Source organism: Salmo trutta, chromosome 20 (genome assembly GCF_901001165.1).
Source record: "Salmo trutta chromosome 20, fSalTru1.1, whole genome shotgun sequence".
NCBI lineage: Eukaryota > Metazoa > Chordata > Actinopteri > Salmoniformes > Salmonidae > Salmo > Salmo trutta.
The window spans coordinates 1,205,733-1,308,132 of NC_042976.1; the positions used below are offsets into that span (position 1 = coordinate 1,205,733).

The window sequence follows — 102,400 nt, forward strand, 5'->3', positions numbered from 1 at the left end:
TCCTACCACTACTATAACCAGTCACTACCACTACTATAACCAGTCACTACCACTACTATAACCAGTCACTACCATTACTAAAACCAGTCACTACCATTACTATAACTATAACCAGTCACTACCACTACTATAACTATAACCAGTCACTACAACTACAATAACCAGTCACTACCACTACTATAACCAGTCACTACCACTACTATAACCAGTCACTACCACTACTATAACCAGTCACTGCCACTACTATAACCAGTCACTACCACTACTATAACCAGTCCCTACCACTACTACTGTAGACACTACCATTAATATAACCAGTCACTACCACTGCTATAACCAGTCACTACCACCACTATAACTATAACCAGTCACTACCACTACTATAACCAGTCACTACCACTACTATAACCAGTCACTACAACTACTATAACCAGTCACTACCACTACTATAACCAGACACTACCACTACTATAACCAGTCACTGCCACTACTATAACCAGTCACTACCACTACTATAACCAGTCCCTACCACTATTATAACCAGTCACTACCACTACTATAACCAGTCACTACCACTACTATAACCAGTCACTACCACTACTATAACCAGTCACTACCTACTATAACCAGTCACTACCACTACTATAACCAGTCACTACCACTAACTATCCAGTCACTACCACTACTATAACCAGTCACTACCACTACTATATAAACCAGTCACTACCACTACTATAACCAGTCACTACCACTACTATAACCAGTCACTGCCACTACTATAACCAGTCACTACCACTACTATAACCAGTCCCTACCACTACTACTGTAGACACTACCATTAATATAACCAGTCACTACCACTGCTATAACCAGTCACTACCACCACTATAACTATAACCAGTCACTACCACTACTATAACCAGTCACTACCACTACTATAACCATCACTACCATTACTACTGTAGACACTACCACTACTATAACCAGTCACTACCACCACTATAACTATAACCAGTCACTACCACTACTATAACCAGTCACTACCACTACTATAACCAGTCACAACCACTACTATAACCAGTCACTACCATTACTACTGTAGACACTACCACTACTATAACCAGTCACTACCACTACAATAACCAGTCACTACCAATACTATAACCAGTCACTGCCACTACTATAACCAGTCACTACCATTACTATAACCAGTCACTACCACTACTATAACCAGTCACTACAACTACTATAACCAGTCACTACCACTACTATAACCAGTCACTACCATTACTATAACCAGTCACTACCACTACTATAACCAGTCACTACCACTACTATCACTATAACCAGTCACTACCATTACTATAACCAGTCACTACCACTACTATAACCAGTCACTACCACTACTATAACCAGTCACAACCACTACTACTGTAGACACTACCACTACTATAACCAGACACTACCACTACTATAACCAGTCACTACCACTACTATAACCAGTCACTACAACTACTATAACCAGTCACTACCACTACTATAACCAGTCACTACCACTACTATAACCAGTCACTACCACTTCTATAACCAGACACTACCATTACTATAACCAGTCATTATTACCATTACTGTAGACACTACCACTACTATAACCAGTCACTACCACTACTATAACCAGTCACTACCACTACTATAAACAGTCACTACCACTACTATAACCAGTCACTACCACTACTATAACCAGCATACCAATATAACCAGTCACTACCATTACTATAACCAGGTCCACTACCATTAATTACTGTAGGACACTACCACTACTATAACCAGTCACTACCAACTACTATAACAGTCACTAAAAACTACTATAACTATAACCAGTTCACTACCACTACATTAACCAGTCACTACAACTAATAGACAGTCACTACCCACTCTATAATCAGGACACTACCACTACTAGTAACCAGTCATCTACCACTACTATTAACCAGTCACTACCACTACTATAACCAGTCACTACCACTTCCTATAACCCCGTCACTACCAACTTACTATACCAGTCACTACCATACTATACCTAGTACACTACCACTACTATAACCAGTACACTACCACTACTATAACCAGTCACTGCCACTACTATACCAGTCACTGACCACTACTCTAAACCAGTCACTACCCACTACCCTATAACCAGTTCCCTACCACTACTAATAAACCAGTTCACTACCAACTACTATAACCAGTCACTACCACTACTATAACCAGTCACTACCACTACTAATAACCAGTCACTACCACTACTCTATAAACAACCAGTCACTACCACTACTATAACCAGTCACTACCACTACAGATAACCAGTCTACCACTACATAACCAGTCACCCACTACTATAACCAGTCACTACCACTACTAGAAACCAGTCACTACCATACTATAACCAGTCACTACCTACTATAACGAGTCACTACCACTACTATAACCAGTCACTGCCACTACTATAACCAGTCACTACCACTACTATAACCAGTCCCTACCACTACTACTGTAGACACTACCATTAATATAACCAGTCACTACCACTACTATAACCAGTCACTAACACCACTATAACTATAACCAGTCACTACCACTACTATAACCAGTCACTACCACTACTATAACCAGTCACTACCATTACTACTGTAAGACACTACCACTACTATAACCAGTCACTACCCATCACTAAAACTATAACGCAGTCACTACACTACCATAACCGTATAACCAGTCACTAAACACTACTATAACCAGTCACTAACCAACTACTATAACCAGTCACTACCACTACTATAACCAGTCACTACCATTACTACTGTAGACACTACCACTACTATAACCAGTCACTACCACCACTATAACTATAACCAGTCACTACCACTACTATAACCAGTCACTACCACTACTATAACCAGTCACTACCATTACTACTGTAGACACTACCACTACTATAACCAGTCACTACCACCACTATAACTATAACCAGTCACTACCACCACTATAACCAGTCACTACCACTACTATAACCAGTCCCTACCACTAATATAACCAGTCCCTACCACTAATATAACCAGTCACTACCATTACTACTGTAGACACTACCACTACTATAACCAGTCACTACCACTACTATAACCAGTCACAACCACTACTATAACCAGTCACTACCACTACTATAACCAGTCACTACCACTACTATAACCAGTCACTACCACTACTATAACCAGTCACTATCACTACTATAACCAGTCACTACCACTACTATAACCAGTCACTACCACTACTATAACCAGTCACTGCCACTACTATAACCAGTCACTACCACTACTATAACCAGTCCCTACCACTACTACTGTAGACACTACCATTAATATAACCAGTCACTACCACTACTATAACCAGTCACTACCACCACTATAACTATAACCAGTCACTACCACTACTATAACCAGTCACTACCACTACTATAACCAGTCACTACCATTACTACTGTAGACACTACCACTACTATAACCAGTCACCACCACCACTATAACTATAACCAGTCACTACCACTACTATAACCAGTCACTACCACTACTATAACCAGTCACAACCACTACTATAACCAGTCACTACCATTACTACTGTAGACACTACCACTACTATAACCAGTCACTACCACCACTATAACTATAACCAGTCACTACCACCACTATAACCAGTCACTACCACTACTATAACCAGTCACTACCAATACTATAACCAGTCACTGCCACTACTATAACCAGTCACTACCATTACTATAACAGTCACTACCACTACTATAACCAGTCACTACACATTAATATAACCAGTCACTACCACTAGCTATAACAAGTCACTACTCACTTACTATAACCAGTTCACGACCACTACTAGAACCAGTCACTACCAATACTATCACTATAACCAGTCCCCTACCAGTACTAATAACCAGTCACTACCACTTACTTAACCAGTCACTACCACTACTATAACCAGTCACTACCACTACTATAACCGTCCCTACCACGACTACTGTAATCCACTACCACTACTATAACCAGACACTACCACTATTAACCATTCACTACCATACTATAACAAGACACTACCACTACCAACAAGTCACTCCCACTACTAATAAACAGTCACTCCAAATCCTATACCCAGTCACTGCCACTACTATAACCGTCCTACCATTACTATAACCCAGTCCCTACACTACTATAACCATTCACTACAACTACTATAACCAGTCACTACCAATACATAACCAGATCCTACCACTACTATAACCAGTCCACTGACCATACCAACCAGTCACTACCAACTACTATAACCCGTCCACTACCACTATAACTATAACCAGTCACTACCACTACTATAACCAGTCACTACCACTACTATAACCAGTCACTACCACTACTATAACCAGTCACTACCACTACTATAACCAGTCACTACCACTACTATAACCAGTCACTACCACTACTATAACCAGACACTACCACTACTATAACCAGTCACTGCCACTACTATAACCAGTCACTGCCACTACTATAACCAGTCACTACCACTACTATAACCAGTCCCTACCACTACTATAACCAGTCACTACCACTACTATAACCAGTCACTACCACTACTATAACCAGTCACTGCCACTACTATAACCAGTCACTACCATTACTATAACCAGTCACTACCACTACTATAACCAGTCACTACAACTACTATAACCAGTCACTACCACTACTATAACCAGTCACTACCATTACTATAACCAGTCACTACCACTACTATAACCAGTCACTACCACTACTATCACTATAACCAGTCACTACCATTACTATAACCAGTCACTACCACTACTATAACCAGTCACTACCACTACTATAACCAGTCACTACCACTACTATAACCAGTCACTACCACTACTACTGTAGACATTACCACTACTATAACCAGACACTACCACTACTATAACCAGTCACTACCATTACTATAACCAGACACTACCACTACCAACCAGTCACTACCACTACTATAACCAGTCACTACCACTACTATAAACAGTCACTACCACTACTATAACCAGTCACTACCACTACTATAACCAGTCACTACCACTACTATAACCAGTCACTACCATTACTACTGTAGACACTACCACTACTATAACCAGTCACTACCACTACTATAACCAGTCACTACCACTACTATAACCAGTCACTACCACTACTATAACCAGTCACTACCACTACTATAACCAGTCACTACCACTACTATAACCAGTCACTACCACTACTATAACCAGTCACTACCACCTACTATAACCAGTCACTACCACTACTATAACCAGTCACTACCACTACTATAACCAGTCACTACCACTACTATAACCAGTCACTACCATTACTACTGTAGACACTACCACTACTATAACCAATTACTACCACTACTATAACCAGTCACTACCACTACTATAACCAGTCACGACCACTACTACTGTAGACACTACCATTACTATAACCAGTCACTACCACTACTATAACCAGCCACTACCATTACTATAACCAGTCACTACCATTACTATAACCAGTCACTACCATTACTATAACCAGTCACTACCACTACTATAACCAGTCACTACACACTATAACCAGTCACTACCACTACTATAACCAGTCACTACCACTACTATAACCAGTCACTACCACTACTATAACCAGTCACTACCACTACTATAACCAGTCACTACCACTACTATAACCAGTCACTACCACTACTATAACCAGTCACTACCACTACTATAACCAGTCACTACCACTACTATAACCAGTCACTACAACTACTATAACCAGTCACTACCATTACTATAACCAGTCACTACCACTACTATAACCAGTCACTACCACTACTATAACCAGTCACTACCACTACCAACCAGTCACTACCACTACTATAACCAGTCACTACCACTACTATAACCAGTCACTACCACTACTATAACCAGTCACTACCACTACTATAACCAGTCACTACCACTACTATAACCAGCCACTACCATTACTATAACCAGTCACTACCATTACTATAACCAGTCACTACCATTACTATAACCAGTCACTACCACTACTATAACCAGTCACTACCACTACTATAACCAGTCACTACCACTACTATAACCAGTCACTACCACTACTATAACCAGTCACTACCACTACTATAACCAGTCACTACCACTACATAACCAGTCACTACCACTACTATAACCAGTCACTACCACTACTATAACCAGTCACTACCACTACTATAACCAGTCACTACCACTACTATAACCAGTCACTACAACTACTATAACCAGTCACTACCATTACTATAACCAGTCACTACCACTACTATAACCAGTCACTACCACTACTATAACCAGTCACTACCACTACCAACCAGTCACTACCACTACTATAACCAGTCACTACCACTACTATAACCAGTCACTACCACTACTATAACCAGTCACTACCACTACTATAACCAGTCACTACCACTACCAACCAGTCACTACCACTACTATAACCAGTCACTACCACTACTATAACCAGTCACTACCACTACTATAACCAGTCACTACCACTACTATAACCAGTCACTACCACTACTATAACCAGTCACTACCACTACTATAACCAGTCACTACCACTACTATAACCAGTCACTACCACTACTAAACCAGTCACTACCACTACTATAACCAGTCACTACCACTACTATAACCAGTCACTACCACTACTATAACCACTACCACTACTATAACCAGTCACTACCACTACTATAACCAGTCACTACCACTACTATAACCAGTCACTACCATTACTATAACCAATCACTACCACTACTATAACCAGTCACTACCACTACTATAACCAGTCACTACCACTACTATAACCAGTCACTACCACTACTATAACCAGTCACTACCACTACTATAACCAGTCACTACCACTACTATAACCATCACTACCACTACTATAACCAGTCACTACCACTACTATAACCAGTCACTACCACTACTATAACCAGTCACTACCACCACTAAAACCAGTCACTACCACTACTATAACTATAACCAGTCACTACCACTACTATAACCAGTCACTACCACTACTATAACCAGTCACTACCACTACTATAACCAGTCACTACCACTACTATAACCAGTCACTACCACTACTATAACCAGTCACTACCACTACTATAACCAGTCACTACACTACTATAACCAGTCACTACCACTACTATAACCATTCCTACCACTACTATAAACCAGTCCCTACCACTACTATAACCAGGTCACTACACTACTACTATACCAGTCACGACCACTACTATAACCAGTCACTACCACTACTATAACCAGTCCTACCACTACTATAACCAGTCCTACCACTATACAGTCACTACCACTACTATAACCAGTCACTACACTACTATAACCAGTCACTACCACTACTATAACGCAGTACACTACTACCACTTACTATAACCAGTCACTACCACTACTATAACCAGTCACTACCACTACTATAACCCAGGCACTACCATTACTTATAACCAGTCACTACCACTACTATAACCAGTCACTACCACTACTATAACCAGTCACTACCACTACTATAACCAGTCACTACCACTACTATAACCAGTCACTAGCCCACTACTATAACCATCACTACCACTACTATAACCAGTCACTACCACTACTTTAAACCAGTTCACTACCACACTATAACCAGTCACTACCACTAACTATAACCAGTCACTACCACTACTATAACCAGTCACTACCACTACTATAACCAGTCACTACCACTACCTATAACCAGTCACTACCACTACTATAACCAGTCACTACCACTACTATAACCAGTCACTACCACTACTATAAACAGTCACTACCACTACTATAACCAGTCACTACCACTACTATAACCAGTCACTACCACTACTATAACCAGTCACTACCACTACTATAACCAGTCACTACCACTACTATAACAGTCACTACCACTACTATAACCAGTCACTACCATACTATAACCAGTCACTACCACTACTATAACCAGTCACTACCACTACTATAACAGTCACTACCACTACTATACAGTCACTACCACTACTATAACCAGTCACTACCACTACTATAACCAGTCACTACCACTACTATAACCAGTCATACCACTACTATAACCAGTCACTACCACTACTATAACCAGTCACTACCACTACTATAACCAGTCCACTACCACTACTATAACCAGTCACTACCACTACTATAACCAGTCACTACCACTACTATAACCAGTCACTACCACTACTATAAACCAGTCACTACCACTCTATAACCAGTCACTACCACTACTATAACCAGTCACTACCACTACTATAACCAGTCACTACCACTACTATAACCAGTCACTACCACTACTATAACCAGTCACTACCAACTACTATAACCAGTCACTACCACATACTAAACCAGTCACACTACCACTACTATAACCAGTCACTACCACTACTATAACCAGTCACTACCACTACTATAAACCAGTCACTACCACTACTATAACCAGTCACTACCACTACTATAACCAGTCACTACCACTACTATAACACCAGTCACTACCACTACTATAACCAGTCACTACCACTACTATAACCAGTCACTACCACTACTATAACCAGTCACTACCATACTATAACCAATCACTACCACTACTATAACCAGTCACTACCACTACTATAACCAGTCAACTACCACTACTATAACCAGTCCACTACCACTACTATAACCAGTCCACTACCACTACTATAACCAGTCACTACCACTACTATAACCAGTCACTACCACTACTATAACCAGTCACTACCACTACTATAACCAGTCACTACCACTACTATAACCAGTCACTACCACCACTAAAACCAGTCACTACCACTACTATAACTATAACCAGTCACTACCACTACTACCAGTCACTACCACTACTATAACCAGTCACTACCACTACTATAACCAGTCACTACCACTACTATAACCAGTCACTACCACTACTATAACCAGTCACTACCACTACTATAACCAGTCACTACCACTACTATAACCAGTCACTACCACTACTATAACCAGTCCCTACCACTACTATAACCAGTCACTACCACTACTATAACCAGTCACTACCACTACTATAACCAGTCACTACCACTACTATAACCAGTCACTACCACTACTATAACTATAACCAGTCACTACCACTACTATAACCAGTCACTACCACTACTATAACCAGTCACTACCACTACTATAACCAGTCACTAACACTACTATAACCAGACACTACCACTACTATAACCAGTCACTACCACTACTATAACCAGTCACTACCACTACTATTACCAGTCACTACCATTACTATAACCAGTCACTACCACTACTATAACCAGTCACTACCACTACTATAACCAGTCACTACCACTACTATAACCAGTCACTACCACTACTATAACCAGTCACTGCCACTACTATAACCAGTCACTACCACTACTATAACCAGTCACTACCACTACTTTAACCAGTCACTACCACTACTATAACCAGTCACTACCACTACTATAACCAGTCACTACCACTACTATAACCAGTCACTACCACTACTATAACCAGTCACTACCACTACTATAACCAGTCACTACCACTACTATAACCAGTCACTACCACTACTATAACCAGGTCACTACCACTACTATAACCAGTCACTACCACTACTATAACCAGTCACTACCACTACTATAACCAGTCACTACCACTACTATAACCAGTCACTACCACTACTATAACTTATTTCACATCAATAAATCCATTTAAAACAAGCTAGCAAGCACATCACATTACATTTTCTTTAGGAAATATACATCACTTTTCTAGTCAGGATCTCGCTTTGTGAGAATGACTCCCTATACTGCAAAAAGGCACAGATATTTATATATAGTATCACTGCACATATCCCTATTTCTTATTGTAAAACTTTTTACTGTATTGAAAGAATTAACAAAAAAATAAAATTAATAAAAATAAAATAAAAAAGTGCTGAACATTTACACCACGTGACTTGCTATTGTTAAACGTCACTTCCTTCGCCGGGAATCACAAACAAAAACCAGAAAGTTAATATACTTACGAATAACTTCTGCTTTTGTTGATTTAGCGTAGGTTGTTAGCTAAAATATGTCGTATTCAGACATAGCTAGCTAACCCTGCTACTTGTTTATTCATATTTCTCTTACCGATATGGGCTGTGAACTTTTCCGACTTGTTAGCAAGCTAACGATAGCTAGCTAGCTGGCTACATCCTAACTTGCCAGCAAATAAGCAGGCTATATAGCTAGAGCTAATAATTAACCATGTCTAGCTCTTTGACGGCAGAGCAGCAGCAGAAGATAGAGGAGAATAGACGAAAAGCTTTAGCGATTAGAGCACAGAGACAGGCTGCTCAGTCAAACAACCAGACGCCCAAATCAGGGCTCAACAACCCAGCCAGTGCTCCTCAGCAACGCGTTAGCACTCAGTCTGGTCCACTTTCTAACTCAACTCCCCGATCAGGACTAACTCATCATCCACCTAATACTGTGCTTCAGAATGATGTTCCACGGGGTCAGGACAGGAGACCTAACCAGTTGTTTTCTAGCCCAAGGGACAAGTCTGGACAGAATTCACTATTCTCCAATACTGCCACTAAACAGGTGAGGAGTGATAACTTGACGTTTTGTACAGTTATATTTGTTTTTGGTTTGTCTGTTGGCAATGACTTTTGTTTCTAATGTACTGTGTTTTTTTTTTTTTTTTGTCTTTGTCTCCTCAGATTAAAGTAATTGACCCACTACCTCTCCCAAAGGGACAACATTCCTTGAAATGGTTAGATGTGTCTACAGGAGGAAGCCCCTCAGTGTTCAAACCTCTTCAGCCAAAGACAACAGGTGGCCCATCATCTTCCATTTCTGGAAGTTCCACTGGTACTGATAGTTCATATGGAGCCAAGTCATCATCATCATCATCATCAGGCCAGAATGTCTCCTCTGTGTTCAAACCTCCACAGCCGAATAAAGCAGTGTTACCTGGTCCGTATCCTACTTCTACAAGTGCAACGGACAGTTTCTCTGTTTCTAAACCTCATCCAAAGACCTCTTCTTCTGGCCCGTCTTCCGGTTCTGGAAGTGCCGTTGGTAGTTTCTATAAACAAGGAACCAAACATGGAGCCACGTCACCATCTATCCAGAGTGCTGTGAGACAGCAGCAACCTTCCTCCAGCAGTACTGACGTTAGTAACTCTCTACCTGTGAAGAACCCTGCTGTCACAGTCAGAGGGAAATGTGTGTCTCACTCAGAGGAGCGTTTCAGAGTGGAAGTCGGCTACCATGCTGAGCTGATTGCTTTGTTCAAAAACATCCCTTCTCGCAATTATGGTGAGTTTTATTTTTATTTTTTTAATGGATGTATTTAAATTCATCAGCCCTATATAGTGCAATAACTAATATTTATTTTCAATTTTATACCCTTAGATTACGTACACTTGTTTTCTATGTCTTGTTATTGTTTATCTTGTATCTCCAACAGACCCTGCTACCAAGATGTGGAACTTCAGCCATGAGGACTATCGTCAGCTAAGTATGAGATAGGCCTACACACATCATATACTTTAAGAAGATAATCACATGTATTGGTCAAGTAAAGATAATGTCTTTGTCCCAATAGACACACTCTTCCCTATAGAGCTCTGGTCCAAAGTAGTGCACTGTATACGGAATAGAGTGCCATTTGGAACTATCTAAGAAGGCCCATGTATTTCCTGTTGTAGTGGAGGAGTCCGGCTCCATCTCCTGTATATGTCTGAAACCTCTGGTGGGGGGTATTGACGTGGCGCCAGCTTCTAGCCGGTCCCGTGACACTGCTTCGCTTGGGGCCCTGCTGAAGCTGTGTAGTGGCTGGAAGAGACCAGGGGCTACCGTACAGGGCCACGCCACCCTGGTGTCACGATCGCGCTTCGAGGTCGACGTCGGGTACCATGTTGACGTCATCGCTGCTTTCAAACAGATGCCTTCCAAGAACTATGGTAAGTGGAAACCTGTTTTAGGGCTGTTGCGGTGACAGTATTAATCAAATCAAATCTATTTATATAGCCCTTCTTACATCAGCTGATATCTCAAAGTGCTGTACAGAAACCCAGCCTAAAACCCCCCAAACAGCAAGCAATGCAGGTGTAGAAGCACGGTGGCTAGGAAAAACTCCCTAGAAAGGCCAAAACCTTAGGAAGAAACCTAGAGAGGAACCAGGCTATGAGGGGTGGCCAGTCTTCTTCTGGCTGTGCCGGATGGAGATTATAACAGCACATGGCCTAGATGTTCAAATGTTCATAAATGACCAGCATGGTCAAATAATAATAATCACAGTAGTTGTCGAGGGTGCAACAAGTCAGTAACACAAGAGTAAGTGTCAGTTGGCTTTTTCATAGCCGATCTTTGAGAGTATCTCTACCGCTCCTGCTGTCTCTAGAGAGTTGAAAACATCAGGTCTGGGACAGGTAGCAGGTCTGGGACAGGTAGCAGGTATTACCGGCACACCGGCAGTCATGGCCGCAGTCAAATTCCACGTGACCATTCAGTCATGGTAATATTCTCTTATGCACTCTGGACATGCGTTGGTAGTAGGCTTACCCAAGTCGCTAATGACCATGAGGTCATTAGACTCCCTGTGGCTCAGTTGGTAGAGCATGGTGTTTGCAAAGCCAGGGTTGTGGGTTCGATTCCCACCGGGGGCCAGTACGGGGGGAAAAAATGTATGAAATGAATTGAAATGTATGCATTCACTACTGTAAGTCGCTCTGGATAAGAGCGTCTGCTAAATGACTAAAATGTACATATAAATGTAATGGCCTGGTACTCAGGGCTCTATTGTCTTTCCATTAGGTCTTAATGGCCTGGTACTCAGGGCTCTATTGTCCCTCCATCAGGTCCTAATGGCCTGGTACTCAGGGCTCTATTGTCCCTCAATTGGGTCCTAATGTCCTTGTACTCAGGGCTCTATTGTCCCTCCATTGGGTCCTAATGGCCTGGTACTCAGGGCTCTATTGTCCCTCCATCAGGTCCTAATGACCTGGTACTCAGGGCTCTATTGTCCCTCTAACCACTCTGACATCAATGCAATCATAAATCACATCAAACACTTATCATCAAAACAGTTCATGCTTTTAAAACTCACCTTTAGGCTGCATTGTTTAACCTCACTGTGATGATCAGTTTGAAGAATGAAGTTCAACAACAGGTTGAAACTGGTCCTTGTGGATGTTGTTTCAAAGCCAAACACAACGAAAGGGACAGGGCTTTGTAAGGTGATGATTAATTCAAAGTATTTCTGAACTTGCATGTAGGACACCATAGTTTATGCATAGGCCTATATGTGAGCCTAAGCCTGAAAACCCTCCACCTGAATTCAAATAATGATTGTACCATTATCCAAAGCCTAATAGCCTACCACATATTACGCACGGCAGAAAAACATATTTTTTGAAGATGGCTTTGGTACATACAGTGCCTTCGGAAAGTATTCAGACCCCTTGACTTTTCCCACATTTTGTTAGGTTATAGCTAGAGGTCGACCAATTACCAAAAAAAGCCGATACCGATTAATCGGCCGATTTTAAATAAATAAATAATAATGTTTTTTATATATATATATATATATACACAAAAAATTTTAATGTTTTTTTATTTAAAAAAATTATAATAATATATATACACTGCTCAAAAAAATAAAGGGAACACTTAAACAACACAATGTAACTCCAAGTCAATCACACTTCTGTGAAATCAAAATGTCCACTTAGGAAGCAACACTGATTGACAATAAATTTCACATGCTGTTGTGCAAATGGAATAGACAACAGGTTGAAATTATAGGCAATTAGCAAGACACCCCCAATAAAGGAGTGGTTCTACAGGTGGTGACCACAGACCACTTCTCAGTTCCTATGCTTCCTGGCTGATGTTTTGGTTACTTTTGAATGCTGGCGGTGCTTTCACTCTAGTGGTAGCATGAGACGGAGTCTACAACCCACACAAGTGGCTCAGGTAGTGCAGCTCATCCAGGATGGCACATCAATGCAAGCTGTGGCAAGAAGGTTTGCTGTGTCTGTCAGCGTAGTGTCCAGAGCATGGAGGTGCTACCAGGAGACAGGCCAGGACATCAGGAGACATGGAGGAGGCTGTAGGAGGGCAACAACCCAGCAGCAGGACCGCTACCGCCGCCTTTGTGCAAGGAGGAGCAGGAGGAGCACTGCCAGAGCCCTGCAAAATGACCTCCAGCAGGCCACAAATGTGCATGTGTCTGCTCAAACGGTCAGAAACAAACTCCATGAGGGTGGTATGAGGGCCCGACATCCACAGGTGGGGGTTGTGCTTACAGCCCAACACCGTGCAGGACGTTTGGCATTTGCCAGAGAACACCACGATTGGCAAATTCGCCACTGGTGCCCTGTGCTCTTCACAGATGAAAGCAGGTTCACACTGAGCACATGTGACAGAGTCTGGAGACGCTGTGGAGAACGTTCTGCTCCCTGCAACATTCTCCAGCATGACCGGTTTGGCGGTGGGTCAGTCATGGTGTGGGGTGGCATTTCTTTGGGGGGCCGCACAGCCCTCCATGTGCTCACCAGAGGTAGCCTGACTGCCATTAGGTACCGAGATGAGATCCTCAGACCCCTTGTGAGACCATATTCTGGTGCGGTTGGCCCTGGGTTCCTCCTAATGCAAGACAATGCTAGACCTCATGTGGCTGGAGTGTGTCAGCAGTTCCTGCAAGAGGAAGGCCTTGATGCTATGGACTGGCCCGCCCGTTCCCCAGACCTCAATCCAATTTAGCACATCTGGGACATCATGTCTCGCTCCATCCACCAACGCCACGTTGCACCACAGACTGTCCAAGAGTTGGCGGATGCTTTAGTCCAGGTCTGGGAGGAGATCCCTCAGGAGACCATCCGCCACCTCATCAGGAGCATGCCCAGGCGTTGTAGGGAGGTCATACAGGCACGTGGAGGCCACACACACTACTGAGCCTCATTTTGACTTGTTTTAAGGACATTACATCAAAGTTGGATCAGCCTGTAGTGTGGTTTTCCACTTTAATTTTGAGTGTCTCCAAATCCAGACCTCCATGGGTTGATAAATTGGATTTCCATTGATTATTTTTGTGTGATTTTGTTGTCAGCACGTTCAACTATGTAAAGAAAAAAGTATTTAATAAGATTATTTCATTCATTCAGATCTAGGATGTGTTGTTTAAGTGTTCCCTTTATTTTTTTGAGCAGTATATATTTTTTTTAGATATATATTTGTATTAATCACAATTACAGCAATACTGAATGAACACTTATTTTAACTTAATATAATACAGAATTTATTTGAGACTAAATAGATTTTATGAAACATGCTCAATTTTGTTTAAATAATGCAAAAACAGTTTTTGAGAAGAAAGTAAAAGTGACAAAAAAATCTAACGTTTTAAGTTCCTTGCTGAGAACATATGAAAGCTGGTGGTTCAATATTCCCAGTTAAGAAGTTTTAGGTTGTAGTTATTATAGGAATTATGACGCGTCAACTATTTCTCTCTATACCATTTGTATGTTATATACCTTTGACTATTGGATATTCTAATAGGCACTATAGTATTGCCAGCCTAATCTCAGGAGTTGATAGGCTTGAAGTCATAAACAGCTCTGTGATCAAGCATTGCTAAGAGCTGCTGGCAAACACAGTAAAGTTTGAATGAATGCTTACGAGCCTGCTGCTGCCTACCACCACTCAGTCAGACTGCTCTATCAAGTATCAAATCATAGACTTAATTATATTATAATTAACACAGAAATACGAGCCTTTGGTCATTAATATGGTCAAATCCAGAAACTATAATTTCGAAAACAAAATGTTTATTCTTTCAGTGAAATACGGAACCGTTCCGTATTTTATCTAACGGGTGGCATCCCTAAGTCTAAATATTGCTGTTACATTGCACAACCTTCAATGTTATGTCATCATTTTGTAAAATTCTGGCAAAGTAGTTCGCAACGAGCTAGGCGGCGCAAACTGTTGCATATACCCTGACTGCGTGCAATGAACGCAAGAGAAGTGACACAATTTCACCTGGTTAATTTTGCCTGCTAACATGAATTTCTTTTAACTAAATATGCAGGTTTAAAAATATATACTTCTGTGTATTGATTTTAAGAAAGGCATTGATGTTTATGGTTACGTACATTCGTTCAACGATAGCGCTTTTTTCACAAATGTGTTTTTGTTAAATCATCCCCGTTTGGTGAAGTTGAAGTAGGCTGTGATTCGATGATAAATTAATAGGCACTGCATTGATTATATGCAACACAGGACAAGCTAGTTAACCTTGTAATATCATCAACCATGTGTAGTTAACTAGTGATTATGTGAAGATTGATTGTTTTTTATGAGAAGTTTAATGCTAGCTAGCACCTTACCTGTCTCCTTGCTGCACTGGTGGTCAGCCTGCCACTGTTTCCTCGTGGAATGCAATGTAATCGGCGTCCAAAAATGCCGATGACTGATTATGAAAACTTGAAATCGGCCATGCCGATTAATCGGTTGACCTCTAGTTACAGCCTTATTCTAATATGGATTACATTTTTATTTTTTTCCCCTCATCAATCTACACACAATACCCCATATTGACAAAGCAAAAACTGTTTTTTAAGCCATTTTTGCTAATAGAAATTAAATACAAAACTTTTACATAAGGATTCAGACCTTTTACTCAGTACTTTGTTGAAGCACCTTTGGCAGCGATTACAGTCTAAAAGTCTTCTTGGGTATGATGCTACTAGCTTGGCACACCTGTATTTGGGGAGTTTCTCTCATTCTTCTCTGCAGATCCTCTCAAGCTCTGTCAGGTTGGTTGGGGAGCATCGCTGCACAGCTATTTTCAGGTCTCTACAGAGATGTTCGATCGGGTTCAAGTCCGGGACACTCAAGAACATGTCCCGAAGCCACTCCTGCGTTGTCTTGGCTGTGTGCTTAGGGTCGTTATCCTGTTGAAGGTGAACCTTCACCCCATTGGTCCTGAGCGCTCTAGAGCAGGTTTTCATCAAGGATTTCTCTGTACTTTTCTCCGTTCATCTTTGCCTCGATCCTGACTAGTCTCCCAGTCCCTGCCGCGGAAAAACGGACTGTCGTGCTTTTTACTGAGGAGTGGCTACTCTAACATAAAGGCCTGATTGGTGGAGTGCTGCAGAGATGCTTGTCCTTCTGGAAGGTTCTCCCATCTCCCCAGAGGAACTCTAGAGTTCTGTCAGAGAGACCATCGGGTTTTTTGTCACCTCCCTGACCAAGGCCCTTCTCCCCCGATTGCTCAGTTTGGCCGGGTAGCCAGCTCTAGGAAGAGTCTTTGTGGTTCCAAACTTCTTCCATTTAAGAATGATGGAGGCCACTGTGTTTTTGCAATGTTTGTTTTTGATGCCCTTCCCCAGATCTGTGCCTTGACACAATCCTGTCTCGGATGGCATACAGAGTTTGGGTGGACTATCACCTGTCATGCAGAGAGAGGCTGCATGCTCCTCAACTAGTGGTTGATGTGTGGCGTGAAATAAGTGTTCTTATAAGCCCAGGCATTATGCAATCCTTTGTGAAAGCAGACTTCTGATGGTTGCTGCTAAAAAAGGATCCCAGCTGCTGCTCTATTTCTTTGTCAGCTGTTCCTCTATAAAACCGGAGTAGCCTAGCCAACATGATGTGAACTGCAGGAAAGCAGCATACGGATTGACATTCCTTTCCACCTTGACCATGTTCCTTCCCATTTTGATAACGGGCCAGTTCTAAATCCAAACACATTTTTTTTACATATAAGTAAAGACAAGATTTAAATTGAGAATATGATCACTTGATGAGCGAACAGGGTAGGTGGAGCACCACTCGTCCTCATCCTCGTAGTCAGCAGAGGAAAGGAACTGAGAGAAAGGTTTTCAAATGGTCAACAGCCTGTAGTCGCATCATGGGGCCCTGTATGTTTTGATTTCTAACACATTCTAAGGTTTGTGTCACATCTAAATCTACCTACTTTTACGCTCAACGTAGCCACTTCATATGTGCACTCGCTCCGGAATGGGGAAAATATCATTTCTATTTTATTCAGCTAAGTTCAATTATATTATTCTTACAATAATATAAAATAATGGCACGAGACTTATAAGCATATCTTTCCTGCTAAATGAACTAGCCTATGGCGCATAAGAGCTGTTAAACATATTTATGTTAATAACGATCAATTACCGTGAGACTGGCATTCGCATGACAATAACCGGCTGACAATTTCATGACCGCCACAGCCCTAGACCTGTTAGTTAATTTTCCTACTATTTTTCAAGCGTATTATTTCATTTTCATATATTCATCAGTATCAAGTTTTGGATAGTGCTTTGTAATATTATATATATTCTCTCTTTTGTTAAGATATGAAGACAAGAAAGTGGAGTTTCTTGCTTGAGGATTATGAAAGACTTAGTAAGTATTATCCTGTTGTGGTCATTGTTTTGACACTTCATGGTCATGTATCTGCTTGCCTTCTCTGCTGAATTGTCTGCGACCTCTGCATTCTATATTCAGTGAGTGTTCTGTGTTCTATATTCAGTGAGTGTTCTGTGTTCTATATTCAGTGAGTGTTCTGTGTTCTATATTCAGTGAGTGTTCTGTGTTCTATATTCAGTGAGTGTTCTGCGTTCTATATTCAGTGAGTGTTCTGCGTTCTATATTCAGTGAGTGTTCTGCGTTCTATATTCAGTGAGTGTTCTGCGTTCTATATTCAGTGAGTGTTCTGCGTTCTATATTCAGTGAGTGTTCTGCGTTCTATATTCAGTGAGTGTTCTGCGTTCTATATTCAGTGAGTGTTCTGCGTTCTATATTCAGTGAGTGTTCTGCGTTCTATATTCAGTGAGTGTTCTGTGTTCTATATTCAGTGAGTGTTCTGCGTTCTATATTCAGTGAGTGTTCTGTGTTCTATATTCAGTGAGTGTTCTGCGTTCTATATTCAGTGAGTGTTCTGCGTTCTATATTCAGTGAGTGTTCTGCGTTCTATATTCAGTGAGTGTTCTGCGTTCTATATTCAGTGAGTGTTCTGCGTTCTATATTCAGTGAGTGTTCTGCGTTCTATATTCAGTGAGTGTTCTGTGTTCTATATTCTGTGAGTGTTCTGTGTTCTATATTCTGAGTGTTCTGTGTTCTATAATCAGTGAGTGTTCTGTGTTCTATAATCAGTGAGTGTTCTGTGTTCTATAATCAGTGAATGTTCTGTGTTCTACATTCAGTGAGTTCTATATTCAGTGAGTGTTCTGTGTTCTATATTCAGTGAGTGTTCTGTGTTCTATATTCAGTGAGTGTTCTGTGTTCTATATTCAGTGAGTGTTCTGTGTTCTATATTCAATGAGTGTTCTGTGTTCTATAATCAGTGAATGTTCTGTTCTACATTCAGTGAATACATTCGGAAAGTATTCAGACCCCTTGACTTTTTCCGAAAATGTCTTGTTCTAAAATTCATGAAATACATATTTTCCTCATCAATCTCCACACAATACCCCATAATGACGAAGTGAAAAAATGTTTTCAGAAAGGTTTGCAAATGTATAAAAAAACAGATACCTTATTTACATAAGTATTCAGACCCTTTACTATGATACTTGAAATTGAGCTCAGGTACATCCTGTTTCCATTGATCATCCTTGATGTTTCTACAACTTGATTGGTGTCCACCTGTGGTAAATTCAATTGATTGGATATGATTGACTAAGGTTTTTCTGTTTAAAAAAAAAATTATTAATACATTTGCAAATGTAAAAAAAAATCTGTTTTCGCTTTTTCATTATGGGGTATTGTGTGCAGATTGATGAGGATTTGTATTTAATCCATTTTAGAATAAGGCTCTAATGTAACAAAATGTGAAAAAAGTCAAGGGGTCTGAATACTTTCCGAAGTCCCTGTATATTCAGTGAATTGTGTGTGTGTGTGTGTGTGTGTGTGTTCTGTATTCAGTGAAAGTTCTATGCTCAGTGTGACTCTGTTTCGTGTTCTACTTCCCAGTGGAGGCTCTCGGTGCCATTCCATCAGTAGAGATTGAGCCTCTCCCTAGAGGTGTGATCCAGGTGTTCTCTGCCCTGTTTGAAGGCAGCCAGACATGGCCATCAGAGGTTCCTGAAGCCGACCTGTCCTCCATCGACCCCTCATTGACACGTCGTCTCATGCCCTTCCAGAGAGACGGTGTCAAGTAGGTGTTAGTCTCACTGTTATGACCATACAACTCAAGTCACAAATAATTAAAGAGCCGCAGTAAATAACAATAGTGGGGCTATATACAGGGTATAACGGTAAAATGTGGAGGCTATATACAGGGTATTACGGTACAATGTGGAGGCTATATACAGGGTATTACGGTACAGAGTCAAAGTGGAGGCTATATACAGGGTATTACGGTACAATGTGGAGGCTATATACAGGGGGTACCGGTACAGAGTCAATGTGGAGGCTATATACAGGGGGTACCGGTACAGAGTCAATGTGGAGGCTATATACAGGGGGTTACGGTACAGAGTCAATGTGGAGGCTATATACATTGGGTACCGGTACAGAGTCAATGTGGAGGCTATATACAGGGGGTACCAGTACAGAGTCAATGTGGAGGCTATATACAGGGGGTACCGGTACAGAGTCAATGTGGAGGCTATATACAGGGGGTACCGGTACAGAGTCAATGTGGAGGCTATATACATTGGGTATGGGTACAGTGTCGAGGTAATTGAAGTAATATGTACATGTAGGTAGAGTTATTAAAATGCATAGATAATAACAGAGTAGCAGCAGCGTACTGGGTTGTATTCATTAGGGCACACCACAGCAAAATGTTTAGCAACAGAAAGCGGAAATCAGTGTTTCATATTGGACATTTCCAATATTTCCCCCGTTTTCAGGTTTTCTCCTTCGTTTTGTGCCTAATGTATACAAATCTTATGTATCTGGTTATTTATATAGTTTCATATTGTGATAATCAGGCTGTTTGTATTACACCTTGAGTGTCTTCTCCAGGAATACGTTTGTTTTGCATTTCCCCTGATGGTTCTTGATTTAAAAGTCTGTTTGTATGTACAGTTGAAGTACATACACTTAGGTTGGAGTCATTAAAACTCGTTTTTCAACCACTCCACAAATTCCTTGTTAAAAACTATAGTTTTGGCAAGTCGGTTAGGACATCTACTATGTGCATGACAAGTCATTTTTCCAACAATTGTTTACAGACAGATTATTTCACTTATAATTCACTGTATCACAATTCCGGTGGGTCAGAAGTTTACATACACAAAGTTGACTGTGCCTTTAAACAGCTTGGAAAATTCCAGAAAATGACGTCATGGCTTTAGAAGCTTCTGATAGGCTAATTGACATCATTTGAGTCAATTGGAGGTGTACCTGTGGATGTATTTCAAGGCCTACCTTCAAACTCAGTGCCTCTTTGCTTGACATCATGTGGAAATCAAAAGAAATCAGCCAAGACCTCAGAAAAACCGGTGTAGACCTCCACGAGTCTGGTTCATCCTTGGGAGCAATTTCCAAATGCCTGAAGGTACCACGTTCATCTGTACAAACAACAGTACGCAAGTATAAACACCATGAGCCCAAGCAGCTGTCATACCGCTCAGGAAGGAGACGCGTTCTGTCTCCTAGACATGAACGTACTTTGGTGCGAAAAGTGCAAATCAATCCCAGAACAACAGCAAAGGACCTTGTGAAGATACTGGAGGAAACAGGTACAAAAGTATCTATATCCACAGTAAAACGAGTCCTATATCGACATAACCTGAAAGGCCGCTCAGCAAGGAAGAAGCCACTGCTCCAAAACTGCCATAATAAAGCCAGACTACAGTTTACAACTGCACATGGGGACAAAGATCATACTTTTTAGAGAAATGTCCTCTGGTCTGATGAAACAGAAATATAACTGTTTGGAGGAAAAAGGGGGAGGCTTGCAAGCCGAAGAACACCATCCCAACTGTGAAGCACGGGGGTGGCAGCATCATGTTGTGGGGGTGCTTTGCTGCAGGAGGGACTGGTGCACTTCACAAAATAGATGGCATCATGAGGTAGGAAAATTATGAGGATATATTGAAGCAACATCTCAAGACATCAGTCAGGAAGTTAAAGCTTGGTCGCAAATGGGTCTTCCAAATGGACAATGACCCCGAGCATACTTCCAAAGTTGTGGCAAAATGGCTTAAGGACAACAAAGTCAAGGTGTTGGAGTGGCCATCACAAAGCCCTGACCTCAATCCTATAGAAAATGTGTGGTCAGAACTGAAGTGTGTGCGAGCAAGGAGGCCTACAAACCTGACCCAGTTACATCAGCTCTGTCAGGAGGAATGGGCCAAAATTCACCCAACTTATTGTGGGAAGCTTGTAGAAGGCTACCCGAAACGTTTGACCCAAGTTAAACAATTTTAAAGGCAATGCTACTAAATACTAATTGAGTGTATGTAAACTTCTGACCCACTGGGAATGTGACGAAAGAAATAAAAGATGAAATAAATCATTCTCTCTACTATTATTCTGACATTTCACATTCTTAAAATAAAGTGGTGATCCTAACTGACCTAAGACAGGGAATTTTTACTAGGATTAAATGTCAGGAATTGTGAAAAACTGAGTTTAAATGTATTTGGATGAGGTGTATGTAAACTTCCCGACTTTGACTGTAGTTGTATTAAACCCTGGTTGTCTCCTCCAGCTTTGCGGTGTCCAAAGATGGCCGCCTCCTACTGGCTGATGACATGGGACTGGGGAAGACAGTTCAGGCCATTTGCATAGCTGCCTACTACAGGAAAGAGTGGCCTTTATTAGTGGTGGCCCCCTCTTCTGTCAGATTCACCTGGGCTGAGGTACACCACATTTCTTATTAGCTATAGGCCTAGACTATGATATTTATTAAAATTAGAAATTGTGTATTTTCCTCAGTGTTCAATAATAGTCATGGAGTGGTACATTATCGAGGAATACAAGGTTAGTTTTGTATTTCCCCTGATGGTTCTTCATTAATCGGCTCTGTTCTTTCTGTTTTTGGGGGTAAGCTGCCATTCTTGTTGTCCATTAATTCAATAGACACTATGTCAGTCATGTACAGGGGAATATATTGCTGTTCTTTACACATTCGTGTTAGTGTTCTATCTCACTGGTCATCCCCAAAGCCAACACCACCTTTGGCCGCCTTTCCTTCCAGTTCTCTGCTGGCTGCCAGTGACTGGAACGAATTGCAAAAATCGCTGAAGCTGGAGACTTACATTTCCCTCACTAACTTTAAACATCAGCTATCTGAGCAGCTAACCGATCGCTGCAGCTGTACATAGCCCAACTATAAATAGTCCACCCAATCTACCTACCTCATCCCCATACTGTTTTTATTTACTTTGCTGCTCTTTTGCACACCAGTATTTCTACTTGCTCATCATCATCTGCTCATCTATCACTCCAGTGTTAATCTGCTAAATTGTAATTACTTCGCTCCTATGGCCTATTTATTGCCTTACCTCCTCACGCCATTTGTACACACTGTATATAGACTTTCTTTTTTCCTATTGTGTTATTGACTGTATGTTTGTTTTACTCCATGTGTAACTCTGTGTTTGTGTCGCATTGCTTTGCTTTATCTTGGCCAGGTCGCAGTTGTAAATGAGAACTTCTTCTCAACTAGCTTACCTGTTTAAATAAAGGACTTGTTCTCAACTGGCCTACCTGGTTAAATAAAGGACTTGTTCTCAACTGGCCTACCTGGTTAAATAAAGGACTTGTTCTCAACTGGCCTACCTGGTTAAATAAAGGTGAAATAAACAAAAAAAAGTGGAATCTGGAGGTGTTTCAAGTAAAGAGGACAAAGTGGATTGGTAGTGTTTTGTTTCTAAGCACTCTAATCCCCGTGTAGTCCTGTCGCTCCATTAGGTCATTTATCTTAAAGGAGAAACCAAGAGCCATTTTCTTTGTCTCGCGAGCACCCAGTAAATTAAACAGTACATCATGTGGACGTGGAACACCCAGAGGCTGTGGAGGATTGTATTCTGTTTATTACTGTATGGAATAGAGTTTTGTCTGTGAATTATTTGGTTGCAATGAACTTTGGCCTCCATCATTCCTTTGTCCTATTCATCCACTCTGACTGCATGTCCAATGGGTCTCCGTGTCCTATGGGTCTCTCTGGTTTCTTGTTGTTCCTCGCGGTTCTGGTGTGTTCTGCTCCGTCAGGGTGTCTGTTAGTGGTTTTACCCTTGAAGTGTAGAGGATACTGTCCCTAACTGGAGCAGGGGACTAGTTCTCATTTTAGTTGCCCCATCAGGTTTGCAGTCAAAGAGGAAGGTCTAGTCTTAGCATGCAGGAAATTTCCATTTTTTTGCTCTTGTGAACTCGACTGTTCCTCCCAGACGTGCTCTAGAATGTGTAGGACTCTTGTTAACTAGACTGTGTTTTGTTTTGACAGTTTGCTAAGCGTCCAGTGACTGTTTGCCCAGCGTCCAGTGACAGTTTGCTCAGCGTCCAGTGACAGTTTACGCAGCGTCCAGTGACAGTTTACTCAGCGTCCAGTGACAGTTTGCTCAGCATCCAGTGACAGTTTGCTCAGCGTCCAGTGACAGTTTGCTCAGCGTCCAGTGACTGTTTGTCCAGTGACTGTTTGTCCAGCGTCCAGTGACTGTTTGTCCAGCGTCCAGTGACTGTTTGTCCAGTGACTGTTTGTCCAGCGTCCAGTGACTGTTTGTCCAGTGACAGTTTGCCCAGCGTCCAGTGACAGTTTGCCCAGCGTCCAGCGTCCAGTGACTGTTTGTCCAGTGACAGTTTGCCCAGCGTCCAGTGACTGTTTGCCCAGCGTCCAGTGACTGTTTGCCCAGCGTCCAGTGACTGTTTGCCCAGCGTCCAGTGACTGTTTGCCCAGCGTCCAGTGACTGTTTGCCCAGCGTCCAGTGACTGTTTGCCCAGCGTCCAGTGACAGTTTGCCCAGCGTCCAGTGACTGTTTGCCCAGCGTCCAGTGACTGTTTGCCCAGCGTCCAGTGACTGTTTGCCCAGCGTCCAGTGACTGTTTGCCCAGCGTCCAGTGACTGTTTGCCCAGCGTCCAGTGACTGTTTGCCCAGCGTCCAGTGACTGTTTGCCCAGCGTCCAGTGACTGTTTGCCCAGCGTCCAGCGTCCAGTGACTGTTTGCTCAGCGTCCAGTGACAGTTTGCCCAGCGTCCAGTGACAGTTTGCCCAGCGTCCAGTGACAGTTTGCCCAGCGTCCAGTGACTGTTTGCCCAGCGTCCAGCGTCCAGTGACTGTTTGCCCAGCGTCCAGTGACTGTTTGCCCAGCGTCCAGTGACTGTTTGCCCAGCGTCCAGTGACTGTTTGCTCAGTATGCCATTGTTCACAGCGCTCTTATCTCCCCTCCTCTCCAGGCCTTCAGGCAGTGGCTGCCCTCTGTGCAGCCTGACAGTATCAATGTGATTGTCAAGGGGAAAGACAACCTTAGGGGTGGTCTGGTTAACATCACCAGCTATGATCTACTGAGCAGGATGGACAAGCAGCAGGCCGCTAACCCCTTCAATGTCCTCATAATGGACGAGTCCCACTTTCTGAAGAACATGAAGACTGCCCGCTTTAAGGCTGCTTTGCCGCTGCTCAAGGTACGGATGATTCTCTTTACTCTTAGGATCCTTGGGATTTAGGCTACAATTTATATATTCTATATAACAATTTAACAAAGGTAATTAGTGAAGTTTTCATTTGATCTCTTAAGACTGTTGGGTTGGACTGTGTTCTCATTAGTGTGTCGTCACTGTCTCGAGGTAGCTAAGACTGATTAGTTAGATAGTAGAAACTGATGACAACACTATGTTCTCAACCTCAGGTAGCTAAGACTGATTAGTTAGTAGAAACTGATGACAACACTATGTTCTCAACCTCAGGTAGTTAAGACTGATTAGTTAGATAGTGTTGTCATCAGTTTCTACTATGTTCTCAACCTCAGGTAGCTAAGCGCGTGATCCTGCTGTCGGGGACTCCTGCCATGTCCAGACCCTCAGAGCTCTACAGTCAGATCTTGGCTGTCAAGCCCTCCCTGTTCCCCCGCTTCCATGACTTTGGGACCAGATACTGCAATGCCCGACAGGTAAGTTTAGCCTACAGTACAGTATCCTAGACCCGCCTGTTACTCTACAGTATCCTAGACCCGCCTGTTACTCTACAGTATACTAGACCCACCTGCTGCTCTACAGTATCCTAGACCCACCTGCTGCTCTAACAGTATCCTAGACCCGCCTGCTGCTCTACAGTATCCTAGACCCGCCTGCTGCTCTAACAGTATCCTAGACCCGCCTGCTGCTCTAACAGTATCCTAGACCCGCCTGCTGCTCTACAGTATCCTAGACCCGCCTGTTGCTCTGCAGTATCCTAGACCCGCCTGTTGCTCTGCAGTATCCTAGACCCGCCTGTTACTCTACAGTATCCTAGACCCGCCTGTTGCTCTACAGTATCCTAGACCCGCCTGTTGCTCTACAGTATCCTAGACCCGCCTGTTGCTCTACAGTATCCTAGACCCGCCTGTTGCTCTACAGTATCCTAGACCCGCCTGCTGCTCTACAGTATCCTAGACCCGCCTGCTGCTCTACAGTATCCTAGACCCGCCTGCTGCTCTAACAGTATCCTAGACCCGCCTGCTGCTCTAACAGTATCCTTGACCCGCCTGCTGCTCTAACAGTATCCTAGACCCGCCTGCTGCTCTAACAGTATCCTAGACCCGCCTGCTGCTCTAACAGTATCCTAGACCCGCCTGCTGCTCTAACAGTATCCTAGACCCGCCTGCTGCTCTAACAGTATCCTAGACCCGCCGGCTGCTCTAACAGTATCCTAGACCCGCCTGCTGCTCTAACAGTATCCTAGACCCGCCTGCTGCTCTAACAGTATCCTAGACCCGCCTGCTGCTCTAACAGTATCCTAGACCCGCCTGCTGCTCTAACAGTATCCTAGACCCGCCTGCTGCTCTAACAGTATCCTAGACCCGCCTGCTGCTCTAACAGTATCCTAGACCCGCCTGCTGCTCTAACAGTATCCTAGACCCGCCTGCTGCTCTAACAGTATCCTAGATCCGCCTGCTGCTCTAACAGTATCCTAGACCCGCCTGCTGCTCTAACAGTATCCTAGACCCGCCTGCTGCTCTAACAGTATCCTAGACCCGCCTGCTGCTCTAACAGTATCCTAGACCCGCCTGCTGCTCTAACAGTATCCTAGATCCCGCCTGCTGCTCTAACAGTATCCTAGACCCGCCTGCTGCTCTAACAGTATCCTAGACCCGCCTGCTGCTCTAACAGTATCCTAGACCCGCCTGCTGCTCTAACAGTATCCTAGACCCGCCTGCTGCTCTAACAGTATCCTAGACCCGCCTGCTGCTCTAACAGTATCCTAGACCCGCCTGCTGCTCTAACAGTATCCTAGACCCGCCTGCTGCTCTAACAGTATCCTAGACCCGCCTGCTGCTCTAACAGTATCCTAGACCCGCCTGCTGCTCTAACAGTATCCTAGACCCGCCTGCTGCTCTAACAGTATCCTAGACCCGCCTGCTGCTCTAACAGTATCCTAGACCCGCCTGCTGCTCTAACAGTATCCTAGACCCGCCTGTTGCTCTAACAGTATCCTAGACCCGCCTGCTGCTCTAACAGTATCCTAGACCCGCCTCTTGCTCCACAGTATCCTAGACCCGCCTCTTGCTCCACAGTATCCTAGACCCGCCTGTTGCTCTAACAGTATCCTAGACCCGCCTGTTGCTCTAACAGTATCCTAGACCCGCCTGTTGCTCTTACAGTATCCTAGACCCGCCTGTTGCTCTAACAGTATCCTAGACCCGCCTGTTGCTCTAACAGTATCCTAGACCCGCCTGTTGCTCTAACAGTATCCTAGACCCGCCTGCTGCTCTAACAGTATCCTAGACCCGCCTGTTACTCTGCAGTATCCTAGACCCGCCTGTTACTCTGCAGTATCCTAGACCCGCCTGCTGCTCTACCTAGATTTCTTTAGTCGAGCAGTAGCAAAAACATAATCATAATTTCATGGTGTACAAGACAGCTGTCTGATTGGCTCCTGTCTGAGTGGACTGATCCATTGTGGAGGCAGGGAACAGTCCATCACTAAGACATTTTACATTTACATTTTAGTCATTTAGTAGACGCTCTTATCCAGAGCTACTTACAGTAGTGAATGCATAATTATATTTTTTTCTTCTGCACTGGTCCCCCGTGGGAATCGAACCCACAACCCTGGCGTTGTAAACACCATGCTCTACCAACTGAGCCACATGGGACCGTGTGCTACCGAAGTGATATATGGTTATATTTCATAAGAACAACGGTGCAACACAAAAAATATGATTTTATAACAAATACGCTTTCTCCTGCGTTGATAGAGGTCGCTGTCCACGGTTCTGAAACATCAGTGTGCTGTTGAATTGGGGCCTTTTCCTAGACCATAATGCTATGTGCACAATAGCAAAGTTAACCAGCATAATGGTGTTGAGAACAATGCGGAGGCAGAATAAGAGAAAACAGCCCTTATAATTAGGTCTATAATCAATAGCCTAACTGTTAAATGTGCCTGGCTTTATAAATCATCCATAAATATAGTATCTACAGCAGTGGTCACCAACCGCTCGATCTCCAAGGCATTCCTGGTCGATCTTGATTCAACTTGATCCAGCGGCCCTGGTGCCGTTGATCCAGCGGCCCTGGTGCCGTTGATCCAGCGGCCCTGGTGCCGTTGATCCAGCGGCCCTGGTGCCGTTGGCGGTAGGTGCCGTTGATCCAGCGGCTAAAGTAATTCCGCTACCTAAGAATAGTAAAGCCCCCTTTACTGGCTCAAATAGCCCACCAATCAGCCTGTTACCAACCCTTAGTAAACTTTTGGAAAAAATTGTTTGACCAGATACAATGCTATTTCACGGTAAACAAATTGACAACAAACAAAGGACATTCAACAAGCACAGCACTTACACAAAGAACTGATAATTGGCTGAGAGAAATTGATGATAAAAAGATTGGGGGGGCTGTTTTGTTAGTCAAAAGCCGCATTGAAGTCTATCGATTGTAGTCTGCTGCTGGAAAAACGTATGTGTTATGGCTTTACACCCCCTGCTATAATGTGGATAAAGAGTAACCTGTCTAACAGAACACAGAGGGTTTTCTTTAATGGAAGCCTCTCCAACATAATCCAGGTAGAATCAGGAATTCCCCAGGATAACTGTTTAGGCCCCTTGCTGTTTTCAATTTTTACTAACAGACATGCCACTAACTTTGAGTAAAGCCAGAGTTTCTATGTACAGTGAGGGGAAAAAAGTATTTGATCCCCTGCTGATTTTGTACGTTTGCCCACTGACAAAGAAATTATCAGTCTATAATTTTAATGGTAGGTTTATTTGAACAGTGAGAGACAGAATAACAACAAAAAATCCAGAAAAACGCATGTCAAAAATGTTATAAATTGATTTGCATTTTAATGAGGGAAATGAGTATTTGACCCCCTCTCAATCAGAAAGATTTCTGGCTCCCAGGTGTCTTTTTATACAGGTAACGAGCTGAGATTAGGAGCACACTCTTAAAGGGAGTGCTCCTAATCTCAGCTTGTTACCTGTATAAAAGACACCTGTCCACAAAAGCAATCAATCAGATTCCAAACTCTCCACCATGGCCAAGACCAAAGAGCTCTCCAAGGATGTCAGGGACAAGATTGTAGACCTACACAAGGCTGGAATGGGCTACAAGACCATCGCCAAGCAACTTGGTGAGAAGGTGACAACAGTTGGTGCGATTATTCACAAATGGAAGAAACACAAAAGAACTGTCAATCTCCCTCGGCCTGGGGCTCCATGCAAGATCTCACCTCGTGGAGTTGCAATGATCATGAGAACGGTGAGGAATCAGCCCAGAACTACACGGGAGGATCTTGTCAATGATCTCAAGGCAGCTGGGACCATAGTCACCAAGAAAACAATTGGTAACACACTACGCTGTGAAGGACTGAAATCCTGCAGCACCCGCAAGGTCCCCCTGCTCAAGAAAGCACATATACATACCCATCTGAAGTTTGCCAATAAACATCTGAATTATTCGGAGGGCAACTGGGTGAAAGTGTTGTGGTCAGATGAGACCAAAATGGAGCTCTTTGGCATCAACTCAACTCGCCGTGTTTGGAGTTTGTAACCTAGGACTTGTTGTTCTCCTGCTAGCTGCTGTGGGGTTGGGACTACTCTGGTTCCAGTAACCATAGGACTTGTTGTTCTCCTGCTAGCTGCTGTGGGGTTGGGACTACTCTGGCTCTAGTAACCATAGGACTTGGCTCCAGTAACCATAGGACTTGTTGTTGTTCTCCTGCTAGCTGCCGTGGGGTTGGGACTACTCTGGCTCCAGTAACCATAGGACTTGTTGTTCTCCTGCTAGCTGCCGTGGGGTTGGGACTACTCTGGCTCTAGTAACCATAGGACTTGGCTCCAGTAACCATAGGACTTGTTGTTCTCCTGCTAGCTGCTGTGGGGTTGGGACTACTCTGGCTCCAGTAACCATAGGACTTGTTGTTCTCCTGCTAGCTGCCCTGGGGTTGGGACTACTCTGGCTCCAGTAACCATAGGACTTGTTGTTCTCCTGCTAGCTGCCCTGGGGTTGGGACTACTCTGGCTCCAGTAACCATAGGACTTGTTGTTCTCCTGCTAGCTGCCCTGGGGTTGGGACTACTCTGGCTCCAGTAACCATAGGACTTGTTGTTCTCCTGCTAGCTGCCCTGGGGTTGGGACTACTCTGGCTCCAGTAACCATAGGACTTGTTGTTGTTCTCTTGCTAGCTGCTGTGGGGTTGGGACTACTCTGGCTCCAGTAACCATAGGACTTGTTGTTGTTCTCCTGCTAGCTGCCCTGGGGTTGGGACTACTCTGGCTCCAGTAACCTAGGAGAACTGAAGCTGATGTTAGAGGAGAGTCTAATGCTACGCCGTCTCAAGTCAGAGGTCCTCTCTCAGCTTCCTGCCAAGCAACGCAAGGTTGTCACGGTGACCACAGACGGTATCAACACCCGCACCAAGGCAGCTCTGTCTGCCGCAGCCAAGGATCTGGCCAAGGGACAACACAACAACAACGTGAGTACAATACTCTTACAGCTCATTTTGACGTTAGATGAAAAGGGTTTCTAGAGAGCATTCCATTGTTAATGTTCCTCTAGTTTTACCTTGACATGTCTTGTTAAACACATTCATCTTCTGTTGTTGTTTTTTTTATTCTGTTCAGAAGATGAAGGAGGCTCTTCTGGTTTTCTTTAACCACACTGCTGAGGCCAAGATTAAAGCCATCATGTGAGTTGAAAGTGTTTACCCCACATTGAGAGTAGACTACTGAGAGCATGTTGTTTTTTTTAAACCAGTTCTGTTTTGTTTCTGTTACTCAGAGAGTACATTATGGACATGCTAGAGTGCGGAAGAGAGAAATTCCTGGTGTTTGCTCATCACAAGCTGGTCCTGGACTCTATCACCAAGGAGTTGGGAGAGAAGGTGAGGAGAACAGGATGCCTGCTAAACAGACTATAAAAGTTTATCCACACAAGAGAAAGACTTTGGTTTAGATGACTCACTTTTCTAGTAAATATTGATATCGGTACATATTTATGCCTTATGCCATGACTCTCCTGGAAAGTGGGTGCCTAATGCCACGAGTGGTTTTAGTTCATCTTTAGGTAGATGACTTGCTTTTCTAAATATTTAAAACATAACAGAGAAAAGCATAAATAGGAAAGTATACCAGTTTCATTTGAGGACCAGGATGTTTACAGCTGTGCCAAACGGATTTCAAAATAGCTGGGTAGAGATTTTTGATGCATCGATTCCATGGTACAAGGTTGTATGAGTTGATATATAAAACAACGCAAGATTCGAGACTTCAAGATTTTCAGCTAAAATGATTGTACAGAATTCTTGCCACCAACAAAATGTTGAATATTTGGGGCGTACAATCATCACAACTCTGCAGATTTTGTTGTGAGGATACAGAATCAATAGACCATTTATTTTGGCATTGCCCTCAGGTAGCCCGTTTCTGGTCTCAGGTTCAGGAATGGCTGGAAATGCAGAACGTTGATCTAAAATTGACCCTAGAAATAGTACTGTTAGGAGATCTGGAGAGACCGGGTCAGTCAATTAATAATACACTAATACTCTTAGTAAAAGTATTTATCTTCCAACTCGCAATCTGTGGATTCTGTTCGATTAGATAGATTTGAAATTGTACGTTAAAAACATCACAGCATAGTTGAAAGATATGATGCGTAGAAATGTGAAGAGGGTGGCCAGCAGAGAGAGGACATATTGAGACACATGTAAATAGTGCCATACCTGCACTGAAACATATTCCTGCTGGTATGTTTGTTGTTCTTGATGTCTTTAGTTTTTTGCATCGCTTTCTCTTTTTTCCCTTTTTTGTTCATTTTGTTGGTTGTTGGTGCATTGTGGGCTTGGGGGTGGGGGGTCTCGGATGGTTGAGAGGTAGCTCTTGGGGAACTGTGGGGGGGGGTCTTGGAGGGCTGGTGGCCTGGCAGTAGGGTGCTTGGGCCGGTGGCTGATTTTTAAGGACCCCGTTTTTGACCTTGTTGGAGATCTGTCGAAATTGCCCTTGAGCAGGGAGGTTGGTCCTGTGGGTCGCTCTGGGTGGGAGTCTGTTAGATGACTGAATGTAATGTAAATGTTGAGCGGCTTCACTGATTGGATGAAACATGACTGTCTTAACGTGTTTCTATTGTCCTTCGTGTTATTTCAGGGTATCGACTACATCCGTATAGACGGCTCCACACCGTCATCAGACCGGCAGCAACTGTGTGACCGATTCCAGTTCACTGATAAGAGCTGTGTAGCGGTGCTCTCTATCACTGCAGCGAACATGGGCATCACCCTGCACTCTGCTGCTCTGGTGGTGTTCGCTGAGCTATTCTGGAATCCTGGGGTAAGGTCCTGACTAACCTTTAACCCCCTGGACTGACCTTTAACCCCCTGGACTGACCTTTAACCCCCTGGACTGACCTTTAACCCCCTGGACTAACCTTTAACCCCCTAGAGTCCATGTCTGCGGCCCCCGCGGACATGGACTCTAGGGGTTAAAATCCCCATCAAAATCCGTCAGTTTAAGATGGATGGCTGCGTCTCAATCGACTGCGTCCGATATGTAACACTTCCTGTGGTGAAACAACAGACATGTATGTAGAAAGAGGAGGAAGGGAAGCGCTACTAAGGTCCACAATAGTAAATGTTGGTAGACAGAAGGTGCTCTTTGGTAAAAGGGGTGAGTAGGTCATCAAACAGAAAGGAGGACCAAGGCTCTCTTCATATAATAGATTATAATGCCTTTATTAGTATGGCATGTTCAATAGAAACAATGTTTTTAAAAACCGACGCGTTTCGGCTGCATGGCCTTCGTCATTGTTTCTATTGAACATGCCATACTAATAAAGGCATTATAATCTATTATATGAAGAGAGCCTTGGTCCTCCTTTCTTTTTGAAGACATGTATGTGTTGGTGAGAGTCTCACAAGTCATATTAGTGTGTAGCCCAAACTGTTGGGATGCTGCAGACAGAAGTTGGCAGATCGGCTGTTCTTAGTAGTCTTGGGGTAAGGACCTGTCTAACCCCGGGGGGTAAGGACCTGGCTAACCTCTAACCTTTGCTCTGGTGGTGTTATCTGAATCCCTCTGGGGTAAGGTTCCTGACCTCTGAACCCTTCCGGGGTAAGGTTCTCCTGACCTCTGAACCCTTCCGGGGTAAGGTTCTCCTGACCTCTGAACCCTTCCGGGGTAAGGTTCCTGACCTCTGAACTCCTTACCCAGTGGTGTCACCAAACAGAGTGTCAGGGTCTTGGTTGACTGAAAAGTTGTGAATGCTAGTGAAACCTATAGCATGCTACAGCTAGTGAAACCAATAGCATGCTACCGCTGCTCTGTGTGTGAATGCTAGTGACACCTATAGCATGCTACAGCTAGTGACACCTATAGCCTGCTACAGCTAGTGACACCTATAGCCTGCTACAGCTAGTGACACCTATAGCCTGCTACAGCTAGTGACACCTATAGCATGCTACAGCTAGTGACACCTATAGCATGCTACCGCTAGTGAAACCTATAGCATGCTACAGCTAGTGACACCTATAGCATGCTACCGCTGCTCTGTGTGAATGCTAGTGAAACCTATAGCATGCTACCGCTAGTGAAACCTATAGCATGCTACCGCTAGTGAAACCTATAGCATGCTACAGCTAGTGAAACCTATAGCATGCTACCGCTGCACTGTGTGTGAATGCTAGTGAAACCTATAGCATGCTACCGCTGCTCTGTGTGAATGCTAGTGAAACCTATAGCATGCTACAGCTAGTGAAACCTATAGCATGCTACAGCTAGTGAAACCTATAGCATGCTACCGCTGCTCTGTGTGTGAATGCTAGTGAAACCTATAGCATGCTACCGCTGCTCTGTGTGTGAAAGCTAGTGAAACCTATAGCATGCTACAGCTGCTCTGTGTGTGAAAGCTAGTGAAACCTATAGCATGCTACAGCTGCTCTGTGTGTGAATGCTAGTGAAACCTATAGCATGCTACCGCTGCTCTGTGTGTGAATGCTAGTGAAACCTATAGCATGCTACCGCTACTCTGTGTGTTCCTATATCCTCCTATACTGTCTACCATACTCATTATCTGATGTCCTCTGGAATCTATCAGATAATGATCCAGGCTGAGGACAGAGTGCATCGCATCGGTCAGACCAGCAACGTGGACATTCACTACCTGGTCGCCAAGGGAACCGCAGATGACTACCTGTGGTAAGTCCTTTCCTCCTCTTTAATCAGTCTGAACTAACCTGGAACTAAGCTCTAATACTCTAATATCTATTAGGTTAATATTTCTGAAGGAACCATTTTACCAAAATGGGACAATAAAGATATTGATACATTTTTGTATCTCTGTAGGCCCATGATTCAAGAGAAGATGCATATTTTGGAGCAGGTGGGGCTCTCAGAATCCAACCTGTCAGAGAAGGCAGAGTCTGCCAGCTTCCACTGCAAGGTGAGGGGCACCGTTGGTGTTTGGTACACAGATGGGCTACACACGTCAGTCCACAGATTGGCTACTTTTAGTCATGGAATAGACAGGTCAACAGCGAACCTATCATTCTCCTCCTACGCTACATCACCTGCCATGGTTTAGGTTCTCTCAATCTCTTAGAGGACAAAGTAAAACACCAATAAATATACAACCTTCAACCTAGGGTGAATCATTTCTAGTGGGTCTCTTCCAGGAAGACAATGCCCCCATCAACAGGGCACAAGGTGCTTTTTGGTACATTTGAGTAAACATTTTTTGGGATGAGATGGTTCCCATTATGTCTGCATTATGGACCTGTACAGTAAGAACCTCATACCAACGGTCCAGCATGGTGGTGGTCGTATGATGGGTTGGGGATGCTTTGCTGCCTCAGGACCTGGACCTGGACCACTTTCCTTATTAGAAGGAACCATGAATTCTGTTCTGTATCAGATAATTCTACAGGAGAATGTCAGACCCATCCGTCTGTACAAAACACACAAATAAGTCTACATGAAAAAGGCTAAAAAGCAACACATTTGAAGTTTTGGAATGGCCTAGTCCAAGTCCAGATCTAATCCCAACTGAGATGTTGTGGCAGGACCTGAAATTAGCAGTTCATGCTGGAAAACCCACAAATGTATCTGAGTTAAAGTAGTTCTGCATGGAAGAGTGGACCACAACTCCTCCATAGTGATGTGAGAGACTGATCAACAACGACAGGAAGTGTTTGTTTGGAGTCATTACAGCTAAAGGTGGTACAACCAGTTAATGAGTGAAAGGGGGTAATTACTTTTATTACACATTTAGTATCAAAAATATGCAAAAATAGAGAAAATCAGAAAGGGGTAAAATACTTTATCACAGCACTGTGTACAGAGACCTTCTAGATATTTGCATCTTTAGTGTCCATTCTATTATTCTCATTCCTAATTCTATGCCAAGTACCACCAGGCGTACTGGTGTCCTGGTTGACTACCCCCAGGCGTACTGGTGCCCTGGTTGACTACCCCCAGGCGTACTGGTGTCCTGGTTGACTACCCCCAGGCGTACTGGTGCCCTGGTTGACTACCCCCAGGCGTACTGGTGCCCTGGTTGACTACCCCCAGGCGTACTGGTGCCCTGGTTGACTACCCCCAGGCGTACTGGTGCCCTGGTTGACTACCCCCAGGCGTACTGGTGTCCTGGTTGACTACCCCCAGGCATACTGGTGCCCTGGTTGAGAACCCCCAGGCGTACTGGTGCCCTGGTTGACTACCCCCAGGTGTACTGGTGCCCTGGTTGACTACCCCCAGGCGTACTGGTGTCCTGGTTGACTACCCCCAGGCGTACTGGTGTCCTGGTTGACTACCCCCAGGCGTACTGGTGCCCTGGTTGAGAACCCCCAGGCGTACTGGTGCCCTGGTTGACTACCCCCAGGTGTACTGGTGCCCTGGTTGACTACCCCCAGGCGTACTGGTGCCCTGGTTGAGTACCCCCAGGAGTACTGGTGTCCTGGTTGAGTACCCCCAGGCGTACTGGTGTCCTGGTTGACTACCCCCAGGCGTACTGGTGCCCTGGTTGAGTACCACCAGGCGTACTGGTGCCCTGGTTGAGTACCACCAGGTGTACTGGTGCCCTGGTTGAGTACCACCAGGCGTACTGGTGCCCTGGTTGAGTACCACCAGGCGTACTGGTGCCCTGGTTGACTACCCCCAGGCGTACTGGTGCCCTGGTTGAGAACCCCCAGGCGTACTGGTGCCCTGGTTGAGAACCCCCAGGCGTACTGGTGCCCTGGTTGAGAACCCCCAGGCGTACTGGTGCCCTGGTTGAGTACCACCAGGCGTACTGGTGCCCTGGTTGAGAACCCCCAGGCGTACTGGTGCCCTGGTTGAGTACCACCAGGCGTACTGGTGCCCTGGTTGAGAACCACCAGGCGTACTGGTGCCCTGGTTGACTACCCCCAGGCGTACTGGTGCCCTGGTTGAGTACCCCCAGGCGTACTGGTGCCCTGGTTGACTACCCCCAGGGGTACTGGTGCCCTGGTTGAGTACCACCAGGCGTACTGGTGCCCTGGTTGACTACCCTCAGGCGTACTGGTGCCCTGGTTGACTACCCTCAGGAGTACTGGTGCCCTGGTTGAGTACCACCAGGCGTACTGGTGCCCTGGTTGACTACCCCCAGGGGTACTGGTGCCCTGGTTGACTACCCCCAGGGGTACTGGTGTCCTGGTTGACTACCCCCAGGGGTACTGGTGTCCTGGTTGACTACCCCCAGGCGTACTGGTGCCCTGGTTGAGTACCCCCAGGCGTACTGGTGCCCTGGTTGAGAACCCCCAGGCGTACTGGTGCCCTGGTTGAGAACCCCCAGGCGTACTGGTGCCCTGGTTGAGTACCCCCAGGCGTACTGGTGCCCTGGTTGACTACCCCCAGGAGTACTGGTGCCCTGGTTGAGAACCACCAGGCGTACTGGCGCCCTGGTTGACTACCCCCAGGCGTACTGGTGCCCTGGTTGACTACCCCCAGGCGTACTGGTGCCCTGGTTGACTACCCCCAGGCGTACTGGTGCCCTGGTTGACTACCCCCAGGCGTACTGGTGCCCTGGTTGACTACCCCCAGGCGTACTGGTGCCCTGGTTGAGAACCCCCAGGCGTACTGGTGCCCTGGTTGAGAACCACTGATATAGAGAATATGGTGCCATTTGAGAGGCAGATGAAGTGTTTGTGTGTTATGAAGGGTGTTTCTGTGTGTGTGTGTGTGTGTGTGTGTGTGTGTGTGTGTGTGTGTTATGAAGGGTTTCTGTGTGTGTGTTATGAAGTGTTTGAATGTGTTTATGTATTTCAGGACTCCCAGCAGAGGAGGATCACAGAGATGTTCCAGAGATCGTTCACCGAGGGGGAGGATGATATGGACGAAGCCCTCCTATTGGAGGCTGTGGAGGCCTGGGATAACCCTAGCAACCAACCAGGAAGTGATGTAGAAGAGAGCCCCAGCAAGAAGAGACGCATAGAGGACTACTTTGGCAGATAATTCCTGGAGGAAAATCAAGTGATGTCCCATATATACCTGTGATCTACTATCATAATGAAACTAATTATCATGAGTCATGTACTTTGTTGGATCAGTTGTTTCTGGGTATTATTTTTCGTCTTTGTAAATATTGCTCTCAACAAACTTTTTTTTTCTTTGCAACCAAAGTAAATAAATGACATGTTCTGTTTTCAAGTTTTATTAGTAGTATGTACAGTGTCCAACGAAATGCTTGCAGGCTCCTTCTCGACAATGCAACAACAACAATAAGAAATATTAAAAGATAAGAATACGTACATAAAGTGGCTCCATGGAATATATATCATTTTTGCATAAGTAAAATACCTGAAGTTACAATTTATAGTTCAATATTTACATGTTTTGGGGAAGGGGGGATTGGGGGTAGGTTTAAAGTGAAAATGGCATTCAAAAATTATGGGACCCTTAACCTAATATTTTGTTGCACAACCTTTAGAGGCAATCAGGTAGTTAGCCTAGTGGTTAGAGAGTCACTGCATTCAAATGTTTTCTGTAGCTCTCAATGAGACTTCTGCACCTGTTAACAGGTAGTTTGGCCCACTCTTCCTGAGCAAACTGCTCCAGCTGTCTCAGGTTTGATGGGTACCTTCTGCACCTGTTAACAGGTAGTTTGGCCCACTCTTCCTGAGCAAACTGCTCCAGCTGTCTCAGGTTTGATGGGTGCTTTCTCCAGACTGTAAGTTTCAGCTCTTTCCATAGATGTTCGATAGGATTCAGATCAGGATTCATAGAATGCCACTTCAGAATAGTCCAATGTTTTCTTATCCATTCTTGGGTGCGTTTAGCTGTGTTTTGGGTCATTATCCTTTTGGAGGAAACCATGACTTGAGACAGAGCTTTCTGACACTGGGCAGTACGTTTTGCTCCAGAATGCCTTGATGGTCTTGAGATTTCATTGTGCCCTGCACAGATTCAAGGCAGGTGCGGCACGGCAGCCCCAGAACCTAGCCGCCTCCATGTTTCACTGTAGGTATGGTGGTCTTTCCTTTGAAAGCTTCATTTTTTTAGTCTGTGAACATAGAGCTGATGTGACTTGCCAAAAAGCTCCAGTTTTGATTCATCTGTCCAAAGGACATTCTCCCAGAAGGATGGTGGCTTGTCAGTATGTCTTTTAACAAATTCCAGTCTAGCTTTTTATTAAATTTTTCTTTCAAAACCTCCTGGGTCTTCTTCCATGGAGCCCACTTTCGCTCAAAAAAGCGACGGATGGTGCGATCAGAAACTGACGTACCTTCACCTTGGACTTCAGCTTGTATCTCTTTGACAGTTATCCATGGTTCTTCTTCTACCTTTCGCACTATCCTTCTGTTCAATCTGGGGTTGATTTTCCTCTTGCCCAGTGAGGTTGGCTACAGTTTCCATGGACCTTAAACTTCTTAATAATACCTTCACCCCGCTTGTCTATTATTTTCTTTCTGATCTCCTCAGACAAATCTCTCCTTTGCTTTCTCTGGCCCATGTTCAGTGTGGTGTACACAATGATACCAAACAGCACAGTGGCTACTTTTCTCCATTTAAATAGGCTAAATGATGTGATGTACTGGGGTGTCTTCACCACCCGCTGGAGGGCCACGGTCCCAGTGATGTACTGAGCTGTCTTCACCACCCGCTGGAGGGCCACGGTCCTAGTGATGTACTGGGCCGTCTTCACCACCCGCTGGAGGGCCACGGTCTCAGTGATGTACTGGGCGGTCTTCATTACCCGCTGGAGGGCCACGGTCCTAGTGATGTACTGGGCCGTCTTCACCACCCGCTGGAGGGCCACGGTCTCAGTGATGTACTGGGCGGTCTTCATTACCCGCTGGAGGGCCACGGTCTCAGTGATGTACTGGGCCGTCTTCATTACCCGCTGGAGGGCCACGGTCCTAGTGATGTACTGGGCCGTGTTCACCACCCGCTGGAGGGCCACGGTCCTAGTGATGTACTGGGCCGTCTTCACCACCCACTGGAGGGCCACAGTCCCACTGATGTACTGGGCCGTGTTCACCACCCGCTGGAGCGCCTTGCGGTCGTGGACGGAGCAACCAGGCCGTGATGCAACCGGTCAGGACGGTCTGGCATGTCAAATTTCTTCAGCCTTAGGAAGTAGAGCCGCTGTTGGTCCATGTCAAGTCCTCGGTGATGTGGACAGTGAGGAACTTTAACTTCTGACTCTCAACTGCAGTCCGATTTGATGTGGATCACCAACAACGATGAGTCAGCCTATAGGGAGGTGGTAAGTGAACTGGCATTGTGGTGCCAGGATAACCACCTCGCCCTCAACATCAGCAAAACAAAGGAGCTGATTGTTGACTTCAGGACCTACCAACCGTGGTGTCGTCAGCAACCTTAATGATGGAGTTTGTGTCGTGCAAACCAACGCTGTCGTGGGTGAACAGGGAGTACAGCGGAGGGCTGAGGACACAGCCCTGGGGGAGACCCTGTGTTAAGAGTCAGTGTGGAGGAGGTGTTTTTGCCAATCCTCAGCCTCTGGTCTGCATGTCAGGAAGTCCAGGATCCAGTTGCAGAGGGTGGTGTCCAAACCCAGGGCTCTGAGCTTGGAGGGAACAATCGTGTTGTTATACTTAACTCTAGTCAATGAACAGCAGTCTCACATAGGTTTTCCTTTTGTCCAGATCTGTTACAGCTGTGTGAATAGCGATGGAAATGGCATTTTCCGTGGATCTGTTGGAGCGGTAGGTAAATTGGAGTGGGTCCAGTGTGCCTGGCATGCTGGCCTTGATGTGGGCCATGACCAGCCTCTCAGTGCACTTCATGATAACAGGGGTGAGTGTAACGGGCGATAGTCTGTAGTCCTTGCCACATGCGTTGCAAGTCTGAGTTGTTAAGCAAGAATTCAAGTTTGAGTCTGTATTGTCTTTTTTGCGTCCCTAATGGATTTGTGGATCTCGTACCTGCTTGCCTTGTGTGGGTTGTGCGCCACTAAGTAATCCTGGTTCGTTCCACTGACATTGAATGCTGCAGTACGGGTTCTCAGCATGCAACAGATGTCTCCGTTCATCCATTGTTTTTGGTTGGTGACATGTACGGATTGTTATTGTGGGTTCCATATCATCAACACATTTCCTAATGAAGCCTGTGACTGACAATTGTATATTCCTCACTGTTAATGGATGAGTCCTGGGTGAATGAATCTGAACATATTCAAATCGGTATTCTCAAAACAATCCTGCAGAATTGAGTCTTCCTCGTCTGTCCAGTATTGAGTCTGCCTTGTCTGTCCAGTATTGAGTCTGCCTCGTCTGTCCAGTATTGAGTCTGCCTCGTCTGTCCAGTATTGAGTCTGCCTCGTCTGTCCAGTATTGAGTCTGCCTCGTCTGTCCAGTGCCTCACTATTCTCTGTGTTGGTGGCTCCCTCTTGAGTTGCCGCTTGTAGGCGGGGAGTAGGGACAGGGAGACGTGATCTGATTGGCCGTAGTGAGGGCGGGGGGATGGCTTTGTACGTGTCATGGATGTTCTATATTAGGCTTGGGCGGTATCAGGGCTGGCGTTGTGGGTGGGCCTAAGGGGGCCTGCCCGCCCTACCGTACCTCCTTGCCAGTCCAAATAAAATATTGAAATACTGATCATTTATTTGACTCAGGTAAAGCATCCGAGCGAGCGAAACAGCACCCCTCTGTATTTGTATATACAGTTGAAGTCGGAAGTTTACATACACTTAGGTTGGAGTCATTAAAACTCATTTTTCAACCATTCCACAAATTTCTTGTTTAACAAACTATAGTTTTGGCAAGTCGGTTAGGACATCTACTTTGTGCATGACAAGTAATTTTTCCAACAATTGTTTAGACAGATTATTTCACTTAATTCACTGTATCACAATTCCAGTGGGTCAGAAGTTTACATACACTAAGTTGACTGTGCCTTTAAACAGCTTGGAAAAGTCAAGAAAATGATGTCATGGCTTTAGAAGCTTCTGATAGGCTAATTGACGTCATTTGAGTCAATTGGAGGTGTACCTGTGGATGTATTTCAAGGCCTACCTTCAAACAGGTCTACTACACCTGTTGTATTCAGCATTTCACTGTGAGGTCTACTACACCTGTTGTATTCAGCATTTCACTGTGAGGTCTACTACACCTGTTGTATTCAGCATTTCACTGTAAGGTCTACTGCACCTGTTGTATTCAGCATTTCACTGTGAGGTCTACTACACCTGTTGTATTCAGCATTTCACTGTGAGGTCTACTACACCTGTTGTATTCAGCATTTCACTGTGAGGTCTACACCTGTTGTATTCAGCATTTCACTGTGAGGTCTACACCTGTTGTATTCAGCATTTCACTGTGAGGTCTACTGCACCTGTTGTATTCAGCATTTCACTGTAAGGTCTACTGCACCTGTTGTATTCAGCATTTCACTGTGAGGTCTACTACACCTGTTGTATTCAGCATTTCACTGTGAGGTCTACTACACCTGTTGTATTCAGCATTTCACTGTGAGGTCTACTACACCTGTTGTATTCAGCATTTCACTGTGAGGTCTACTACACCTGTTGTATTCAGCATTTCACTGTGAGGTCTACTACACCTGTTGTATTCAGCATTTCACTGTGAGGTCTACTACACCTGTTGTATTCAGCATTTCACTGTGAGGTCTACTACACCTGTTGTATTCAGCATTTCACTGTGAGGTCTACTACACCTGTTGTATTCAGCATTTCACTGTGAGGTCTACTACACCTGTTGTATTCAGCATTTCACTGTGAGGTCTACTACACCTGTTGTATTCAGCATTTCACTGTAAGGTCTACTACACCTGTTGTATTCAGCATTTCACTGTGAGGTCTACTACACCTGTTGTATTCAGCATTTCACTGTGAGGTCTACTACACCTGTTGTATTCAGCATTTCACTGTGAGGTCTACTACACCTGTTGTATTCAGCATTTCACTGTGAGGTCTACTACACCTGTTGTATTCAGCATTTCACTGTGAGGTCTACTACACCTGTTGTATTCAGCATTTCACTGTGAGGTCTACTACACCTGTTGTATTCAGCATTTCACTGTGAGGTCTACTACACCTGTTGTATTCAGCTTTCACTGTGAGGTCTACTACACCTGTTGTATTCAGCATTTCACTGTGAGGTCTACTACACCTGTTGTATTCAGCATTTCACTGTGAGGTCTACTACACCTGTTGTATTCAGCATTTCACTGTGAGGTCTACTACACCTGTTGTATTCAGCATTTCACTGTGAGGTCTACTACACCTGTTGTATTCAGCATTTCACTGTGAGGTCTACTACACCTGTTGTATTCAGCATTTCACTGTGAGGTCTACTACACCTGTTGTATTCAGCATTTCACTGTGAGGTCTACTACACCTGTTGTATTCAGCATTTCACTGTGAGGTCTACTACACCTGTTGTATTCAGCATTTCACTGTGAGGTCTACTACACCTGTTGTATTCAGCATTTCACTGTGAGGTCTACACCTGTTGTATTCAGCATTTCACTGTGAGGTCTACTACACCTGTTGTATTCAGCATTACACTGTGAGGTCTACTACACCTGTTGTATTCGGCGCATGTGACTAATACAATTTGATTGTGTTGGTGAGGATGTAGACATTGATACACAAAAATATAAAAATCCGCAATAAGATTTTTATTTCATTTTTCACAACATTCAAATGAAGTAACATGATAATGTACTGTAGCCCTGCAAGTGGTATTGTTCATTTGTTATATCTGAAAGACGACGGCCATCCAGTCTTAACTTGGATGATCAGAGTCCTGGGGATCTGTCCTGGGAATCTCTACTGGGGATGATCTGTCCTGGGGATGATCTGTCCTGGGGATCTCTACTGGGGATGATCTGTCCTGGGGATGATCTGTCCTGGGAATCTCTACTGGGGATGATCTGTCCTGGGGATGATCTGTCCTGGGAATCTCTACTGGGGATGATCTGTCCTGGGGATGATCTGTCCTGGAGATGATCTGTCCTGGAGATGATCTGTCCTGGAGATCTCTACTGGGGATCTGTCCTGGGGATGATCTGACCTGGGGATGATCTGTCCTGGGGATGATCTGTCCTAGGGATGATCTGTCCTAGGGATGATCTGTCCTGGGGATGATCTGTACTGGGGATGATCTGTCCTGGGGATGATCTGTACTGGGGATGATCTGTCCTGGGGATGATCTGTACTGGGGATGACCTGTCCTGGGGATGATCTGTCCTGGGAATGATCTGTCCTGGGAATCTCTACTGGGGATGATCTGTCCTGGGGATGATCTGTCCTGGGGATGATCTGTCCTGGGGATGATCTGTCCTGGGCATCTCTACTGGGGATGATCTGTCCTGGAGATGATCTGTCCTGGGGATCTCTACTGGGGATGATCTGTCCTGGGGATGATCTGTCCTGGAGATTATCTGTCCTGGAGAACTCTACTGGGGATGATCTGACCTGGGGATGATCTGACCTGGGGATGATCTGTCCTGGAGATGATCTGTCCTGGAGATGATCTGTCCTGGAGATCTCTACTGGGGATCTGTCCTGGGGATGATCTGACCTGGGGATGATCTGTCCTGGGGATGATCTGTCCTGGGGATGATCTGTCCTGGAGATGATCTGTCCTGGAGATCTGTCCTGGGGATGATCTGTCCTGGGGATGATCTGTACTGGGGATGATCTGTACTGGGGATGATCTGTCCTGGGAATGATCTGTCCTGGGGATGATCTGTCCTGGGAATCTCTACTGGGGATGATCTGTCCTGGGGATGATCTGACCTGGGGATGATCTGTCCTGGGAATGATCTGTCCTGGGGATGATCTGTCCTGGGGATCTCTACTGGGGATGATCTGTCCTGGGGATGATCTGTCCTGGGGATGATCTGTCCTGGAGATTATCTGTCCTGGAGAACTCTACTGGGGATGATCTGACCTGGGGATGATCTGACCTGGGGATGATCTGTCCTGGAGATGATCTGTCCTGGAGATGATCTGTCCTGGAGATCTCTACTGGGGATCTGTCCTGGGGATGATCTGACCTGGGGATGATCTGTCCTGGGGATGATCTGTCCTGGGGATGATCTGTCCTGGAGATGATCTGTCCTGGAGATCTGTCCTGGGGATGATCTGTCCTGGGGATGATCTGTACTGGGGATGATCTGTACTGGGGATGATCTGTCCTGGGAATGATCTGTCCTGGGGATGATCTGTCCTGGGAATCTCTACTGGGGATGATCTGTCCTGGGGATGATCTGACCTGGGGATGATCTGTCCTGGGAATGATCTGTCCTGGGGATGATCTGTCCTGGGGATCTCTACTGGGGATGATCTGTCCTGGGGATGATCTGTCCTGGGGATGATCTGTCCTGGAGATGATCTGTCCTGGAGATCTCTACTGGGGATCTGTCCTGGGGATGATCTGACCTGGGGATGATCTGACCTGGGGATCTGGACTGGGGATGATCTGTCCTGGAGATCTCTACTGGGGATGATCTGTACTGGGGATCTCTACTGGGGATCTGTCGATCCTTCTTCTTCAGACTGGTGTCTGATCACCTGTAATATGAAGAAGGATCAACTCACCTGAATTCAGTTCTTTACCTTCAGCACAGATTTAGATCACGTGTTCAATATATTGAGCACAATCTCGTTCTTACCTTCCCCTTCTTTGCTTGTGACACTAGATGTGTCTGACGTGGATGTGGCCTGCTCAACATTATCTTCATGGCTCTCTGGACTTCCTGATTCAACATGCTCTTCATGGCTCTCTGGACTTCCTGATTCAACATGCTCTTGATGGCTCTCTGGACTTCCTGATTCAACATGCTCTGTCATTTCTGCAGTTGTACAACCTGATTTGTCTGAAGCCATGAGATCTGCAAAACTGTCCTGCTGCTTTCCTGAAAGAAAACATTGTACATGTTTACTGTTGAAAAGGGCTGTTCCTTGTTTATCAGTCTTGACTTGGTCCATCGAGCCAGATAGACCTGTTGGGATTCAACAATACACTGGCACCTAACAGCTCTCCACTAGTGACCCTGTTTTTCATGGTCCTTCTAGTCGGATAGAACTATACTGAACAAATATAAACGCAACATGTAACAATTTCAAAGATTTTGCAGAGTTACAGTTCATATAAGGAAATCACTCAACTGAAATAAATAAATTAGGCCCTAATCTATGGGTTTCACATGACTGGGCAGGGGCGCTGCTATTGGTGGGCCTGGGAGGGCATAGGCCCCACCCACTGGGGAGCCAGGCCCAGACAATCAGAATGAGCTATATTACAGACAGAACTGCTCACTAACAGGGATGTAAACAAATTTGTGCACATAATTTGAGAGAAATACGTTTTCTGTGCATATGGAAAATGTCTGGGATCTTTTATTTCAGTTCATGAAACACGGGACCAATACTTTACATGTTGCGTTTTATATTTTTCTTCAGTGTAGTAACTTGAAGTGTGATTGGTTACCTAGCGATGTGGGATCCAGTTCCCCATTGCTGGTCAGGTCTCCGTCTGAGGTGATGATATCACCAAACAGGAAGTGTATCTTCTCCTGGGCATGCTCCTGATTGGAGGAGCCGTGAAGGGCGTTGTGGAGGATGTCTAAGGCGAAGCGGGCTCTCAGGGACCCTGGGGCTGTCACCTGGGCCAGGCCAGGGTCTGTGGGGCCCATCATGGACCGCCACTCCTCCACAGCATTTTCCTTGGTCAGCACCAGCAGCATACAGGGGCCGCTACAGAGAGAGGGTTTCAGATGTACTCTTCTTCCCTGAGCATTATTAACTGTCTCTTCTACCCTGAGAATTATTAACTGTCTCTTCTACCCTGTCTCTTCTACCCTGAGAAGTATTAACTGTCTCTTCTACCCTGAGCATTATTAACTGTCTCCTATACCCTGAGCATTATTAACTGTCTCTCCTACCCTGAGCATTATTAACTGTCTCTTCTACCCTAAGTATTATTAACTGTCTCTTCTACCCTGAGATAATTAACTGTTTCTTCTACCCTGAGTATTATTAACTGTCTCTTCTACCCTGAGCATTATTAACTGTCTCCTATACCCTGAGCATTATTAACTGTCTCTTCTACCCTGAGCATTATTAACTGTCTCTTCTACCCTGAGCATTATTAACTGTCTCTTCTACCCTGAGCATTATTAACTGTCTCTTCTACCCTAAGCATTATTAACTGTCTCTTCTACCCTGAGATAATTAACTGTTTCTTCTACCCTGAGTATTATTAACTGTCTCTTCTACCTTGAGCATTATTAACTGTCTCTTCTACCCTGAGCATTATTAACTGTCTCTTCTACCCTGAGCATTATTAACTGTCTCTTCTACCCTGAGCATTATTAACTGTCTCTTCTACCCTGACTAAATTAACTGTCTCTTCTACCCTGAGTATTATTAACTGTCTCTTCTACCCTGAGCATTATTAACGGTCTCCTATACCCTGAGCATTATTAACTGTCTCTTCTACCCTGAGCATTATTAACTGTCCCTTATACCCTGAGCATTATTAACTGTCTCTTCTACCCTGAGCATTATTAACTGTCTCTTCTACCCTGAGCATTATTAACTGTCTCTTCTACCCTGAGCATTATTAACTGTCTCTTGTTCCCTGAGCATTATTAACTGTCTCTTCTTCCCTGAGCATTATTAACTGTCTCTTCTTCCCTGAGCATTATTAACTGTCTCTTCTATCCTGAGCATTATTAACTGTCTCTTCTACCCTGAGCATTATTAACTGTCTCTTGTTCCCTGAGCATTATTAATTGTCTCTTCTACCCTGAGCATTATTAACTGTCTCTTCTACCCTGAGAATTATTAACTGTCTCTTCTACCCTGAGCATTATTAACTGTCTCTACTACCCTGAGCATTATTAACTGTCTCCTATACCCTGAGCATTATTAACTGTCTCTTTTACCCTGAGCATTATTAACTGTCTCCTATACCCTGAGCATTATTAACTGTCACTTGTTCCCTGAGCATTATTAACTCTCTTCTTCCCTGAGCATTATTAACTCTCTTCTTCCCTGAGCATTATTAACTGTCTCTTCTACCCTGAGCATTATTAACTGTCTCTTCTACCCTGAGCATTATTAACTGTCCTATGTGACAATTACAATAGCGCTCTCCTCCAACACTAACCCAGAGCTGACCTCTAACCCAGAGCTGACCTCTAACCCAGAGCTGACCTCTAACACAGAGCTGACCTCTAACCCAGAGCTGACCTCTAACCCAGAGCTGTCCTCTAACCCAGAGCTGTCCTCTAACTCTAACCCAGAGCTGCCCTCCAACACTAACCCAGAGCTGTCCTCCAACTCTAACCCAGAGCTGTCCTCCAACTCTAACCCAGAGCTGTCCTCCAACACTAACCCAGAGCTGTCCTCCAACACTAACCCAGAGCTGTCCTCCAACTCTAACCCAGAGCTGTCCTCCAACTCTAACCCAGAGCTGTCCTCCAACTCTAACCCAGAGCCAGATATATAGGATTCTGTAGCACAGTACTAACCTGCACATGAAGTCAACCAGCTGGCCGTAGAACGGTTTGTCTCTGTGTTCCCTGTAGAACTCCTCAGCCGTGTCTCTAGACAACACTGTCTCCTTCAGCCGAGATATAGAGAAACCCCCAGCACGGATCTCCCCCAGGATCTCCTCTGGAAGGGGAGGAAAGGAGGTCGAGTACAACTGACTAAGGACCGGTTTGGATTTTATTTATTTTACCTTTATTTAAGAACAAATTCTTATTTACAATGACGGCCTAGGAACAGTGGGTTAACTGCCTTGTTCAGGGGCAGAACGACAGATTTGTACCTTGTCAGCTCGGGGATTTGAACTTGCAACCTTTAGTTTACTAGTCCAACGCCCCAAATAACTGGTAACTGGTACATAGTTAATAAACGTACAGTATATTGTGTATTGATTGATTGACTGATTCAGTGAATCATGTACCTCTATGTTCGTCCATGGAATCAGTGAATCATGTACCTCTATGTTCGTCCATGGAATCAGGCTTAATGATGGCCAGAGTCTGCTGTTTAGGGAAGAAGAAGTCAATCTCCTCCTCTGCCTCCTCTCTGCTGGCACTGCCATGGAGCTGGTTCAGCTGGTTCTGGGGCTCACTGTCCTCACTGGCCACCATGAACTGGGTTCTGAGGCTGAGGGGACAGTCACAGAGCACAGTGAGAGAGGACAGTCAGAGAGCACCGTGAGAGAGGCACTACGAAAGGAGAGGGGACAGTCACAGAGCACAGTGAGAGGGGACAGTCAGAGAGCACAGTGAGAGAGGCACTACGAAAGGAGAGAGGACAGTCACAGAGCACAGTGAGAGGGGACAGTCACAGAGCACAGTGAGAGGGGACAGTCACAGAGCACAGTGAGAGGGGACAGTCACAGAGCACAGTGAGAGGGGACAGTCAGAGAGCACAGTGAGAGAGGACAGTCACAGAGCACAGTGAGAGGGGACAGTCACAGAGCACCGTGAGAGAGGCACTACGAAAGGAGAGGGGACAGTCACAGAGCACAGTGAGAGAGGACAGTCACAGAGCACAGTGAGAGAGGACAGTCACAGAGCACAGTGAGAGAGGACAGTCACAGAGCACAGTGAGAGAGGACAGTCACAGAGCACAGTGAGAGAGGACAGTCACAGAGCACAGTGAGAGAGGCACTACGAAAGGAGAGGGGACAGTCAGAGAGCACAGTGAGAGGGGACAGTCACAGAGCACAGTGAGAGAGGACAGTCACAGAGCACAGTGAGAGGGGACAGTCACAGAGCACAGTGAGAGAGGTTTTCAATCCATTATCAAACTTAGGGGAACAAGATTATTTAGTGTTGTGGAGATTGACGTATATGACGTACTCTTGTATCTTTAGCTCACTCAGTACAAACACAGTTCACTGTTTTATCTGTTGTTTTATATGTAATGTGGATGTTTTGGTGAGTTTGGACCCCAGAAAGAGTAGCTAATGGGGACTGGGATCATAGACTGACCAGGTGAATCAAGGTGAAACCAATGTCATGGAAAGAGCAGGTATTTTTAATGTTTTGTCCACCCAGTGTAGATGGTCCAGCACATTGCTTCCTCTTGTGGGGCAGGATACATGTTGGTGATATTTTGGAAAAATGTGTTTGGTTAAAGTCACCAGCGACAAAGACTGTTCTTAATGTTTTGTCCACTCAGTGTATATACACATTACATCTGAGCAGAGCCCTACGGGACCTGGTAATAAACAGAGCCCTACGGGACCTGGTAATAAACAGAGCCCTACGGGACCTGGTAATAAACAGAGCCCTATGGGACCTGGTAATAAACAGATCCCTACGGGACCTGGTAATAAACAGAGCCCTATGGGACCTGGTAATAAACAGAGCTCTAATGGACCTGGTAATAAACAGAGCTCTAATGGACCTGGTAATAAACAGAGCTCTAATGGACCTGGTAATAAACAGAGCTCTACGGGACCTGGTAATAAACAGAGCCCTACGGGACCTGGTAATAAACAGAGCTCTACGGGACCTGGTAATAAACAGAGACCTACGGGACCTGGTAATAAACAGAGCTCTACGGGACCTGGTAATAAACAGAGCCCTACGGGACCTGGTAATAAACAGAGCCCTACGGGACCTGGTAATAAACAGAGCCCTACGGGACCTGGTAATAAACAGAGCCCTACGGGACCTGGTAATAAACAGAGCCCTACGGGACCTGGTAATAAACAGAGCCCTACGGGACCTGGTAATAAACAGAGTCCTACGGGGACCTGGTAATAAACAGAGCCCTACGGGACCTGGTAATAAACAGAGCTCTAATGGACCTGGTAATAAACAGAGCCCTATGGGACCTGGTAATAAACAGAGCTCTACTGGACCTGGTAATAAACAGAGCCCTACGGGGACCTGGTAATAAACAGAGCCCTACGGGACCTGGTAATAAACAGAGCCCTACGGGACCTGGTAATAAACAGAGCCCTACGGGACCTGGTAATAAACAGAGCCCTACTGGACCTGGTAATAAACAGAGTCCTACGGGGACCTGGTAATAAACAGAGCCCTACGGGACCTGGTAATAAACAGAGCTCTACTGGACCTGGTAATAAACAGAGCCCTATGGGACCTGGTAATAAACAGAGCTCTACTGGACCTGGTAATAAACAGAGCCCTACGGGGACCTGGTAATAAACAGAGCCCTACGGGACCTGGTAATAAACAGAGCTCTATGGGACCTGGTAATAAACAGAGCCCTACGGGGACCTGGTAATAAACAGAGCTCTACGGGACCTGGTAATAAACAGAGCCCTATGGGACCTGGTAATAAACAGAGTTCCAATGGACCTGGTAATAAACAGAGCCCTACGGGACCTGGTAATAAACAGAGCTCTAAGGGACCTGGTAATAAACAGAGCTCTAATGGACCTGGTAATAAACAGAGCCCTACGGGACCTGGTAATAAACAGAGCCCTATGGGGCCTGGTAATAAACAGAGCCCTACGGGACCTGGTAATAAACAGAGCTCTAATGGACCTAGTAATAAACAGAGCCCTACGGGACCTGGTAATAAACAGAGCCCTATGGGACCTGGTAATAAACAGAGCTCTAATGGACCTGGTAATAAACAGAGCCCTACAGGACCTGGTAATAAACAGAGCCCTACAGGACCTGGTAATAAACAGAGCCCTATGGGACCTGGTAATAAACAGAGCTCTACGTGACCTGGTAATAAACAGAGCTCTACGGGACCTGGTAATAAACAGAGCTCTACGGGACCTGGTAATCAGCAGAGCCCTATGGGACCTGGTAATAAACAGAGCCCTATGGGACCTGGTAATAAACAGAGCTCTAATGGACCTGGTAATAAACAGAGCTCTAATGGACCTGGTAATAAACAGAGCTCTACGGGACCTGGTAAAAAACAGAGCCCTATGAGACCTGGTAATAAACAGAGCTCTAATGGACCTGGTAATAAACAGAGCCCTATGAGACCTGGTAATAAACAGAGCTCTAATGGACCTGGTAATAAACAGAGCTCTAATGGACCTGGTAATAAACAGAGCCCTACGGGACCTGGTAATAAACAGAGCCCTATGGGACCTGGTAATAAACAGAGCTCTATGGGACCTGGTAATAAACAGAGCCCTACGGGACCTGGTAATAAACAGAGCCCTACAGGACCTGGTAATAAACAGAGCCCTACGGGACCTGGTAATAAACAGAGCTCTATGGGACCTGGTAATAAACAGAGCCCTACGGGGACCTGGTAATAAACAGATCCCTACGGGACCTGGTAATAAACAGAGCTCTACGGGACCTGGTAATAAACAGAGCTCTAATGGACCTGGTAATAAACAGAGCCCTACGGGACCTGGTAATAAACAGAGCCCTACGGGACCTGGTAATAAACAGAGCCCTACGGGACCTGGTAATAAACAGAGTCCTATGGGACCTGGTAATAAACAGAGCCCTATGGGACCTGGTAATAAACAGAGCTCTAATGGACCTGGTAATAAACAGAGCTCTACGGGACCTGGTAATAAACAGAGCTCTAATGGACCTGGTAATAAACAGAGCTCTAATGGACCTGGTAATAAACAGAGCTCTAATGGACATGGTAATAAACAGAGCCCTACGGGACATGGTAATAAACAGAGCCCTACGGGACCTGGTAATAAACAGACGGGACCTGGTAATCAGCAGAGTCCTATGGGGCTTAGTAATCAGCAGAGCTCTATGGGACCTGGTAATAAGTAGTGCTCTTTATGAGAGCTAGTCGTACCAGTCGGGCTGCTCCTCCATGGCCTTGCTGACGTCTTTAGGGCCCAGAAGGTTCCTCCAGTGGTCCACAGCTCCTGTCCTGGCCAGTGCCAGAGCCAACACAGGACCACTGTAACAGAAACACAGTCAACAGGAATAACATAAGACAGACTAGATAGACTAAGGGGAATAATAGACTAGGGGGAATAATAGTCTAGGGGGAATAATAGACTAGGGGGGAATAATAGACTAGGGAAATAATAGACTAGGGGGGAATAATAGACTAGGGGGAATAATAGACTAGGGGGGAATAATAGACTAGGGGGAATAATAGACTAGGGGGGAATAATATAGACTAGGGGGAATAATAGACCGGGGGAATAATAGACTAGGGGGGAATAATAGACCGGGGGAATAATAGACTAGGGGGAATAATAGACTAGGGGGAATAATAGACTAGGGGGAATAATAGACTAGGGATGAATAATAGACTAGGGGAAATACTAGACTAGGGGGAATAATAGACTAGGGGGAATACTAGACTAGGGGGAATAATAGACTAGGGATGAATAATAGACTCGGGGGAATACTAGACTAGGGGGAATAATAGACTAGGGGAATAATAGACTAGGGGGAATAATAGACTAGGGGGGAATAATAGACTAGGGGGAATAATAGACTAGGGGGAACAATAGCCTAGGGGGAATAATAGACTAGGGGGAATACTAGACTAGGGGGAATAATAGACTAGGGGAATAATAGACTAGGGGGGAATAATAGACCAGGGGGAATAAAAGTCTAGGGGGAAATAATAGACTAGGGGGAATAATAGACTAGCGGAATAATAGACTAGGGGGAATAATAGACTAGGGGGAATAATAGACTAGGGGAATAATAGACTAGAGGGAATAATAGACTAAACGGGAATAATAGACTAGGGGGGAATAATAGACTTGGGGGAATAATAGACTAGGGGGGAATAATAGACTAGCGGAATAATAGACTAGGGGGGAATAATAGACTAGGGGGAATAATAGACTAGGGGGAATAATAGACTAGGGGGAATAACAGACTAGGGGGGAATAATAGACCAGGGGAATAATAGACTAGGGGGAATAATAGACTAGGAGGAATAATAGACTAGGGGGAATAATAGGTTAGGGGGAATAATAGACTAGGGGGAATAATAGACCAGGGGGAATAATAGACTAGGGGGAATACTAGACTAGGGATGAATAATAGACTAGAGGGAATAATAGACCAGGGGGAATAATAGACTAGCGGAATAATTGACTAGGGGGAATAATAGACCGGGGGAAATAATAGACTATGGGAATAATAGACTAGGGGGAATAAAAGACTAGGGGGAATAATAGACTAGGGGGAATAATAGACTAGGGGGAATAATAGACTAGGGGGAATAATAGACTAGGGGTGAATAATAGACTAGGGGGAATAATAGACTAGGGGGAATAATAGACTAGGGGGGAATAATAGACTAGGGGGAATAATAGACTAGGGGGGAATAATATAGACTAGGGGGAATAATAGACCGGGGGAATAATAGACTAGGGGGAATACTAGACTAGGGGGAATAATAGACTAGGGGAATAATAGACTAGGGGGAATAATAGACTAGGGGGGAATAATAGACTAGGGGGAATAATAGACTAGGGGGATAATAGACTAGGGGGAATACTAGACTAGGGGGAATAATAGACTAGGGGAATAATAGACTAGGGGGGAATAATAGACCAGGGGGAATAAAAGACTAGGGGGAAATAATAGACTAGGGGGAATAATAGACTAGCGGAATAATAGACTAGGGGGAATAATAGACTAGGGGGAATAATAGACTAGGGGAATAATAGACTAGAGGGAATAATAGACTAGGGGGAATAATAGACTAGGGGGGAATAATAGACTTGGGGGAATAATAGACTAGGGGGGAATAATAGACTAGCGGAATAATAGACTAGGGGGAATACTAGACTAGGGGGAATAATAGACTAGGGGGGAATAATAGACCAGGGGAATAATAGACTAGGGGGAATAATAGACTAGGAGGAATAATAGACCAGGGGGAATAATAGACTAGGGGGAAATAATAGACCAGGGGGAATAATAGGTTAGGGGGAATAATAGACTAGGGGGAATAATAGACCAGGGGGAATAATAGACTAGGGGGAATACTAGACTAGGGATGAATAATAGACTAGAGGGAATAATAGACCAGGGGGAATAATAGACTAGGGGGAATAATAGACTAGCGGAATAATTGACTAGGGGGAATAATAGACCGGGGGAAATAATAGACTATGGGAATAATAGACTAGGGGGAATAAAAGACTAGGGGGAATAATAGACTAGGGGGAATAATAGACTAGGGGGAATAATAGACTAGGGGGAATAATAGACTAGGGGTGAATAATAGACTAGGGGGAATAATAGACAAGGGGGGGAATAATAGACTAGGGGAAATAATAGACTAGGGAAATAATAGACTAGGGGGAATAATAGACTAGGGGAATAATAGACTAGGTGGAATAATAGACTAGGGGTGAATAATAGACTAGTGGGAATAATAGACCGGGGGAATAATAGACTAGGGGAAATAATAGACTAGGGGAATAAAAAACTAGGGGGAAATAATAGACTAGGGGGAATAATAGACTAGCGGAATAATAGAATAGAGGGAATAATAGACTAGGGGGGAATAATAGACTAGGGGGGAATAATAGACTTGGGGGAATAATAGACTAGGGGGGAATAATAGACTAGGGGGGAATAATAGACTAGCGGAATAATAGACTAGGGGGGAATAATAGACTAGGGGGAATAATAGACTAGGGGGAATAATAGACTAGGGGGAATAATAGACTAGGGGGAATAATAGAATAGGGGGAATAATAGACTAGGGGGGAATAATAGACCAGGGGAATAATAGACTAGGGGGAATAATAGACTAGGGGGAATAATAGACCAGGGGGAATAATAGACTAGGGGGAAATAATAGACTAGGGGGAATAATAGATTAGGGGGAATAATAGACTAGGGGGAATAATAGACCAGGGGGAATAATAGACTAGGGGGGAATAATAGACTAGCGGAATAATAGACTAGGGGGGAATAATAGACTAGGGGGAATAATAGACTAGGGGGAATAATAGACTAGGGGGGAATAATAGACCAGGGGAATAATAGACTAGGGGGAATAATAGACTAGGGGGAATAATAGACCAGGGGGAATAATAGACTAGGGGGAAATAATAGACTAGGGGGAATAATAGGTTAGGGGGAATAATAGACTAGGGGGAATACTAGACTAGGGATGAATAATAGACTAGAGGGAATAATAGACCAGGGGGAATAATAGACTAGGGGGAATAATAGACTAGCGGAATAATTGACTAGGGGGAATAATAGACCGGGGGAAATAATAGACTATGGGAATAATAGACTAGGGGGAATAAAAGACTGGGGGGAATAATAGACTAGGGGGAATAATAGACTAGGGGGAATAATAGACTAGGGGGAATAATAGACTAGGGGTGAATAATAGACTAGGGGGAATAATAGACAAGGGGGGGAATAATAGACTAGGGGAAATAATAGACTAGGGAAATAATAGACTAGGGGAATAATAGACTAGGTGGAATAATAGACTAGGGGTGAATAATAGACTAGTGGGAATAATAGACCAGGGGAATAATAGACTAGGGGAAATAATAGACTAGGGGAATAAAAGACTAGGGGGAAATAATAGACTAGGGGGAATAATAGACTAGCGGAACAATAGACTAGGGGGAATAATAGACTAGGGGGAATAATAGACTAGGGGAATAATAGACTAGAGGGAATAATAGACTAGGGGGGAATAATAGACTAGGGGGGAATAATAGACTTGGGGGAATAATAGACTAGGGGGAATAATAGACTAGGGGGGAATAATAGACTAGCGGAATAATAGACTAGGGGGGAATAATAGACTAGGGGGAATAATAGACTAGGGGGAATAATAGACTAGGGGGAATAATAGACTAGGGGGAATAATAGAATAGGGGGAATAATAGACTAGGGGGGAATAATAGAGCAGGGGAATAATAGACTAGGGGGAATAATAGACTAGGGGGAATAATAGACCAGGGGGAATAATAGACTAGGGGGAAATAATAGACTAGGGGGAATAATAGATTAGGGGGAATAATAGACTAGGGGGAATAATAGACCAGGGGGAATAATAGACTAGGGGAAATAATAGACTAGGGGAATAATAGACTAGGGGAATAATAAACTAGGGGGAATAATAGACTAGGGGAATAATAGACTAGGGGAATAATAGACTAGGGGGGAATACTAGACTAGGGATGAATAATAGACTAGAGGGAATAATAGACCAGGGGGAATAATAGACTAGGGGGAATAATAGACTAGCGGAATAATTGACTAGGGGGAATAATAGACCAGGGGAAATAATAGACTATGGGAATAATAGACTAGGGGGAATAAAAGACTAGGGGGAATAATAGACTAGGGGGAATAATAGACTAGGGGGAATAATAGACTAGGGGTGAATAATAGACTAGGGGGAATAATAGACAAGGGGGGGAATAATAGACTAGGGGAAATAATAGACTAGGGAAATAATAGACTAGGGGAATAATAGACTAGGGGGAATAAAAGACTAGGGGGAATAATAGACTAGGGGGAATAATAGACTAGGGGGAATAATAGACTAGGTGGAATAATAGACTAGGAGTGAATAATAGACTAGTGGGAATAATAGACCGGGGGAATAATAGACTAGGGGAAATAATAGACTAGGGGAATAATAGACTAGGGGAATAATAAACTAGGGGGAATAATAGACTAGGGGAATAATAGACTAGGGGAATAATAGACTAGGGGGGAATAATAGACTAGGGGGGGAAATAGACTAGGGGGGAATAATAGACTAGGGGGGAAAAATAGACTAGGGGGGAAAAATAGACTAGGGGGGAAAAATAGAATAGGGGGAATAATAGACTAGGGGGAATAATAGACCAGGGGGAATAATAGACTAGGGGGAATAATAGACTAGGGGGTAATAATAGACTAGGGGGAATAATAGACTAGGGGGAATAATAGACTAGCGGAATAATTGACTAGGGGGAATAATAGACTAGGGGGGAATAATAGACTAGGGGGAATAATAGACTAGGGGGAATACTAGACTAGGGGGAATAGTAGCCTAGGGGGAATAATAGACTAGGGGGGACAATAGACTAGGGGAATAATAGACTCGGGGGAATAAAAGACTAGGGGGAATAATAGACTAAGGGGAATAATAGACTAGGGGGAATACTAGACTAGGGGAATAATAGACTAGGGGGAATAATAGACTAGGGGGAATAATAGACTAGGGGGAATAAAAGACTAGGGGAAATACTAGACTAGGGATGAATAATAGACTAGGGGGAATAATAGACTAGGGGGAATAATAGACTAGGGGAAATAATAGACTAGGGGGATAATAGATTAGGGGGAATAATAGACTAGGGGGAATAATAGACTAGGGGGGAATAATAGACTAGGGGGGAATAATAGACTAGGGGGAATAATAGACTAGGGGAAATACTAGACTAGGGGGAATAATAGACTAGGGGGAATAATAGACTAGGGGGAATAATAGACTAGCGGAATAATAGACTAGGGGGAATAATACACTAGGGGGAATAATAGACTAGGGGGAATAATAGACTAGGGGGAATAAAAGAATAGGGGAAATACTAGACTAGGGATGAATAATAGACTAGGGGGAATAATAGACTAGGGGGGAATAATAGACTAGGGGGGAATAATAGACTAGGGGGAATAATAGACTAGCGGAATAATTGACTAGGGGGAATAATAGACTATGGGGAATAATAGACTAGGGGGAATACTAGACTAGGGGGAATAGTAGCCTAGGGGGAATAATAGACTAGGGGGAATAATAGACTAGGGGAATAATAGACTAGGGGGAATAAAATACTAGGGGGCATAATAGACTAGGGGGAATAATAGACTAGGGGAATAATAGACTAGGGGGAATAATAGACTAGGGGGAATAATAGACTAGGGGGAATAATAGACTAGGGGAATAAAAGAATAGGGGAAATACTAGACTAGGGATGAATAATAGACTAGGGGGAATAATAGACTAGGGGAAATAATAGACTAGGGGGATAATAGATTAGGGGGAATAATAGACTAGGGGGAATAATAGACTAGGGGGGAATAATAGACTAGGGGGGAATAATAGACTAGGGGGAATAATAGACTAGGGGAAATACTAGACTAGGGGGAATAATAGACTAAGGGGAATAATAGACTAGCGGAATAATAGACTAGGGGGAATAATAGACTAGGGGGAATAATAGACTAGGGGGAATAATAGACTAGGGGGAATAAAAGACTAGGGGAAATACTAGACTAGGGATGAATAATAGACTAGGGGGAATAATAGACTAGGGGGAATAATAGACTAGGGGAAATAATAGACTAGGGGGAATAATAGATTAGGGGAAATAATAGACTAGGTGGAATAATAGACGAGGGGGGAATAATAGACTAGGGGGGAATAATAGACTAGGGGGAATAATAGACTAGGGGAAATACTAGACTAGGGGGAATAATAGACTAGGGGGAATAATAGACTAGGGGGAATAATAGACTAGGGGGAATAATAGACTAGGGGGAATAATAGACTAAGGGGGAATAATAGACTAGGGGAATAATAACTAGGGGGAATAATAGACAAGGGGAAATACTAGACTAGGGACGAATAATAGACTAGAGGGAATAATAGACTAGGGGGAATAATAGACTAGGGGGAATTCTAGACTAGGGGAATAATAGACTAAGGGGAATAAAAGACTAGGGGGGAATAATAGACTAGGGGGGAATAATAGACTAGGGGAATAATAGACTAGGGGGAATACTAGACTAGGGGAATAATATACTAAGGGGAATAATAGACTAGGGGGAATAATAAACTAGGGGGAATAATAGACTAGGGGGAATCATAGACTAAGGGGAATAAAAGACTAGGGGGAATAATAGACTAGGGGAATAATAGACTAAGGGGAATAATAGACTAGGGGGAATAATAGACTAGGGGAAAAATAGACTAGGGGAATAATAGACTAGGGGAATAATAGACTAGGGGGAATAATAGACTAGGGGGAATAATAGACTAGGGGGAATAAAAGACTAGGGGAAATACTAGACTAGGGATGAATAATAGACTAGGGGGAATAATAGACTAGGGGGAATACTAGACTAGGGGGAATACTAGACTAGGGGAATACTAGACTAGGGGGAAATACTAGACTAGGGGGGAATAATAGACTAGGGGGAATACTAGACTAGGGGGGAATAATAGACTAGGGGAATAATAGACTAAGGGGAATAATAGACTAGGGGGAATAATAGACTAGGGGAAAATAGACTAGGGGAATAATAGACTAGGGGAATAATAGACTAGGGGGAATAATAGACTAGGGGGAATAATAGACTAGGGGGAATAATAGACTAGGGGGAATAAAAGACTAGGGGAAATACTAGACTAGGGATGAATAATAGACTAGGGGGAATAATAGACTAGGGGGAATACTAGACTAGGGGGAATACTAGACTAGGGGGAAATACTAGACTAGGGGGGAATAATAGACTAGGGGAATAATAGACTAGGGGGAATACTAGACTAGGGGGGAATACTAGACTAGGTGGAATAATAGACTAGGGGTGAATAATAGACTAGGGGGAATAATAGACTAGGGGGAATAAAAGACTAGGGGAAATACTAGACTAGGGATGAATAATAGACTAGGGGGAATAATAGACTAGGGGAAATAATAGACTAGGGGAATAATAGACTAGGGGAATAATAGACTAGGGGGAATAATAGACTAGGGGAATAATAGACTAGGGGAATAATAGACTAGGGGGGAATAATAGACTAGGGGGGAAAAATAGACTAGGGGGGAATAATAGACTAGGGTGGAAAAATAGACTAGGGGGAAAAATAGACTAGGGGGGAAAAATAGAATAGGGGGAATAATAGACTAGGGGGGAATAATAGACTAGGGGGGAATAATAGACTAGGGGGAATAATAGACTAGGGGGAATAATAGACTAGGGGGAATAATAGACTAGCGGAATAATTGACTAGGGGGAATAATAGACTAGGGGGGAATAATAGACTAGGGGGAATAATAGACTAGGGGGAATACTAGACTAGGGGGAATAGTAGCCTAGGGGGAATAATAGACTAGGGGGTATAATAGACTAGGGGAATAATAGACTCGGGGGAATAAAAGACTAGGGGGAATAATAGACTAGGGGGAATAATAGACTATGGGGAATACTAGACTAGGGAAATAATAGACTAGGGGGAATAATAGACTAGGGGGAATAATAGACTAGGGGGAATAAAAGACTAGGGGAAATACTAGACTAGGGATGAATAATAGACTAGGGTGAATAATAGACTAGGGGGAATAATAGACTAGGGGAAATAATAGACTAGGGGGGAATAATAGACTAGGGGGAATAATAGACTAGGGGGAATAATAGACTAGGGGGGAATAATAGATTAGGGGGAATAATAGACTAGGGGGAATAATAGACTAGGGGGAATAATAGACTAGGGGGGAATAATAGACTAGGAGGGAATAATAGACTAGGGGGAATACTAGACTAGGGGAATAATATACTAAGGGGAATAATAGACTAGGGGGAATAATAGACTAGGGGGAATAATAGACTAGGGGGAATCATAGACTAAGGGGAATAAAAGACTAGGGGGAATAATAGACTAGGGGAATAATAGACTAAGGGGAATAATAGACTAGGGGGAATAATAGACTAGGGGAAAAATAGACTAGGGGAATAATAGACTAGGGGAATAATAGACTAGGGGGAATAATAGACTAGGGGAATAATAGACTAGGGTGAATAATAGACTAGGGGGAATAATAGACTAGGGGAATAAAAGACTAGGGGAAATACTAGACTAGGGATGAATAATAGACTAGGGGGAATAATAGACTAGGGGGAATAAAAGACTAGGGGAAATACTAGACTAGGGATGAATAATAGACTCGGGGGAATAATAGACTAGGGGGAATACTAGACTAGGGGGAATACTAGACTAGGGGGAATACTAGACTAGGGGGAAATACTAGACTAGGGGGGAATAATAGACTAGGGGGAATAATAGACTAGGGGGAATACTAGACTAGGGGGGAATACTAGACTAGGTGGAATAATAGACTAGGGGTGAATAATAGACTAGTGGGAATAATAGACCGGGAGAATAATAGACTAGGGGAAATAATAGACTAGGGGAATAATAGACTAGGGGAATAATAGACTAGGGGGAATAATAGACTAGGGGAATAATAGACTAGGGGAATAATAGACTAGGGGGGAATAATAGACTAGGGGGGGAAAATAGACTAGGGGGGAATAATAGACTAGGGGGGAAAATAGACTAGGGGGGAAAAATAGACTAGGGGGTAATAATAGACTAGGGGGAATAATAGACTAGGGGGAATAATAGACTAGCGGAATAATTGACTAGGGGGAATAATAGACTAGGGGGGAATAATAGACTAGGGGGAATAATAGACTAGGGGGAATACTAGACTAGGGGAAATAGTAGCCTAGGGGTAATAATAGACTAGGGGGTATAATAGACTAGGGGAATAATAGACTCGGGGGAATAAAAGACTAGGGGGAATAATAGACTAGGGGGAATAATAGACTAGGGGGAATACTAGACTAGGGGAATAATAGACTAGGGGGAATAATAGACTAAGGGGAATAATAGACTAGGGGGAATAAAAGACTAGGGGAAATACTAGACTAGGGATGAATAATAGACTAGGGGGAATAATAGACTAGGGGGAATAATAGACTAGGGGAAATAATAGACTAGGGGGGATAATAGATTAGGGGGAATAATAGACTAGGGGGAATAATAGACTAGGGGGGAATAATAGACTAGGGGGGAATAATAGACTAGGGGGAATAATAGACTAGGGGAAATACTAGACTAGGGGGAATAATAGACTAGGGGGAATAATAGACTAGGGGGAATAATAGACTAGCAGAATAATAGCCTAGGGGGAATAATACACTAGGGGGAATAATAGACTAGGGGGAATAATAGACTAGGGGGAATAAAATAATAGGGGAAATACTAGACTAGGGATGAATAATAGACTAGGGGGGAATAATAGACTAGGGGGGAATAATAGACTAGGGGGAATAATAGACTAGCGGAATAATTGACTAGGGGGAATAATAGACTAGGGGGAATAATAGACTAGGGGGAATACTAGACTAGGGGGAATAGTAGCCTAGGGGGAATAATAGACTAGGGGGGATAATAGACTAGGGGAATAATAGACTAGGGGGAATAATAGACTAGGGGGAATAATAGACTAGGGGGAAAAAAGAATAGGGGAAATACTAGACTAGGGATGAATAATAGACTAGGGGGAATAATAGACTAGGGGGAATAATAGACTAGGGGAAATAATAGACTAGGGGGGATAATAGATTAGGGGGAATAATAGACTAGGGGGAATAATAGACTAGGGGGAATAATAGACTAGGGGAAATAATAGACTAGGGGGAATAATAGATTAGGGGAAATAATAGACTAGGGGGAATAATAGACGAGGGGGGAATAATAGACTAGGGGGAATAATAGACCAGGGGGAATAATAGACTAGGGGGAATAATAGACTAGGGGGAATAATAGACTAGGGGGAATACTAGACTAGAGGGAATAATAGACTAGGGGGAATAATAGACTAGGGGGAATACTAGACAAGGGATGAATAATAGACTAGGGGGAATAATAGACTAGGGGGAATACTAGACTAGGGGAATAATATACTAAGGGGAATAATAGACTAGGGGAATAATAAACTAGGGGGAATAATAGACTAGGGGGAATAATAGACTAGGGGGAATAATAGACTAGCAGAATAATAGCCTAGGGGGAATAATACACTAGGGGGAATAATAGACTAGGGGGAATAAAATAATAGGGGAAATACTAGACTAGGGATGAATAATAGACTAGGGGGGAATAATAGACTAGGGGGGAATAATAGACTAGGGGGAATAATAGACTAGCGGAATAATTGACTAGGGGGAATAATAGACTAGGGGGAATAATAGACTAGGGGGAATACTAGACTAGGGGGAATAGTAGCCTAGGGGGAATAATAGACTAGGGGGGATAATAGACTAGGGGAATAATAGACTAGGGGGAATAATAGACTAGGGGGAATAATAGACTAGGGGGAATAACAGACTAGGGGAAATAATAGACTAGGGGGGATAATAGATTAGGGGGAATAATAGACTAGGGGGAATAATAGACTAGGGGGAATAATAGACTAGGGGAAATAATAGACTAGGGGGAATAATAGATTAGGGGAAATAATAGACTAGGGGGAATAATAGACGAGGGGGGGAATAATAGACTAGGGGGAATAATAGACCAGGGGGAATAATAGACTAGGGGGAATAATAGACTAGGGGGAATAATAGACTAGGGGGAATAATAGACTAGGGGAATAATAGACTAAGGGAAATAATAGACTAGGGGGAATAATAGACTAGGGGAAAAATAGACTAGGGGAATAATAGACTAGGGGAATAATAGACTAGGGGGAATAATAGACTAGGGGGAATAATAGACTAGGGGGAATAATAGACTAGGGGGAATAATAGACTAGGGGGAATAAAAGACTAGGAGAAATACTAGACTAGGGATGAATAATAGACTAGGGGGAATAATAGACTAGGGGGAATACTAGACTAGGGGGAATACTAGACTAGGGGGAAATACTAGACTAGGGGGGAATAATAGACTAGGGGGAATAATAGACTAGGGGGAATACTAGACTAGGGGGAAATACTAGACTAGGGGGGAATAATAGACTAGGGGGAATAATAGACTAGGGGGAATACTAGACTAGGGGGGGAATACTAGACTAGGGGGAATACTAGACTGGGGGAATACTAGACTAGGGGGAATACTAGACTAGGGGGGGAATACTAGACTAGGGGGAATACTAGACTAGGGGGAATAATAGACTAGGGGGAATGATAGACTAGGGGAATAATAGACTAGGGGGAATAATAGACTAGGGGGAATACTAGACTAGGGGGGAATAATAGACTAGGGGGAATAATAGACTAGGGGGAATAATAGACTAGGGGGAATAATAGACTAGGGGAATAATAGACTAGGGGGAATAATAGGGCCGTGGGTCTTATAAACACCACTGATTTTGTGTGAGTGCCAAGTTGGTAGTTGATTTGTGATCTTGCTTTGATACTCTAGTTATCTTGTGTTTCATTTGTCAGATGGTTACCTGGTCATGTTGTGCAGTAGGGCAGGGAAGTAGTCCTGGTCAACATGTCGTCTGTAGAACCGTCTGGCCTGTTCCTCGGTTAATATCACCTCTCTCTGGAGAGACACAGTGAAGCCAGCCTCGTGGATACGAGACAAGATCTCATCTGGAACAGAAAACAATACTGAAGCCAGTCTCATGGAGACCAGACCAGATCTAATCTGGAACAGAAAACAATACTGAAGCCAGTCTCATGGAGACCAGATCTCATCTGGAACAGAAAACAGTACTGAAGCCAGCCTCATGGAGACCAGATCTAATCTGGAACAGAAAACAGTACTGAAGCCAGCCTCATGGAGACCAGATCTAATCTGGAACAGAAAACAATACTGAAGCCAGTCTCATGGAGACCAGACCAGATCTAATCTGGAACAGAAAACAGTACTGAAGCCAGTCTCATGGAGACCAGACCAGATCTAATCTGGAACAGAAAACAGTACTGAAGCCAGTCTCATGGAGACCAGCTCTCATCTGGAACAGAAAACAATACTGAAGCCAGTCTCATGGAGACCAGATCTAATCTGGAACAGAAAACAGTACTGAAGCCAGTCTCATGGAGACCAGATCTAATCTGGAACAGAAAACAGTACTGAAGCCAGTCTCATGGAGACCAGACCAGACCTAATCTGGAACAGAAAACAATACTGAAGCCAGTCTCATGGAGACCAGACCAGATCTAATCTGGAACAGAAAACAGTACTGAAGCCAGTCTCATCGAGACCAGCTCTCATCTGGAACAGAAAACAATACTGAAGCCAGTCTCATGGAGACCAGATCTAATCTGGAACAGAAAACAGTACTGAAGCCAGTCTCATGGAGACCAGACCAGACCTAATCTGGAACAGAAAACAATACTGAAGCCAGTCTCATGGAGACCAGACCAGATCTAATCTGGAACAGAAAACAGTACTGAAGCCAGTCTCATCGAGACCAGCTCTCATCTGGAACAGAAAACAATACTGAAGCCAGTCTCATGGAGACCAGATCTAATCTGGAACAGAAAACAGTACTGAAGCCAGTCTCATGGAGACCAGCTCTCATCTGGAACACAATTCTTTAGAAAAGGTCATCAAATTGATGCTTCAATTTGCCTTCAGACTATTTCTGATATTTCTTTCAATTGTCAGAAAAAAACATTTTGAGGAAGAAACCTTGAAAATCTCAAAAACGCGAATGACTTCTTCACTAAATACAGGCCTGGCCTGTACTGCTGATATGACGTGTGTTGTGTACAGTAATTGGCACGCGGCCCACCTCTGCTCTCCCTGGCGAGGTTGGGTCGGATGAGAGCCAGTGTCCTCTCCACTTGCCCTTCCTCCTCGTGCTGCTCTGCCCGGGAAGAAGTCCTGAAGCTGGGGAAGAAGAAGGCCAGCTCCCTCCTGGCCTGATGGTTGTCGTCACTACCGTGGAGCGCATTAAACAGGGTTTCACTGCCATACTGGGAACGTAGGCTAGGGGAGGGAGGAGGGAGGAGAGCAGGGGAAGGAGGGAGAGGAGACAGAGGAGGGGAGAGGAAGGGAACGAGGTGGGGAGAGAAGGAGGGAGGTGAGAGGAAGGGATGGAGGAAGGGAGAGAAGAGGGAGAAGGAGAGGATGGGAAGGGAGAGGTTGAAAGAGGGGAGAGAAAAGGGAGGAGGAGAGAAGAGGGAGGAGGAGAGGGTAGAGGAAGGGAAGGAAAATAAGAGGACAGATGGTTACTCTGCTGGTGACCATGGAGGATAGTTAGGAGAGGAACGTTGCCTTGGAATTGTTTGTTCTGTTGGAGCAACAATCTGTGTAGATACATGCTGTCGTAATTCAGTGAAGTGAACGTCCACACAGCCCTCAAACGAAGCATTTATGCGTTGTACACAGATACATACCACTATTTGAAATTAAAAACCATCTACTGTTTGTACTGAATACTGAATTGATGTCCCTTTAATATTATGATCATTGAGCATTGTACCCGTGTCCTGTTCCTGTATAAAGACTGTGTTTCTGAATTAGGGCCGTGCTTCTGGATTAGGACCGTGTTTCTGAATTAGGGCCGTGCTTCTGGATTAGGACCGTGTTTCTGGATTAGGACCGTGTTTCTGGATTAGGACCGTGTTTCTGAATTAGGGCCGTGCTTCTGGATTAGGACCGTGTTTCTGGATTAGGACCGTGTTTCTGGATTAGGACCGTGTTTCTGGATTAGGACAGTGTTTCTGCATTAGGATTAGGGCCGTGATTCTGGATTAGGACCGTGTTTCTGGATTAGGATTAGGACCGTGTTTCTGGATTAGGACAGTGTTTCTGCATTAGGATTAGGACCGTGTTTCTGGATTAGGACAGTGTTTCTGGATTAGGGCTGTGTTTCTGGATCAGGACAGTGTTTCTGCATTAGGATTAGCACCGCGTTTCTGGATTAGGGCAGTGTTTCTGGATTAGGGCAGTGTTTCTGGATTAGGGCTGTGTTTCTGGATTAGGGCCGTGTTTCTGGATTAGGACCATGTTTCTGGATTAGGGCCGTGTTTCTGGATTAGGACCGTGTTTCTGGATTAGGGCCGTGTTTCTGGATTAGGACCGTGTTTCTGGATTAGGACCGTGTTTCTGGATTAGGGCCGTGTTTCTGGATTAGGACCGTGTTTCTGGATTAGGGCCGTGTTTCTGGATTAGGGCCGTGTTTCTGGATTAGGGCCGTGTTTCTGGATTAGGGCCGTGTTTCTGGATTAGGGCCGTGTTTCTGGATTAGGACCGTGTTTCTGGATTAGGGCCGTGTTTCTGGATTAGGGCCGTGTTTCTGGATCAGGGCCGTGTTTCTGGATCAGGGCCGTGTTTCTGGATCAGGACCGTGTTTCTGGATCAGGACCGTGTTTCTGGATTAGGGCCGTGTTTCTGGATTAGGGCCGTGTTTCTGGATTAGGACCGTGTTTCTGGATTAGGGCCGTGTTTCTGGATTAGGGCCGTGTTTCTGGATTAGGACCGTGTTTCTGGATTAGGGCCGTGTTTCTGGATTAGGGCCGTGTTTCTGGATTAGGGCCGTGTTTCTGGATCAGGGCTGCGTTTCTGGATCAGGGCCGTGTTTCTGGATCAGGGCCGTGTTTCTGGATTAGGACCGTGTTTCTGGATCAGGACCGTGTTTCTGGATCAGGACCGTGTTTCTGGATCAGGGCCGTGTTTCTGGATCAGGACCGTGTTTCTGGATTAGGACCGTGTTTCTGGATTAGGGCCGTGTTTCTGGATTAGGGCTGTGTTTCTGGATTAGGGCTGTGTTTCTGGATTAGGGCTGTGTTTCTGGATCAGAAGTATGTCATGTTTTTAATTGTACCTCTCAGGTTTATCCCTCCTGGCTTCCTCTATGTCTGCTGGACCAATGAACTCCCTCCATGCTTGCACCACATGACCTGACCCCTCCCTCTGAGAGACCACCAGGACGTAAGAGGGGCCACTGGACATGAACTGGATCAGGTCCTCAAAACAGGCCTGGGAATATACAGGTAATAGTGATGGGCATTCAGAGTATTTTCAGTGAGACAGATCTTTTAGCTCTTTTCACCTAAAAGAGACATTTGGCTCCCAAAAGGCTCTCTGTTCAGTAGTGCTTAAAAAAAGTATGAAAAACCATGAAAAATGTAATCTTTTTTTTTTTATATATATAAAGTCTAAAAAGTTGCCTATCATTATCCCAGATCATGAAACGTGTGTTCAAATAAAAATTTTACCTGACAAATGAAGAATATAAAAATAACACATTGCAAAAATGAGCGTGGATCAAAATGAGTCTCTCTCTCCTCCCTTCTCTCTCTCTCTCTCTCTCTCCTCCCCTCTCTTTCTCTCTCTCTCTCTCTCTCCTCCTCTCTCTCTCCTCTCTCTCTCTCCTCTCTCTCTCTCCTCCTCTCTCTCTCCTCTCTCTCTCTCCTCTCTCTCTCTGTCTCTCTCTGTCTCTCTCTCTCTCTCTCTCTCTCTCTCTCTCTCTCTCTCTCTCTCTCTCCTCCTCTCTCTCTCCTCCTCTCTCTCTCTCCTCACTACCTACGGTTCTTACAGTGAAGACGTATCATCTTCAGACAATGTTTTTTTTTTAAATAATTTATTTACATATAATCGTTGCCTGTAGCTCACAAAGCAGTAATAGCAGTATGCAAATCAGGGTGCCAAATAAAAATTGTAAAAAATTAAAATAAATAAAAAGAGCTTTATCAACTACTATCAGTGTGAAGTTATGTTCTGCTGAAGGACAGTATGTTTGACTGGGAGGCTGTCTAGCAGGTGATGGGTGTTCCCATGAAGGAGCAGCACAGTAGCTGTTTTAACACAACAGGTGAACACGCTCAATCTTTAGCAGATTGAAACATTCTCTTCTTTGGTTCTCTGTACTGTACCTCTGCTACTTAGTTCTGGTAGAAATCTACTGTTTCTCTCCTACTTAGATCTGGTAGAAATCTACTGACCTCTCCTACTTTGTTCTGGTAGAAATCTACTGTACCTCTCCTACTTTGTTCTGGTAGAAATCTACTGTACCTCTCCTACTTTGTTCTGGTAAAAATCTCGTGCTTCAGAGTCGCTCAGCGTTTTCTCCTCGTGGACTAGGATCTCAAACCCGGCATCCTGAATCTTCATGATAATCTCACTAGCTTTGCCGTGAGCCACAGCGTTTGGTTTGATGATGGCCACCGTGTATGATTTACTGTCTGGAACTACAGACAGTAAAGTTACTTGGCTGTAAAACACTGGTTAAAGTTGACGGAAAAGGAATAAATGGCCCATGTAAGGTGAATAAGTAGCTACAGTACCAAGTATATCTTCATCACTTTGATCCTCCTCCTCCTCCTCTTCTTCATCTATCAAACCTTCATCTTTCACCTGAACAACACAGAATTGAAAAGAGTGTATCCTACAGGTCAGTCATTTGAAAGACAGTTTTTTAAACTCTCAAGCAATCAGCATGTATGAATATTTGAGTGTACCTTGCTGTTTGTAAGTGCATGTGTGTGTGTTTGTTTGTTTGTTTGTTTGTTTTGACTCACCACTCTGCGTTCCCCTCCCTCCTCCAGGACAGTCTTCTCCCTGGCCAGTTCCTCCAACACCATCTTCTGGAGGAGAGGAGCGTTAGCCCCACGTAGCACTGAGACCATCTCTCCCCCCTGAACCAGATACAGAGGTTAGGGTCACCATCCTCTGGAGGAGAGGAGCGTTAGCCCCACGTAGCACTGAGACCATCTCTCCCCCCTGAACCAGATACAGAGGTTAGGGTCACCATCCTCTGGAGGAGAGGAGCGTTAGCCCCACGTAGCACTGAGACCATCTCTCCCCCCTGAACCAGATACAGAGGTTAGGGTCACCATCCTCTGGAGGAGAGGAGCGTTAGCCCCACGTAGCACTGAGACCATCTCTCCCCCCTGAACCAGATACAGAGGTTAGGGTCACCATCCTCTGGAGGAGAGGAGCGTTAGCCCCACGTAGCACTGAGACCATCTCTCCCCCCTGAACCAGATACAGAGGTTAGGGTCACCATCCTCTGGAGGAGAGGAGCGTTAGCCCCGTAGCACTGAGACCATCTCTCCCCCCTGAACCAGATACAGAGGTTAGGGTCACCATCCTCTGGAGGAGAGGAGCGTTAGCCCCCCGTAGCACTGAGACCATCTCTCCCCCCTGAACCAGATACAGAGGTTAGGGTCACCATCCTCTGGAGGAGAGGAGCATTAGCCCCCCGTAGCCCTGAGACATTTCAAGCTGTGTTTGAGTTTATCTTAATCTGCTTCAGACAGAACATTATTTGTATAGATTGTAGCTGAACCGGTCTTGAAATGATAATAATGAATGAATGGTGAAAGTAATACAGAGATGCATCCACCGACCCAGACATACATCTACAGTACCTGTACAATTCCAGATCAACACTTGGGGAAAGAAATAGGGAGAGACAGACAGAGAGAGATCAGGACTTACCCCATAGAACAGGAAGGTGGGCTCACACTTCCCCCTGTACCTTTCCAGAGCATCGATACTGTCAGCTTTTGCCTGCAAGGAAAACCAGTTCAATTTAAACAAAAGCCTTTTTTCAATATAATTTTTTTCAGAAATGTCATTCTAGATTGAATGATATTTGTCTGTTGTCTTTACTGTGGCAAAATGTAACAAGTCATCTCCCAGTTCATTTTTGATCTTCCTCAGTAAGCTGACAACAGCACGGCATGGACCACACCACTGCTGGTACACATCTACAACTGAAGGGGACAGAGACACAGGCGTTAGTAAAGTAAACGGTATGTAGGCACATCCTGCAGTAAGCAGCATGAACACATGGGGGCAGCAGCATGCAGTGGAAGTGAATGATACATTCCTCTATGAATAACCAAGTAAGAGGTACGTTTTCATTGCAAATAATGAAACAAACAAGTCACAACATACAGCCAGAGTGAAACGGCTACACGTAAGTAAGAAAACGTAATACGCAACAAAGCACATCATTTTTACCTGTTAAACCTTTAGTTGCAAGCATCTCATCCCATTGCTCTTGGTTTGCGACAGACGCCTGGAGAAAGTAGTACCAAGAAAGAACAGCAGTGTTAGCTAACGTTACATTCAGTGTGCTGCCCATCACTTAGATACCTGCTAAAAAATAAAAACAAAAGGTATGTTTGACCGACTGACCTGCAAGCTTACTTCTTTCTTTTTGCCAGCCATCTTACAATAAATCTCCAAAAACGTTATTTGCAAGCAAAAAATAAGTCTTTATAAGTTGAGTTGAGAGCAGTTGCTAACTCTACAAGCTCTGGTGCAAGAGCTTGTTTACCTTTCTCGTTGCTAAGCAATGCTCTTCTTCCGGTATCTATGGCTTCGCCGCCGAGTGGCGCCAGAACCCGCTATTAGCACAAAGCTCTGGGTGTCTATGCAGCCTATACTCATTTAGCTAGCTAGCATCGAGCTAGCATCGTCTAGCACAGTTAATGGTGGACAATTTCAGTTGAAACTGGTCAGGGAGAGGTTTGGGTTCTATTCGAAAGTATATTTCTTTGACTGCTAAAACCATGTACAATCATTTCCATACATCTCCTGTTATTGCTAGTCTCTGTTCTGTGATTTTTTATGATTTTTTTGCGGGTTGTGCTGAGCAGCACTGACAGCTGTGTTGACATAACAACCGGGTTGAACTCTGAACCTTGGCATGGATCATGTGACGCGGATGTTTGTTTTGTGCTGTCGCTTGCAGCTCTTATTGAAATGTGTCAACTGGATGCAAGCTAGTTGCAAGGGGGGGTGTTTCACGGAGCAACTAAATTTGCATACAAGTTGCGTCGTGTAATGGCAGCTTTAATAAACCGATTCCACGCGAAACAATCTGGACCAATTTATTTTTCTTGCAACACAATTGCATCTGGGTTGTTAACGTGTGTCCCCCCCCAAAGAAATTGCCTGCAACGTAATTGCATTGTATCTCCAAGACATAGGGCAGTGTTGCCATGTTTGAGGTTTTACATACAAATTGGGATACTTTGAAAACGATGTCGCTGGTGAAAATGTATTGGTTGCGAATTTTTGGAGCTATTTCAAAGTTGTTTCTTAAATAATATATATATATATTTCACTGCGACCTGCTGTTGCTGAGTGAGTGTGAAGAACAGCCCATAGCCGTGGTATATTGACCATATACCACACCACCTCGTACCTTATTGCTTAATTCAGATGTTGACTGCTTAAAGAAAACGGTATCAAGCCAAGTGCTTCATGCATGATTTGTTCTTGGGTCTCGGGGGCTGCCCGAGTGGACATTTGAAATGGAGGTTATGAAACTCCCTCGCATGGTTCTTTTTATGTGGACAAGTCCTCAATGAAACTGCCATTAGGCTAAATGTGGAGAATTATACATTTGCCTCTGTTGGCCATCAAGTATTATTAGCCTATTAATGTATATGCCATTGTAGGATACCATTTGATACAATAAATATGTTGAAATGATGATATAACTGGAATCATTGCAAATCTATTTGTGCAACTTGTGTAATTTAATTTAATAAATAGCCTGTAACTTCAGTTTATTGTTGCTGTAGTCTTGTGTTATTATGAACGCATTAGATTGACAGTAGTCAGATTAGACTACAGGTAAAACTCATTCTAAAAAATAGAACACTGGCTGTTGTTGACAAGCATATCCAGTTCATATACATATTATTCATATTTAATTCAGTGATTGAAATGATGACTCAGTAGCCTATTCATCCTTAGTAGCCTATTCCAGCAGGAAACACAAGCACTTCTTTCTTATTGTAATTATTATATTATATATATATTTTTTAAAACCTTTATTTAACTAGGCAAGTCAGTTAAGAACAAATTCTTATATACAATGACGGCCCACCAAAAGGCCTCCTGCAGGGACGGGGGCTGGGATTAAACATAGAGGACAAAACATCCATCACAACAAGAGAGACACCACAACACTACATAAAGAGAGACCTAAGACGACAACATAGCAAGGCAGCAACACATGACGACAACAACATGGTAGCAACACAACATGGTAGAAACACAACATGGTAGAAACACAACATGGTAGCAACACAACATGGTAGAAACAAGAGCATGGTAGCAACACAACATGGTAGAAACACAACACGGTAGAAACACAACATGGTAGAAACACAACATGGTAGCAACACAACATGGTAGAAACACAACATGGTAGCAGCACAACATGGTAGAAACACAACATGGTAGCAACACAACATGGTAGAAACACAACATGGTAGAAACACAACATGGTAGAAACACAACATGGTAGAAGCACAACATGGTAGCAACACAACATGGTAGAAACACAACATGGTAGCAACACAACATGGTTGCAGCACAAAACATGGTATAAACATTATTGGGCCCAGACAACAGCACAAAGACAAGAAAGTAGCGACAACAATACATCACGTGAAGCAGCCACATGTGTCAGTGAGAGTGTCCATGATTGAGTCTTTGAATGAAGAGATGGAGATAAAACTGTCCAGTTGGTCACCTCCCCGACCAAGGCCCTTCTCCCCCGATTGCTCAGTTTGGCCGGGCGGCCAGCTCTAGGAAGAGTCTTGGTGGTTCCAAACTTCTTGCATTTAAGAATGATGGTGGCCACTGTGTTCTTGTAGAGCTTCAATTCTGCAAAAATGTTTGGCATCCAAGAATACTCGAGGCTGTAATCACTGCTTAAGGTGGTTCAACAAAGTACTGATTAAAGGGTCTGAATACTTATGGAAATGTGATATTTCAGTTTTTTTTTGATAAGCCTGTTTTTGCTTTGTCATTACGAGGTATTGTGTGTAGACTGACGAGGGAAAAAAACAATTTAATCAATTTTACAATAAGGCTGTAACGTAACAAAATGTGGAAAAAGTCCAGGGGTCTGAATACTTTCCGAATGCACTGTATTTTGCTAGAGGGCTGAAAACAGCCGAATGGGTTACGACTAACAGTTTAGGGTATTGTTGACTTTTCAATGACACTTATCTCAACATATTAAACCCCAGAGGTTGCCAAGTCAAGCTGGTCCTCGTACATACAGTACATTAAAATTGACATTTAAAACCCTCTTAGGCCTCACTCCCCCCTATCTGAGCTATCTACTGCAGCCCTCATCCTCCACATACAACACCCGTTCTGCCAGTCACATTCTGTTAAAGGTCCCCAAAGCACTCACATCCCTGGGTCGCTCCTCTCTTCCGTTCGCTGCAGATAACGCCTGGAACGAGCTGCATCAAACACTCAAACTGGACAGTTTTATCTCCATCTCTTCATTCAAAGACTCAATCATGGACACTCTTACTGTCATGTGGTGTTGCCATGCTGTTGTTGTCTTAGGTCTCTCTTTATGTAGTGTTGTGGTCTCTCTTGTCGTGATGTATTTTTATTTAATTTATTTGTTATTTTTAAACCCAGCCCCGTCCCTCCAGGAGGCCTTTTGCCTTTTGGCAGGCCGTCATTGTAAATAAGAATTTATTCTTAACTGACTTGCCTAGTTAAATAAAGGTTAAATAAAGGTTAAATAAATAAAATGAAAGAAAATATGGTGAATAACATTAAATCCTTTTGTATGTGCAATAGCTTATGAAAAGTATAAACAATTTAATGTGACCTTTATTTATGGCGAGACATACACATAAAAGGGTTTGAAACCCCATATGACTGAAGAAAAGACCCATGGAAGGGTGATCCAAAACGGAATGTTAGTTGGTTGTTTCTAAACGGTGAAAAACATATCCACATTTGACTTTGTATTCACACACACATCTATTCCCTGTTCCTGCTGCAGCACTGTACCAGGGGTGCTGAAGAGCCTGGTCACATGTGAAGCGTATCCTTGGGCCTTTCTCTATCAGGAGGACTAGAAAGTCTTTCTCTATCAGGTGGACTAGAAAGTCTTTATCTAAAATAAAAACACCACAGGGACACACACAACGATTTATGTCTCTCATCTGAGAGTGGAGGACTACTGTACCTGAGTCAAAGATATGGTAGAGAAAAAGGCTGGAGAGAGAGAGGAACGTGTGAAATGTCAAAATAATGATAAACAAATACTGCCAGTTAAACAAGATGTAAAACACTGAAGACTGGACATACTTAAACCAGAAGTAGCGACGGAGGAAAGATCCATCGTTACATATCAGTATATTATTTTTAAAATAATATCTTATCGCATCATTTTGGCAATATAATTTTTGCGCTAGTTAGCTGTATCTGCACCAAAACTGCAGTATTATTTTTTCCTTCATAGCTTGTTCTCCATCTTGTTTTTAAATAGGGAGCCACAATAAACCCCAGGAAGAGTAGCTGCTACCTTGGCAGGAACTAATGGGGATCCATAATAAACCCCAGGAAGAGTAGCTGCTACCTTGGCAAGAACTAATGGGGATCCTTAATAAATACAAATACAAAACTCACCTTTAATGCAGAACATTGTGTTTAGTTATAGACAGTTAATGCAGAGACTGTGTAGTCAGCCTCTATTTTTATTTTATTTTTATTTAACCTCTATTTAACTGGGCAAGTCAGTTAAGAACAAATTCTTATATTACAATGACGGCCTACCGAAAGGCAAAAGGCCTCCTGCATGGACGGGGGCTGGGATTTATTTTTTAAATAGGACAAAACACATATCACGACAAGAGAGACAACACTACATAAAGAGAGACCTAAGACAACAACATAGCAACACAACATGGCAGCAGCACAACATGGTAGCAACACAAAACATTGTACAAACATTATTGGGCCCAGACAACAGCACAAAGGGCAAGAAGGTAGAGACAACAATACATCACACAAAGCAGCCACAACTGTCAGTAAGAGTGTCCATGATTGAGTCTTTGAATGAAGAGATGGAGATAAAACTGTCCAGTTTGAGTGTTTGTTGCAGCTCGTTCCAGTCGCTAGCTGCAGCGAACTGAAAAGATGAGCGACCCAGGGAAGTGTGTGCTTTGGGGACCTTTAACAGAATGTGACTGGCAGAACGGGTGTTGTATATGGAGGATGAGGGCTGCAGTAGATATCTCAGATAGGGGGGAGTGAACGGGTGTTGTATGTGGAGGATGAGGGCCGCAGTAGATATCTCAGATAGAGGGGAGTGAACGGGTGTTGTATGTGGAGGATGAGGGCTGCAGTAGATATCTCAGATAGGGGGGAGTGAACGGGTGTTGTATGGGGAGGATGAGGGCTGCAGTAGATATCTCAGATAGGGGGGAGTGAACGGGTGTTGTATGTGGAGGATGAGGGCTGCAGTAGATATCTCAGATAGGGGGGAGTGAACGGGTGTTGTATGTGGAGGATGAGGGCTGCAGTAGATATCTCAGATAGGGGGGAGTGAACGGGTGTTGTATGTGGAGGATGAGGGCCGCAGTAGATATCTCAGATAGAGGGGAGTGAACGGGTGTTGTATGTGGAGGATGAGGGCTGCAGTAGATATCTCAGATAGGGGGGAGTGAACGGGTGTTGTATGGGGAGGATGAGGGCTGCAGTAGATATCTCAGATAGGGGGGAGTGAACGGGTGTTGTATGTGGAGGATGAGGGCTGCAGTAGATATCTCAGATAGGGGGGAGTGAGGCCTAAGAGGGTTTTACAGTTGTACTGGCTCAACAATTGGCCCAAGGAATAGGAATAGAAATTCTATTGAGCTGACTAAAGAGGAAATGTTTCAAAATTGATCCATTTCATATCTGCTGTTTCCCATAGCTCAACAGAGGGAAATTAAACTCCCCATCAGATCAGCACAGAACAGGATATTGACCGGCTGTCTTCTCCAATTCATCATACCAACACAATACCTGTCACAGGTAGGGCTGTTATGGCGACCATATTACCCGCCACACCGGCAGTCATGAATCATGACAGCAGTCAAATTCCACATGACCACTTAGTCATGGTAATTAAGGCTTCTCCAAGTAGCCTATCAAACTTGCTAACTGCCTGGTTCTCAGCACTCTGTTGTCCCTCTAATCACTCTGACATTAATGCAAATGTAATGGAAAACCTAATCAGACACTTCACGAGTGTCCATGAGCTCATGTTGGGTAACATTTCTATAGTCGATGCAATTGAGAAAACAGAGTAATGGCCTCTATTAAAAAGAGGAGGATCGCATCAGCTTTCTACACTAAAGAAGTATGTGCTTGTTGTATTTTTTTTAAATTAGGAAACTATTTGCATCAGCTTTTTGAGTATTTCCAACAGGAGGTATTTTATGTTTAATATAATTTGCTTTTAGTGTTTCACAAACAATATTATATTAAGTGCAAACAACTTACAGCATCTCAAAATTTGGTTATATCTAACTAAAGAGGATATAGTAGACGGTTGCTGTCAAAGGGATTGATGTGTTTTGCTGTGTCCTGTGGTTGTCCTCTCATTTACCTGTGGTTGTCTTCTCATTTACCTGTGGTTGTCTTCTCATTTACCTGTGGTTGTCCTCTCATTGACCTGTGGTTGTCCTCTCATTGACCTGTGGTTGTCCTCTCGTTGACCTGTGGTTGTCCTCTCGTTGACCTGTGGTTGTCCTCTCATTGACCTGTGGTTGACCTGTGGTTGTCCTCTCATTGACCTGTGGTTGTCCTCTCATTGACCTGTGGTTGTCCTCTCATTGACCTGTGGTTGACCTGTGGTTGTCCTCTCATTGACCTGTGGTTGTCCTCTCATTGACCTGTGGTTGTCCTCTCATTGACCTGTGGTTGTCCTCTCATTGACCTGTGGTTGTCCTCTCATTGACCTGTGGTTGTCCTCTCGTTGACCTGTGGTTGTCCTCTCGTTGACCTGTGGTTGTCCTCTCATTGACCTGTGGTTGACCTGTGGTTGTCCTCTCATCGACCTGTGGTTGTCCTCTCATTGACCTGTGGTTGTCCTCTCGTTAACCTGTGGTTGTCCTCTCGTTGACCTGTGGTTGTCCTCTCATTGACCTGTGGTTGACCTGTGGTTGTCCTCTCGTTGACCTGTGGTTGTCCTCTCATTGACCTGTGGTTGACCTGTGGTTGTCCTCTCATTGACCTGTGGTTGTCCTCTCGTTGACCTGTGGTTGTCCTCTCGTTGACCTGTGGTTGTCCTCTCATTGACCTGTGGTTGACCTGTGGTTGTCCTCTCGTTGACCTGTGATTGTCCTCTCATTGACCTGTGGTTGACCTGTGGTTGTCCTCTCATTGACCTGTGGTTGTCCTCTCATTGACCTGTGGTTGTCCTCTCGTTGACCTGTGGTTGTCCTCTCATTGACCTGTGGTTGTCCTCTCATTGACCTGTGGTTGTCCTCTCATTGACCTGTGGTTGTCCTCTCGTTGACCTGTGGTTGTCCTCTCGTTGACCTGTGGTTGTCCTCTCGTTGACCTGTGGTTGTCCTCTCATCGACCTGTTAATGACATCCTCTCTGGATGTTCTCGCCATAGTTAGTATGTCATTAGTGTACTTGATAGTAAATAAAGGTGAAATAAAAAAAAAATAGTGCAGCTGTTTCTTCTAAGTAAAAAACATGTTTTAAGTAAAAAAGTAATGGCCTGGAGATCTATGTGATGTGTAGTGACCTTTTTTAACTTAAATAAATGTGTTTGAAGTAAAAGAAAAAAAAAAAATTTCTGAGGAGGCCTGAATTTGATCTTTTGAACAGTTGAAACCGCTGGGAAGTTTTGTAGTGAACGTGTGGAACTGCTGTACGAGATGAGCTTGTGACCTCTTGTAGAATGAACAGAAAACAAAAATACTTTTCCTCAGGCAGACCTACCCGGAAATGAAAGTCTTAGGCTTGTCCAAATGAACACTACGAGCGAGAAGAATGCCTCCTAGACTAATTCTAGGTGTATTGTGTCCTTCATGTCTTGGCCACAAGGACAAAACCATCGATGACATTCTTTGTGATGCAGCGGGATGCGAGTGACGGTCGTATGGGTTACATTTTCCAACCAGGTGATTCAACGGTGAAGATTTTGATTCAACAATGAAGATTTTGATTCAACAATGAAGATTTTGATTCAACAGTAAAGATTTTGATTCAACAGTGAAGATTTTGATTCAACAGTGAAGATTTTGATTCAACAGTGTAGATTTTGATTCAACAGTGAAGATTTTGATTCAACAATGAAGATTTTGATTCAACGGTGAAGATTTTGATTCAACAGTAAAGATTTTGATTCAACAGTGAAGGGTTTGATTCAACGGTGAAGTTTTTGATTCAACGGTAAAGATTTTGATTCAACGGTGAAGATTTTGATTCAACGGTAAAGATTTTGATTCAACGGTGAAGATTTTGATTCAACAGTAAAGATTTTGATTCAACAGTGAAGATTTTGATTCAACAGTGAAGATTTTCACACAGCTGCCTCAACACCTGTTTTCAGCCAAAAAAACCTGGAGTTTTTCTCCTGCGTTTCACATGAGAGAATGGCTTAAGATAAGACTTGCTCTTTTCAGTTCGAACTGGAACTGAGTGGAACATCCCTGCCTGGGTACGCGATGGAAAAGGAAGTGTACGGGCCAGATTATTTTAAAGCCATACAAATCTCTTCAGTAGCGTATAGTCCAGACTCCAAATTGACAATTTTAGGTTGTTCTGAATTCAATAGAGCAAATACCACCAAACCTGTTAGTTGGTATGTATTTTCTGCACAGAGGTCAACTACTTTGTAGTACAGTAGTCTGTTACTGTAACTCAACTATAGTGTTCTATTACTGTAACTATAGTGTTCTATTACTGTAACTATAGTGTTCTATTACTGTAACTCAACTATAGTATTATATTACTGTAACTATAGTGTTATATTACTGTAACTATAGTGTTCTATTACTGTAACTATAGTGTTCTATTACTGTAACTATAGTGTTCTATTACTGTAACTCAACTATAGTGTTCTATTACTGTAACTATAGTGTTCTATTACTGTAACTATAGTGTCCTATTACTGTAACTATAGTGTTCTATTACTGTAACTATAGTGTCCTATTACTGTAACTATAGTGTTCTATTACTGTAACTATAGTGTTCTATTACTGTAACTATAGTGTTCTATTACTGTAACTCAACTATAGTGTTCTATTACTGTAACTATAGTGTTCTATTACTGTAACTATAGTCTTCTATTACTGTAACTATAGTGTTCTATCACTGTAACTATAGTGTTCTATTACTGTAACTATAGTGTTCTATTACTGTAACTATAGTGTTATATTACTGTAACTCAACTATAGTGTTCTATTACTGTAACTATAGTGTTCTATTACTGTAACTATAGTGTTATATTACTGTAACTATAGTGTTATATTACTGTAACTCAACTATAGTGTTCTGTTACTGTAACTCAACTATAGTGTTCTATTACTGTAACTATAGTGTTCTATTACTGTAACTATAGTGTTCTATTACTGTAACTATAGTGTTCTATTACTGTAACTATAGTGTTATATTACTGTATCTATAGTGTTCTATTACTGTAACTATAGTGTTCTATTACTGTAACTATAGTATTATATTACTGTAACTATAGTGTTCTATTACTGTAACTATAGTGTTCTATTACTGTAACTATAGTGTTCTATTACTGTATCTCTACTAGTGTTCTATTACTGTAACTATAGTGTTCTATTACTGTAACTATAGTGTTCTATTACTGTATCTCTACTAGTGTTCTATTACTGTAACTATAGTGTTCTATTACTGTAACTATAGTGTTCTGTTACTGTAACTCAACTATAGTGTTCTATTACTGTAACTATAGTGTTCTATTACTGTAACTATAGTGTTCTATTACTGTAACTATAGTGTTCTATTACTGTATCTCTACTAGTGTTCTATTACTGTAACTATAGTGTTATATTACTGGAACTAGTGTTCTATTACTGTATCTCTACTATAGTGTTCTATTACTGTAACTATAGTGTCCTATTACTGTAACTATAGTGTTCTATTACTGTAACTATAGTGTTCTATTACTGTAACTATAGTGTTCTATTACTGTAACTATAGTGTTCTATTACTGTAACTATAGTGTTCTATTACTGTAACTATAGTGTTCTATTACTGTAACTATAGTGTTATATTACTGTATCTATAGTGTTCTATTACTGTAACTATAGTGTTCTATTACTGTAACTATAGTATTATATTACTGTAACTATAGTGTTATATTACTGTAACTATAGTGTTATATTACTGTAACTATAGTGTTCTATTACTGTATCTCTACTAGTGTTCTATTACTGTAACTATAGTGTTCTATTACTGTAACTATAGTGTTCTATTACTGTATCTCTACTAGTGTTCTATTACTGTAACTATAGTGTTCTATTACTGTAACTATAGTGTTCTGTTACTGTAACTCAACTATAGTGTTCTATTACTGTAACTATAGTGTTCTATTACTGTAACTATAGTGTTCTATTACTGTAACTATAGTGTTCTATTACTGTATCTCTACTAGTGTTCTATTACTGTAACTATAGTGTTCTATTACTGGAACTAGTGTTCTATTACTGTATCTCTACTAGTGTTCTATTACTGTAACTATAGTGTTCTATTACTGTAACTATAGTGTTCTATTACTGTAACTATAGTGTTCTTATACTGTAACTATAGTGTGTAACTATAGTGTTCTATTACTGTAACTATAGTGTTCTATTACTGTAACTATAGTGTTCTATTACTGTAACTATGGTATTATATTACTGTAACTATAGTATTATATTACTGTAACTATATTACTGTAACTATTCTTCTTAGAAAGTACGATCTTTGTCCCCATGTGACTTGTGGAGGTCTACCATTTTTTTCTGAGGTCTTGGCTGATTTCTTTTGATTTTCTCATGATGTCAAGCAAAGAGGCACTGAGTTTGAAGGTAGGCCTTGAAATACATCCACAGGTACTCCTCCAATTGACTCAAATTATGTTAGCCTATCAGAAGGTTCTAAAGCCATGACATAATTTTCTGGAATTTTCCAAGCTGTTTAAAGGCACAGTCAACTTAGTGTAAGTAAACTTCTGACCTACTGGAATTGTGATACAGTGAATTATAAGTGAAATAATCTGTCTGTAAACAATTGTTGGAAAAATGACTTGTGTCATGCACAAAGTATATGTCCTAACCGACTTGCCAAAACTATAGTTTGTTAACAAGAAATTTGTGGAGTGGTTGAAAAACAAGTTTTAATGACTCCAACCTAAGTGTATGTAAACTTCCGACTTCAACTGTATATATAAGATATTGTTTAATACACATACCAAATGTTACTGTCCACTACGTTAGTATGACTGTAATAAGCCTTACAGTAGACTTCCCTCTCCCATGCTGAGGAGCACGAACAAGCCCCGTGTTCTAGCAGCATATACTGCTTCTCCTACGGAGGTCACATCTCCATAATATTAATCATAGTTTATCATAGCTTATCCCAAACACAGAGAGATAATATATCTTGCTGTTTGCCACGGTTCATTATGTGCAACTGTAGTTACCATATTAATCATGGTGTTGCTATAGGAACAGACCCTCCATCCATCTGTTTCTCAGGGAATTAGCATAAAAAAATACATCTGTTTGTTTAAGCTAGAGAGATGTTTTTTGTTGTTGTTGTTGTTGTTGCATGGGCTGCGTCTCAATCCACCGCATCCACAAATGGAGGAAGGTGGCAGAGCCATATAGGCTGAGAGGTAACATCAGTGTTTAGTCATATAGACTGAGAGGAAACATCAGTGTTTAGTCATATAGACTTAGAGGAAACATCAGTGTTTAGTCATATAGAGTCATATAGGCTGAGAGGTAACATCAGTGTTTAGTCATATAGACTGAGAGGAAACATCAGTGTTTAGTCATATAGACTGAGAGGAAACATCAGTGTTTAGTCATATAGACTTAGAGGAAACATCAGTGTTTAGTCATATAGAGTCATATAGGCTGAGAGGTAACATCAGTGTTTAGTCATATAGAGTCATATAGACTGAGAGGTAACATCAGTGTTTAGTCATATAGAGTCATATAGACTGAGAGGTAACATCAGTGTTTAGTCATATAGACTGAGAGGTAACATCAGTGTTTAGTCATATAGACTGAGAGGTAAGATCAGTGTTTAGTCATATAGAGTCATATAGACTGAGAGGAAACATCAGTGTTTAGTCATATAGACTGAGAGGAAACATCAGTGTTTAGTCATATAGACTGAGAGGAAACATCAGTGTTTAGTCATATAGACTGAGAGGAAACATCAGTGTTTAGTCATATAGACTGAGAGGAAACATCAGTGTTTAGTCATATAGACTGAGAGGAAACATCAGTGTTTAGTCATATAGACTGAGAGGAAACATCAGTGTTTAGTCATATAGACTGAGAGGAAACATCAGTGTTTAGTCATATAGACTGAGAGGAAACATCAGTGTTTAGTCATATAGACTGAGAGGAAACATCAGTGTTTAGTCATATAGACTGAGAGGAAACATCAGTGTTTAGTCATATAGACTGAGAGGAAACATCAGTGTTTAGTCATATAGAGTCATATAGACTGAGAGGTAACATCAGTGTTTAGTCATATAGGCTGAGAGGAAACATCAGTGTTTAGTCATATAGACTGAGAGGAAACATCAGTGTTTAGTCATATAGACTGAGAGGAAACATCAGTGTTTAGTCATATAAACTGAGAGGAAACATCAGTGTTTAGTCATATAGACTGAGAGGAAACATCAGCGCTATGACACACTGAGACACACTGAGACACACTGAGACACACTGAGACACGCTATGACACACTGAGACACACTGAGACACACTGAGACACACTGAGACACACTGAGACACGCTATGACACACTGAGACACGCTATGACACACTGAGACACGCTATGACACACTGAGACACGCTATGACACACTGAGACACACTGAGACACACTGAGACACGCTATGACACACTGAGACACACTATGACACACTGAGACACGCTATGACACACTGAGACACGCTATGACACACTGAGACACGCTATGATACACTGAGACACGCTATGACACACTGAGACACGCTATGACACACTGAGACACGCTATGACACACTGAGACACACTGAGACACGCTATGACACACTGAGACACGCTATGATACACTGAGACACGCTATGACACACTGAGACACACTGAGACACGCTATGACACGTTATGGCACACTGAGACACACTGAGACACGCTATGATACACTGAGACACGCTATGACACACTGAGACACACTGAGACACGCTATGACACGTTATGGCACACTGAGACACACTGAGACACGCTATGATACACTGAGACACGCTATGACACACTGAGACACGCTATGACACACTGAGACACGCTATGACACACTGAGACACGCTGAGACACGCTATGACACACTGAGACACGCTATGACACACTATGACACGCTATGACCAGAGATATGACCCAGGACATCCTGACGATGCTGTCGGCTTAAGATAACAACCTCAATTTATTGACCTCTGAACATGACCCAGCACAACCTCAATTTATTGACCTCTGAACATGACCCAGCACAAACTCAATTTATTGACCTCTGAACATGACCCTGAGTTCCCTGTGCATCTGCACCACATAGTTCTGGGGAAGCAACACCTGCAGTTCTGCAGACACCAAACCCTGCTGTTGGTTTGGCCTCCAGCTCAGACCAGGCTGTTCCCTGCTGATACTGCAACTCTCTCTCTCTCTCTCTCACCCTGTGCAATCTCTAACCCTCTCAGTATGGGGTCAAGCAGCACTTATGCAGTTTCCAGGAAATCTCAACCATAATAGATGTGAGTGTATGAGTGATGCTGTTGAAACACATGTGGGATTGCCAGCTCTTCGGGATTATGATTTGTTGTCATTTTGTTTATATATATCAATGGTCACAATCCGATTTCAGATGAACAGAAAATGAAAGGATTAACAGATTTTATGTAATTTGTCATCTAATTCAATTAATCTAATTTAAAACAATGCCTGTACACAACAAAATAAAATAGAATTGATGAATGCAACAGGTGTTCTAGAGTACTGTGTTGATGGAACAGTTCCAGCAGAGCAACCTGGTCTCAGAAGCATTTCGTATTATTCTGTATGTAAATCCGTAACACTCCATTTAGTATGATATGTTACGTTTCGTATGGTATGCATTAATTTGTGGATGTCCATTACCCATTTCATATGATATTATCTCTTTATGTAGTGTTGTTTTGTCTCTCTTGTTGTGATGTGTGTTTTGTCCTATATTTATTTATTTTTTATTTTTAATCCCAGCCCCCATCCCCACAGGAGGCCTTTTGCCTTTTGGTATGCCGTCATTGTAAATAAGAATTTGTTCTTAATTGACCTGCCTAGTTTAATAAAGGTTAAATAAAAAATAAATATGTTACAAATTGCAATCCGTATTATATTCTTCAAAATTTGCGAAACGTACAATATGTTACGAATTTGCAAAACGTATGATATGTTACAAATTTGCTGTTACGAATTCTAGCTAGGTGGCTAATGTTAGCTAGCTCACCTACGTTAGCTGGGTTAGGGTTAAGTTTAGGAGTTAGGTTAAAGGGTTAAGCTTAGGGGAAGGGTTAGCTAATATGCTAAATAGTTGCTAAAGTAGCTAACAAGTAGTAAGTAGCTGAAAAGTTGCTAATAGCTATAATGCTAAAGTTGTCCGTAAGGAGATTCAAACTCGCAATCATCAACCTTTTGGGTTTTTTCCTTAAGTAACCATCTGTTTTATGTAACCATACCAAACGTAACATATACTAAATGGAGTGTCAGATTTACGTACAGTATAAGACGAAATGCTCAGAGACCAGGTTGAGTAGAGTATTCCCCAACAAGGGTTCTAGGGTAGTGTGTTGATGAAACATTTCCAGTAGAGTGTTCCCGTGTTCTTCTCTGCTTCATTACTATTGGCCCAGCTGCTCTGACTTATGATGAATGTTGTTTTAATTGGTTGGTGACTGGGGGCCTGATTGCCTGCAGTCTGGCTGTGAGGAGATATATTCCATGATTGGTTGGTTTCTGCAAGGCTGTGCTGCTTCATGGGGCTTTCCCAGTATATTACTCACTGACCATATGCAGTAAAGATGGAGTACTGAGCCTGTCCCTCATACTCTCACCATGACAACCCCATATATTACTCACTGACCATATGCAGTAAAGATGGAGTACTGAGCCTGTCCCTCATACTGTCACCATGACAACTCTATCCTTCTGCCATACAGTGCCTCAGTGAAGATGAGAATATTATGGCGTCAAATCTGATCCAAAAGTCGATCGAGCACTAGATGGCCCACGAGCAAGATTAAACATCATTGCGCGAGCAAACACTGAGTCGAGAGAGAAGAAGATGGTCAAGCAAGCAGAGGACGTGTCCAGCGAATGGTGTAAAGGTTGATCTCGAGTTTTTTCGCCTCTAGTTGCACACCTGATATGCTGGTAGAAATGAGGTAAGAAGGATTTCAGTTTTCCTGCGTTATAATCACTGGCCACTAAGAGAAAGAGCGTGTTTTTGTTTGTTTACACAGATCGTCGAGTGCGGTCTTTGTGTCGGCATCGGGTTTGTGGTTGTAAATAGACAGCTATGAAAAATATAGATGAAAACTCTTGGTAAACAGTACGGTCTACAGCTTATCAGTTCTTCAGGTCCCGTTGATAGGATAGTCTCGAACGGAGTTCGTTTAGTTTGTAATCCAGTGACTGTACGTCCGGCAATAGAACCATGGGTATAAATCGGTTTATGTACTCGCCAACGTAGTTTCGTCAGGGTGTCCGCGGACATCGGCCTCTCATAAGCCACCTTTTAGTGATCACTGTTTGATGTCCAGGATAGCATAAAGTAATCCTTCTAACCCCCCCCCCCCTTAAAAGATTTAGATGCACTATTGTAAAGTGGTTGTTCCACTGGATATCATAAGGTGAATGCACCAATTTGTAAGTCGCTCTGGATAAGAGCGTCTGCTAAATGACTTAAATGTAAATGTTAAATGCAGAAGCTCTTTTCAGTCGTAGGAAATGATGGCGGAAAACATTATGTACATTCTCTGATTGGTAGAGAGCGATGTTATCTCATGGGAGTAGCCAGTAAAGGGTTAATCTGACAGCTAAATGCATGGATCGCACCTGCTGAGAGTTGCTGATTTCAAGGTTCTCTCAAACTGAGATTGTTCATTAGTGAAAGCAGCGGTAATGGGCATTGTGTTTGTAGCTCACCAGTAGTCACGCACGCTCACACATACTCTCTAACTGCTAATTCCCCCTCCCTTAAACCCTGACTTCATTATCATCTCACAGCTGTATATGAGGTTGTGTCCCAAATGGTAGCCTATTCCCTATGTAGTGCGCTAGTTTTAAACCAGTGCGCTAGTTTTAGTCCCATTTGGGACATATCCTCTCTACACTCAGGCCTGATGAGGTTTATTCAGTCTTTCAGGAGTAGAATCTTAATTAGTCTTCCTGTCATCAGGCAGTGTAGATGGTAAACGCGGTCCTTTGTAGCTTAGTTGGTAGAGAATGGCAATTGCAATGCCAGGGTTGTGGGTTTGATTCCCGGGCCCACCCATACATTAAATGTATGACATTTTGACTGTAAGTTGCTTTGGATAAAAGTGTCTGCTTAATGGCTGCAGTTGGTTGGTGGACCAGGACTATACTAGAGGACCAACGGTTCGGCTGATTGGCTGATTGTCTGTGCTTCAGTGACTAATAACTAAAAGCTTCTCCATGGGAAGTGGACGTACCAGAGACAGTCGCTGTCCACCGTTCTGTGGTGCTGAACTTTAGAATTCTGATTAGTGTTGGACCTTTTACTCTAGTGACAGGGAGTGTGTTTACCCTAGTGACTGGGAGTGTGTTTACCCTAGTGATAGAGAGTGTGTTTACCCTAGTGATAGAGAGTGTGTTTACTCTAGTGACAGGGAGTGTGTTTACCCTAGTGACAGGGAGTGTGTTTATTCTAGTGACAGGGAGTGTGTTTAGTGACAGGGAGTGTGTTTACCCTAGTGACTGGGAGTGTGTTTACCCTAGTGACTGGGAGGTGTAGGGAGTGTGTTTACCCTAGTGACAGGGAGTGTGTTTACCCTAGTGACAGGGAGTGTGTTTACCCTAGTGACAGGGAGTGTGTTTACCCTAGTGACAGGGAGTGTGTTTACCCTAGTGACAGGGAGTGTGTTTACCCTAGTGACAGGGAGTGTGTTTACCCTAGTGACAGGGAGTGTGTTTATTCTAGTGACAGGGAGTGTGTTTAGTGACAGGGAGTGTGTTTAGTGACAGGTAGTGTGTTTAGTGACAGGGAGTGTGTTTAGTGACAGGGAGTGTGTTTACCCTAGTGACAGGGAGTGTGTTTACCCTAGTGACAGGGAGTGTGTTTACCCTAGTGAGAGGGAGTGTGTTTACTCTAGTGACAGGGAGTGTGTTTACCCTAGTGACAGGGAGTGTGTTTACGTGACAGGGAGTGTGTTTAGTGACAGGGAGTGTGTTTACCCTAGTGACAGGGAGTGTGTTTACTCTAGTGACGGGGAGTGTGTTTACTCTAGTGACAGGGAGTGTGTTTTACCCTAGTGACAGGGAGTGTGTTTACCCTAGTGACAGGGAGTGTGTTTACCCTAGTGACAGGGAGTGTGTTTACCCTAGTGACAGGGAGTGTGTTTACCCTAGTGACAGGGAGTGTGTTTACTCTAGTGACAGGGAGTGTGTTTACCCTAGTGACAGGGAGTGTGTTTTAGTGACAGGGAGTGTGTTTACCCTAGTGACAGGGAGTGTGTTTACCCTAGTGACAGGGAGTGTGTTTACCCTAGTGACTTGGAGTGTGTTTACTCTAGTGACAGGGAGTGTGTTTACTCTAGTGACAGGGAGTGTGTTTACCCTAGTGACTGGGAGTGTGTTTACTCTAGTGACAGGGAGTGTGTTTACCCTAGTGACAGGGAGTGTGTTTACCCTAGTGACAGGGAGTGTGTTTACCCTAGTGACTGGGAGTGTGTTTACCCTAGTGACTGGGAGTGTGTTTAGTGACAGGGAGTGTGTTTAGTGACAGGGAGTGTGTTTACCCTAGTGACAGGGAGTGTGTTTAGTGACAGGGAGTGTGTTTATCCTAGTGACAGGGAGTGTGTTTACCCTAGTGACAGGGAGTGTGTTTACCCTAGTGACAGGGAGTGTGTTTACTCTAGTGACAGGGAGTGTGTTTAGTGACAGGGAGTGTGTTTAGTGACAGGTAGTGTGTTTAGTGACAGGGAGTGTGTTTAGTGACAGGGAGTGTGTTTTACCCTAGTGACAGGGAGTGTGTTTACCCTAGTGACAGGGAGTGTGTTTACCCTAGTGACAGGGAGTGTGTTTACGTGACAGGGAGTGTGTTTAGTGACAGGGAGTGTGTTTACCCTAGTGACAGGGAGTGTGTTTACTCTAGTGACGGGGAGTGTGTTTACTCTAGTGACAGGGAGTGTGTTTACCCTAGTGACAGGGAGTGTGTTTACCCTAGTGACAGGGAGTGTGTTTACCCTAGTGACAGGGAGTGTGTTTACTCTAGTGACAGGGAGTGTGTTTACCCTAGTGACAGGGAGTGTGTTTAGTGACAGGGAGTGTGTTTACCCTAGTGACAGGGAGTGTGTTTACCCTAGTGACAGGGAGTGTGTTTACCCTAGTGACTGGGAGTGTGTTTACTCTAGTGACAGGGAGTGTGTTTACTCTAGTGACAGGGAGTGTGTTTACCCTAGTGACTGGGAGTGTGTTTACCCTAGTGACTGGGAGTGTGTTTAGTGACAGGGAGTGTGTTTATCCTAGTGACAGGGAGTGTGTTTACCCTAGTGACAGGGAGTGTGTTTACCCTAGTGACAGGGAGTGTGTTTACCCTAGTGACAGGGAGTGTGTTTAGTGACAGGGAGTGTGTTTACCCTAGTGACAGGGAGTGTGTTTACACTAGTGACAGGGAGTGTGTTTAGTGACATGGAGTGTGTTTACCCTAGTGACAGGGAGTGTGTTTAGTGACAGGGAGTGTGTTTACCCTAGTGACAGGGAGTGTGTTTACCCTAGTGACAGTGAGTGTGTTTAGTGACAGGGAGTGTGTTTACCCTAGTGACAGGGAGTGTGTTTACCCTAGTGACAGGGAGTGTGTTTACCCTAGTGACAGGGAGTGTGTTTACCCTAGTGAGAGGGAGTGTGTTTACTCTAGTGACAGGGAGTGTGTTTACCCTAGTGACAGGGAGTGTGTTTACGTGACAGGGAGTGTGTTTAGTGACAAGGAGTGTGTTTACCCTAGTGACAGGGAGTGTGTTTACTCTAGTGACGGGGAGTGTGTTTACTCTAGTGACAGGGAGTGTGTTTACCCTAGTGACAGGGAGTGTGTTTACCCTAGTGACAGGGAGTGTGTTTACCCTAGTGACAGGGAGTGTGTTTACTCTAGTGACAGGGAGTGTGTTTACCCTAGTGACAGGGAGTGTGTTTAGTGACAGGGAGTGTGTTTACCCTAGTGACAGGGAGTGTGTTTACCCTAGTGACAGGGAGTATGTTTACCCTAGTGACTGGGAGTGTGTTTACTCTAGTGACAGGGAGTGTGTTTACTCTAGTGACAGGGAGTGTGTTTAGTGACAGGGAGTGTGTTTACCCTAGTGACTGGGAGTGTGTTTACCCTAGTGACTGGGAGTGTGTTTAGTGACAGGGAGTGTGTTTATCCTAGTGACAGGGAGTGTGTTTACCCTAGTGACAGGGAGTGTGTTTACCCTAGTGACAGGGAGTGTGTTTACCCTAGTGACAGGGAGTGTGTTTAGTGACAGGGAGTGTGTTTACCCTAGTGACAGGGAGTGTGTTTACACTAGTGACAGAGAGTGTGTTTAGTGACATGGAGTGTGTTTACCCTATTGACAGGGAGTTTGTTTAGTGACAGGGAGTGTGTTTACCCTAGTGACAGGGAGTGTGTTTACCCTAGTGACAGGGAGTGTGTTTACCCTAGTAACAGTGAGTGTGTTTAGTGACAGGGAGTGTGTTTACCCTAGTGACAGGGAGTGTGTTTACCCTAGTGACTGGGAGTGTGTTTACTCTAGTGACAGGTAGTGTGTTTACTCTAGTGACAGGGAGTGTGTTTACTCTAGTGACAGCGAGTGTGTTTACCCTAGTGACAGGGAGTGTGTTTACCCTAGTGACAGGGAGTGTGTTTACCCTAGTGACAGGGAGTGTGTTTACCCCAGTGACAGGGAGTGTGTTTAGTGACAGGGAGTGTGTTTACTCTAGTGACAGGGAGTGTGTTTACCCTAGTGACTGGGAGTGTGTTTACCCCAGTGAAAGGGAGTGTGTTTACCCTAGTGACTGGGAGTGTGTTTACTCTAGTGACAGGTAGTGTGTTTACTCTAGTGACAGCGAGTGTGTTTACCCTAGTGACAGGGAGTGTGTTTACCCTAGTGACAGGGAGTGTGTTTACCCTAGTGACAGGGAGTGTGTTTACCCCAGTGACAGGGAGTGTGTTTAGTGACAGGGAGTGTGTTTACTCTAGTGACAGGGAGTGTGTTTACCCTAGTGACAGGGAGTGTGTTTACCCTAGTGACAGGGAGTGTGTTTACTCTAGTGACAGGGAGTGTGTTAGTGACAGGGAGTGTGTTTAGTGACAGGTAGTGTGTTTAGTGACAGGGAGTGTGTTTAGTGACAGGGAGTGTGTTTACCCTAGTGACAGGGAGTGTGTTTACCCTAGTGACAGGGAGTGTGTTTACCGACAGGGAGTGTGTTTAGTGACAGGGAGTGTGTTTACTCTAGTGACAGGGAGTGTGTTTACCCTAGTGACTGGGAGTGTGTTTACCCTAGTGACTGGGAGTGTGTTTACCCTAGTGACTGGGGCGTGTGTTTAGTGAATGGGAGTGTGTTTAGTGACTGGGAGTGTGTTTAGTGACAGGGAGTGTGTTTACTCTGGTGACAGGGAGTGTGTTTACCCTAGTGACAGGGAGTGTGTTTATCCTAGTGACTGGGAGTGTGTTTACCCTAGTGACTGGGAGTGTGTTTAGTGACAGGGAGTGTGTTTACTCTAGTGACAGGGAGTGTGTTTACCCTAGTGACAGGGAGTGTGTTTACCCTAGTGACAGGGAGTGTGTTTACCCTAGTGACAGGGAGTGTGTTTACCCTAGTGACAGGGAGTGTGTTTACACTAGTGAGAGGGAGTGTGTTTACTCTAGTGACAGGGAGTGTGTTTACCCTAGTGACAGGGAGTGTGTTTACGTGACAGGGAGTGTGTTTACCCTAGTGACAGGGAGTGTGTTTACCCTAGTGACAGGGAGTGTGTTTACCCTAGTGACTGGGAGTGTGTTTAGTGACAGGGAGTGTGTTTACCCTAGTGACAGGGAGTGTGTTTACACTAGTGACAGGGAGTGTGTTTAGTGACATGGAGTGTGTTTACCCTAGTGACAGGGAGTGTGTTTAGTGACAGGGAGTGTGTTTACCCTAGTGACAGGGAGTGTGTTTACCCTAGTGACAGTGAGTGTGTTTAGTGACAGGGAGTGTGTTTACCCTAGTGACAGGGAGTGTGTTTACCCTAGTGACTGGGAGTGTGTTTACTCTAGTGACAGGTAGTGTGTTTACTCTAGTGACAGGGATTGTGTTTACTCTAGTGACAGCGAGTGTGTTTACCTAGTGACAGGGAGTGTGTTTACCCTAGTGACAGGGAGTGTGTTTACCCTAGTGACAGGGAGTGTGTTTACCCTAGTGACAGGGAGTGTGTTTAGTGACAGGGAGTGTGTTTACCCTAGTGACAGGGAGTGTGTTTACCCTAGTGACTGGGAGTGTGTTTACTCTAGTGACAGGTAGTGTGTTTTACTCTAGTGACAGGGAGTGTGTTTACTCTAGTGACAGGGAGTGTGTTTACCCTAGTGACAGGGAGTGTGTTTACCCTAGTGACAGGGAGTGTGTTTACTCTAGTGACAGGTAGTGTGTTTACTCTAGTGACAGGGAGTGTGTTTACTCTAGTGACAGGGAGTGTGTTTACCCTAGTGACAGGGAGTGTGTTTACCCTAGTGACAGGGAGTGTGTTTACTCTAGTGACAGGGAGTGTGTTTATTGACAGGGAGTGTGTTTAGTGACAGGTAGTGTGTTTAGTGACAGGGAGTGTGTTTAGTGACAGGGAGTGTGTTTACCCTAGTGACAGGGAGTGTGTTTACCCTAGTGACAGGGAGTGTGTTTATCCTAGTGACTGGGAGTGTGTTTACCCTAGTGACTGGGAGTGTGTTTAGTGACAGGGAGTGTGTTTACTCTAGTGACAGGGAGTGTGTTTACCCTAGTGACAGGGAGTGTGTTTACCCTAGTGACAGGGAGTGTGTTTACCCTAGTGACAGGGAGTGTGTTTACCCTAGTGACAGGGAGTGTGTTTACCCTAGTGACAGGGAGTGTGTTTACCCTAGTGAGAGGGAGTGTGGTTTACTCTAGGTGACAGGGAGTGTGTTTACCCCTAGTGACAGGGAGTGTGTTTACGTGACAGGGAGTGTGTTTAGTGACAGGGAGTGTGTTTACCCTAGTGACAGGGAGTGTGTTTACTCTAGTGACGGGGAGTGTGTTTACTCTAGTGACAGGGAGTGTGTTTCCCTAGTGACAGGGAGTGTGTTTACCCTAGTGACAGGGAGTGTGTTTACACCCTAGTGACAGGGAGTGTGTTTACTCTAGTGACAGGGAGTGTGTTTACCCTAGTGACAGGGAGTGGTGTTTAGTGACAGGGAGTGTGTTTACCCTAGTGACAGGGAGTGTGTTTACCCTAGTGACAGGGAGTGTGTTTACCCTAGTGACTTGGAGTGGTGTTTACTCTAGTGACAGGGAGTGTGTTTACTCTAGTGACAGGGAGATGTGTTTACCCTAGTGACTGGGAGTGTGTTTACCCTAGTGACTGGGAGTGTGTTTAGTGACAGGGAGTGTGTTTTACCCTAAGTGACAGGGAGTGTGTTTAGTGACAGGGAGTGTGTTTATCCTATGACAGGGAGTGTGTTACCCTAGTGACAGGGAGTGTGTTTACCCTAGTGACAGGGAGTGTGTTTACCCTAGTGACAGGGAGTGTGTTTACCCTAGTGACAGGGAGTGGGTGGAGTGTGTTTACCCTAGTGACAGGGAGTGTGTTTACACTAGTGACAGGGAGTGTGTTTAGTGACATGGAGTGTTTACCCAAGTGACAGGGAGTGTGTTAGTGACAGGGAGTGTGTTTACTAGTGACAGGGGTGTGTTTACCCTAGTGACAGTGAGTGGTGTTTAGTGACAGGGAGTGTGTTTACCCTAGTGACAGGGAGTGTGTTTACCCTAGTGACTGGGAGTGTGTTTACTCTAGTGACGGTAGTGGTTTACTCTAGTGACAGGGATTGTGTTTACTCTAGTGACTAGCTGAGTGTGTTTACCCTAGTGACAGGGAGTGTGTTTACCCTAGTGACAGGGAGTGTGTTTACCCTAGTGACAGGGAGTGTGTTTACACTAGTGACAGGGAGTGGTGTTTAGTGACAGGGAGTGTGTTACCCTAGTGACGGGAGTGTGTTACCCTAGTGGACAGGGAGTGTGTTTACCCTAGTGACAGGGAGTGTGTTTACCCTAGTGACAGGGAGTGTGTTTACCCTAGTGAGAGGGAGTGTGTTTACTCTAGTGACAGGGAGTGTGTTTACCCTAGTGACAGGGAGTGTGTTTACGTGACAGGGAGTGTGTTTAGTGACAGGGAGTGTGTTTACCCTAGTGACAGGGAGTGTGTTTACTCTAGTGACGGGGAGTGTGTTTACTCTAGTGACAGGGAGTGTGTTTACCCTAGTGACAGGGAGTGTTGTTTACCCTAGTGACAGGGAGTGTGTTTACCCTAGTGACAGGGAGTGTGTTTTACTCTAGTGACAGGGAGTGTGTTTACCCTAGTGACAGGGAGTGTGTTTAGTGACAGGGAGTGTGTTTACCCTAGTGACAGGGAGTGTGTTTACCCTAGTGACAGGGAGTGTGTTTACCCTAGTGACTGGGAGTGTGTTTACTCTAGTGACAGGGAGTGTGTTTACTCTAGTGACAGGGAGTGTGTTTAGTGACAGGGAGGTGTGTTTACCTAGTGACTGGGAGTTGTGTTACCTAGTGACTGGGAGTGTGTTTAGTGACAGGGAGTGTGTTTATCCTAGTGACAGGGAGTGTGTTTACCCTAGTGGACAGGGAGTGTGTTTACCCTAGTGACAGGGAGTGTGTTTACCCTAGTGACAGGGAGTGTGTTTAGTGACAGGGAGTGTGTTTACCCTAGTGACAGGGAGTGTGTTTACACTAGTGACAGAGAGTGTGTTTAGTGACATGGAGTGTGTTTACCCTATTGACAGGGAGTGTGTTTAGTGACAGGGAGTGTGTTTACCCTAGTGACAGGGAGTGTGTTTACCCTAGTGACATGGAGTGTGTTTACCCTAGTGACAGTGAGTGTGTTTAGTGACAGGGAGTGTGTTTACCCTAGTGACAGGGAGTGTGTTTACCCTAGTGACTGGGAGTGTGTTTACTCTAGTGACAGGTAGTGTGTTTACTCTAGTGACAGGGAGTGTGTTTACTCTAGTGACAGCGAGTGTGTTTACCTAGTGACAGGGAGTGTGTTTACCCTAGTGACAGGGAGTGTGTTTACCCTAGTGACAGGGAGTGTGTTTACCCCAGTGACAGGGAGTGTGTTTAGTGACAGGGAGTGTGTTTACTCTAGTGACAGGGAGTGTGTTTACCCTAGTGACTGGGAGTGTGTTTACCCCAGTGAAAGGGAGTGTGTTTACCCTAGTGACTGGGAGTGTGTTTACTCTAGTGACAGGTAGTGTGTTTACTCTAGTGACAGCGAGTGTGTTTACCCTAGTGACAGGGAGTGTGTTTACCCTAGTGACAGGGAGTGTGTTTACCCTAGTGACAGGGAGTGTGTTTACCCCAGTGACAGGGAGTGTGTTTAGTGACAGGGAGTGTGTTTACTCTAGTGACAGGGAGTGTGTTTACCCTAGTGACTGGGAGTGTGTTTACCCTAGTGAAAGGGAGTGTGTTTACCCTAGTGACTGGGAGTGTGTTTACTCTAGTGACAGGTAGTGTGTTTACTCTAGTGACAGGGAGTGTGTTTACTCTAGTGACAGGGAGTGTGTTTACCCTAGTGACAGGGAGTGTGTTTACCCTAGTGACAGGGAGTGTGTTTACTCTAGTGACAGGGAGTGTGTTTAGTGACAGGGAGTGTGTTTAGTGACAGGTAGTGTGTTTAGTGACAGGGAGTGTGTTTAGTGACAGGGAGTGTGTTTACCCTAGTGACAGGGAGTGTGTTTACCCTAGTGACAGGGAGTGTGTTACCGACAGGGAGTGTGTTTAGTGACAGGGAGTGTGTTTACTCTAGTGACAGGGAGTGTGTTTACCCTAGTGACTGGGAGTGTGTTTACCCTAGTGACTGGGAGTGTGTTTACCCTAGTGACTGGGAGTGTGTTTAGTGACAGGGAGTGTGTTTACTCTAGTGACAGGGAGTGTGTTTACCCTAGTGACAGGGAGTGTGTTTACCCTAGTGACAGGGAGTGTGTTTACCCTAGTGACAAGGAGTGTGTTTACCCTAGTGACAGGGAGTGTGTTTACACTAGTGAGAGGGAGTGTGTTTACTCTAGTGACAGGGAGTATGTTTACCCTAGTGACAGGGTGTGTGTTTACGTGACAGGGAGTGTGTTTACCCTAGTGACAGGGAGTGTGTTTACCCTAGTGACAGGGAGTGTGTTTACCCTAGTGACTGGGAGTGTGTTTACTCTAGTGACAGGGAGTGTGTTTACTCTAGTGACAGGGAGTGTGTTTACCCTAGTGACTGGGAGTGTGTTTACCCTAGTGACTGGGAGTGTGTTTAGTGACAGGGAGTGTGTTTACCCTAGTGACAGGGAGTGTGTTTAGTGACAGGGAGTGTGTTTATCCTAGTGACAGGGAGTGTGTTTACCCTAGTGACAGGGAGTGTGTTTACCCTAGTGACAGGGAGTGTGTTTACCCTAGTGACAGGGAGTGTGTTTACCCTAGTGACAGGGAGTGTGTTTAGTGACAGGGAGTGTGTTTACCCTAGTGACAGGGAGTGTGTTTACACTAGTGACAGGGAGTGGTGTTTAGTGACATGGAGTGTGTTTACCCAAGTGACAGGGAGTGTGGTTTAGGGACAGGGAGTGTGTTTACCCTAGTGACAGGGAGTGTGTTTACCCTAGTGACAGTGAGTGTGTTTAGTGACAGGGAGTGTGTTTACCCTAGTGACAGGGAGTGTGTTTACCCTAGTGACTGGGAGTGTGTTTACTCTAGTGACAGGTAGTGTGTTTACTCTAGTGACAGGGATTGTGTTTACTCTAGTGACAGCGAGTGTGTTTACCCTAGTGACAGGGAGTGTGTTTACCCTAGTGACAGGGAGTGTGTTTACCCTAGTGACAGGGATTGTGTTTACCCTAGTGACAGGGAGTGTGGTTAGTGACAGGGAGTGTGTTTACCCTAGTGACAGGGAGTGTGTTTACCCTAGTGACTGGAGTGTGTTTACTCTTAGTGACAGGTAGTGTGTTACTCTAGTGGACAGGGAGTGTGTTTACTCTAGTGACAGGGAGTGTGTTTACCCTAGTGACAGGGAGTGGGTTTTACCCTAGAGTGACAGGGAGTGTGTTTTACTCTAGTGACAGGTAGTGTGTTTACTCTAGTGACAGGGAGTGTGTTTACTCTAGTGACAGGGAGTGTGTTTACCCTAGTGTCAGGGAGTGTGTTTACCCTAGTGACAGGAGTTGTTTACTCTAGTGACAGGGATGTGTTTTATTGACAGGGAGTGTGTTTAGTGACAGGTAGTGTGTTTAGTGACAGGGAGTGTGTTTAGTGACAGGGATGTGTTTACCCTAGTGCAGGGAGTGTGTTTACCCTAGTGACAGGGGTGTGTTTATCCTAGTGACTGGGAGTGTGTTTACCCTAGTGACTGGGAGTGTGTTTAGTGACAGGGAGTGTGTTTACTCTAGTGACAGGGAGTGTGTTTACCCTAGTGACAGGGAGTGTGTTTACCCTAGTGACAGGGAGTGTGTTTACCCTAGTGACAGGGAGTGTGTTTACCCTAGTGACAGGGGATTGTTTACCCTAGTGAGAGGGATGTGTTTACTCTAGTGACAGGGAGTGTGTTACCCTAGTGACAGGGAGTGTGTTTACGTGACAGGGAGTGTGTTTAGTGACAGGGAGTGTGTTTACCCTAGTGACAGGGAGTGTGTTTACTCTAGTGACGGGAGTGTGTTTACTCTAGTGACAGGAGTGGTTTACCCTAGTGACAGGGAGGTGTTTACCCTAGTGACAGGGAGTGTGTTTACCCTAGTGACAGGGAGTGTGTTTACTCTAGTGACAGGGAGTGTGTTTACCCTAGTGACAGGGAGTGTGTTTGTGACAGGGAGTGTGTTTACCCTAGTGACAGGGAGTGTGTTTACACTAGTGACAGGGAGTGTGTTTAGTGACATGGAGTGTGTTTACCCAAGTGACAGGGAGTGTGTTTAGTGACAGGGAGTGTGTTTACCCTAGTGACAGGGAGTGTGTTTACCCTAGTGACAGTGAGTGTGTTGTGACAGGGAGTGTGTTTACCCCTAGTGACAGGGTGTGTTTACCCTAGTGACTGGGAGTGTGTTTACTCTAGTGACAGGTAGTGTGTTTACTCTAGTGACAGGGATTGTGTTTACTCTAGTGACAGCGAGTGTGTTTACCCTAGTGACAGGGAGTGTGTTTACCCTAGTGACAGGGAGTGTGTTTACCCTAGTGACAGGGAGTGTGTTTACCCTAGTGACAGGGAGTGTGTTTAGTGACAGGGAGTGTGTTTACCCTAGTGACAGGGAGTGTGTTTACCCTAGTGACTGGGAGTGTGTTTACTCTAGTGACAGGTAGTGTGTTTACTCTAGTGACAGGGAGTATGTTTACTCTAGTGACAGGGAGTGTGTTTACCCTAGTGACAGGGAGTGTGTTTACCCTAGTGACAGGGAGTGTGTTTTACTCTAGTGACAGGGATTGTTTTATTGCAGGGAGTGTGTTTATGACAGGTAGTGTGTTTAGTGACAGGGATGTGTTTAGTGACAGGGAGTGTGTTTACCCTAGTGACAGGGATGTGTTTACCCTAGTGACAGGGAGTGTGTTTACCGACAGTGTGTTTAGTGACAGGGAGTGTGTTTACTCTAGTGACAGGGAGTGTGTTTACCCTAGTGACTGGGAGTGTGTTTACCCTAGTGACTGGGAGTGTGTTTACCCTAGTGACTGGGCGTGTGTTTAGTAACTGGGAGTGTGTTTAGTGACTGGGAGTGTGTTTAGTGACAGGGAGTGTGTTTACTCTGGTGACAGGGAGTGTGTTTACCCTAGTGACAGGGAGTGTGTTTATCCTAGTGACTGGGAGTGTGTTTACCCTAGTGATGGGAGTGTTTAGTGACAGGGAGTGTGTTTACCCTAGTGACAGGAGTGTGTTACCCTAGTGAGAGGAGTGTGTTTACTCTAGTGACAGGGAGTGTGTTTACCCTAGTGACAGGGAGTGTGTTTACATGACAGGGAGTGTGTTTAGTGACAGGGAGTGTGTTTACCCTAGTGACAGGGAGTGTATTTACTCTAGTGACGGGGAGTGTGTTTACTCTAGTGACAGGGTGTGTTTACCCTAGTGACAGGGAGTGTGTTTACCCTAGTGACAGGAGTGTGTTTACCCTAGTGACAGGGAGTGTGTTTACTCTAGTGACAGGGAGTGTGTTTACCCTAGTGACAGGGAGTGTTTAGTGACAGGGAGTGTGTTTACCCTAGTGACAGGGTGTGTTTACCCTAGTGACAGGGAGTGTGTTTATCCTAGTGACAGGGAGTGTGTTTACTCTAGTGACAGGGAGTGTGTTTAGTGACAGGGAGTTTGTTTACCCTAGTGACAGGGAGTGTTTACCCTAGTGACAGGGAGTGTGTTTAGTGACAGGGAGTGTGTTTACTCTAGTGACAGGGAGTGTGTTTACTCTAGTGACAGGGAGTGTGTTTACCCTAGTGACAGGGAGTGTGTTTACCCTAGTGACAGGGAGTGTGTTTACTCTAGTGACAGGGAGTGTGTTTATTGACAGGGAGTGTGTTTAGTGACAGGTAGTGTGTTTAGTGACAGGGAGTGTGTTTAGTGACAGGGAGTGTGTTTACCCTAGTGACAGGGAGTGTGTTTACCCTAGTGACAGGGAGTGTGTTTACCGACAGGGAGTGTGTTTAGTGACAGGGAGTGTGTTTACTCTAGTGACAGGGAGTGTGTTTACCCTAGTGACTGGGAGTGTGTTTACCCTAGTGACTGGGCGTGTGTTTAGTAACTGGGAGTGTGTTTAGTGACTGGGAGTGTGTTTAGTGACAGGGAGTGTGTTTACTCTGGTGACAGGGAGTGTGTTTACCCTAGTGACAGGGAGTGTGTTTAGTGACAGGGAGTGTGTTTATCCTAGTGACTGGGAGTGTGTTTACCCTAGTGACTGGGTGTGTTTAGTGTCAGGGAGTGTGTTTCTCTAGTGCAGGGAGTGTGTTTACCCTAGTGACAGGGAGTGTGTTTACCCTAGTGACAGGGAGTGTGTTTACCCTAGTGACAGGGAGTGTGTTTACCCTAGTGACAGGGAGTGTGTTTACCCTAGTGAGAGGGTGTGTTTACTCTAGTGACAGGGAGTGTGTTTACCCTAGTGACAGGGAGTGTGTTTACATGACAGGGAGTGTGTTTAGTGACAGGGAGTGTGTTTACCCTAGTGACAGGGAGTGTGTTACCCTAGTGACAGGGAGTGTGTTTACTCTAGTGACAGGGAGTGTGTTTACCCTAGTGACAGGGAGTGTGTTTAGTGACAGGGAGTGTGTTTACCCTAGTGACAGGGAGTGTGTTTACCCTAGTGACAGGGAGTGTGTTTATCCTAGTGACAGGGAGTGTGTTTACTCTAGTGACAGGGAGTGTGTTTAGTGACAGGGAGTTTGTTTACCCTAGTGACAGGGAGTGTTTACCCTAGTGACAGGGTGTGTTTAGTGACAGGGAGTGTGTTTACTGTAGTGACAGGGAGTGTGTTTAGTGACAGGGAGTGTGTTTACCCTAGTGACAGGGAGTGTGTTTACCCTAGTGACAGGGAGTGTGTTTAGTGACAGGGAGTGTGTTTACTCTAGTGACAGGGAGTGGTTTACTCTAGTGACAGGGAGTGTGTTTACCCTAGTGACAGGGAGTGTGTTTAGTAGTGACAGGGAGTGTGTTTACCCTAGTGACAGGAGTGTGTTACCCTAGTGAGAGGGAGTGTGTTTACTCTAGTGACAGGGAGTGTGTTTACCCTAGTGACAGGGAGTGTGTTTAGTGACAGGGAGTGTGTTTACTCTAGTGACAGGGAGTGTGTTTACTCTAGTGACAGGGAGTGTGTTTACCCTAGTGACTGGGAAATGTTTTTACTCTAGTGACAGGGAGTGTGTTTACCCTAGTGACAGGGAGTGTGTTTACCCTAGTGACAGGGAGTGTGTTTACCCTAGTGTTAGGGAGTGTGTTTT

General features: G+C 44.0%; 2 protein-coding genes across 3 annotated transcripts; one reads left to right on the top strand and one right to left on the bottom strand.

Annotated features, from left to right (window-relative positions):
* The first annotated feature begins 9,951 nt into the window (after positions 1-9,951).
* On the top strand, positions 9,952-38,618 carry smarcal1 (SWI/SNF related, matrix associated, actin dependent regulator of chromatin, subfamily a-like 1). 2 transcript variants are annotated; one of them, XM_029701990.1, is made up of 16 exons: positions 9,952-10,848; positions 10,968-11,568; positions 11,720-11,770; positions 11,961-12,215; positions 18,628-18,678; positions 20,248-20,431; positions 22,940-23,090; positions 25,623-25,850; positions 26,195-26,335; positions 31,110-31,334; positions 31,486-31,547; positions 31,640-31,742; positions 33,001-33,183; positions 34,946-35,046; positions 35,194-35,290; positions 38,131-38,618. In XM_029701990.1, exons 1-16 carry the CDS (start codon positions 10,510-10,512, stop codon positions 38,314-38,316), a joined length of 2,958 nt encoding a protein of 985 aa, XP_029557850.1. In that variant the 5' UTR covers positions 9,952-10,509; the 3' UTR covers positions 38,317-38,618. The 2 variants fall into 2 exon arrangements, with proteins under 2 accessions (XP_029557850.1, XP_029557849.1); XM_029701989.1 differs by having other exon boundaries at positions 9,953-10,848; positions 31,483-31,547.
* A 5,332-nt stretch (positions 38,619-43,950) lies between these two features.
* nme9 (NME/NM23 family member 9) lies at positions 43,951-73,377 on the bottom strand. The gene is made up of 16 exons (XM_029701991.1): positions 72,146-73,377; positions 71,969-72,026; positions 71,615-71,718; positions 71,441-71,512; positions 70,519-70,635; positions 70,285-70,354; positions 70,013-70,188; positions 68,823-68,977; positions 66,786-66,982; positions 65,493-65,637; positions 53,090-53,197; positions 49,308-49,477; positions 48,832-48,976; positions 46,785-47,050; positions 45,967-46,209; positions 43,951-45,865 (listed from the first exon to the last, which is right to left on the bottom strand). Exons 1-16 carry the CDS (start codon positions 72,176-72,178, stop codon positions 45,846-45,848), a joined length of 2,079 nt encoding a protein of 692 aa, XP_029557851.1. The 5' UTR covers positions 72,179-73,377; the 3' UTR covers positions 43,951-45,845.
* Between the last annotated feature and the right edge of the window lie 29,023 nt (positions 73,378-102,400).

Excerpts from the sequence above, each read along its gene's own strand:
- smarcal1 (XM_029701989.1), top strand. The coding sequence starts at position 10,510 with ATGTCTAGCTCTTTGACGGCAGAGCAGCAGCAGAAGATAGAGGAGAAT. Across the intron at positions 11,771-11,960 it reads TGAGGACTATCGTCAGCTAA|TGGAGGAGTCCGGCTCCATC; the intron begins GTATGAGATAGG and ends TTCCTGTTGTAG. Across the intron at positions 12,216-18,627 it reads GATGCCTTCCAAGAACTATG|ATATGAAGACAAGAAAGTGG; the intron begins GTAAGTGGAAAC and ends TCTTTTGTTAAG.
- nme9 (XM_029701991.1), bottom strand. The coding sequence starts at position 72,178 with ATGGCTGGCAAAAAGAAAGAAGTAAGCTTGCAG. Across the intron at positions 71,513-71,614 it reads ACTTGTTACATTTTGCCACA|GCAAAAGCTGACAGTATCGA; the intron begins GTAAAGACAACA and ends TTTTCCTTGCAG. Across the intron at positions 70,636-71,440 it reads CCACCTTCCTGTTCTATGGG|GGGGGAGAGATGGTCTCAGT; the intron begins GTAAGTCCTGAT and ends TATCTGGTTCAG.